Below are 144,179 nucleotides of genomic sequence, written 5' to 3' on the forward strand. Positions count from 1 at the left end.
TTAATTATTTGAAAATTTGTCCTAAATTAGTTTCCTCTATCATTCTCTTGTTTCTTGGAGGATAGTTTTTTTTAGGACTGTAGTGGCCCTATTGATCTCTATTTTATTACTTATTATTCCATTTCTTGCATATCAGTCTCTATTATTTTTTTTTAGCCAAGCTTTTTCCCAATTTATATCCAAGCCTGTAATTGAGTTTCTTTTTGTTTTCTTAGGCTTAGAAAAACAAACTAATTCTTCACTAGTTTTCACTAGCACATTTATAATTTGTTCAGGTAAAATTCTAGTGTAGCTACTTTTTTTATCTTGGAAAGGGGTTAGGTGAGGAAAATAAAACTCTCAGGAATGGGTCTATAGATTACAGTTTATCCTGAAAAGGTTTTTTGAAGTACCTAGCTCTACTCCTTCTCTTTCTAGGGGGCAGTGACCTTTGATTACCTCTAAAGATCTTTATGTTATGAAAGTGAAACCTTACAAAACATATTTTCTGCTTAAATGAAGTAAAAAAAACTGTTTTCAGCTTCAAAACTTTGCTTAATCCCAATCTATGAGGTTTCAAAGATCTGCAAGTACATTTCTTAAAATTAAAAAAAAATGCTAAAATGTTTAGTCAAAGCTTCAATAGGTAGGCTAGAGACCTGTCAAATTGAAAAATTTCTAAGAATAAGGATTCAAAAGAGGGTTGACATGAAAGCTTGACAATACCTTCCCAGGGTATGTGTTTGGCCCCGGATTCACTACTGAAATTTTCATTTTCCTAACCTAACCCCATTCCAAGATGGCAAAAAGTAGCCAAACTAGAATTTCACCATTTACTCATTTATTAAATTAACTGGATCATCAGGTAAAACCACTTGGATTTTAGAGACATTGACAGGCTACTTTGCCAGCTTGGCCATTTGCTGTTGCAGAATTTCCACATTTTGTCCTCTGGATTTCTGGGGAATCTATGTATTCCCCTAATTGCACTATTACTGGGAGGTGTAAATTTTGAATCAACTTACTGGAAATACTCTAGCCCTTAGCTTTTAAGTGTTTTCTTCCATTAAACGTTAAATTTTTATTTGTGACGGCAGTTGTGACGAGGTCAGAACTTAAAATTAGACACGGTACTAGAGTTATCGATTTTGCTGTTCTTTGTTTATGGTTTGAGGATTTTTGGATCAAGAGTAAGGTCGAGTTAGTAGATGGATTTTGTAGCCTACAATTAGGTGTGGGGGAGAAGGTTTAAATTAAGGGACAAACAAAACATTTTTGAACAGCTAATGTGATGGTCGTCCGATCCAAATTGAAAATGGGACATCTAAGACATGAGATCTTTCTATATATCAAGTTTTATTAAGATCCGATCACTCATTCGTAAGACAAATGTACCTCAATTTTCGCAACTTCTTCTCTCTCCAGCCCCCCAGATAGTCGAATCGGGCAAACGACTGTTCTCAAGTCAATTTGTGTCGATCCCTGACATACTTACGAATTTTCATCGCCCTAGCCCGTCAAGAAGCACCGAACCCGCTAAAGCACTAGAAATCTTTCCAACTCCTCCAAAAAGATCGGATCCAGTCCGGTTATGTAAATCACGTATCTAGAACTCCCCATTAAGTTTCATCCCGATCTCTCCACTCTAAGCGTTAGATTTCCGGTTACCAGGAATTCCATTCCCCTTCTCTACACACCAAATTACCCAGATCCGATCCGAATGGAAAAAGAAGCATTTGAGACGTGAGATCTTTTTTATACATCAAATATCATTAAGATTCGATCACCCATTCGTAAGATAAACATATCTCAATTTTCACGATTTCCCCTCACTCCAGCCCCCCCCCCACAGATGGTTGAGCCGGGTAAACGACTGTTATCATGTCAATTTATGCTGGTCCACAACACCCCTACCAATTTTTATTCCTAGCACGTCCAGAAGCACAGAACTTGCCAAAGCACTGGAACCCCCCTCTCAACTCCCCCAAGAGATCGGATCCAGTACTGTTAGGTGAATCACGTATATAGAACTTGCGCTTATTCTTCCCATAAAGTTTCATCCTGATCTCTCCACTTTAAGTGTTTCCAAGATTTCCGGTTTCCAAGAATTCCGTTTCCCCCCTTTCACCCCAAATGTCCCCAGATCCAATCTGAATTGAAAATGAAGCATCTGAGACATGAGATCTTTCTATATATCAAGTTTCATTAAGATCTGATCGCCCATTTGTAAGAAAACATACCTCAATTTTCACCATTGTTTTTTCCCTTCAGCTCCCCCCGATGGTCGAAGCGGCGGAACGACTGTTATCATGTCAATATGTGCAGATCCCTGACTCGCCTACCATTTTTCATCGCCCTAGCTTGTTTCGAAGCACCGAATTCGCCAAAGTACCGGAGAACCGGCCTGGTCCGGTTAGGTCAATCACGTAATTAGGACATGTACTTATTCTTCCCACCAAGTTTCATCCTGATCACTCCACTCTAAGTATTTTCCAAGATTTTCAGTTCCCCTCCCCCCCAACTCCCCCCATTGTCACTGGATCCGGTCGGGATTTAAAATAAGAGCTCTGAGACACGAGGTCCTTCTAATTAGCAAATTTAATTAAGATGCGATCACCCTTTCATAAGTTAAAACTACCACATTTTTTCTAATTTTTCCAAATTAATCGTGTCTCCACTCCCCCCAGAGGGTCGATTGGGGTGGGGGAGCAACTATTTATAATTTAATCTGGTTCGATCCCTGATGCACCTGCCAATTTTCATCGCTCTAGCTTATCTGGAAGTGCCTGAACTTGCAAAACCGGGACCGACAGAAATTGCGGTCGCTATATGACATTTGGCCGACGGACAAGTGCCATAAAACAAATATATTATAACAATCAAGACGACCGTAAGGAATTAAGGAAAATAGATATCCAATTATTAATCTTGGAAACTCGGAAAATCAAATTTTATGTTACTGCAATTTCTAAACTCCAATTCAGTTTTTAATCCAATAAATGCAAAAGACAATATTTATAATATCTCTCATCAAACGGTTCGTGGTAACGAACTGTAGTAAGGAGCGACCCGGCTCAATAGTAACCAAAACTCTAAAAAATTGAATTTTGATATCAATAGCTACATCAAAAGAATTGCATTTTAAAGCTGATTTTAAATATATAAGTTTCATTAAGTTTAGTTTTACCCATCAAAAGTTACGATCCTGAGAAAATTTGCATTATTTAAGAAAATAGGGCGAAACACCCCTTAAAAGTCTTACAATCTTAACGAAAATGACACCATCAAATTCAGCGTATCAGAGAACCATATTGTAGGAGTTTCAAACTCCTATCTACAAAAATGTGGAATTTTGTATTTTTTGCCAGAAGACAAATCACGGGTGCGTGTTTATTTGTTTGTTTTTGTTTTTTTTTGTTTTTTTCCCAGGGGTGATCGTATCGACCAAGTGGTCCTAGAATGTCGCAAGAGGACTCATTCCAACGGAAATGAAAAGTTCTAGTGCCCTTTTAAAGTGACCAAAAAAATTGGAGGGCATCTAGGCCCCCTCCCACCCTCATTTTTTTCCAAAGTCAACGGATCAAAATTTTGAGATAGCCATTTTGTTCAGCATAGTCGAAAACCATAATAACTATGTCTTTGGGGATTGCTTACTCCCCCACAATTCCTGGGGGAGGGGCTGCAAGTTACAAACTTTGACCAGTGTTTACACATAGTAATGGTTATTTGGAAGTGTACAGACGTTTACAGGGGGATTTTATTTTGTTTGGGGGTGGGGCTGAGGGGAGGGGGCTATGTTGGAGGATCTTTCCTTGGAGGAATCGGTCATGGGGGAAGAAAAATTCAATGAAAAGGGCGTAGGATTTTCTAGCATTACTATGAGAAAACAATGACAAATAAACATGAAAACGTTTTTTCAAATGAAAGGAAGGAGTAGCATTGAAACTTAAAACGAACAGAGATTATTACGTTTCTTTTCTGTCCCATTGTCTGTTCATATAAATAGATTGTCAGGTTTACCGACTCTTGAATATGCAACATATAATGGTCCATGGGAAAACAATCCGTATTCAGATCTATACCTCATGATTCTAATGATTGCCCTTGAGCTTTGTTGATGGTGATTGCTAATCGACGATTCCCTGTGTCGCTGTCGTCATTTATATATCCCCCTGTGCCCCCCGGTGTCCCCGTTGTAGTTGTGTCCCTGTGTCCCGGTCGTCATTTGTGTCCCGGTGTCCCAGTATGTGATTTCTCTTTGAGGGTCCCGGGCGTCATTTATATTCCTTGTGTCCCGGTGGTCATTTGTGTCCCGGTGTCCCGGTCTGTATATACATTCGTTTTTGAATTGGTCTTTTTTTTAGGTTTAGTTTTTTTAGTTATACCTCATGATTCTAATGATTGCCCTTGAGCTTTGTTGTTGGTGATTGCTAATCGAAAATTCCCTGTGTCCCCGTCGTCATTTATATATCCCCCTGTGCCCCCCGGCGTCCCCGTTGTAGTTGTGTCCCTGTGTCCCGGTCGTCATTTATATTCCCCGTGTCCCGGTCGTCATTTGTATCCCGGTCTGTATAAACATTCGTTTTTGAAATGGTATATGATGAAATAAATTTTTGTATTTTTCCTTTTTTTTCTTTTTAGTTTTTTTTTGGTTTTTACTTTTTTTTTAGTTTTTTTTCTTTTTTCTTTTTCTTTTTTTTATTTTTTTTAGTTTTGTTTTTCTCCTTTATTTTTCATTTTTTTTTCCTTTTTTTCTTTTTTTTCTTTTTTAGTTTTTTTAGTTTTTTAGCTTTTTTAGTTTTTTTATTAGTTTTTAGTTTTTTTTCTTTTTAGTTTTTTTTGTAGTTTTTACCTTTTTTTTAGTTTTTTTACTTTTTTTTTACTTATGTCCTGGTCGTCATTTATACTCCCTGTGTCCCGGTCGTCATTTGTGTCCCGGTGCTTTGTTGATGGTGATTGCTAATCGAACATTCCTTGTGTCTCGGTCGCTTTCTCTTTGAGTGTCCCGGTCGTCATTTATATTCCCTATGTGCCGGTGTCCCGGTCGTCATTTTTGTCCTGATGTCCCGGTCTGTAATTTCGTCAGTCGAAAACATGACGTCAGTCGACACACAAACATGACGTCACTCGACAGACACACTCACACACAGACAACTTATTTTTATATATATAGATATACATATGTAAATCACATTGCTTTGGGTCTCTTGCCCTATAACCATACAGGGTTGTCAATAAAAATCGAATGTGTGGTTGAATGCTATGACTAATGTGATGCATGGTCAATAATTATGACTCAAGAGTACTGAATTTTTATAAAAAGAGTAACTTCCAAAGTATTCTATCTACAAACCCCATTACTAAAAAAAACTTAGTATAATACAGAAAATTACTTTTGAACATAGCTAACTAATGAAGTTAATTTTAAAAATCAAAATGAAGATCATAGCTTTTCTGAAGAGCATTTTAATTATTCTTACAAATGCTCAGGACAATATAAAACATGGAGTAATATTCAAGCACAAAAATTCGCTTCTAGCCAGTCACAATGCATGGAAAATATTCATGAAACTAGATCCTAAACCGTTTGAAATATTATTCAAGCAAGTAATGAGACTGGAAAAAAATACAAATGCACCGAAAGAATCAATTCTTTCAATTCCTAAGATCAAAAAACGACTGCAATCAATTAAGAATACACAGAAGAAAAGAAAGGACATCTCATTTTCTCCCATTCCCAAACTCAAATTAAAAAAAAAATTAATAGGAGATATTGATAAGAAAATGGCTGAAACAGACAAAGCCAAAGGGATAAACACCTAAAAAGACATCCAAAAGATATCAACAAATGAAAACTCCTACTATTTCAATAAATTATATAGAGAATCAGGAGAAACAAGAGATCCAGCAACACCCCCTTCAAGGGAAAAGAAATTCTATGATGGAAATTACGCATTATTAAATGTAATACCAAATACATGGATTATTTTAAAGGATTGTGGCGCAAACAGATATTATCTAGTATCTTTAATAGAAAAGTGACCAATGAAAACATTAAAAATGTTACGAATAAGGACCAAGACACACCTGAAACCAAACTGACGGATATCAAACCAACTCAGGTCAAGTATAATGCAAATATCCCTCAAGACACATCGAAAACCATGCCACCTGAAATTCAACCAACTCAAATCGAGTCAAATATTGTAACACGGAAAAATAACATACCAAAAATAATAAAAGGTACCGAAGGCACAGAAATAACAACATATTATGCTAATAATGTACGTGAACCAATACATAAATTTAAATGCCAATATTTATGTAGAAGAATAAACGCAACAACAAAATAGAGTAAGTAACAAAGTCTCCCCACAGCTCATTGTTACTCCCAATAATAATATAGAAACGACCACTTACAGAGCATCAGCATCATTGAAAAAAAATTTCTCTAATAAATATTCATCGACCACACGTATATTCTGGGAATTCCACATTGCAGACAATACATCCAAAACTAAATATACCACCACAACAGATATGGAAGACATCATTTCTACAACGACACCACATACTGACCCACAGCCAATTGAGTTGGATACCTCAATTTCAGAAACTACTACAGAAACCATCCCTGACATAATAAGGCCAAATGAAGACTACAACACATAACTAATAACAACAGGAAAGCCAGCAAAATCCATTAGATGCTTATGGACATCCTCAAGAACCATATGGAGAATACGATTCAATGTACAAGTCCCGATTGTTGATACTGACTATTGTAATACAGAATGTATGGATGGAGACGATAATTGTCCAAATAAAAAATTGAAAAGAGAATATTAGAGATTTGATGGTAAAAGGCTCTGTGCCCGACTGTCAAAGGCTGATGAACCAGCAAAAGATGATTTTGAAGTTCTCCTAGAATTAAATAAGGAAAACTTATTAAAAATATCTAATCACCAAGGCTTTTTATTACTATACAGACAAAGATTGGAAGCATTATTTGAACTATTTAAAGCAGAAATACAGCAATTTAAACAAAGCTGAATGTGAATCATGGAAGTTGTGTTTTCGCAGAAATAAATATTGAAGATCAATCACCCTAATTCCCATTATTGGCGAACTTGCGTCTCCTCGATTTAGTTTGTCTACCGAAGAAGATTTAAATATACTAAGAGAAAACGTAAAAAGATTAAATACAGCAATGAATGCTACACTACATGTTCAGAATATACAAGCAAGTATAGCTAAATATCAATAAGACAAAATTTAGATAATTTCCAAAAAACTTTCAAAAACTGTCAACACAATAAATTATTTACAAAATGAAGTAGATAGAGTAATGAGCTATTCAAGCTTGACCATGATTTTAATCTATATGTTTACTACGTCATTATTAAATCTGGCTACCGACGTCAGTAAATTCCAATTTACACAATTTGCCTTGACGGATGGAAACCTATCATACGACTTAGTTGACCCCACAAATTTGAAAAATATTCTAGATGAAATAAAGACGTACCTAACATTTGGCCTCCATTTGCCAGCAGAACCAAAAGTAGCAAACTTATTTTTATCTTAAACAAAACTGAGGGTACATATTAAAGAAATTAACGAACAACATTTCGCAGTTGTAACAATTCCGCTGATTAACCAGCCTATAAGACTTATATAAAATATTTACCTTTCTCGTTAAAATTAGGAAAACTAACTCTTTCTTAAGCATCGTGCCGGAGGCAGAATCATTGCTCATAGATCAAGATAGAAGAAAATAAGCGTTAGCAAACGTGCAATAATTAAAAGACTGCATCTCATTCGAAACTTAATTTGCCAACTAACGTTACCTATATATAACGCGAAAATAGGAATATATACCTTAGATGTTTTTTCTAAAGGAACCTCAACAAGAAAATTTTTCTACCTCATGGAATATATCTAATAATCTCTAATAGGAAGCACAAAAAGAGAAATATTTATAAATATGCAAAATGATCTATGGTTGTTTACTATGCCCAAAGAGACAGTAGGAACCTTATCCTGCTACAATAATACCGCCAAATTTGACCCCAACTATCGAACCAAACTTATTTTACAGGTTGTTGGAACAATAACTACAAAACAAAGTTGCCGGCTCGTGACCAAGGAGACAACTGTACAAACACCATTAATCACAAAAAGTACAAATATAATAAGCAGAAAAATAATAGACTTTCAAGGAATAAATATGTCGTTCACAATCCCAAATATACATAATGAAAAGACAAAGTCCTCTATCTGGTCAGAAATCAATAAAATAATAAGTACAATGCCAATGATAAAAATGGCATTGGTATCGCAGATACCACTCTTCACTAATGAAGACCAGAGATTGAAAAGTTAATAAATGGATTGTTTTCACCGAATTCCTGGTAAAATATCATAATAATTTTTTTTTTATTCCTCATTTGAATAACAATAAGAGCAGTGCTAACGTTGAACTATGAAAAGCTCTTAGAACTGAGAAGAAAACACCCAAACATGAGATATTAGACGCACAAGAGATGCATCAATTAAACATCACTGTTCCCGAAGATATTTAAGGCTTGGAAGGAGTATATTGCAGTACAAGAGATTTCAGAGGTCGTCTAATGTGTCTACTAATATCCAGTCCCCATTGTAACAAAATTTTGCTAATGTATAGGTGGTCTGCTATGACACAATGAATTTTGTTTCTTCATTTATGTTTGGCACAGCCCTGCATCAGTAATAAAAAAAAACATAAAGAAAAAATTTTGCATAAAATCAAACCTCTAAATATTAACCAAGTAGTTGCTGTTGTATAAAAAAAGTGTTCTTGTATTTTCCGCGAAAACATTATAATTAGTGGCAAAAAATTATACTTAAAATATTGATAATTATATATTGCTAGCTGTTGGGGTGGCGCAAAGTGCCACCCCAACACCTAGTTGGTTGGGGCGCTTTGCACCACCCCTAGCCCCCCCGCGCGCCTAAGTCGTTACGTGCCATTGTAGTTATGTCCCTGCGTCCCACCTGTGAATATAGATAGATATATATGATATGATATATATATATATATATATATATATATATATATATATATATATATATATATATATATATATATATATATATATATATATATATATATATATATATATATATATATATATATATATATATATATATATATATATATATATATATATATATATATATATATATATATATATATATATATATATATATATATATATATATTTTAACTACGTGAAACTTGCAAATATACAACATTCTTCGCTGTCCCATCGTCTGTGCATATAAATAGATTGTCAGGTTTACCGACTCTTGAACATGCAACATATAATTGTCCATGGGAAAAACAATCCAATTCATATCTATACCTAATTATTCTAATGATTACCCTAGAGCTTTGTTGATGGGGATTGCTAATCAAACATTCCCTGTGTCACCGTCGTCATTTATATATCCCCCCTGTGCCCCCCCGGCGTCACCGTTGTAGTTGTGTCCCTGTGTCCCGGTCGTCATTTATATTCCCTGTGTCCTGGTGTCCCGGTCGTCATTTGTGTCCCGGTGTCCCATCTGTAATTTCTCTCATTATTCCAATGATTGCCCTTGAGCTTTGTTAATGGTGATTGCTAATCGAACACACAAACATGGCGTCAGTCGACAAACAACTTCATGACGGCATAATGCTCAATCCTTACAGTAACGTCAGTCAACACACAAACATGACATCAGTCGACAGACAAATAAACAAACAACTTATTTTTATATATATAGACTAGCTGTTGGGGTGGCGCTTCGGGGTACTAGGCGCCCCCCCAAGCCGTATTCAGATCTATACCTCATCATTCAAATGATTGCCCTTGAGCTTTATTGATGGTTATTGCTAATCGAACATTCCCTGTGTCCCCGTCGTCATTTATATATCCCCCTCTGCCCCCGGCATCCCCCTTGTAGTTGTGTCCCTGTGTGCCGGTCGTCATTTATATTCCCAGTATCCCGGTCGTCATTTGTGTCCCAGTGTCCCGGTGTCCCGGCCGTCATTTGTGTCCCAGTCTGTAATTTATCTTTGAGTGTCCCGGTTGTCATTTATATCTCTCGGTCGTTATTTGTGTCCCAGTGTCCCAGTCTGTAATTTCTCTTTGAGCGTCCCGGTCGTCATTTATATTCCCTGTGTCCCGGTGTCCCGGTCGTCATTTGTGTCCCGGTCTGTAATTTATCTTTGAGTGTCCCGGTCGTCATTTATATCTCCCGGTCGTTATTTGTGTCCCAGTGTCCCAGTCTGTAATTTCTCTTTGAGCGTCCCGGTCGTCATTTATATTCCCTGTGTCCCGGTGTCCCGGTCGTCATTTGTGTCCCGGTCTGTAATTTATCTTTGAGTGTCCCGGTCGTCATTTATATCTCCCGGTCGTTATTTGTGTCCCAGTGTCCCAGTCTGTAATTTCTCTTTGAGTGTCCCGGTCGTCATTTATATTCCCTGTGTCCCGGTTTTTAGTTTTTTTCTCCTTTATTTTTCAGTTTTTTTTCCTTCCCCGTTGTAGTTGTGTCCCTGTGTCCCGGTTGTCATTTATATTCCCAGTATCCCGGTCGTCATTTGTGTCCCAGTGTCCCAGTTTGTAATTTCTCTTTGAGCGTCCCGGTCGTCATTTATATTCTCTGTGTCCCAGTGTCTCGGTCGTCAATTGTATCCCTTTGTCCCAGTCTGTAATTTCTCTTTGAGTGTCCTGGTCGTCATTTATGTTCCCTGTGTCCCGGTTTTTAGTTTTTTTATTTTTTTTATTTTTTTTAGTAGTTTTTAGTTTTTTTTTCTTTTTAGTTTTTTTTTGTAGTTTTTACCTATTTTAGTTTTTTTCCTTCTTTTGTATTAATGCTAAGGCCAAGGTTTGAACCTGGAACCTCTCGGACCTAAAACCTGGAACATAACGCTTTACCAACTCAGCTACTTCGGCTTGAATACATTCGTTTTTGAATTGGTATATGATGAAATAATTAAGACGTCATATGCGGACAGACAGACAGACACACAAACAAACAACTTATTTTTATATATAAAGATTTACAATTATGTATAATGTTCTTACCTATTTTACGTGCTATTTTACTTATTGCAAAATGTAATTCTGCCAAGAAATTTTTATTAAAGGAACTGAAATACCATGACAGCAACTGACCACTCAGTATGGTCAAAAACAAAATTACAAGTAACATCTATCGTCAGGATTTATCAACCTCTGAAGAATACCCATGAAAGTTGCACGTTTAATATTTCCAACCCTGCAATGATCAATGACGTAGAGAACGCCTTGACAATCTCAGCCATCATGCAGAAAATTTCAACTATAACTGCTTCGACAATCATCCTCGCCCCCCATTCTGGTTAAGAGGTCAAAATGACCAAGTCAATATCAAGAAAATACGCGAAGTTCAACTGAAATATATGCACGGACTAACATCAAACTCAAAGTTTGCAGATAACACCTGCAGCAGTAACTAACAGGAGCAAGACATAATGACAACATCATCAACTCATAACAAGCTAAGAAATAAGAACCAATCAGCAAATCGCCTACAACCCCAGATGTATAGAAGGAAGACATAAATGATAATACTATCAACAAACAACATGTGAAGAAACAAGAACAAATCAACAGATCGCTTGCTATTTCAGCTGTATAGAAGCAACACAAGACAATATCATCAACAATCAAGAAGTTAAGAAACGCTTGACATAAGCTGCAATATTATAAAGTACGAATCGTCATATCCTAATAAGGTTTTAATAGCTTTCTAAATTAAAAAACCTTTCGAAGATAAAAATAGGAAGAATTCTTTGGATAGTCATAGTAAATTCTTATCAAATATCACAAACTTTAACGTGCCAAGTTAAAAGTTAAAGTATTAAAATGAGGTGAAAGATTGTAGATCATAAACCATTCCACGGTGAAGGAAAAATATACAAATGAATATTTAAAACTTAATAACAATAAACGAACTTTAGGAAAAAGTAGATTTTGGAAAAATTATTATGAAAATGGGAGACTAGCCTACATGAGGAGGATATTATTTTACAGCGGGAAGGGGTAGATGTGACATAAAGCCCTATTATTTCTTTTACAACCCATAAAGATTTTTAAATTTGCTATTTCTACAATCTGATTTTAAAATAGCAAAAAAATATCCTTTCTTTAAGGGTCCATTAAATTGACCAAAAAAAGTATAATAAAAAAACTAGCATGATCAAAATTATGTCCCATAAATTTCATGAAAGACTATCATCTTACCAACATTAAAAAGAACTTTTGACGAAGCAGAAATTGCAAAATAGTGACATCCTTAACAAAATCTTGACAAACGTCTCATAACAGCAGAATATATACGTGAGAACTGAAGGTTTTTAAAAAGGAGTTTAGATTCCACATAGAAAGAAAGTGCGAGTTCGTTTTTGAATACATAGCTTGTTCAAGTCAGATAATTCGTATGTAAACACAGAAATAAAATTACTGTTTGTTATATTGTCTATGTTTATGATTATAGGAAACAGGTGCATTTCTCGTGGCCTCTTGGAGCGCTCTATAGGGGATCTATGCGATAAAGATAACATAGTAAGACCAGTCCATTTCTGGCATGATTTTATTGTCGAACATATTGGATATTATCTACAGTCCATCACTACATTAATCATTCACTAGCTAAACCCCCTCAATAAAAACACTTACAACCCCCTCCCCCTATAATAGAATAGGTACATCGTTAACCGTTTTGGGGTAGTGGCCCGGTTCAGGTCAGGGATTAACAGTTTCAGAAACCGAGCAACAAGTCCTCTTCTCACCCGTGGAGGGATGTTCTATTTTCGTTTTGGTATTATTAGTAATTTGTGTATATCTTTATGACATGTTTGTTTTGTTTTCCTTGCTTTTATTGTGCTCCCTCGTGTTCTGTTTTTGTTTATAGATGGCTAATAAAGAATATGCATTCATTCATTTAATCTGAACAGATCTCGATTATCAGCGGAACGACAAATCCACAATTCAGGTTGTGATTTTACAATTTGGTTTGTCAGTGGAATAGTCCCCAGTTCCGTTCAATTTTTCTGATTACAATCGTTATTTCTGAGAAAGAAATAGAAGATAATCTACCTTCTACCCAAATAATTTCAAAAGTTAAACTTAAGGCTTAATACAGTTTAAGATGTTGAAAGTAGGAAACAATCAAATTGTAGAACTAACATCCCCCTTTATTCTAGTTTACAGTTTTTCCGTGCAATTAAGGAATTGAAAGAAATTTTTTGGTCTATATAACTAGGCTATATTGGACTTATTAGTCTAAATTGGGTGTCCTTGATTGGCAGTGAATAATTTAGAAGGTGTTAAGCAAGGGTATGGGGTCGAACCCACTCTAAAAGGCCATTTGGGCTGATAATAACCTGTTTATTCATGGTTTTCTTCATAGTAAATTTGTGTAGGCTAGCTTAAGTTAGGCTACTTCTCTATGATCACAGACTAGACATCAGAAAGAACTATCGCTAATAAAATTTACCCCATACTATCCTTCACATAATATTTTCATTATTTGGTAGGCTAAACTTTCTGATTAACATAATACTAAGGTAGCTAAGAAATGTACATAGGCTAGGCCCTAGACCTTCTTTAGAGTCAGACAGCCTATCATCTTAAATATAAACATGCCTATAGCATTTATTTGTGTTGTAGATTTACTTTTGCCCCTCCTAGTGAAAGACAGCCTATAATAGATAGTTAATAAGGGGAAGGGCAAAGTAAATTTGGCTACAAATGAATATTAGGGTAAAAAGCCTCTTTTTGGGAAAGACCACTTATCTTTGACATTCTGAAAAAATAGAGGGTCAATGTTGATATTACCTGAACAATTGTTTTGGGTCATGAAACAATTTTTGATAGATACATTTTTTATGTGCCATATTAGTTACGTGCAATTGTAGTTGTGCCCCTGTGTCCCACCTGTGAATATAGATAGATATATATGTATATGTTTTTAACTAAGTAAAACTTGCGAATATACAACATTCTTTGATGTCCCATTGTCTGTGCATATAAATAGATTGTCAGGTTTACCGACTCTTGAACATGCAACATAAAATTGTCCATGGGAAAAACAATCTGTATTTTATACAACTTTTTGTTGACTTTTTGTACACCTTTTATCTCTTGCAAAACTACTGCAAACTAACCATTATGGAATTATTATATATTTGCACATTAGGGGGGGGGGGAGCATAGCATATATTAAATACAGCAATGGTTAGTTTACTTATTTAATATATGCTAAGCTTTATCCCCACCCCCTAATGTGTAAACATATAGCTCAAATTTGTTTTTAAACTATTATAGATTCACAAATTTCAAATGAAAATGGCTTGACTTAATGCTCCTGCCAAAATGCTTCTGGTGTTGAGAGTGATGCTACATGGTGCCTCCATTTGGACTGGTCTCTTGCAAGGATGTGGACATCTTCCTGAATATTAGCCATGACTAATAAGGCACCTATTGTGTCCTTCCATCTGGTTTGGGGGATGACCTCTTGGGTGTTTCCCACCATGCAGCATGGGATCAAAGTAAAAAATTGTTCATGCGGGAGTGTTGGGGTGCATGCAAAGGAGATGCCCATACCAGCGTAGTGTTTGTTGGGCAAGTTGGACTGAGAAGGGCATTTGAGCAGTTAACGCCAGAAGGTTCTCATTGCTAACAAAATTGTGCCAGTGTAGTCCTTCAATGCAGCAAAGATGTTTTGTTTGGGCTATATTTATGGTGCTAAGCACAGACTGAGTGGCTGGCCAAGTTTTGGCTCCATAAAGAATCACAGATCCCTCCAAAGCATTGTATATGTGCATCTTAGTCCTATGGCTGATAGAAGGTTTCTTCCAAAGGGCACTTAGTCTCCCCACCACAGCTAAGGTTTGGCAATTTGGTGCATTAGATCTTTAAGGATTGATCCATCATTTGAGAGGATAGAGCCAAGGTATATAAATTCCTCAACAATCTCAGCTGGTTTGTCACAAACCATTAGGATTGGCATGGGAACTTGGTGAGTTATGGGGTTCAACAAACATCACTTTTGTCTTCTGCCAATTAATTGACAGCCCTATCTTTAAGGCTTCATCAGCAAGGATTTGTAGGGCTTCTGTGAGCTTTGATGGTGAATTGGAGACAAGAGCAAGGTCATTGGCATAGTCAGCATCTGAAAGTACTCTATCACCATAATGCAACCCAAACTGGAGGCAGTTTATGGTCCAAGTCATAATGTAGCTGATGACACAATTAAATAGTTCTGGGGCAGCAGCACAACCCTGATGGACTCCAGTATTGATTTTAAAAGATGGGCTGCATCTGCCATTGACTTGCATGCAGCTCTAAGTCCCTGCATGGAGCTGCTCAAACAGGTTGCAGTACTTTGCTGGTAGTCCTGTTGTTTTCAGTATGAGCCAGAGTGACTGCTGGTTGACAGAATTGAAAGCAGCCTTGAAATCCACAAAGGCAACATATGCTTTTTGTTGAAATTCCCAAGTCTTTTCTATCAGCTGCTGCATTGTGAATATTTGCTCCATGGTGGACCTTCCTGGCATGAAGCCAGCCTGTTGGCTTCTGAGGAAAGTGGTACAGCAGTCCAGGAGGGTCATAACAAAGAGCTTACTGGGCACAGAGAGGAGTTTGATGCCATGATAGTTGGAGCAGATTCTGCGACTGCCTTTCCATTTCCAGAGAGGCAGAATCATGCCCGCTTGCCAGTCTTTTGGAATCCATTCTGTACAAAATACTATGGAAAACATTACTTGGAGCCCGAGAAGGGTTGCTGCCCTACCATATTAAAGCAGTTCTGCAAGGATACCACAGACTCCTGGGGCTTGGTTGTTTTCATCTGTTTCAGAGATTTCAAGATTTCTGTAGAGGTGAAAGGGTGGTGCACACTTGCACACAGGGCCTCAGGAGTGTTGGATGCAACTTGAAGAAGGTCAGGGTTGGGCTGGCTATCACAGTCCAGGGTTAGAAGTGAAGAGAAGTGATCCTTCCAGGCAGACAGTTGAGCGCTCTTGTCAGTGATAATATTTTCATAATTAGATTAGATGGAGGATGGCTTTCCATCTGTAAGATCCCGAAGGTGTTTGTATAGAGAGCATGTGTCACCCTTTCTGGCAGCTTCCTCAAGAATGCAATGAAAATGGAAATGATTGCAATTCTATATGTGTAAATACACAAATATTTGGGCTGGAATAACTCCATAATGGTGAGTTTCAGGTAGTTTTACAAGAGAGAAAAGATGTTCCAAGTGTCAAAATGCATCTAACAACAGTTTCATGCACTAACAACAGTTTCATGATCCAAAACAATTGTTCAGGTAATATCAACATTGACCAAATAGAGATGGGTTTTTGGACTGCCCCTGTTTTACTATGGGATAGCACCAAGTGGGTATAATTTGTCATCATAAATTCTAAATGTTGTCTCTTTTTTGACTAGCAATTGAGAAGAAGGTAAAATTCTTTGCAATGTTTCACTTTTATAACACACATATTTTTAAAGGTCAGGGCCATCTAGAGGGAGAAGGAGTAGAGGTGGGTACTTTAAAATACCTTCCCAGGATATACTTTTGCCTGTAGACCCATCCCTGAAATTTTCAGCTTCCTAACCTAACCCTTTTCTGAGATAGCAAGAAGTTGCTCAACTAGAATTTTACCAAAAAGAATAAATTATATTTAATATTTGTGATTATTTATGATGATGAGTGATTATGATGGATTTTGATATCTATGAATATTTGTGATGATATATAGATGAAATAAATGTATGACAATTAAATTTATATAGGTTATTTAGAACCAAAAGACAATCATCTAACTATTAATATGCAAATAAAACTGAAAAACTAATCTGTGCATCAGAGTAGGATAATTGGTATTTCCAAAAAGAGGTCCCTCTAGGTAAGTCAATAAACTAATAATTTTAAGTGTTTGATCTTGATTAATTTTAATGATAGCTATATTGATGCATAGCTTAGATTTTTAGCTATTCATTAAGATATACAGTTATTCTCAATTCCTATTTGGTAACAAGATTTGAAGGTTTGAGTTTGACATAATGTTGCTCAATTGGAGACTGGTTTTTATCCTATAATTAGATTAAAGGTAAAAATTTATATTTGAAATAGGTAAATATTTACATCATCACATTATTTAGTAACAATAAAAGTGAATACAACACTTGATGCTTTTTTTATGCTCTTCCAAATTTAGTAATTGGCTCATGATGTAATTATATTTTGAGTCCTTAAAGAGGCTCAATACAGCCCTTAGTAACCAAAAGTTTAAAAAATGCATTTCTATAAAAAGAAACTGTGTAGTGGGAAAAAGTTTCCATTTGTAGCTGAGTCAGAAACAAAATGTTATTTTGGAAACAATCTTGCATATATTCTTAAAAAGAGACTGGAAAGCTCTTGAAAATGGTGTAAAGTTTTGCTGTGACATTGTTGAGGGGTTTCAGGGTCTTTTTCAAAATTTCTGCAAATTTGTTTTCAAAATAAATATTGTACTAGGCTATTAAGAATAATGAAAACAACAATTACCAATACTAATTAAGCTACAGATGGCAATTTTTTCTCATCAGACAGTTTTTTTTTAGATGCATGATAATAAACTTTTGGTTACTATGGTCTCTTTTGAAACCTTTTAGCCCCTTTAAGCACCAATTATAGAATTTGGAAAGAACATAAAAAAGGACACCAATTGATGTATTCTATTTCATCTTATCTAAACTAGGTGAAAATGTTAATATTTACCAACTTTTGGTATTATTTTGACAAACTGGTTAATCAATATGAAGAAATATCTGACAAATAATTCAGTACATATATCAAACTCAGAGTGTATACTTGAACATTAGGGGGGGGGGGAGGACAAAGCTCATTTCTGACACAAATAAATGTTACCAGATAAATGTTAAATAATTTTTGGAAATAAAGTGTGATAACTTTCCACTACTGTTTGGTTCATCAAAAAAAATAATCAGAATTGAATTAACAAAAACTAATAGACCTGTAGTCCATACTAAACTAATGTTAGAGACAAACCACATAAACAATCACACAGATTCCTTACTTCTCTCTAAGTAAGTAAGGGGAAATTCACCAAAAAGTTAATAGACAAAATAAGCTAGATCTGATTTAAGTCAATTTTAACCAAATCTTCTTTTTTTAATATGCTTTTGGTTGTTAAGTCTTAAATAGGCTAGAATTAACACAAACAGAGTTCCACATTGCACAGTGTCCCATATCATGTATTTTAGGTCATGTTTCTGCTAGAAAATTAATCAATAAAACAGAAATTCATCAAACTAATGTAAACCCACAAATCAACAAAATTGTGAATAGAAAAGGGCTAGATGGTCCCACATCTGTTAATAGCAATGAATAAGAAATCAAGTGACATTAAGATCCCGAATGTCATTATTATTATTTGTTATTATTAATAATATTATTAAGTAATGTTATTATTTTATTATCTGAATTCTGCCCCATACTATAAGTTAACCAATAGGCTTATCACTTTTCAGACAATACCTCTGAAATCTATATAAATAAAAATAAGTTGTTTGTGGGTTCGTCTGTCTGTCTGTCTGTCCGCATATTACGTCTGAATTATTTCATCATATACCAATTCAAAAACGAATGTATTCAAGCCCAAAGTAGCTGAGTTGGTAACGCGTTATGTTCCAGGTTCTAGGTCCGAGAGGTTGCAGGTTCGAACCTTGGCTAAGTAAAAACTAAAAAAAGGTAAAAACTACAAAAAAAACTAAAAAGAAAAAAAAACTAAAAACTAATAAAAAAAACTAACAGAGCTAAAAAACTAAAAAAAAACTAAACAATAAAAAAAGGAAAAAACTGAAAAATAAAGGAGAAAAACAGAACTAAAAAAAATAAAATAAAAAAAACCTAAATGTTTGATTAGCAATCACCATCAACAAAGCTCAAGGGCAATCATTAGAATCATGAGGTATAACTAAAAAAAAACTAAAAAAAAGGTAAAAAACTAAAAAAAGACCAATTCAAAAACGAATGTATATACAGACCGGGACACTGGGACACAGGGAATATAAATGACAACCAGGACACAGTGAATATAAATGACGACCGGGACACAACTACAACGGGGACGCCAGGGGGTACAGGGGGATATATAAATGACAACGGCGACACAGGGAATGGTCGATTAGCAATCACCATCAACAAAGCTCAAGGGCAATCATTAGAATCATGAGGTATAGATCTGAATACAGATTGTTTTCCCATGGACAATTATATGTTGCATGTTCAAGAGTCGGTAAACCTGACAATCTATTTATATGCACAGACAATGGGACAGCAAAGAATGTTATATATTCGCAAGTTTTACGTAGTTAAAAACATATATATATATAGGTGGGACACAACTACAATGGCGCGTAACGACTTACGCGCGCGGGGGGGGGCTTGGGGGCGCGAAGCGCCCCCACCAACTAGGTGTTGGGGTGGCGCGAAGTGCCACCCCAACAGCTAGTATTTAATAAAAATCATGCAGTAAGGAAAACACAAGGAATGCAAAAGTACTTATATACTACATAGTAGGCTACTACATTAATATCCACTAAATTTTGCAGTTTTCTTAATCTAACAATTAGTTACAAAACTTGGCAAATTCTTTTTCCAACTTGACATTTATAAGCATTTTCTAACCACTTCAGACTAAAAACCACAAACAAAAAAAAGGTGTAAACTTTGTTTTCACCTTTTTTGTGAAAAAAAAGGTAATCCTTTAGGCAATCCTATATACTGAAATCCCTGAAGGGTAATTTTCTTTGTACAAAACAAATGGTTATGCAAAACTTTTCAAGAAGAATTTTTTTCAGAGTTAATTAGTTTGATATCTAGAAAATTAATACACCATGTACTTTAAAATTTTATGCAAAATAAATACTGCTACTGTTCAATTGAATTCCAGCTCCTCTGGCTAGATATGGACTTAGACAACCATCAAGTTTGCAGATTTTGTTTATTTACATAATTTTGTTGTTTTTTTTTGTTTCCCACCAATAAATTGAGTCATTATAAAGAGGGATGGGATTCAACTGCAACATTAATAGTTATTATTTTTGAAAAGATCATTGTTAGTCAAATAAAATGATATATTTGTCTTTCAGCTTGCAAAGTAACCTAAATCACAATGGCCAAAGGGTAAAACTACACCTGTAGATGTAGCTGCATAGATGGTTGTAGATTCTTCTGATTTAAGCTACTAATAAGGAGCTTCCCAGTCTAGTTTCCATGGTTTAGTGGACCAGTTGGTATACACACCATTCTTGAATGTACTGATAGATATAGAAATAACAGTGTTTTCACTCAGAGAACCCCAATATGACACCACTCTATTTGAAAAGATTGTAGCTCTGCTTCTTTTCTAACTAAATTCTACCTATACTTCACAACTGTGGGTGTGAGTACCTGTGTATGGGTCTAAATGGTGGAATTCATTTTGGTGTTGCAAAAATCTGTAGTTAGTGATTATAACACTTCTTTTTCTCTTGTAAGTAAGTTTAGGTAAGCATGTATTCAATTGTTGTTGATGAGGGAAGTGGGTATAGTTGCTGAAGAATTGTGTATGTTTCTTTCAAACTTCACAGTGGGGGATTTTCCTCGTTTATTAACTGGCTAAGCTACTGTCATACAATATTCCAGCTTTGGTCTGACTAAAATTTTATCAAATTTATGAATAAATTTCTTTGATGTGCTGCAGAAAACACCATCCAACAAAAAAAAGGAACCATAAATGCCATTGTATACACGATTTTTTGTGAAATGTGACAGCACACTTATAAGGTACATCAGTACTGAAAGAAGGTAATCCTGTCAGACAATGCTGGTTGAGCTTTTGATATATTTTTTTTTTTTTTTTTTTTTTTTTTGTTTAGAATTTCGTTTTGAGGTAAAGGGAGCAAAACGTTCTCTTATTTTCAAAGAAGAGATGTTTTTTCTTCTTATTTTCTCTTTTATACCGGTTGTCCAACAGGCTCTTTGGGTAGTGTAAAATTAATCTTTTGATTGTTCCTGTTTACTTGTGTTTATTTTTTGTATATGGTTGCTGGCTTTTAAATACACACATGCATTCTTTGTGACATATATAAATTAAATATGTTGAGAATTATGGATTTGTTTGTGTTCATTTTCATGTACGCATTTGCTAGCTTTAGATACACTCATGCATCCATGTAAGACAGAAGGGGGAGGATTGGAATCCTTCTTGGTAAACCTTCTGAGATGTATGTTCTGTATTTCAATGTTTTTTTTGTGTTACAAGTATTTAATTCACAAAGAAACATATAAAACACAATCCTCCAACAAAACTAGCTCATATATGCCATGACATGCATACGTTTTCTTATGAAATTAAATAAAAAAAAAATAATTTTTTTAGCTGAAAGTAAGGAGCGACATTAAAACTTAAAACGAACAGAAATTAATCCGTGTATGAAATGAGTTGTCCCCTCCACAATCCCTCGCTCTTTCCGCTAAAGCTTTTAATTGTTTTAAAAAGTAGAATTGTGGCAAAGAGTCAAACTTTAGCGTAAAGAGCGAGGGATTGTGGAGGGGACAACTCATTTCATACACGGATTAATTTCTGTTCGTTTTAAGTTTTAATGTCGCTCCTTACTTTCAGCTAAAAAAATTATTTTTTTTTTATTTAATTTCTGAACGTTTTTGAATTAATGCATGTTTGGTTTCGGCTCTACGCACATAAATTATTAAAATGAAATTTGTATATTAATTCTTTTTTTGGCTAAATGGCTTTCTCTTAGTTTTGATCAGACGATATTGAGAAATAAGGGGTGGAGAAGGAGGCCTAGTTGCCCTCCAATTTTTCGGTTACTTAAAAAGGCAACTAGAACTTTTAATTTTTAACGAACGTTTTTATTAGTAAAAAATATACGTAACTTAAGAATTAACTTACGTAACAAACTTTCATAACCTTATATTTTTATTATGTATACGAGGGGGTTTATACCCTCGTTAATACCTCGCTCTTTACACTAAATCGTAAGTTTTGTCCCAATTCTTTAAGAATGACCCCTGAATCAGAAATGCCGTAGAATAAATAGTTGAAATTACTAAAAATACTTTAGCATAAAGAGCAAGGTATTTATCTCCTCCTAAATACCTCGCTCTTTATGCTAAAGTATTTTTAGAACCCCTCATATGCGTAATAATCTCTGTTCGTTTTAAGTTTCAATGCTACTTCTTCCTTTCATTTGAAAAAATGTTTTCATGTTTATTTTTCATTGTTTTCTTATAGTAATGCTAGAGAATCCTGCGCCCTTATCATTGAATTTTTCTTCCCCGATGACAGATTCCTCCAAGGAAAGATCCTCCAATATAGCCCCCTCTCCTCAGCCCCACCCCCAAACAAAATAAAATCCCCCCTGAAAACGTCTGCACACTTCCCAATAACCATTACTATATGTAAACACTGGTCAAAGTTTGTAACTTGCAGCCCCTCCCCCAGGGATTGTGGGGGAGTAAGTCATCCCCAAAGACATAGTTATTATGGTTTTCGACTATGCTGAACAAAATGGCTATCTAAAAATTTTGATCCGTTGACTTTGGGGAAAAAATTAGCGTGGGAGGGGGCCTAGATGGCCTCCAATTTTTTTGGTCACTTAAAAAGGGCACTAGAACTTTTCATTTCTGTTAGAATGAGCCCTCTTGCGACATTCTAGGACCACTTGGTCGATACGATGACCCCTGGGAAAAAAAAAAAAAAAAAAACAAACAAATAAACACGCACCCGTGATTTGTCTTCTGGCAAAAATACAAAATTTCACATTTTTGTAGATAGGAGCTTGAAACTTCTACAGTAGGGTTCTCTGAAACGCTGAATCTGATGGTGTCATTTTCGTTAAGATCCTACGACTTTTAGGGGGTGTTTCCTCCTATTTTCCTAAATAAGGCAAATTTTCTCAGGCTCGTAACTTTTGATGGGTAAGACTAAACTTGATGAAACTTATATATTTAAAATCAGCATTAAAATGCAATTCTTTTGATGTAGCTATTGATATCAAAATACAATTTTTTAGAGTTTTGGTTACTATTGAGCCGGGTCGCTCCTTACTACAGTTCGTTACCACGAACTGTTTGATATAATAAGACCTTCATAATTTACATCAACAATTAAAGAAGGTATTTTTAAAGTAATAACTCACTCCATATGAAGAAAATCCAATCTGTGTTTCAAGAAGAATAATAACTCCAATAAAATTATGTCTAGAATTTTGTTTTAAGGTAAAGGAAGCAAAATGTTTGTTCTCTTTTCCTCAAAAATGAGCATACACCATGTTTTTTTCTTTTTTTTTTGTCTGTTGTCCAACATTGTCCTTGGCTAGTATAAAATGAATCTTTTACTGCTGTTGCTTTTTTATGCATATTTTTTTATATATAGTTACTGATTTTTAAGTACACATATGCATGCTCTTTGGTAAGTACAAATTGTATGTGTTGAGTGTTATTGTTTTTTTTTTTTTTGTGTATGTGTGTGTTCATTTTTATATGCACAGGCAAGTGGCTTGTCAATGCACATGCTCATAGACATGCATTTTCAATCCATGTAGCCATTCAAAATTATAACTAATATTCATTATCTATTCAAAGCATCCTTAATCTGCATGCCAATTCATGATTTTGAATGGAGGGGACAAGGTTTTTTTTATGCCCATTGTCCCAGAAGCTCTTTGGCTATTATAAAATAAACCATTCAATTGTTATTGCTTTTTTTGTCTTTGCTTTTCTGTATGTTGTCCCTGCCTTTTAAATACCCATGCGCAGGCATGCCTGTTTTCAATATTGTACAAAATGATTTATAATCTATTTGGACCATCCATAATCTGGGACACCAATTCACTGTATTTTAGGGGTGTGTATGTTTTTTTTTGTGTTTTTTCATGCCTGTAGTCTAACAGGCACTTTGGCTTGTATAATAGAAAATCTGTTGAGTGCTGTTACTTTTTTTCTGTGTTTGTTTTTGTGTTGGCTATATAATTCATCAATAGAGATACCAGGGAAACTTATTTGAGCCCATTTGTAATGAAATATTTAAGTCCAGTTTTTTCTTCTACTAATATTTTGCAACCATGCAAAATTTTAGCTACCTGATTTTAATTTTATACCTGGTAAGCATTTGGCTTTAAAAAAAAATTAGATAAAATGTACTCAGATCTAATTTTGAAATCGCCATTTATTGTTGGATTTTTTATTCAGTTATCCTTTCACTGTTGCATGGAAAGGGTTTTACTTTTATTTTTAATGGTGTTTTTCATGGTTTGGCTTTTATTTATGTTATTGGTTGATTTTAGAGTCTTTTTGTTTTTTTTTGCACTGGGGTTGGTTAAGCAGGGGTCTTGGATGAAATTTTTTCTTATTTTCTTGCTGTAAGTATCTTCACTGAGGTTTTTCTTATCTTGTTTTTGTGTGTTTATGGCCACTGACTTGTAAATGCATGTATGCATGCATTTACACACATATTAAGAAAGAAATCTATAACACTGATCATATTTATTTTATGCTAGCCAAAGTTGAACAACTGTCAAAAAAAGGAAAAATACCCTTGCTCCCTACAACCTCCTGAACTGACTCTACATATTAAGTGTGCTGTAAATTAGAGATTACCTTACTTTTTATTGCAGACACTGATAGATTGTAGGGAATCATCAGTCCAGTGCTTTGGGGTGACCCCTCTGATTTAGGCCACTCATCTTAAACCAGTGACTCCCAAAAACATGAAAATTGTAGTCTGTGTATCTACCATTCACTCAGTCAGTGCCTATTCATTTAGGAGTGTGGATGTTTTACTTACATTAATTAAAAAAAAAACTTTCCAAACAATGAGTTTTTCAAGAAAAGTAAAAGCCTTATTAAAGTTCATATTAGGAGAAATAGAAACCTACAATAGCTCAAACTCAAAACAACCAGAAATTACTATTAAAGAATAATTGAAAACTCAAAACGAATGTGAAATTAAATAAAAAATTGTAGCAAAAAACATACAACAGGTACTAATATAAATGAATAAATAAATCTTAAAACAAGTAACGCTTAAATTAGATATGAAAGTCAAGCCTAAAACAAACAAAAATATTTTGCTATTGAAGTATAAATGAAGCCCAAAAGGAACAGAAATTAAATAAGAAACCACAGCAAAAAAGATACGATAGGTACTAATATAAATGAATAAATAAATCTTAAAACAAGTGAAACATCAATTGAATCTGCAAATCAAGCTTGAAACAAACAAATATCACTACAAACAAGAGGTAGAGGTTGGGTATTGCCTGTCTCTCTCACTGTAAAAGTCTAAAACCTGCTGCATCATTGGCGCTTGTTTTTTTGGAGGGGGGCTGAGCCATGCTGGAAGGGCCAGGGTTCACCTCCCATGATACTTGTAATAAATTGCCTTTCATAAGTTTTTTATGTCGGAAGGGGTATGGGTCAGCTCCCATGAATTTTGGAATAAAATATCATTAATAATGTAGAATTCTACCAGATGATTAATTTATTGAACCCAGGTACCTATAACAAAAAGTATAATAAACCAACTGCAAGCAAGCAACACAAGCATTAATATACAAGCAAAGCAAGCCAGTATTAGCATAACTCACATGTAAGATATATCCTCCTTCTTCTCTGTTAGAGCACTGTCACTTATTAACACCAATTATGGAAGAATCCATAGAAAAGGCTCTAGGCTCGCTTCTTGACATTCTACAATATATCATCAACACATAGCCAATAACATGAATGTGGTGGGCTCCATTATAGCATGGTGGCTTGATTTGCCGTCTGTATGTGGTTTTGGTCACTGACTATTCCTCCGGCTCAATGTCTTCATCTGGGGGTGGGCTGTCAGTGGTACCGGTGATGGATTTGTTTGGGGAGGGTGTGCTGAATGATGTGGTTGGCGGTGACACATCTGCACGGGGTGTTATGGACTTTGGATTGTTCATAGGTGGTCGTGAATATATCACGTTCTCTGTGCCGTCTGTTCTGTATGGGTGTTGAGAGTAATGCATTTGATAGGTACTTTCTATTTCTTTGTTGTATAATTCGATCTTCAGTTGCGATATGGAATGATCTTGGGCGACCTGCTGATGCTATGATGTCTGCAGTGCCCCACTGACTCTCTGGTTGCTTCTGCTAACACACGATGTCGCCTGCGTGGAGTGTGGGTCGAGGCTTAGAATCCTTTTCGAAATATTGTTTCTGTCTTGACTGGGCCTCTTTCCGCTTCTTCAGATTGTATTAGTTGGGAGAACCTGCTTTTGCAGACGTTTTGATGTGCAAGGTAGGGTGGAAGTAGCTGGCAGCTCATGAGCAGGAATGGCGTAGCTGCCTACAGGTGTATTCCTCTATTCCAGGAGACTCAGATATGGATCGTCCCCACTCTCAGTTGCTTTGGAGAAGATGTTCTTGCATGTTTGCACATCCTTTTCCACCAATCCATTGGATTGGGAGTATAGAGGATTCAATGTCTTGTGGCTTATCCTGCAGTCATTCACAAACTGCTTAAACTTGGACAATGAGTATTGTGTCCCATTGTCTGATAAGATGGTGTTGGGAATGCCATGCCGAGTGAAGTGTGCTTTCAGTTTGATGATTACTTCCTTGGATGTTAGGTTTTCCAGCTTATCAACTTTGAAATAGCGGCTGCGGTAGGCGATTGTTATAAGATAGTTTCCTTCATTCCACTCGCAGATATCCAAAATTACCTGCTGCCATGGAAGTAAGGGAATCTGGGAGTTGATGAGAGACTCTTTCAGGTTATTGTGGCTGAATTTCTGGCGAATGAGGCAGTTTGTGATAAGATTCAATATTGCTGTTCACCTTTGGCCAGTAGATGAGCATCGTGGCGCGTTGTTCGTTTTTCCATGTCAAGGTGAGAGATATGGAGCTGCTTTAGAACGCTTGATCGAAGTTTCAAGGGGATAACTATCCTTTTACCCTTAAAAATGATGCCATTTTGATATGACAGCTCATACTGAAAATTCTAGTATATCCAGAGATCAGTAGTGCATCGATTTTTAGTAGTAGGCCATCCACTTTGGATGACTTTCTTAAGGTGAGTCAACTGTTCATCTTTCTGTATTGAATCTTATTTCCCCGAGTCTTTCGTCATTTACGAGAAGAATTCGTGTAACTTGGTGGACATATACTTGAATCTCTCTATGGAGCTTCTCGTCGACGTCAGGGAGGTGCAGTCTTGATAGTGTATCAGCGACTGCAATATCTGTCCTGGTGTGTAAACGAACTCAAGATCTTAAGGTTGAATTTGTATCATCATTTGTTGCGTTCTAGCAGGGGCTTTTTGAAGCGAACTCCAAAGGATAGTTTCAAGTTGACGGTGGTCTGTGGTTACTCTTATGTGCCTGCCGTAAATGAAATGATGAAAGTATTTGTAACTAAAAACTATTGCGTATAGCTCTTTCTCCAGTTGCTAGCATTTCTGTTTCGCTTTGCTGAGGGAATGTTAGGCGTACGCGATTATGTTAGCATCTGTTGAGATAAATGCTCCTAAGCCGTGTGATGATGTTTCAACGGTGAGATCAATAGACTTGCATAAGTGGTCGAAATATGCTATGTTTGTGACTGTTGAGTCTTTGATACTTCTCTGGGCTTTGTCATGTTCCTTGGCCCACTTGAAGTCAATAGATTTGCTGAGGTCACGCAAGACTGTGTTTTTTGTTGATACGCTTGGAATGTATTTTGCAAGGTAATTTAGCATTCCCAACTAAGTTGTAAGCTCTCCTGGGCTTGATGGTGTGGGCATCTCGTTGATGGCTTTGACTTTCTTTGGATTGGGCTGCATTCCTTGTTTGCTGATAACATGTCCGAAATAAATCACGCTGGTAACACAGAAGTGACATTTCCCTTTGTCAAATCTGATGCCCTTTTCTCTTGCTCTCTGCATTACAGCTTTCAATCTCTTATTATGTTCTTTAACGGATGATACAAAAACTAGAAGATCATCGATGATAAGAGCAAATCCGTCTAATCCTTCAAGGGCCTGCTCAATTCATCTTTGAAATTCATCCTGGGTTGAAATGATACCAAAAGGCATCTGTTTGAAATGGTATCTACCAAAATTGCGTTGAATGCTGTTAGTTCAGTAGATTCATCATCCAAGACCTACGACCAATATCCAGATCTTGCATCCACTTTGCTCAGAAACTTTGCTCCATGGAGCTTTGATGTTACGTCTTCAAGGGAAGGGATCGGGTAGAAGGTTCTTTTGATGGATTTGTTCAAATCAACAGGGTGTATGCATATTTGTAAACTGACGTCCTTCTTTTATGCTGCTACCATTGAACTGACCCTATCAGTTGGTCTGGAGATCTTTTCAATTATTCCCTTGACTTCCCTGCGATTTAGTTCAGCTTCCACTTTGTCTCGGAGTGATGATGGGATTCTTTTTGCTGGGTTTGTAGTAGGGGTTGCGTCATCCTTCAGGTATAAGTGGCATTTTCCATCAAGCTTTTCTATGCCTTGAAAGACGTCGTTGTAGCTGTTGATTATTTTATTCACTTCGGTTCTGTTGACTGCATGGAATTTCATCAGCCTTACTGACGTTCAGAACTAGTTTGACTACATTCAAGTTTATGCTTGACCTGAAAGCTAGAATTGGCATCCAGTTAGTTTCAATGATGGAAAAGGGCAAGGTTTCAGTATTTTGGAGTGGTGCTTACGCTTCAGCTGGCACACACCTTTGACAGGGATTTTCGATCCACAGTAACTAGTGAGTCTCTGGGTACTTTGTGTTAATGGTGGTTGACGTGGCAAGGCGTCGAAGTATTTGGTAGGTAATATGTTAGTTTGTGCTCCTGTGTCTACCTTGAATTTTACAGACATTTTACAAACCTCATATGCTCCAGGGCGTAACTTACAAAACTTGTCCCAGGGCTGTTCAGGGTTGTGTCAACCCCAGAGTTTTTGTTATCTGACTTTTGATCTTATTTTAACAAAATGGCTATCTCAGAAATTTGATGGGATGTATAAAAAGAGGGCAGAGAGGAGGCTATTTGCCCTCCAGTCCCTTTTGAATCATAATAAGGGAACTAGAACTTTCAACTTCCGGTCGAATGCGCCCCTACACATAATTTACAACACTTGCCCCTGGGTTTTGGGGAGTTGTATAAACACCAGAGTTTTGCTATATGATCTTTGTCTATTTTGAACAAAATGGCTATCTCAGAAATTTGATTGAACTCGTTTGGGGAAATGATGGTGGTGGGAGGGGGCTAGGCTGTTATCTGATCGTCGGACTGCTTCGAACAAGACTTACCTAGGGCTCTTGGGGGTTGAATCGACCCTGGAGTTGTTGTTATCTGAATTTTGAACTTTCATTAACAAAATGACTATCTAAAAATTCGATCTGATGGATTTGGGGAAAAGTTAGCAGGGGGAGGCCAATTGCCCTTCATTCCCTTTTGACTCTTAAAAAGAGAACTAGAACTTTCAGTTTCCAATCGGATAAGCTCCTCCAAATTTTATACGACCAACCCTTCCATAAAAACTTTATATGCCCCTTGGGCATAATTTACAAAACTTGCCCCCGGGTTCTGGGAGGTTGTGTGAACCCCCGAAGTTTTGTTATATCATCTTTAGTCTATTTTGAACAAAATGGGTTTCTAAAAAATTTGACACATTTGGGGAAATCAGGTTGTTGAAAGGGGGGCTAGTTGCCATCCAATCACTTTTGACTCTTAAAAAGGAAACCTGAACTTCCAATTTCTAATCATTTGAGTCCCCTCTGAAGCTTATACGACCAACGCTTCCGTAAGAACTTTATATGCCCCAGGGCGTAAATTACATCCCTTCCCCCTGACTCTGGGGGTGTATATTGACCCTGAAGCTTTTGTTATCTGATCATTGAACTATTTCGAACAAAACTTGCCCAGGGCTTTTGGGGGTTGTGTCGACCCTGGAGTTTTGTTATATGAATTTTGAACTTAGTTTAAGAAAATTGCTATTTCAAAATTTAATCGATGGATTTAGGGGAAAGAGGATAGATGGGGGGGGCTAATTGCCCTCCAGTCCCTTTTGACTCTTTAAAAGGGAACTAGAACTTTCAATTTACAATCGAATAAGCCCCCCTCCAAAGTATATACAACCACCCCTTCCATAAAAACTGTATATGTCCCTGGGGCATAATTTACAATACTTCCCTCTGGTTCTGGGAGGTTGTGTAAACTCCAGAGTTTTTGTTATATGATCTTTGGTCTATTTTGAGCAAAATGAAAATATAAAAAATTTGTTTGAACACATTTAGAAAAATCAGGGTGGTAAGGAGGCTAGTTGCCATCTGATCCCTTTTGACTCTTAAAAAGGGAACTAGAACTTTCAATTTCTAATTCATTTGTGTCCCCTTTGAAGTTAATACAACCACCTCTTCTGTAAAAACCTTATACACCCTGGGTACAGCCCTTCTCCCGGGCTCTGATGAGGGGGAGGGGGGTATGTTGACCCCGAAGTTTTTTTATCAGATAGTTGGACAATTTCGAACGAAATGGCAATCTCAAAATTTTAATTGGATCTATGTGGGGAAAAGAGGGTGGGTGGGGGGATAGATGCCCTTGGATCACTTTTGACTCTTAAAAAAGGAACTAGAACTTTCAATTTTCACTCAAACGAGCCCCCTCTAAAGTTTATACGACCATCCCTTCCATTCTCAACCTCAGAGTTTTTTTTTTATCTGATATACGAACTGTTTTCAATAAAATGGCTATCTCAAAAACTTTTATCTGATGTGTTTAGGGGGAATAGGGTATGTGGGGGGTAATTGTCCTCCGATTACTTCTGACTCTTAAAAAGGGCGCTAGAACTTCAAATTTTCAATCGAATGAGCCCCCTTGAAGTTTATATGACCCACGACCACCCCTTCCATATGAAGTATTTTTTTTATGAAAAAATAATAAAACATTGGAGCCTTATTTTCTGGCCTTTACTATAGGCAACGCTATAGCTTTGCGTCTGATTGTGTTCTGTCTATACTTTGGATCTAATCCCAGCAAAAAAGAAAAAGCTTTTCATTTACATGTTAAATGTGATTGCTTTTTTTACCCAGGTAAAAGATAAATATGTGTCCTTACTTTGTGACGCAAGTGCATCAGTTGGGAAGTAAGAAACGTTGAATGACATTACAATGCAGCTCGTTCCAGTATTCAAGACAGAGACACACAAAAAATAATAACACAACTGGTTTGTTTTATACTAGCAAAAGAGCCTGTTGGACAATAGACATAAAAAAGAGATAAAAAACCTTACCTCCGTACAATATCATCAATTAGTGCCCAGGTTAAGAATGCTTTAAATTGATTGGAAATTTGTGGGCTATAATGCAGAAAACTTATATGCATGCAGATGCGTATTTAAAGACTTATTTTATGCTAGTCACAGAACCTTTTGAAAAAACCCTTGTTGCCCCCTCTCCACAATGTGGTGAATTGAGTTCCCAGATTAAGGATGCTCTAAATAGATTGGAAATGTTGGTTAAAATATTAAATACATAGATGTGTGCATATGTGGATTTAAAAACTGGCGGCTGTGTACACAAATGTTAATGCAAAAGAAATGAATAACAGTCAAAAGATTTAAGCTAATTTATACTAACCAAAAAGCGCGTGAGATAACAGGCATAAAAAAACCTAAGAAAAAATTCCCCCTCCTTTTACAATTTCGTGAATTGGTACCCCTGATTAAGGATGTCTTCTATAAGTCAGAGTCAGATTTTTTTTTTATTATTATATTATTGCATCTGCATGTATGTAAGAGCCAGTGACCATATATACAAAAACAAACACAAAAAAAGTAAGCCATTTTTCGAATGATTTATTTATACTAGTGAAAGAGCCTGTTGCACAACAGGCTTAAAAGACAGAGCTTATGCTCTTTTGGACGACAAGAGAACAAATATTCTGGTCCCTTTGCCCGAAAACAATATTCTAAACAGACAAAAAAGGAAAAAATAAATAAATAAAAAACTCAACTGGGATTTTCTGACAAGGCTATTATTCTTCTTGAAACATAGATTGCATATTCTCCATATGCGTTGAGGTCTAAATGAAAAAATACCTCCTCTCATATCTGGTGTTATTTATGAAGTTTTTATCATATTTTACGAAAAAAACCTGTGCATGCTATGGCATATGTGAGCTAATTTTTTGCTGGATGACATGTTTTAGACGTTCCTTTGTGAATAAAATATATCTAACACAAAATAAAAAAAAATTAATGCAGAACAGACATCTCAGAAGATTTATTTTCGAGGTATTCAAAGCCCCTCCCTCCAAAACACAGGTTCATAGGCTCAGATTTCCTAAGGAATCACTTCAGAAGGATTCTAGAGATGTCACCCCCCCCCTGCCCTTGCCCATTTGAAGCACAAGAATGACTATTAATTTTTTGTCTTGGATTAGGAAATTATCTTCTGCTCCTTTTATATTAGAAAATTATTTATTTTAGATACACCTGTGCTATTAAAGTTGACACAAAATTGTGGAGCTGGTGAAATTTTTATGGTAATGGAAAACATCATGTCCAATTCAGAAAAGACAGCTGATGTTATAGCGAGTGAATCATTTAAGATCAGTTTTCCTCTAGAAGGTACTAGTATAGAGTGTGTTGCTGTGACATTTTATAGATTTGGGTATGCTTTGTCACCCATTAGGCTAGCATGATGAAAAGATACAACGGATAAGCAGAAAAACTCGAAACTACAGGACGATGATGAAAACCGAGGAAAATTAAATCTAGTAAAAAAGAGAAATTTCAAATATTTTAACCAGGGTCTCCACCAGCCATCTTTTGTTTATGAGAAAGAATTAAAACAAAAACAAATTAAAGTCTATAAAACAACATAAAAAGGTAGATCTTAAAAACAAAATTGAAAAATAAGAGGCGCTTTTTCAAGCAGCAATGAAGAGAACCTCAGTTTTCAGATGGCCTTCAAATGTTGCTTGAGTAACTGCTTGTATTTTTTGTCCTTTTTAAAAGTCTACCTTTTTATGTTTTCATGGTCAGTTTAGTCTTGTTTTTAGATCTTCAAAAACTGAGAATGGCTGAGTGGAGGTCCTGGCGGAAATATTTGCATCTTTCTCTTTTCGCTAGCTGAAATTTTCATTGCCTTTCATCATTGTCCTATGTTTTCTCGTTTTGCTAGGCTTAGACGAAAATTAGTCTTAGTTATTAATATATCCAAGGAACAAGAAAGTACAATGGAGAGAGTGTCTTTTGTTTTCAGTCCTTATTTAATAAGTGTTCTTGCCGTCTCAAGTCCCATGCGTTAATTAAAGTATCTAAATGAAGAATCCCATATGGACTCACCTTGCAACAGCATTATGTAAGGATTTTCACAATATCTTATGTCCAGTGGCCGCCTACGGTCTTAATCCTGCCCTGGGAGAAATGAATCACTCAGGTCAGAGGGTCTTACGTGACTTCACGCTGCTGTTTGGTAGTTAGCATAGATGGAGACCCTGAGCCTACTCTAACGTACAATCAAGACCATTTTTGCATAATATATTTTGTCACATTGTTTAATCACATGCAAAAACTGTGATTTTAGCCCATGAAAACAAAATACTGTGTGTATACATCAATCATGACGACAAAATATTAGCCTATAAATCACAAATTATGAGGACAATGACATTGTAGCCAAATGGGCGCTCACTTGTCAGCTCAAAATTGTCTTATAAAACTATAGACATTGTCAACGGTAAGGAAGAATCCTAAACGGAATTAACCTTTCAAGAGTTAAAATCAGAAAAAAAGTGTCTTCAAAAGAGCAAAACAATCCTTATTTTGAGTTAAGTGTTTTATTTCTCATAATATAAAAAAAAACACACTGATTATTAAGATTATGGGAAAAGGTAATGGATGTAAATTGGCAGTTTAATATGCATACTGATATTCATTCCTGAAAGTCTTAATAATTTTTTATTTATTAAGGTTGAAACCTCTTTTGTTTTCAGTAAAGAACAAATTATGTTCTTTTCTTTAGAAGGCATAGGGGGGGGCGTTCGCTCTGCTCGTATTAGTTTCAAAAATGAATGCAATTCGAATGTTTCGAATCGGTAAATAAAACAATTGCAATTACCAATTGGCTATATTTTTCTGCCTAAATTATCTTCGTTTATAGAATAGAAAGAATATTGGCTTAGTTCGTGTTGGTTTGATGTTATATTCAGAATGCTTTTTGTAGTTTGCTCCCAGAAATATAGGTTTTGTTTTTTATTGGAATAAGTATTTGGAATTTTAGTTACGTTCTTCATTTACGGGAGAGTCCTATATCGGTCACAACGGCGTTCAATTTCTACTGTAGTTTTTGTACAAGCTTGATTATGCTGTATTGTCTACTTGATATGCCTACTGGAGTTGAATACTTTGCTTTATTTAATCTTTTGGTTAGTCATTGAAAGAAATAGATTTAAAAGGAAGAAATTTGTACAAAAAATGAGAGCTATTTAAAATGGCAAAACTTTGTTAATTCTCACGAACTGCAAATTTCAAATCGAGATTCAAATTTTAACTACTGTTTTAGAAAATTAGGCAGCCTACAATAGACGATAGAATCAGTTTGATAGGCTACAATACAACCAGATAAAAAACTGAATATTTTAGTGGAAACACACGAAAATGAAGTTGGGTATTTCTTGAAGTTGAGAGTTTTTTAACTATAAATGAAATTAGTTTAAAGTCTAGTTTTTGAAGTGAGACTCATGTTTTGCTCGGCAAAACAAAAAATATTAAAAAAAAATCGTCTTTGTTCGTGAGTGATTAAGATTTTGTCAAACTGGTCGACTTCGACAAAACATATAATTAAAAAGAGATAGTTCAGACCAATAATAAAACAAAATTCTGGCTAGGCATGACCAGGGCACAATCAAATTGCTAATATTTTGTCAACATAAGGTGTAAGGTCTTCTCAGTGATACAAGAAATACTAGAATAAAATAAAGAGCTAAAAAACAGCAAAAGCCCAAGAATGATGCAGAATAAAAATAAAATGAAAAAAGGAAGAAATTTTCTAGTATTTCACCGAACGGCCAAGGATTTCTGGCTTTAAATTTAGTTTTCCTTCTTTTCAATTTTACATTATTGTTCGGATATTGTTGTTTTCGGCCGTAATTTTACTCTGAAATGTTCTTCTCTGCCGCACTAAAAACATTTAGTTATTAATGTTGGTGAAATCTTCACAAAGTATTTTTTTTCATCTGTTACGACTAGCCTGGCGTCGTTTCCTGTCTTTGATCATTGACATCTTTTTCATTGAATATTTTTAGACTGTCCACCCAGTCTTCAAACTCCTTATGGTAATAGCAGTGGAACTTTTAAATTGGTCAGTCGCAAGTTCAAAAAGCCGTATTCAACGGGTAGTGTCGAGTGGTTTTATCTAAAGACAAAGCAGAAAGAAAAAAGTTTACTGATGGCAACTACTCTTAATGACGTTGAAAAAGTTTCAGCATTGCTGGAAGAAGGTGTGGATCCGTCTTGTATTGATGAGCGTTTCAGAACTCCACTTCATATTTCTGCTTCTAGAGGATATCTGGACATAGTCAGGTAAAAATTGAATCGGACATTTTTAACCTAATATGTATTTTCAATTTCGATATGCGTGTATCCTAAATAATTTCATCCTTGACAATTACTGTTACGATAACGAGCTAAGAGTATTCCAATGGATAATATTGTTGGAAGAATGAAAGTTTATTATATTTTCAATAATATTTCCACTAATTATGATAATTTTCGAGTTTTTAGCGGGAATGGCATCCTAGTTAAGAGACCTAGACTGCGAAACCTCCATAAATCCCAAATGATTTTGAAATGCTGGAATTTAGATCCGTGTAGATATGAGGTTTTTTTAGATATGAAGTCTCTGAAATGACCAGGCCTACTCCTCCCTCTTTTTAAAAAGGGTTTAATTGTAATAAATTGTAATAACGGATCTCAGCAATCTGTAAAAAATATTAATGCACTTACCTAACCTTTCCTTAGTTCCTCCAGAGCCATCGGTGGCGCTTTGGGCGTTGACAAAGCCTCTCCATTCGTCCTGTATTGATGCTGCAGCGATGATGTCTTACCATTCAGGTAGTAGTGAGGTACTATATGTCCTCTGATCTCGGTCATATGTTCGTCTCAATGTATTTTTGCGGCAGCCTCGCTTTCTTCTACCGTCTGGCTTCCATTCGTAGGTGGTTCGAGGAAGGTGACTCTCTTCCATACAAAGAGCGTGTCCCAGGTATGTCCACCGCCTTGTTTCCAGCACCTCTATAACTGGAGGGTGACCTGTTTTTCTGCGTATTTCTGCATTTGTAATTTTTTGTTGCCAGCTTTTATTCAAGATTCTTCTTAGGCTCATGTTTTCAGATGCGAGGATCCTTTTTTCAAGCTGGGAGTTTATTTTCCAACATTCACTTGCGTAAAGGAGAATTGAAAGTATATTGCTGTTGAAGAATCGAAGATTCAGTCGCATTGAAAATTTATTACTTCTCCAAATAGGATTCAGTCTATTGAAGGCACCTGTAGCTTGTCCAATTCTACGTTTAATCTCGGTTGAAATCTCTTCATCACAGTTAATCCAGCTGCCCAGGTACTTGAACTCCTGGACTTGTTCTAGATCCTTGTTTTTGCAATGGAGAACAAGTGGCGAGCTTTTGATGGCCATGCTCTTTGATTTTTCAATGTTTAGCGAGCTTTTGATGGCCATGCTCTTTGATTTTTCAATGTTTATCTTTAGCCTGACATTCTCTGCATTCTCGGTGGTAGTGTCAAGTAGCTGCTGCAACCGTTCTTTAGACTCTTTGAGAAGGACAACCTTTTCCGCAAAGTCCAGATCGAACAGTTCCTTGTTGCTTACTTTTACCCCGTATCCCGATGCGAATCTCAGGGTATAATCCATTATAATTATAAAGAGCATGGGGGAAAGTACACAATCTTGACGAACATCGGACACTATCTTGAAAAATCTGGTTGTACCGTTTTCGGTCTTTACGCAACGTTCCGATTCTTCATAAAGCGCTATAATATTATCTACTATTTTCTCGGGAATTCCGTAGTATTTCAGGACTCCCCACAAGCAATATCGGTCAACTGAGACAAATGCCTTTCCAAAATCAATGAATAGGAGGCAGAGCTTCTTGTGCCATTCTTTTGATTCTTCGACAAGGATTCTCAGTACAAATATTACATCAGAACATGATCGACTATTTCTGAAACCTTGCTGCTCTTCTCTAGAGTTGCGTCTAGTGCTTTTTGCAGACGCTGCAAAATGAAGGAGGCTAATAGTTTCGATGAGACAGGGAGAAGATTGATGCCTCTCCAGTTATGACAGTTCATCAAGTCTCCCTTTTTGAAGAGTTTGACTATAATGTCTCTGCTCCAATCTCTTGGACCTTCCCTAAAGTCCGTATTTTGGTGAAGAGCGAGAGTCAAACGGATATGCAGGTACTGATGAGTACTTCTTCATTTCTCCTGGAATGCCATCAATACCCGGGCTCATCCATTTTTTAACTTCTTTGCTGCATGCTTGATATCTTCAGCACTCGGAGGATCTGTATTATTGTTTAAATTCATAAAAGGGATATTAGGTACATTCGCTCGGTCACAGGTTCTCGGTTTGTTCAAAAGTATTTCGAAATGGGAAACCCATCTCTCGTCAATTTTTTCTGGATCAGACATGATTAATCCATTTTCGTCCTTGGCAAGGTTGATTCCGCTGCTTTGTTTTCTTACCATCTCATTTGTCTCCGGTAGACAGTCTTGGAGTCACCCTTCCTGGCGGCTTCTTCAGCTAAAGCTGCTTTCTTTTCAAGGAACTGTCTCTTGTCCTTTCTTGCACTTTTTTTACCTCTTTACCTTTTTCTTTGTATAATTGTTTTGTTGCCAGCTCTGAACTCCTTGTTTTGGCAATGAACGTGGCCTGCTTGAGTGTCTTTTGTTCGTCAATCAGTTTCCATGTTACGTCAGAGATCCAACTTTCCTTTGGTTTCTTTCGGAAACCTAGCTTTTCTTCGGTAATTGTCGTGCATACACTTTTTATTTTCTCCCATTTCTCTTCAACACTTTCTGAGTCTTTTGTCTCGAGAGCCAAAGCATCGAATTTGTTCCAAAACGATGTACAGAATTCTCTGCGGATCTTTCGATCCTGTAGCTTGTTCTGGTCGTAGTTTCTTCAGGTCTTGCCGTGTCTTCTTGTGGGCACGTGGTTTGATCTGTATGTTGGTGATCATGAGGATGTGATCCGACTTAACGTCTGCTCCTCTATACCAACGCACATCTAAAAGGCTTGTGTGCTACCTTCTGGCGATGAAGAAATGGTCAATCTGGTTTCGCGTTGAACCGTCTGGAGATGTCCATGTGTACTTGTGCACATTTAGTGTTCGAAGAATGGTCCACCAACGACAAGGTCATTACTTAGCGTGAAGTCTACTTGTAATGCACCATTTTCGTTAATCTGGCCAAGTCTATGCGGTCCTAGGACTTCGGAACAGTACTCTGGGACTACTCCTAATTTGGGATTCAGATCACCAACAACACACAGAACATCATGTTTTGGGATGTCTTTGGTGACAGCCTGTAAGGTTTCATAGAAGCTATCATTAATATCATCATCTCCCTCATTAGTAGGAGCGTAAAATATAATAACAGAAAGCTTTGTGTGTGTTGTAGCTAACCGTGCAAACAAGATTGTTTAGTTTACTGGAGTCTATCTGAGCATTGTTCGGTATGCTGCAGGGGACATCATGAGTCATACACCTGCCCGACGATGGTTGTCCTCTCCGCTGTACAACAGCACATATCCATCATCTAATGTTTCTTGGCCAACACGTTTCCAACGTATTTCGCTTAGGGCCAGGATTTCAACGTTATATTGGTTCATCTCTCTGAGAACTTGCTCGGTTTTGATAACTGACTCATAGTTCTCACATTCCAGAAGTCGATTTTTGTTGGTTGTTTCGCATTCAATAATTATGTCCGGGGGCGTGCTGGGTTAATTGTCAGGGGGGAAAATAATTCATGCGAGGCATTTACCGACATTTCTGTTGCTGAGGCTTTTTTACAGGGACAGGTAGCAAACCTGCCACCCAACCCTACTCCTTCATTCTGGCTTGGGACAGGCTGACATTATCCATGACAATGACATGTGGAGTAATGCACTTACAGGAGTTTAAAAAAGAAAAATGAAAGCACCAAAAATTCAAGAACAAAAAACTGAAAAATAGCATTTCACCTACGTAGACAACAATCTTAAACTACAGAGTTAAATGGAAAGTCGAAAATAATTTCGCAGTGCTTATGGAATTTTTCCACATGGTGGTCCAGTTTTGAAGAAATGTAAAAAAAAATACCATAGTTATTGCAAATGTACCGGTTATAAGTCCAAAGCGGTTGCCGGAGAAGATATTTGCAAAGTGGAACAATATAGACAGGACTTCTTTCTGTTCATAGCGTGAAGAAACTCGATAATCGGATTAAAAGGAAGACAAGGGGGGAGAGACAGCAGTATCAACATAGGGCTCAAACTGGAATGGAGGAATATTTTTAGTGCCGGTTATATAGCAGTATTGACAAGAGCTGGACTAAGCACTGAGCCTTATTTCACATCTCTCCTTACAGTGATGGTGCATAGATTCCGTTAGTTAGTCGGGTTTTACTTATCTTCTTATTTAATTAATTTAATATGCATTGTATTTTGTAAAGGGACACTCAAATATTCAGGAACTGATATCATGAAATATTTTTAGTATCAAAGTTGATAATTTACTTGTTAAAATTAGCTGCTTCTTCTTCTTAAAAAAAAGTAAGAAGCAGAATTTCAGGTTAATGCCATTAAACTTTAATCTAAGATTATTAAACTAAGATCGATAAGGTAAGGCCAATAATCACTAAATAAAATGGTAAGTTGCATGCCAGTGTTCATGACCCGGTTCCAATACCAAAATAAAAAGAAGAGAAATCCCTTTAAGTGACGACGGAGACAAAAAACAAGAAAGTATGCATTTACCTAACTTTGCAGTTGAAGCTACGCACAATTAATTCACTTTTTGCACTTATCATTTTTATAGGCGCAAATAAATCAAAAGTAGTACAATTATGATTGTACCTTATCGATTTTACCTTGTTTACTTGGGCTGTCATAAAAACTTATAGCATTAGAATTGCATTTTGTATTACCTTCTCTTTTAAACTTGTCACAAAATTCTGCTGATATAGTTTTTCAGAGGGTTCTGTATCGAATTTTTTCCAGAACTGGGAAACTGTTTCGAAGAGATTGTCAGATTTATAACATAGTGTAATATTAAATTTTTAGATATAACTATTAAATGCCTCCCCCCCCCTTAAATATCAAATTTCTATGAAACAAAAAGCTGACTATTCAACGTGAAGTCTTAATATACCATAGAAAAGGCAATAGAAATACACAAAATAAAGCCATGAAACCCAGTTTTAACGGTCGATTAATCGAAATGGTGCAAATCGATTACGAGCCGAAATAAATCGTAGCTTGTAGATTGTAGTATTTTGACTGTTCGAAGTGGTAGAATTCTCCATATGTATCAGTTTTCTAACTGACATTTTCTTCTTTGAAGTACCAGAATTAATGAATCTTAACATCATCAGAATGCCACAAAGCGCCCTGAAATTTAAATTGCAGTATCTTGAGCATTTGATGAGACCAAATCAGGACAATGAGACGCCATTATCCATGCATATCAGTTTCTTTGTCTTTCTAGTTTTCTTTACTTCGGTCTTTATTACTTTGTCTCAGTTTTCTTATGGTTCTTGTAATTACGAGTATTGATAACTAACTTGTCGCAATGTTGCATAAAATATATGAAGAGTCATATCTCCATTGTTAGAAAAAGGGCGAAAAAACTGTGATTTCTTTTCGACTGTTCATTAGTTCAAATTTTTCTCCAATTTTGTATTACAGTAATTTTAAGACTTTATTTATACCCCAAACAGCCAGAGGTGAAACTAAGGTTTCCGCCACCTGAGACAATGTTGGTCCCTCCCTCCCCCCCCCCTACCATCACTACCACAATATAACCAAACGAGAAAAATCTCAATTCGGCACCTCCTCAGTGGCTGTGTCGAGGAACAGCTGCCCCCTTTCCCTACCTAGCCTAGTGCAAACAGCTAATGCATATAATCACAACCTGGTATTTTGATTAGGCTCAGGTTTTGGTAAAACTGATTACAAATTTTTCGTGCAAAAAAAAAAAAAAACTAAGAAAATTTCTATGAAAGGCTTCATAATTTTTGGGGTATTCATCTTCCTTTGCGTCATTGATTTATTTCTTTCGTTTTTAGGCTCTTACTTCACTACGGAGCAAATGTTAAAGCTAAAGACAGTATAGGGAATACCCCTCTTCATTTAGCCGTTTGTACAGCCAAAGTACCTGTGGTCACAGAGCTTGTGAAGGCAGGTAAAATAAATGTTCTATATTTATTCAAAAGTCTTGTGTATTAATTTTGCATCCCATCGTTGATTTTCTAAGGAAGGGCCAAAAGTAGTCTGGACTTTTGTTTGCTAGAGTAACCTGGTTAAAGATAACTATATTCTTGCTAGCATATTTTTAACTTGGTAAAATAAAGACTCTACATTTATTTAAACGTCTTGAGTACCAATTTGGGAATCTAAATTTGTTCAAAGGTCTTGTGTGCCAATTTTTGGTCCCATCTTAACTTTCCTAGGAAGGGCCTAAGATGGTTAGGCTTTTGTTGTCCACAGCCAGCTGATTAAAGGTAATTTACTTAAAAAAAAACTGTTTCACTAAAGAAATTTTTCAAAGAAAAATTAAGAGCGACTTTAAATCTATTACAAGGGGAAAGAACGCCAAATAGTAATTGAATTTGAAAACAAACATAAGCTACAATCAATAAATAAATAAAACCCTCCAAAAACTGAATTTCAGTGAATAATCAAGTTAAACTTAAAACGAACAGAAACTATTGTAAGAAAGATTTGTGAAGACCAGAACGTTATTTGTGCTTTACTGAAAGCAAATTCTTATTTCGAGCTGTGAGTTTTTATTTGTCATAAGATCAACAACAACAGCAAAAAAAGAAAGAAAACTGTAAACATTACCAAAATTATTGGAAAGATCTAATGAAATACAGATTTACAGTTTAATATGTATCGACATTCATTCCCGAGAGTTTCAGCAATTTTGTATCTATTAATGTTAAAAAGAGAAAACGTTTGTTTTTAATAAAGCGCGAGTGACGCTCTGAACTTTACAAGGCATACAGGGGGGGGGGGGCTAGCCCCGCTCAAACTTGCTGAAGTATCTTTTTGTTTTAAATTTAACTTGATTATTCTTTGTAATTTCTGTTCGTTTTGGATTTCACATATTTATTGATAGTGATTTATGTTTGTTTTACAGTTGAATGACTATTTGGCTTTATTTCTGCTCGTTTTAGGTTTAGTTGCTCAATAGCTTCCAGGAATTCATCTGACAGCTTTTGAGCTTTGTGGGCCTCCATATGAACAACAGAGGACTCAGATGCCTTAAAGACGTTATGCTGGAGTTTTTCCCATGCTTCCTCGGAATGAGGTAGGGACTCGGGGCATTTCCACAACGTATTTTTCTGTGATTGTGGAATCTTTCAGGTTCCGGAGATCAAAACAAGAAATTCTAACTCCTGACTCGCATTTTTTGATATGGAAGCGGGAGATAGAGAAAAATCTTCCTGTCGTTTATGTCAACTTACCTAACTTATGGAGTTTATCAACTTACCTAAAAAGATACCATTTTTGATGCCTTTGATCCCTGATACTATTTTCACTTCATTTTGCTCAAAGCATGGATCACATTCAAAAGAATTCTCAACTCGATTGTTGACCACTATTCGGACATTTTTGCAGAAAACGTTCCATAGTTCAGAGCCCTCTTCTTTTGTACAATTTCATCTTGTCTTCTTTTGTACAAGTTCTTTACTTTTCTGCAAAACTTCCTTTTTCTGAAAAAAAAAATATAAATTAATTCTTTTTCGTTTTCAATTGACACAGTTTTTTATTTTATAATAAATTGAATATTTTTAAAACATTTTTCAGTTTAGCTGCTTAATAATCAGTATTTTGGCTTGCTATTTATGTATTGGATAAGATTTTGTAACAGATTTTGACAATAGCTGTAATGGAGGATTTTAGATTGATGAGTACATGGAGTATTATTCAAATAAATGGATTGAAAATATGTGTAATCTTTTGAATTCTGTAGGATTGAAGCCATTCTTACCAGTATCATTTTGCAACCCCGAGTATAGAAATATGTACATCGACCATCCCCCTCAACATGCATTAAAACTTTCTTCATAGTTCCCTTAGATGTTCTCGAGATATCGCGGATAAGCACTTTCGACAACCTTGAATGCACATAGTGTCATTTGATTTTTTTTTTCAACATCCCCCTTTACATGCCCTGAAAGTTTCAACTTAATATCTTAAGCCGTTCTGTAGCCTTGCTGACGCGCCCTTTTTAAAACCAGTGTGCACATAGTGTGTTTTATTTGGGTCAATATTGCAACATTCCCTGAAAGTTGAACTTTAGCCTTAGTAAAAGTAGTAGTAGCAGTACTGTTAGTGGTAATATTATAATGCATATTGCGCCTTTTCTTTGGTTCAATATCCCCCTTAATATTTCCCGAAAGTTTCTACTTTATGCTAAGAGCCATTCCTAATGTATTACTGATGTGCCTGTTTGGCGCATCAGTAATATCCGGCATGTGTGTTCTTAAAATATGTGTGTTTTTTTTAGTTCAACATCCCCCTCAACAACCCCTGAATGTTCCGCCTACACGCTCCTAGTCCTGGCAATGATAGTAGCTGGAGTAGTATTTATAGTAGAAAGAGTAGTAGCAGTAGTAAACACATTATGCCTTTTGGATAGTTTTACAGCCCCCTCAACGTATCCTGAAAGTTCCCTTAGCCTTAATTATAACAGTAGAAGTGATAGAGCTAGTCCTAGTAGCAGTAATATCAATAGTACTGGACGTCCCAGGGACTTCTTGCTTTTCGATTTGAAACTGGCTTAAGCACTTCGTGTAGTATTGAGACTTCATGTATTAGTCCCTGTTTTACACATGTTTTGGGGTCATTGCTTTTTCTAAGGCCATAAAAATTTAAATGAGTTATATATTGAATTGAAATAATCTAAAAATTGCGACTTGGAACGTTACCACGTTAAAAAAAAAGCAAAAAAAAAAAAAAAACAACTATCCTATTGACATTTTAACGGAAAAATTCAGGTGTTTGTAACTGGACTTATTAAAAGTTTCGGAAACTCATTTTCAAGGGGCAGGAAACATGACGTTTGGTGATACAGATCTTATTTACCCAGGCAGGAAGGGTGGGATGTATAAGCAGGAAGTAGGGTTATGATGAGTAGGGAAGCTGCTTCGATTGGTCATGCTTAGTTTTGATTATGTAGTAAGGTGTTGATAATAGAATGCTAGTAGCTAGTTGCTTATTTTGCGACGAAAAAGTGCAAGGTGTCACGCCCTTTTGACATTATGCACGCAAATAGTGCTTTTGGATTTAGTTCAACACCCCTCTCAGCAATCCCCTTAAACTTTCGCCTTAATACTGTTAGCCTAATTAGCAGCAGTCGTAGTAGCAAGAGTACTAGCACTAGTAGTATACAGAAAGTGCCTTTTGCTTAGTTCAACGTCTCCCTTAACATACCCTGAAAGTTTCAGCTTAGTACCCTTAGATTTAGCAGTATTAGTCGTCGTAGTAATAGTAGTAGCAGTAGTAATGGTAATAGTAGTATATACATAATGCCTTTTGGTTAGTTCAACATTCTCCCATGAACACCTTGAAAAATTCAACTTAATACCATAATCCGTGTCTCGGACATTTCTGATACGCCCTTTTGACAACCTGAATGTATGTAATGTGTTTCGACTTAGTTCAACATCCCTCTCAGCGTTCCTAAAAAGTTTCACCTTAATACTCTTAGCCTCAGTACTAGTAGTATTCCTAGTTAGTTGTCGTAGCAGGGTACACATAGTGCCTTTTGTATAGTTCAACATACCTCTAGCTATCCCCTGAAAAATTCAACTTAATACCTGAAGTCGTTCCTGAGATGTTGCGTGTACGCCCTTTTGTCAACCTGCATGCGCAGTGTGACTTTTGATTTAGTTATAACCTTCCTTGAAAGTTTCACCTCAATACCTTTAGCCTTAGTTATAGCAAAAGTAGTAGCCTTGTCAGTAGTATTATTAGTAGCAGTAGTATGTACATATTGCCTTTTCGCTAGTTCGACTTCCCCCTCGACATGCCTTAAAGTTTCAAATTAATACTCTAGGCTACTCCTGAGATATTGCTGATATGCCTTTTTGACAGCGTGCATGGACATATTACGTTTTGATTTAGTTCAACGTCCCCTGAAAGTTTCACCTTAATGTCATTAGGCTTTGTTGTAGTAGCAGTAGCAGTAGAAGTAGTAGCATGCACATAATGCCTTTTGCTTAGGTCAGCATCCTGATATTGCTGGTGCGCCCTTTTGACAACTTGTATTTGTATAGGATGTTTCGGATTACTTCAACATCCCCTCAACATTCCCTGAAAGTTTCTCTTAAATACCCTTAGCCTCAGTAGTAGTATTCGTTGTAGTAGTAGGAGCTATAATAGCAGTATGTATATTGTGCCTTTTGGTCACTTCAACATCCCCCTCAGCATGCCTTGAAAGTTTCAACTTAATACTCTAATCCGTTCCTGAGATATTGCTGATACATCCTATTTACAACCTGCTTGCACTAAGTGTGTTCTGATTTAGTTCAACATCCCCTCAACATTCCCTTGAAGCTTTACCTTAATGCCCCTGGCCTTTTTGTAGACCCAGGACCAAAGAGACCCCATTTCCCCATAATAAATGCCTTTTGTAAACAACGGTCAAGCTACAAAACTTACATTTCTTGCCCCTAAAGCTGTGGGGGTCGTGTCATCCTCGGAGTCATAGTTATAGGACGCTTCAACTATTCTGAACCAAATGATTATCTAAAAATTTGATTGACATCTTAGGGGAAAGAGCAGCAAAAGAGGCGTGGATGGGGGCTGGTTGCCCTCCAATCACTTTTGACTCATAAAAAGGGCACTAGAACTCTCAATTTCTAATTTAATGAGCCCTCTATGAAATTTTTCATTCCACACGAAGTAGCTTTGTGAAAAAATATGAATAAATAATACATAGAGCACACTTCGCTCTTTACTTAGGGAGCACTATTTCGCTGTCAATGATTATATTTTTATAGGATTTTTGGAACGACAGAATTTCTAGTATTTTTGTTCCATATAGTTAGTTGAGTTGGGAGAGGCAATGTCTCCATTGTTGGAATGAAAGACAAAAAGCTATGCATTTTTTTTTTATTCCTCACTTGTTCACATTTGTTTTTAGGGAGGCTTAGTTATTTTGTCAACCTTAGCCAATTTTCACAGGTAATTCGATAGGTTTACTTATCGAATTGCCAATTTCCCCACCACCACCCCCCACCCAAAAAAAAAATAAAGAAATAGCGATATGAGTCTTTTATATATGCCTGACTGTATAAGATTTAAAAAAAGAAAAATTGAATATGTTTTGGAATGACAGTGGTTGTCATGGGGTTAGGTAACATGGAAATGTGGGTATTGAGCTTTTTATAGGGGAAACCTACTGAAATGTTTTAGCTGCCCGTGGTTACCCAAGTTAGATGCATCAGTTTCTTCTATATCATTTTTTAAATGTTCACCAAATCCCCCTGGTGATCCTACTAAATAAATATGGCGTGAATTTGAGTAGGAACCATTTCGTTAGTAACTTTTGACGGGAGCTTTTTTTATTATTATTATTATTCCGACAATTTATGCTTCTTTTTCCTTGCATACTTCAGATATTCAGCTTTTTATAAGGGTAACCTACGGAAACGTTTTAGCGGCCGACGGCAACCCAAGTAAGATGTTTTAATTTTCACTAAAGCCCTTTATGATCCTACTAAATAAATTCTCAATAAAAATGCTCAGTTTCTGAGTTACACAGCATTAACTAAAAATTAACCATGGTCAGCCCAGTTGCAGAACATTTTTCCTAACTCCTTTCACCGTCAAACTTTGTCTCTTCCAACCTCTTCTCTTCTTTATCTGCTTAAGGCAAGTGAGTAAAACCTAAGATAAAGTTGGAAAGAAAAATTATAGAAAGTTGTACAAGCCAAAAATTCTTTCCGATTCCGTTTTATAGTGCATCTGGTACCAGGTTGTATTCAAACAATAACTTCATGAACTTGGAGTACTTTTGAAATTATTTGCCCAGATAGCTTTTAATTATAAATATTTTAAAAGCAGAATTTGAATCTTATGAAAATATTATTAATAACATACTTCAAATTTCCTTTTGAAGTAAACTAAGTATATACAAAATTGAAACTAAATGGAATTACGCTTTGAACTAAAACATTAAATAAAAAAAAACAAGTTTTTTCAACTGAAAGTAAGGAGCGGCATTAAAACTTAAAACGAACAGAAATTACTTCATATATAAAAGGGGCTGCTTCCTCATCAACGCCCCGCTCTTTACGCTAAAGTTTGACTCTTTCTCTCAACTCTTCTTTTTAAAACAGTAAAAAACTTTAGCGTAAAGAGCGGGGCGTTGATGAGGAAGCAGCCCCTTTTATATACGAAGTAATTTCTGTTCGTTTTAAGTTTTAATGCCGCTCCTTACTTTCAGTTGAAAAAACTTGTTTTTTTATTTAATTTCTGAACGTTTTTGAATCAATGCATGTTTTCATTTTGGCTCTCCACAGAGAAATAATTGAAACGAAATTTGCATATTTCTTCTTTTTTTTGGCCAAATGGCTTTCTCATAATTTTGATCGAATGATTTTGAGAAAAAAGAGCGGGGGAGGAAGCCTATTTGCCCTCCAATTTTTCGGCTAATAAAAAAGGCAACTAGAACTTTTAATTTTTTACGAATCTTTTTATTAGTAAAAGATATACGTAACTTATAAACTGGCTTACGTAAAGAATTTTTTATTCTCATGTTTTTATTACACATATGAGAGGGTTCGCCCCCTCGTCAGTACCTCTTTCTTTACACTAAATCTTAAATTTTGGCCCAATTTATTAAGAATGACCCCTGAATCACAAAAGCCGTAGAATAAATAGTTGACATTACTAAAAATACTTTAGCGTCAAGAGCGAGGTATTAGGAGGAGGTGAGCCCCTCATATGGATAATAATTTCTGTTCGTTTTAAGTTTTAATGCTGCTCCTTACTTCCAGCTGAAAAAAACTTTTTCATATTTATTTTCTCATTGTTTTTTTTTTTTAAATAATGCTCGTAAATCCTGCGCTCCCTTCATGGAAATTTTCTTCCCCCATGACAAATTCCTCGAGGGAAAGTTCCCCCAGTATATCCCCCTCTTTTCAACCCCTCCCCCAACCAAAAAATCCTCCTGAAAACACCTGTACACTTCCCAATAACCATTACTATATGTAAGCACTGGTCAAAGTTTGTAACTTGTAGCCCCTCCCACGGGGACTGTGGAGTAGTAAGTCGTCCCCAAAGACATAGTTATAAGGTTTCTCGACTACGCTGAATAAAATGGCTATCTCAGAATTTTGATCCGTTGACTTTGGGAATATAATTAGCGTGGGAGGGGGCCTAGGTGCCCTCCAATTTTTTTGGTCACTTAAAAAAGGCACTAGAACTTTTCATTTCCGTTAGAATGAGCCCTCTCGCAACATTCTAGGACAACTGGGTCGATACGATCACCCCTGGGAAAAAGAAAAAAAAAACAAACAAATAAACACGCATCTCAGATCTGCCTTCTGGCAAAAAATACAAAATTCCACATTTTTGTAGATAGGAGTTTGAAACTTGTACAGTAGGGTTCTCTGATACGCTGAATCTGATGGTGTAATTTTCGTTAAGATTCTATGACTTTTAGGGGGTGTTTCCCCCTATTTTCTAAAATAACACAAATTTTCTCAGGCTCGTAACTTTTGGTGCGTAAGACTAAACTTGATGAAACTTATATATTTAAAATCAGCATTAAAATTCGATTCTTTTGACGTAGCTATTGGTATCAAAATTCCAATTATTAGAGTTTTGGTTTCTATTGAGCCGGGTCGCTCCTTACTACAGTTCGTTACCACGAACTGTTTGATTAAGTAAAGACTTCATGATGACTTTGGAATGAAACATGGTTTATGAACAGAAAATAAATAGCAAGAAAGTTCTTTTTTTCATGTGCCGTACGTACAGTGACGTAGGGTAACTCCATAGGAGGTGCGGACCAAGGGAAGACCTTGTCCCTGGGGTCCATATTAGAAACTGGGATACTCTCGCTCGAGGACCGTAAATACAGGCGGAGGAGAAAGAAGGCCCCTCAAATGTACACTCAGCAGGGTCTACCGGTGCGTGAGCACATCCTGTGAGTTACAAACCTTCTACCAGTAATGGGCTAAATTGGATGGTGAAGCAAAACACCATCTTGGGAGGACCCTCTGTAGAAGGACAACTGTGGCAGGGCCTGTCTTGACCCTGTCGGGGTACCCGCAAGACTGGGGACTTTGCACTCAGCCCTATTCCCACTTGAGGAGTGGCGCCCCTCGAAGAAATTGTAGCCTAGTAAACGATACAGGTTTCGCAAGGAATTCTGATTAATGGATAATTCTTCGGGGCTTGATCTATTTTGGTGGGTGTTTTTGAGCTGAAAAACCTCTTCTTAGCTAATTTATCTACTATGGGTTGTCACCCCATAGTAACATTATATTTGTAGGCATGAATATATAATGAATCAAAGGTAATAGGCTTGGTATTGTCTGTGCAGGATTTCCACTCTAGTTGATAGAAGAGCGTCACCAAATGCTAAAAACTCTGTTGTGATCAAGATGTCTCCAGGATTGCGCAAAGCCTCCATTCATACTGGAAGTCCCAGGGACTTCTTGTCGTCTGCTTCTAAAGCCGGCTTTAGCACTTCGGTTTAGACTTGAGAAGATGTGCTGGTCCCCGTCCAGCGCCGATTTCCGGAACTATTGATTTTCCTGAGGCTAAAATGATTTCAATGGTATAAAGAATATGAAAAATTTCAACTTGGAATGTTACGATCTTAAAAAATACATATCATATCGACATTTTGACTGACGAATTCAGATTCTTTAAAAAGGACTTGGTAGAGTTTCAAAAACTTATATCCCACGGTTAGGAATAAAAAAATTAGATTATATAGAATTTATTTATTTACTCAGGCAGGAAAGATGGGGTACATCGACATGTTGGAGGTATTATGATAAATAAGGAAGCTGCTAAGTATTGTTTAGGCTGGGAACGTATTAATAATAGAATACTAACCGTTCATTTTATGGATAATGCATGCAGGGTATCAGTCATAGTAGTATATACCCTTGTAGAACTAACTGACGGAGATAGTAGTGACTCAGATGAATTTTACTTACATTTACAGAAACAAATAGACAGGCTCCGAGGTAGAAATATGGTGTTTTTATTTGATTTCAACGCCCAGGCTGGTAGAAATAAGGATAGATGGTATCCTAGCCTAGATAAATTTGGTGTAGGAAAAGAAAACAGTAATGGCTACAGACTGCTACAGTTTTGTAGGTATAACAATCTAGTTTAACCAATACAGTAATTGGTTATAAAATGGCCCATAAGTTAGCGTGGTATTCATACGATGGTAAGACAGCTAACTTTATTGATTATGTTATTGTAAACCGAAGACTGGCAGGATCAATACAAGATACTAAGATATATAGGAGTGCTGTTATTGGCATGGCCGCAGGCAGCATCTTGTCTAGGAGGGGGGCATCCGACTCTGTAATGGAGGGGGGCCTATAAATGCTTCCCAAGTTCCTTTGAATATAGGTCTTTAGAAACTCGTCATTCTGTATTTCACTAAAACTTGGCCTTTAGCATTTTCCATGTTCTACTTTTCCGGCAATACTGTAATATAATAAACCCACTCTCTTACTTCCAATTTCCAGAAAACATTAACACAATAAAAGCGATTTGACACATATCATATTATGATTAGATAACATCTATCTTCTTTTTCTGAGAATTTAGTTCAAAAGTACAAAGCTGTGCAATATTAAACATCAAAATTGGCTATAGAAGAGACCGGCCCGCGTTTAGCCAGGGCAAATAATCTCAATATAAAAACCTATTGGAGCTTCCGGTGGATTATAATAGCTCTGACAGATGGCAGTGTATGTTTTTCAAAATGTCTGGCCTAGATTAATATAAAATATCAGAGTGGATCACGTTTTATGGGGATTAAATCTGGAATTTTTTTTTCAATTTTTGTCTGAAGGCTTACGCCTAATTACGAATGCTAGAAAAGCCCTAAACTCACGTTGCATTCTCTTATTGTTTGCCTGTCTTTTGGCAGCTTCCGAGACGTGTCATCTTCACCGGTTTGCTTTTAGCCTTTTTTCATCCTGCGGCATGGCGAATTCCCTTGTTTGATCACAATACCCGGGGTAGATTCGGCATGTCGTACCAAGGTTTCCGAAAGTGGGCTATTCCTGTAAAAGCTGTTGAAACAGCATACCTTAAGTCAGAAAAGTCAGTCGGATTCTCTGCAAGTGCCATGGGTGTCCTCAGAGGGACGATGCAAGACTACATGAAAAAAGTTGAGAAGCTGAATATCCCTCTACAAAAGTCTGGACCTCAGTTTCTTTACACCCTGTTACAATACATGGTAAATATTTACAGAGGAACAAGAAAAGGGACTAAGAACTTACTTGAAAACAAAAGCTGATATGCATTTTGACTGTACTCCCTTAGAAGCACGTAAACTTGCATACACTTATGCCATTAACTAAGAGTATAAAAGTACCGGATAACTGGAAATGCAAAGGTAGTAAAGACAGTGGAGAAATTGCAGATAAAGATTGGAACCGTCCGCAAACCTGGTAAGATCATTGCACAGCGAGGCCAAAAGTAAGTTGGGAAGGTCACGTCAGCAGAAAGAGGTCAGTTGACCACGATTTGTGTTGGTGTTGATGCATTGGGAACTCAGTCCCTCCTCTACTTATTTCCCCCGGAAAACAGTGTCCGGAAATTTAATCAAGGGAGCTTTACCAGTAGCTATCGCGATCAGCTCAGAAAATACTTCTGACTAGATGACTGCCTCCCATTTTTTGCTTTACTTGCAGCATTTTATCAATCAAGTCAAACCCTCCAAACAGTCACCTGTAGTTCTGAAAGCACATGAACAGATCAGCTAATACACTATTGAATTGCTTGATCTAGCTAAAAATAATGGTGTTGCACTTTTAACTGTCCCTCCCCACACTACTAAGAAACTACAGCCTCTAGAAAGGACACTCACGGGGACCCTTAAGGCCTACTCAAACCAGGAAGCCGCAAGTTTTATGACTGTCCATAAATCTAAAACTATATCAGTGTATAGCATTGCTGAGCTGCTGGAGAAAGCATATCCAAAGGCTTTAACTTCTGAAAATAGAATCAGTTGATTCAGAGCTCGTGGGGTCTATCCCACCAACAAAGATGTCTTCAAGGATTATGTCTCTAAATGAGAAGCAAAGTTCAGCAGATGATTCGTTAAGAAAGAGATCATCTATGCAACCCCCTTTCCAAAAGGCTCAATATGAAAAATCCACAGAAAAAAAAATGAAAAAGTCAGAAATGCTCACTGACACCCTTGTGAAAGAACGCATTAGTGCTGGGATGAAAGCTGTATCTGCCACAATGCCTTAGTCCTGGAAAGGAAGAATGTCAGAGAAGTGAAAAGGCGAAAAAGCAAAAGCCATGCTTATCCTAACAAGAGTTGCAGTTGAAGTTACGATTCTGACGCATCAATTTATTATTTGAAATTGATACTCTTTAGTTTCTTTCTAAACTTTACTGAAATTGATTTATCAGTTTTTTATACTGACAATATTCTTTCATAATTTTAAAGCCGAAAGACTAAATGTTTCCCTGGCGACTTTTCTTTTTCTTTTGTCAGGTGGCAGAACATAAGCCAGAGACAGACGAACCAGTACCAGACGGCCCAGGTTCGGAACTTTTGACCACTTGGATAGAGAAGCATTTAGGTGGAAAAGTGGCGGAGCATTTCTAATTGTCTTTTCAAGGTTGGTATTGAATGGGTTACTTTTGCTTTGGAATATTCAGTAGCTTCTTATCGCTTCAATCAATTCTTGGAGAATTAAAAAAGTCAAAACCTGCCGATCGAGGGTCAGTCTCTTATCTACATATTGGACCAAAAATCAGTATTTAATATCAAAACGTAAATATCGATATCGGAAACGATATTTGGAAATGTCTGTTTATTTCTAGCTCTTTCAACCATCTACCAGTGAACATGCAGCAGAAAAATTCCAACATACGAAAAGTCCTCGTTAATTCCTAGTGTAAATTTGAGGTTCTAAGGGAGGGCAGATCCCCCCTTCCCTACGCCCATGGCTATTGATGTTAAATGTAAAGATAGTCATCTAGTAGTGTGTAGGGTTAATTTAAAGCTGAAATTTCCGAAAGCTAGCTAATTTCCGGGAAGTTATGACGTTGGTAGACTCCGGGATGAGAATTTGAGAGAAAGTTTCCAGGAACAGTTGAATACTAGACTAGAGATTTTAAAATTTGATAATGTAGAAGATAGGTGGAATAATTCTAGGAAAAAGATGTGTGAAGTTGCTGATTGTGTCTTAGGGAAGGAAGTTAGAAACGCAGCTAGGAATATTATTGAAAAGGCTTTATGTTTAAAGAGAGGAGAAGGGTCTTGTACAAGAATTATCTGGGTGATAGATCATATGAAAATAAGAGGAATGTAAAGAAAAAGGAGACCATGGATAAAATTGCCCAGGATCTGGAAAATGCAGCTAGACGGCATAATAGTAAAATATTGTACTGGCATGTTAACAAATTGAGAGGGAGTAGTCAATCTGGGATTGTCCCAATTAAAGATGGGAACAGGGCCACAATTAATAATAAGGAAAGAGTTAAAAAGAGATGGATAGAGCATTTTGAGAATGTGCTAAAGCGGGATAGTGTCACAGGAAAAGATATAGAGGAAAATGAGAAAGTTTGTGAAACCTTGGATGTGAAGGGAGATTTATTTTGTGAGGAAGAATTAGTGACAGTACTAAAAGGATTAAAAAATAATAAGGATTCTGGTGCTGATAGTGTCTTAAATGATTTTCTTAAATATGGGGGTTATGAGGTTAGAAATAAGTTATAGGAGATTATGAATATGATTTTTGAAAAAGGAAGTACATAGCGATTTTAGCAAAACCGAGGCATTAACCTGGTCTTTGTAGGTAGCAAATTACTTAGTATGATGATACTTTTTAGACTGAGTGATGCCGCAGACAAAGTTGTAAAAAAAGAACAATTTTAGAAAAGAGCGCTTTTGCGAAGGGTGGAGGATATGTCGATCAGATTTTTACACTAGGTTAATAATTCAGAAGTACCTGAGTCATCAAACACCTTGAGTCCTCAGTTTTATAGATTATGAGCCAGCGTTCGATTTAGCTGATAGACAAATAACATAGACAAGTATAACAGACAAATACATTAAAGTGATTAGTGCTGTGTAGGAGAATGACACTGCTGCGGTTAAGGTAGGAAACAAGCTTACCAGCTGCTTTCGTATTAAACCATTTGGAAGGACTTTGTCTTAAGGAGCACAGGAGAGGCAATCGGAGAACACGGAATCAAACGAGGAAGAAAATTTCCCTGGACTGAGATTATGCCGATAATTTAAGGATCCTGGATGAAAGTTTGAGCAAAATGAAGGAAATTTTAGATGTTTTGTGAGTTCAGGGTGCTAGAGTAGGTTTGAAAGATAATATTAAGAATACTAAGTCGCTAGGGCTAGGGATAAGTGAAAATGAAAAAGTGACATTGGGTAACAAACGATCGATCAAGTGGACAGATTGGAAGCAGAGTTAATGTTAAAAGCAGAATAGCCAAGGCTTAGGGTGTTTTCGACAGTTGAAAAAGGTTTAGAAGAATAGGAACATAATTCTCCGAATCAAGATTAGAATATTGGAAGCTACACTGATGACAATGGCCAAATATGGTTCTGAGGCTTGGGCGCTTCGAAAAACGGAGGAAGATTTGCTAAAGGTTTTCCAGAGAAATTGGCTACGGATTGTTTTGGATACCCGGCTGACTGCCCGTTCAATCCCGCTTTCTAGGGCTGTAATCAGATAAAGGTTATGGTGGCTAAGGCACGTTCTTTGGATGAAGGACGTCAGACTGCCCATGATTGTCCTTTTTGGTCAACTGTTTAGGTCTAGGGCTAAAGGGAAAACAGGTCGCCCGCGGCTGGGGTGGGAAGATGTAAAGAAAGATTTAAGGGAAACGAGAAATTTCTGGGAGGGTGTAAAGATGGTGGCTTTGAATTTATTAGGATGGAGCAGGAGTGTGTTCAGCTGTGTTGGCATCACGCGGCTTGATGTCGCGGTGATTTGTTAGTAGTAGTGGTATAGAAATAACTATTAACATAACATGAAACGAATGACACATTAACACAAAACGTGAATTTTGTAGTTTTGAATTTTGAGTGAAAAATAACTGAAAATGACATTCAGGCTCTTTAAATCCTAGACATATTATAGAAAATGGGGTGGGTCAATTAGTCTGAACTGTTCAGTTTGTGCTAAAGAAGCAAATCGTAAATCTGATATTGAAGAAAACGGTCAAATCGCGTTGAACAATAAGAAAAAAAAACAGAAATAAATAAAGAATATAGTTATCACCGGACAAACCGTAAAATAAATCGAAAACCCCTGCAAATATAATTTAGCATGTTTAAAGCCTTTTTTTTAGAGGATAATGATAGTGTTTTTCAGGAAGTAATTTAGCCGAGCTCGATAGAAGCGGTAGCACTCCTATCCAATTAGCACGTTCCAAATTGAGAATGTTTGAAAAGTATTTGCACAAATCGAGCGGGGAGATAATCACGCAGGAGCTTCGAGAGGTAATTTCTTGTTTTTTAACTGGTTCTTAGTGCTTATTGGTGCTTTCTACTATGATTTTACTTATGATCACGCCCAAGGGCACGCAGAGGATTGAGGAGAGAAGTTATTTCTCTTGGTGCAAATTGTGCTAAAACGGTAATCAAATTTAAAGATTTATTTGCACATAATTTTTAATGACCAGAGGGCCCCACCCGGGTTAATTTTTGTTGATATCCCTTTAGAATACGCTGCAATTTCATTTTGAGTGTTTTCCATTTTAGGTAACTATAAAAAATTCTTCAGAATCTTTTCTCATCCCCCCCCCCCCCTATAAGTATAAAAACCATTTTTCGCATCTTAAAGGGTGTGCTTCGAAATTAGAAGCCCCTACTTTATAGTATTAATGCTAAGTGCAAGTTTTTGCAAACTTCTTAATAATATTTTTCCACAAACTTCTAGGATATGTTGTTGTTGTTCGGGGTTTGACGCGTTCGACCAATGGGGCATATCCGTTCGTATCACTTGATCTGTTTGAGCTTTATGTATTCACTCGCTTCCTTGGGCATCCCTTCAAATAACAGTTACAAAATTCATCTATGTATTATTTATCTCGCTAGTTTGTTGGGGATATTCTCCTGCAGCAGTCGCCTGCGTTCTAAGACAAACAAGAGCCAAGAGCTCACATGGCACTTGTGACGAGGTCAAAAGAGCCAAGAGCTCAAATGGCACTTGTGACAAGGTCGGAACCTAAAATTAGACTCGGTACTAGAGTTATCGATTTTGCTGTTCTTTATTTATTGGCAATTATTACAAAGATAAACTTGCAAATACAGTGTTCCTGTAGTCTCCTTTTGTTCGGTATTCTACCTGTAAAGAAGATAAATTAGTTACATAGGGTGTTTCTTTCATTCTTTATGAATTCTATTGTATTCTTTTTTTTACTGTTTCATTGTTGTATTCTTGTCGAATTTTTCTTTTTGATGTCTTATCTTTCTTAGCACACTATGGAAAAGTGATGAAAAACTTTGAAAAATTAAATTGGAAAAACAATCTTTTTTAACTGAAAGTAAGGAGCGGTATTAAAACTTAAAACGAAAAGAAATTATTCCATATATGAAAGGGGCTTTCCAATCCTGAACATCCCCCTCTTAACGTTAAAGTTTTATTGTTTTAAAAAGTAGAGTTGTGACAAAGTTAAACTTTAGCGTAAAGAGTGAGGCATTGAGGAGGGGACAGCCCTTGTCATTTACGGAACAATTTCTGTTCGTTTTAAGTTTTAATGTCACTCCTTACTTTCAGTCGAAAAAACTTGTTTTTGTTATATTTAATAGATTTTAGAATGTCCAAATAGCATTCCTCACTACCGTTTCCGAGACGTTATTCTAACAACTGCATAATACGAAATTTTTCATTTAAATTAAAAAAATTCTCCCCGCTGGGGAATAGGACCCCGATCTCCCGCGTGATAAGCGGGAATACTGACCACTATACTCCAGAGGACTTTATAGATTCAAAGCTCATATGATAATTCATAATAAATTCTTATCTATAGTGCAATTATAAATGAACTCATAACTTTAAGTAAAGTCAAGCGGTGAGACTGACCAAAATTGCTTATATGTACATAACAATCAGAGGCAGCATTCATGGAAATACAAAAAAGGAAAAATACATAAAAAGGGAGGGGTAACAGGTTTTTCAATTCTTTCTTTAATGAAGACACAAAAAGAAACATATTTTCTCAAAGCCTAGAGTGGGGGCTTTTTTTTAATGAAAATTCCAAAAAAAGCTATTTCCCAAAACATGGAGGAGGCGTAAATTACCTGCTCTTAAAATTTCCAAGTTTCTCAGATTTCCATTTCCCCTTCCACCCCCCCCCCCATGTCCCCAGATACGATCCAAATTGAAAATTGAGCATCTATATAAGATCTTTCCATATATCAAGTTTCTTTAAGTTCTGATCGCCCATTCGTAAGATAAACATACCCTAATTTTCACGGTTTCCCTCCCTCCAGATCCCCCCAGATGGTCGTATCGGACAAACGACTGTTATCAAGTCAATTTGTGCAGGTTCCAGACACGCCTACCAAGTTTCATCGTCCTAGCACGTCCAGAAGCACTGGAAATCCCCCCCCAACTCTCCAAAAAACTGCGGATCAAGACCGGTTATGTTAATCACGTATCTAGGACTTGTGTTTATTCTTTCCACCAACTTTCATCCCGATCTCTCCACTCTAAGCGTTTTCCAAGATTTAAAGTTTCCCCTTCCAACCCCTCCCAATATCACCGGATCCGGTCGGGATTTAAAATAAGAGCTCTAAGACACGAAGTCCTTCTAAATATAAAATTTCATTAAGGTCCGATCACCCATTCGAAAGTTAAAAATACCTCATTTTTTCCAATTTTTCCTGTCCCTTCAGTCCCCCAGATGGCCGAATCGGGGAAACGACTTTTATAAAGTCAATTGGTGCAGGTGTACCTGACACAAATACCAATTATCATCGTCCTAGCACGTCCAGAAGCACTGAACTCACCAAAGGACTGGAAATCCCACCCCGAATTCCCCCAGTGAGAGCGGATCCGGTCTGGTCATGTCAATCACGTATCTAGAACTTGTGCTTATTGTTCCCATCAAGTTTCATCCTGATTTCTCCACTCTAAGCGTTTTCTAAGATTTCCTTTTCCCATCTCCGTCCCCCTATGTCCCCAAATCCGATCCGAATTGAAAATGAAGCATCTGAGACATGTGATCTTTCTATATATCAAGTTTCATTAAGATCTCATCACTCATTCGTAAGATAAACATACCTCAATTTTTACGATTTCTCATCCCTCCAGTCCTCCCTCCCCCCCTCAGGTTGGTCGAATCGGGGAAGCGACTGTTATGAAGTCAATTTGTGCAGGTCCCTGACATGCCTACCAATTTTCATCGTCCTAACACGTTCAGAAGCACCAAACTCTCCAAAGCACTGGAAATCCCCCCCAACTACCCAAAGAGAATGGATCCGTTCCGGTTATTAATGGATCCGATCCGTTCCGTTTCCATTCTGGTTATGCCAATCACGTATCTAGGACGTGTGCTTATTCTTTCCACCAACTTGCATCCCGATCTCTCCACTCTAAGCGTTTTCCAGTATTTCCGGTTTCCCCCTCCAACTCCCTCCAGTGTCACCGGATTCAGTTGGGATTTAAAATAAGAGCTCTAAGTTACGAGGTCCTTCTAAATATCAAATTTCATTAAGATCTGGTAACCCATTCGGAAGTTAAAAATACCTCATTTTTTCTAATTTTTCCGAATTAACCAAAATAACCCTCTCCAACTCCCCCAAAGAGAGCAAACCCGTTTCAATTATGTCATTCACGTATCTAGGACTTGTGGACCAGGTTCCACCCCGATCTCTCCACTCTAAGCGTTTTCCAAGATTTTAGGTTTCCCCCTCCAACTGCCCCCAATGTCACCGGATCCGGTCGGCATTTAAAATGAGCCCTCTGAATCTCAAGATCCTTCGAAATATCAAATTTCATTAAGATACGATCACCCCTTCAAAGGTAAAAATACCTCATTTTTTTAATTTTTCCGAATTAACCGTAACCCCAACCCCCCCCCCCCAGATGGTCGAATCTCGGAAGAGACTATTTCTAATTTAATCTCCTCTTGTCCCTGATACGCCCGCCAATTTTCATCGTCCTAGCTTATCTGGAAGTGCCCAAACTAGCAAAAACGGGGACCGATAGACAGATAGAGGGACAGACCGATAGAAATTGCGATCGCTATATGTCACTTGGTAAATACCAAGTGCCATAAAATCCAAAACATCACATTAATATTTCACCTCATCACTTAATAAAACAACAGATAACACATTCATATAAAAGTTAGCTAAAATAATACTAGGCTTATATTGCTGTGTAGCAATTGTGGCAAAAAAAAATTAAAAAATAAAAAATAAATACAACATACCGTTCACCATTCGAAAATTATTTTCCAAATATAAAATACAAATGAATAAAAATAACTCTAAAATAATATTAAAATGAGTGAACTAAATCTGTTGCTTGAACAAATTTATCCAGAAAATTTGTGGTCAGTTTTCCAGCCCAAGGTGGTGAAGTGTGATAACCCAGGACAGCTCGCATTGTGAATCCTTTAAATAACTTCTCGTAACATTTCCCTTACACTTCCCTATCCTTATCGTATTTGCTGCAGCTGAAAATAAGGTGACGTGGACCTTGATACCTTCCACAAGCATTACAAATGAAGGGTTGGGACGACTTTCCATTGAAAAGAGTGGACTTGTTTTCGCATGGCCACATCTGAGGTGAAATAGGCATATAAAGGGGTAATTAAAAAGAAAAAAATAAGGAAACGAAGTTTTTCAGAAAAAAAGTAAAGACCCATATTAAACTTAATACCAGCAGAAATAAAGTCCTATAGTAATTCAAACTCAAAACGACCAGAAAGTACTATCAAATAAAACATTAAACCCAAACGAACAGATATCATAGGTAACGTAAAAGAACTGCTAAAATAAAGAGCGAAGTGGGCACAATGTATTTTTTCTTTTCTTTTTTTTTTACCAAGATTCTTCGTATGGAATAACCATGGGCACTGTTTCTGTTCTGTTTTCAAAGTACCTGTTTATGTTCTGTTCATACGAAATAAAAAGACGTGTGCTCACAGATGCGTGTTTATTTTTTGTTTTGTTTTTTCAGGGGTGATCATATCGAACCAATGGTTCTGGAAAATCATTTGAAAGAAAAATTAAATGTTCAAAAAACGTTGGAGTGATCAAAAAGATTCGAGGGCAGCTAGCCCCACCCCATGCCCATTTCCTCCTCAAAATCGTTGTAACATTTGGTCACTGTTTGGAGGGATATTTCCATGGGTGAATCTTCCATGAGAAGATTTTTCACTGAAGGGATAAAACAGAATTCCTGTACGAAATTCTTTTATTTTGTTTTACTTTCTCTTTGCCTACTCAATTATGCATGTGGAAATGTTCTGGGGGAATTTTCCGGGGGGGGGGGGGGGGGGGGTTCTGTGCGTTTAGATTTCTGGGAAATAGTTTTCACGGCAAGGGGATTTCCGGAGTGATCAATGGTCAGTGATCAATAATAATGATCAATGAAAATGGTTAGAACATAGTCTTTCTTCAAATGAAAGCATGCCAAGGAGAATTTTTCCTGCTGAATCTTCTGCAAAAAAATTTTGCAAAGGGGGGGGGGGTGGGAATTTTAGTGATCATGGAATTATCCGGAAGGAGTTCTAGGGGGGTGTATTTTCTGCGGGAGGAACTCCCCACGGAGGAATTTTCCGTGAAGGTAGGAAATTTTTCATGGAGGGTACAGCCAGATTTACCTGCATTAAATGAAAAACGATCAGAAATTAAATATAAAAAACTAGTTTTTTTCAACTGAAAGTTAGGAGCAAGATTAAAACTCAAACAGAATTATTCCATATATAAAGGAGATACCTTCCCCCCTCCTCAATACCTGCTCTTTTTGCTAGATTTTGACTGTTTGTCCCAATTTTTTAAGAACGAGTTCGGAAACACAAGGGCTGTTTAATTACAATAGGAAGCTTTTTCATAAGTGCTAAGAACTTTAGTGTGAACAGCAAGATATTGAGGAGGGGGCAACCCCCTCATATGCAGAGTAATATCTGTGTTTTTTTAGTTTTATTGTTGTTCCTTACTTTCAGTTTAACAAACTTGTTCTTTTTTTATTGAATCTATAGTAGAGCAAGTGTATAGGTTGGAGAAAGTACTCTCTGCCGCAGTGACCAAAATTTTTGTCCTTATATTTGGATGCCTTTGAAAACTATTAAAAAAGAATACTTAAAGAAAGTATTAGGCAATGCAGCTAGTAGTACTACTACTAGAGCTAAGGGTATAAATGTGAGAATTCAAGGGGATGTTTATAGGCAATTGAACTAGGGTATTTAGTTGTAAACTTTCAGGTAATGTTTAGGGGGGGGGGTGTAAATAAATCAAAACAAACTATGTACATGTAGATTGTCGAAAGGGTGTATCAGAAATATTTCAGTTACAGCTTTGAGCATTAAGTTGGAACTTTCAGGCTGTGGTAAGGGGAATGTTGATCTAACCAAAAGGCACTACTTGCAAACTACTGCTCCTACTTCCACTACTACTACGGCTAAGAGTATTAAGGAGAAATTTTCAAGAAATGTTGAGGAGGATATTGAATTAAATCGAAACACAATATGTGTATGCAGGTTGTCAAAAGGGTATATAAGCAATATCTTAGGAACAGCTTAGAGTATTTAGCTCAAACTTTCAGGGTATGTTGAGAGGGATGTCGAAATAACCAAAACGTAATAAGTTCCTGCTAACATTATTGCTACTACTGCTACGATTGCTACAACATTTGAGGTTAAGGATATTAAGCTTTGAGGGGATATTTAGCGGATGTTGAACGAAATTAAAACAAACTACGTGCATGCTGGTTGTTAAAAGGGTGAATGTGCAATTTTTCACGAAGTATCTCTTGATACACTTCGTAAGCTCATCTAAGTCTGTGGCAGTTGCTTGTTTTAGTTCGACGGGTAGAGATATATCTCCGATTCCAGATACTTCTTCATTTTTTCATAGTCATCTAGTAGAGGAATTTTGAAGATTTATCTTTTCGTGTTAGTTGTTTCCATAAGGGTAACTTTTCCTGAAAAACCTTCGGGTTTTCTTCCGCTTCGATGGTTTTGACTCTGCCGTCCTGCATCTGTTAATTGAGATGATTGAGAGCTGCGAATGTATCAATCAAGTATGCCAACACGAGAATGAGCTAGGAATTTTTGAAGCAATCTACACGACATAAGTTGCTGATCTCGCAAAAACAGGGCTTATCCCACAAGCATGAAAAACACCGATTCAGTGCCTATCCTCGGGATAACCACGAAACGTTAAGAGAGTAAAGAAGTGCCTCGAATTAAGACCCAATTTCTTTACACAGCTCCTCGAAGATTCGGTGCTTCAGAGCATTTTTCTCATTTTGTTCATATATTCCTCTACTACTTTTAATACTTTTGCCAGTTTTGGAGGCAAGGTTTTTCTTTGCGGACATGCCTGTGCAAAACTATATTTGCTTCTCTGCACGGCTAGAGCTCTGTCCCTACAAACTGCAGAAACCATATCCCACGAAATATTGTTTTCTCTTAACAAGTCATACACCAGTTTCCTCATGTCGGCTGCCTTAGTTGTTGTTGTAAGAGACTCACAAAATGAAGAAAATTCCTTTATCGCGTCGTCTTTCACATAGCGCACAGGTATCGCAATTTGGCTTAGATTAAAAATGTCTTTTATCTCGTGGAGTTAAAGGCTGAGTTTTCCTGGCCTTCATTCTGTTGTGAATTGAAATTTCTTGTGTCTTTTTAAGAGTCAAAAGTGATTGAAGAGCAACCAGCTCCCCTCTAACGTCAATTAATTCCCCCAATACACCCAATCAAAATTTTGATATTGCCATCTTGTTCGGCATAGTTGAAAGATCCAGTAACTATGTATCTGGGGATGTCAGCCCCCCCCCCTCTACAGCCTACAGTTTTGACAGGTCGTCAAAACGGCGCAGCTCAGGAATGACTGAGGGTATTTGGAACTTTCAGGGAATGATGTGGTGAATGATCAATTGACCAAAAAGGCAATATATGCACGCTACTGCTATTACTACTACTACTATCTTAATTGCTACTGCTACTACAATTACTGCCTCTGTGTGACTACTACTAAGACTGAGGATATTGAGGTAAAAACTTCAGGAAATGCTGAAGGGGTCGTATCAAGCTGAAGATTCCAAGGCCTCATAAGGGTGAAGTTCAACTGACCAAAAGCCAATACGTGCATGCTACTACTGTTCCTTCTACTATGACTACCACTCCTGAGGCTAGGGGGTAAGAAGATGAAACTTTGGGAGAATATTGAATTAATAAAAATGCATTATGTCCATACTACTACTACTACTGTAACAGTAGCACAGTAACAGTATACAGGAATTCGGGACCAGTAATATTGATAAAAGTGATGAGGTCCTGTTGGGAACCTCCTTTTGCTACCGAGTCTGCTAAATCATTACCTGCAATTTTAAGATATTTTGGATTTAACATGCTTTACAAACCGCAAAAAAAGATTACCTTTGACATTCAAAGTTGGCACTTATTACACGTGTACGCACTGTCCAGGACAAGTTAAAGAGTGAATTGTTAATACTTAGTTGTGCCTGACAAAGGCGTCACTTTCCAAAACGGAGGGAGAGGGGCTAATGGATTTTGTCGACTGGTTGGTCATTTTTACCGACTGATTTGGGTAATATTGCTATTAAAGTTACTTCTTATTTTTTATAGATTATTTAACATACTCCGTCATACGTTTTATACTTGTCGAGTACTTAAAAATTTCAGACCTAGAACCGGATGCAGTTCAATACATATCTGTACAAACAAAATGGTAACTTCTCCCTGAAAGTCCATAGTTATTAATAAGTTCCTTTTCATTTTAGTTGATTGAGATGATGCAAGTCTATTTGAAATGCTCAGGAAATAACGAAGAAGAGTTGTTGTTGGGTAAACTTTCATGCCTCAATATTGTAGAAAGCTCTGATGAAATACAGTCCAATATTGCTGAGGTCATGGGTGTTATCTCTTCAATGCACTTGTAACTCCCCTTAATTTCTATTTTTTTATTTTTACTTTATAAATACGGATTTTATAATCAACTTGGTTGTCTGCATACTATCAATAAAATTTGCCTTTTTCATTTTATTTAACATCTAATTGAACTAGACCAGACGATGATGAAAGGGAAAGGTAGAAATGAAGGGACTGGAGAGTTGCAATTGTATGCTTAATTTGATGCATCTTTCTGGGTTAGAATCTGACCACCAAGCTGTAATTCGTCCCATATGTCATCATGGGAAGTCATTGGGATTTCTCACTTTTGATATAGGAAAACTGAAGAATTATGAAGAAAAATGCATTCAAAAGACTTTTTTGTAGTCTAGTAATATTAATAATAATATGTTTTATTGCGCTAAAATCTCTCGACCCATGGCAATACATAAACAAAGAAAACACATCAGATAAATCAGATCTACTTTTGTGTTCAAACTTGCAAAACATTCATCACTCATCACATTCACCAGGCATCTCTCATCAGACCTACACTCTCCATAAACTTCATTTTGCAGCTCACTCAATTCTTCACGCTCATACATCACATGACCCACACTGTCATCCATACTTCAACACAAGGGTAAAAATAAGGACCATCCTGGCCTTGCCTTCTCCCTAAAAACTTCCTTCTTACCTCAAGTGGTAAGCTATTTTCCCTCAATTCAATAATATACTTCAATCCCTCCTTTTTTAAGTTCACTTTAAACAAAACTCCTTCACCGCCACGTAGAGGTGCAGGGAATCGGAAAGACTTCTTTCATACTGCAAAACCTCTACCTTTGATCTTTTGAAATATCAAATATCATCTTTGCAGCCCTTTTATTCCACATCCCCCCTTCACAATCTTGTAAAATCCTCCTTACTTGGTCTGGCCATGGATTTGCCTGGCGCGGCCGTGGATTTGGAGATTCATCTCTGATATTTGACTCATTGCAACGTTTCTTGTCCTATGCTAAGTTCGAATGCATAGGATTTTGACGACATCCTTCAAGGGTTTTGCCATTATCTTCAATATGAATCTGAAGAAATTTTGTCAGGTTTTTATGTAGAGTAAAAGGTTCTAAATATCTTTAAGGTTTTCCTAAGAACCAAAAATTTGACATCGAAAATTGAAACAAAATTTTTAAGGGATCTTTCCAATATCCTATTTGTCTGAACTTAGTATTGATATTTCACTGTTGTAGTGACTGTTGTTATTACGCAACCATAAAAGCAGAAACGTGCCAAAAGCGCCATTTTTCTAGCGAAAAATGCGCCGAACGAACAATTCCCCCCCCCCTATAAAAAGATGCGCCAATTTAAAAAAATCAATGCACAACGGCCTAAAAATCGCCCAAATGGCGCCCCATCTGGCAACTCTGCTGTCCACGCCATTTCGTCGTCATCATACTTAAAGGTCGTGTTTAACATTTTTCACACTTCTTAGGTGTTATCAAAGAGAATATCCGTAGAATAATGCACATACAATCACGTTTTTATCGAAGTCTTTGGCAATTATCACAAAACTCTGAAAATATCAGATACGATTATCAGGTGTGAAAGCAGGGATTTTTCAGTATTTTCATTACAGTGAACCTGATGTGTAACTTTTCTAATTGCAAAGATATAGCATGTTGTATGTTCCCATGCTTACACTCTTCTATATAGACATTTGATTTTACAAAGAGAAAATTTATTACCAAAATAAATTTTGCAGTAACAACATGGTTCTGAAATATTTTTCTAAGAATAGTTTCCATTGGAAATTTTGAACAAATATATATTTATCAGAAGAACAGCTTATAACTTGCATTATTCCTTGAAGAAAATGGGCATTCTGTTCTTTTTTCAAGTGCTTATAATCTGGGATTGGTGTTTGGTAAATATTTAGTGGTTGACCAGTTCTGAACAAAAAATCCTAATATATATAATTGGTAGCATTAGATTTCTTATTTTATACTATTTCCAAATATATTTTAGTCAGTTTTCCAAAAATATATCGTCAGAGCTACATATGACACCATCAGGGGGGAAAAGGTACACTGCCAGAAAAGCAACCAAGATGATAGAAAATAAGGAGTCTAATGGTACTATTTTTATTTGTTTAGCATGTTTCTTTCAGAAGTGGCCAATTGCTAAATATTTAGAAAAAGTTGCCGGTCTAAATATTTAAAAAAGTTGCCAGTCATGCTTTCTCTAAACAAATGTGTTGAGTCACTGAAAATCCTTATAATGGTTTATATATCCCATTATATTACAAGATCTCTAAGAACCGTGAATGAAAAAAAAAGTTCTGCCTCCATAAGTGAAACAGAGATCACATAGTACCTCTGCACTAGACCCCAAATATCTATTCAGACGCTGTTTGTTGCAAGATAGTTTCATTTGAACTTCATCAGACTCATTTCCGTTAACAAGAATGTTCTCATATTTGGGTCTTCCACGTTTCTCATTATTTCTCTACAGGCTGATTCACCACCATCTTTCAATATTTCACTGAGCTGTTCAGCATATGTAATCCACACACAGTTTGAGCAGCCAGACATACAGCAATATGTAGGTGGCTCAGGCATTTTAGGTTCATCCCTAGTTTTATCTGTGCTATTGGTGTTCTGAATTAATTTGGCAGTATTTTCCAATTTGCAATAACCTCGAAAATCCCAAATAAACTTGCAGAGAACTGTTTTCTCAAACAAAGTAGACAACTTCATAGTTAGGTGAGTCTTTTCTGCACTAGGCTAGTTCTCAGAATCGCATCTAAAATAAAATATTTTATATTAGAAAAATAACTACATCAGTCCCCTCCCCAACCTAGTTTTTGAAAAATATCCTTCATGGTAAAATTGAGGACAGAAGCTTACTTCCTAAAATTTGAAACTTTAAAATTTTTAAAGCAACCTTTATTGCATTACCTAAATTTTCCCTTCTCAGAATTTTAATAGATACTGTTGTTTTTTAACATTTTTGAAAAAGTCTTTTAAGGAAAAGTAAAGACCAATATCAAAATCTGGGACGAGTATGAACAAAACTTATATTGAAGAGCTAACAAAACCCAAAATAGACAAATAATGATAGAATTAATAACATCAAACAAAGATAGCAGACACTTCTATAGATGAATAAATGAATCCTAAAACGAACATAAAATAAAATGAATAATTCAGTCAAACTTAAAACGAACAGGTATTACGACAAACAGCAGAAGGGCAACAACCCCCCTAAACCATCTAAAGGCCATAGCGTCATTTGCGCTTTTGAGAACCGAGATTCATAGTGTATCTTCTGATTTATGTTAAACACTTCCATCACCATTCCCTGTAATTTTCTACTTAATTCCCTTAGATGCTCCTGAGGTTTTGTAGATTCGGCCTTTTGACAGCCTGGATGCATATACTGACTTTGATGACTTCAACATCCCTAGAGGTTTCAGCTAAATACTATTAGCCATCCCTGAGATATTACTGATACCCTATTTCACACCTTGGATGAACATAGTGCCTCGGTTATTTTCTACAACATTCTTTAAAAATTTCAACTAAATACACTTAGCCATTCTTGAAATAATGCAGATACGCCCTTTTTCAAACATGGGCCCATATAGTTCTTTTGAGTCAGTTGGATATCCCCTGAGAGTTTGCACAAACACCCTATTGACAACTTGGACGGACGTGGTGTCTTTTCATTGAGTTCAACATTGCCTTAAATTTCAACTTAATACCCTTAACTGTCTTCGAGATATTTCTGGAAAGTCCTTGTGATAACCTGGATAAGCGTTTATCATTTGATTTAAGTTTTAGATCCCGTAAACATGCCCTCAAAGTTTCAGCTTAACACCATTAGTCATTCTTGAAATACTTCAGCAATGCCCTTTTGACAACCTGGATGCAGATACTGTTTTAATTAGTCCAATATCCTCCTCAACCTGAAATTTTTAATTTTATATACTCTTGAGCCATTTTTGAGAAATTGCAGAAGTGCTCTTGGGACAGCTTTAATGAGCATGATGTCTTTTGATTAGATCCTACATTCTCTAGACGTTTCACCTTAATGTCCTTAGCCTCATTGGAGACCTTGGATCAAACATCCCCCCCACAATAATAAAACATTCCTACACATTGTGCAACTTGCAAGATTTACAGATCTTAGCCCCCAGGGGCATAGTTATTGGATCTTTCAACTACTTTGAACAAATGCCTCTTTCAGCATTTTGAAAAGATTTGATTCTGAAAAAGGACACTAGAACTCACAATTTCCAATCAAATGTGCCCCCTCTGATGTTTCTATGACAACTCCTTCCATGCAAAGTGGCCCAAGGGAAAAATGATACACTGATGCCATATCATTCTTTACTAGGGTACTACAGTACATAGCGCTGCCTAGGATGGCACATGGTTTTCCAATGGTTAATATTACCCTTTGATCTTATATTTTTTTTCTAATCTCTACTTGCTGTTTCATAACCAAAATTAAGTAACTTTTGCACTTTACCAAGATAAATTGAAATGCCATGTTCTGTTCAATCTGTAATCGTTGTAAATGGATACAGCAATGGAACCATCAAGGTGTTTTTAGCAGCACAACAGAAAGCAACACATACTGATATTCACTATTTTCCCTCTTAATGTCAAGATCCACTAGAAAAAGCACAAAGTCAGAGGTGCACTAGCCAATATAAAAGACCTAAATACAACAGGCTTTCAATGGATGTTGTTTGATTTACCACCGAGCGATTCCTTTTATGAGCACTATAGTCAGAGCACCAGGTTCTGTACCTTGCTTATTTTGATTAGTACCCATGCCAGAAGGTACAAAAATGATAAGGGTTTTATCACAGGGTAGTTGACAATGCTTGAAACGAATATCGTAGGGCGCATGTTCGCCGTTAGGGCGGTTCTGAGATATAGGCCAAAAACACCAAATTTAGCCTATAATGGGGTTCAATAATTCCAAAAAAAAATTTACAGACAATATTGGTCAAGTCCAGCGAAAGAAGAGATTTGGGGCTACACGAATATGATTTTTGTTAGTTAAAAAATTGTACACTTTTTACTACAGTTTAAAAAAATTCTGATTTTTGTCAACAAATTTCTAACAGAAAAGCTAAAAACTCGAAATTTTTTCAAGATTAAGTAATTTTTTTTAATAAAAAAAGAAAGCCCATTTAATTTCGAACACATTGAGCTAACAAAAAAAGTTTGAATTATTGTGTCTGAGGGGTCTGTAACTTTTTTAGTGAGTGTACCCAATTTTTTTTTCATCACGTGACAGCAAGTAGAATTAATCATTCCTGAACAGAGGTGATGTGAAGTGATGATGTAATACTGTCAAAGTAAAGGTAAACACCAGATAATTAGTGTTATTTAAGCAGATAAACAGTTATTTTATGGGACATGATTGGTTTATTAGAACTATGGCTCAAAACATCGACTAGGGCAACGCTTTCCAAACTGGGAGGCGCGTCTTTCCAGGAAGGCATGGACTAGTCTATGGGGAGGCGCGAGTATTAGCCAGGATTGACAAAAAAACAACCGAATGAAATTGAAACTGCACAGTCACGCAAAATATCAAGCACCACACGATCAAATATTTTTAAGGGGGGCGTGGTAATATAAAGTATGGAAATCACTGGACTAGGGTGTAGTTTTTGGGTTCTTGGGTGTCATTACCGGATAGCAAGTGATCTTGGTATCATGACGATTCACGAACATTTAGTTAAAGTGGTCTGTCACACAAACTCAGTGGTGATAAAGATAACTTTACCTAAGATAACCCTGAAAATTGGTCAATATGACAGACGGTGATAATTAGAGTGTCTTCACAACCATGCTTGACAATACAAAACGGATACGTCAGCTACATTTTATCAGAGCCTTTTCCGTCCCTTCTTCGTTAGAGTCCTCTTCAGGCTCATTTTATCTCAACTCAATTTTGTGGGAAGAAATCATACAATCAGATATTTAAGGAAGCACCTTCAATTCTTTTTCCAGCTTGAGCCTGGAGAGTACCCTTGCAAAGAAGTGCCAGAATATAGCTTTAGTAAAATGTAGCTGACATATCCGTTTTGGATGGTCCAATAATTTCAGGGTTTGCGTACTGTATCTTTTATCCACTCTTCTACAGACTCTGCGAAATCGTGAGAGAATATTCCATAAAGTGTGCAGCCGCTGCCATTTGGCTGACACCAAGTAAAAAATTCAGATTATCAGTCAACTACAGCAAGTGTGTGATTTGCCAGGATGTGACAGAAGATTCCCTCTGCAGGGTGAAGAATGTTGCAAACCTCGAAAATGTGCATCACAGCTGCGCAGTGATCACTTTGCCGACCTTGCAACTGAATTAGAAGACGTTGATAGGTTTTTTTTTCAAAACAATCCTAAATGACATCCATCATGTCAGAAGGATCTGTACAGACTTGTACCTAATCAGCCAGTGAACAAACCCAGTACAAGCAGATCTTCAAGGCGCCTTTTTGCACCAGAATTTGAATACCGACAGAAATGCGTCATTTGTGGAAAAACACGGAAGAAAGATAGCAGACAGAAAGTACCACTGATAAAAGTTGCTAAACATGCTAGGGCAGACAAGATTTATGCAGCCGCTGCACAGCTCAGAGAAAAGTTCCCGGATATGTTCTTCCATTTGGACAATGGCCTCGATTGTAGCATTGACGTGGTAGCAAGTGATGTTCAGTACCACAACGTGTGCTTACTACAGTTTCTGAAAAAGGCAAGTGCCCAGCCAGTGAGACTCTATCAACTGCGCGCTTCATTTGTTTCTATCTTGTCTAAAACAGACGCAAAAATCAGAAGAAACTTATCAGTCAACCCGCTTGAAAAGAAGACTTTTGCAGCATTACGGAATTTCTTTCAGCGTCATGTCGGAGCCTAATAATTCTGATATCTTATTTCTTCGCGAGAAAATGTCAGCTGAGAGTTTAATTGTTGCTATGAACAACGTTCAGTGAACCGTCGAAGAGGAGTTTGTTTGTGTGGGGTCCAAAGAAGATGGCAGCAGTAGTGATTCGAGCTATTTTCAAGATTTCTTCCCAGTGGTGACAGACGAATCCAGTGACTCAGATGCAGAGTTTGATATTAATTTGAAAAAGCGCTCAGCCTTAAACAACTCACTTAAACCCAAACAAGTCTCAGTGAACAAAGACAGCAGACCACTTTCCGCCAACCAAAGTACTGGATCATGGGCTCTATCGCGCCAGCGTAGCATTAGAAATAGTTCAGTGTTTGGCAACCAGGATTGAGAACACAATTTACTGTAGCCAAGCTTTTGAAGCGAGCAATCACTGATCAGAAGCTAAACGCCAAAGCAGAAGACATGCAAATAACACTCGACCAGATCTCACAAATGATAACAAAAGAGCTCCACAACTTTCTTGTTTACCTTCTTGAAGAAGAAGAACCATGGGACAATCCAGAGGTAAAACAATACTGTATGCCGAGGACAGGACGAAGACTTATGAGCATCGCCCAAGATATTTTATTATCCGGGTTTTAAGTCGAAACCCCGAAACATATTCGACTTTCACTTTATATTTATTATAAGACTCAAAGTAGAGATATCCTTCAAGTTCTGAATAAAACTGGTTCTGGGGTATTGTATGATACCATTCGACGACTCCTAGCAACAGCGGTAGACAAGATAAGGACTCAAACCACAGAAGACAGTGTCTATGTTCCTCCTAGCATAATAAAAGATGATGATTCTTTGATCCAATTCATACATGACAACCTCACCTTTCTATGGTCCTCTCTCAAAGGCAAATCGACTCATATTGTTAGGCTGGCAATGGTGCAGACCTCAGAGCTCTCAAAGGGCACCCAATCAAAAGTTACTGTGTCATCTAAGCACCAGAGAAACAGGTCAGCTGAATGTCTACCAAAAGGAAAGCTGGAAATCAAGCGTCAGGGATCAAAGATCTTAAGGAAAACGATTATTGAGAAAGAACTCCTTCCTATTAACTTATTTCTTGAGACTCCAAAAGGAATTAGACACCTGGACAAGGAAATAATGCTGGCTAGAAAATGTCCAACACAGCTTATGGCCACAGAAGAATGTCCCTCGTCATTACCAAGCTATCGAACGATTTGCAGTAAACTGTCAAAGGAAAATGTTCATAAAAGCAACGTGTTTAACTTGTCTTTCCTTTATAAAGCACCAAACAACCATGCAACAGTCGAAAAATCTCGGCGAACGTTCATGGTGATAAGTAAAACTATCGCAAGTGACGATACGGTGGTCACGCAAGATCTCTTCATTTATCAGATAGCACAGGGAGTGAAAATTAAAGCCCAGATGATTTCAAAAACTTAATCCTATGGATGAGAGGCTGCCACCTCCTGCTCAACTATCTCAAGGCAGTTGGTAAGATAATCGACAGCTCCAGAGGCGCCATTTGGACCAAATCTTGGGTTGGGCATGAACTCCATCTTGGGCCCCCCCCCTTCGACTCACTTTGTGTCGCGTAAGAAAAAATGCGGGTTTTGGCAGCATATTGATCGAATATTCTAGTAAAAACGCATTTTCAGCACCCGTGTGTTGTTTGGAAATGTACTGTAACCAAATGTGGAACTCCGCCACACTGACCTCTAAGATTAATTATAACATCGAAGATCACAATCAACAAGGTTAAGTGATTAAAATGAAAGTTGGAAATTCAACCAGACTACAGGCTGGCTTTCCTCAGCGAGAAACGTTCTTATTTAAGTAAACAATATGTCGGTGAAAGTAATCTTCATTAACATGCTGAGGTTTATAGCAAAAATCTTGGTTTTCCTTCAGAAGAAATCTTTCAGATCAAATATATTTACAAAAGGAAAAACAAGAGAAAAAAAAATATTACAACACTAAAGGTAACAAGGGGAACTGCCGAGGTTTCATCTTTGCAAAATCGTCAACAAGCTGGTTGTAGTCCAATATTTTACTAAATCCTTCTCTGCAAGCATCAAAAGGAGGTGACTGAGACGGTCGTCTCCTGTTGTAGACTGCAGTTAGTTTTTCACTATTTCTAGGCTAGAAAACAAACGCTCATTCCTCGCTGTTGTTACAGGAAGTGTGGCAGCAATACGAAGTACTTTAATTACTTCTGAGTAAGCCACTGGTAATGCCTGAAGATGGTCGACAACGTCTAGGAAGTTTTCTGGCTTTTTCTCCTCATCGAGCAAGAAACGCTTGGCAATATCAGCTTGAGATTCGAGAAGAATGTTGTCGATATCCAGCTCGCCGTAAAGAGCAGAGAAATACTTGAGCAACTCTGTGTCCATAAACTTGGTCGAGCTTGGATCCAAGGCTTCGAGTGTGCTCATCACTGGAAAGTTATCTGTAAACCTTCTGTCAAATTTGGCTACTAGACGGTCGAAAGTCTTGGAGTACTCTCACTTCATTTCAACCGCCAAGGTAGTAGTCGGATTTCCAGATTGGATGAAGTTCTTTCCTAGCGTCGAAGTTGTCACAAATTGTTTCAGATGTTTGTTGATCTTTTGAGTTCTAATGCTAATGGCTATTAATACCTTTATATTTACCTAACTAAAAAGTTAATAGGCTTAATGAAGTAAAGTCTTCTACTTCTCACTGTGCTCTCGTCTTTAGTCTTATGGTAACGTTGGCCTACAATCTGGCGTTCGACCAATAGAGGATGTCAAGCGTCTCTAACTTTCATAAGGTTTATGTGTCGAGCATAAAAATGTTTATTTACACATGTGATACAGTTAATGTACATAAAACGAGGACAGAAACAGAATAAGAACTGACTGAAGTAATCTAAAACAGTGGCTTATATTCACTAAAACAAGGAAATAAGCATGAAAACATTTTACAGGAACTGACCTATTTTAATCTGTCAACTTAGAGGAATTACTGCAAATATTCAGAATTTATAATATTAATATAATCATCCATCTAGGAAATGGGCATTTGACAGAACTTGAGACTTTTATTATGTATCTAACCTACTTTCAAATTTTACAATGATTAATAGCAAATAGAGTAATTACCCCAAGGGTCGCCAGGCATTACGCTCTTTGGTTAATAGGCATGCAGTAATTTCAAATCAATTGGACAGAATGGGTTATGTTGGACATAAAGGATTATTATGGCCGGCAAAGGGCCCTTTGTGGTGGAAGCTTCGGACCCCTGGAAAATCTGGGGTGGGCATTTGCCCACCCCCGACCCCCACAAATGACGCCTCTGGACAGCTCCAGACTCAAGGAGATTATAGTGCAGGCAAAGCTGCTGTTCCCTGGTACTTGCGAAAAGGTGCATACTGTACAAGGTCTTGGTAGCCCTCTACTGGGAGTCCTTGGAAGAGTATTACTCCTAAGCAAAAGAAGACTTATGCCGTCTGGACCAGCTGGGTAGTGCCATTGAGTTATTCAGGACTTCATTGGCAAACGGTGCTGACGCGCAAACTGCACTTCAGGAGGCAAACAATACCTTGATCACTTTGGCTCCCATAACAAATGCCGTCGACACCCTGCGGAATTCGCAGCTTGGCTGGCAACTTTAAAATCCAAAGAAACAAGATCAGCTACAGTACACATCATTGACCTAATGTCCAAGATACAGTCATATTGGCCAGCCAGGTTTCAAACAGTTAAATCCTTCACAAAACAATTGTTTCTATTGTTGCTGAATGATCTTCCAGTGGGTATTCCTAAAGTCAACATTGTCGCAGATTGGTGCGACAGGCTGTTTGGGAAGCTCACAGACACCAGAGAGTCGATCTCCTTGAAATCAGTATGCAGACTCCAATGAGGGAAAGGGAAAAACCTCCAGATTTCCGCTCTTAGCACAATTGAAGAACGGGATGCCGTACTTGCAAGTTCAGTGTCTAAAAGCCAGCTCCTCGAAATTTTGTATTAATCCGGGAGCAGATGGGTGATCAGCCTCCTAAAGCACTCAACCTTTTTCTCTCAGGTGGGTTCAAGGAGAGACTCAAAGCGTCTCTGGTCAAGCATGGCTACAGTCCAACTTTGCCAGAACACTGTGACTATGAGGAATGCTTGTCCTCAAGCCACAAAGAGGCTAACCAATGCCTTATGACACATGCCAAGTACGCTAGCCATTACGCTTTTAGCATCATTGTGTATGCCAAAAACACAGACATGGCAGTAGCCTGTGTTCAATTTTTTTAACAGCTTCAAGCTGGGGGACTGAGCAAACTTTTCTTGAAGGTCCCAACTTACACTGTCCCAGTACACAAGCTGGTGGATGGAATCCGCTTGTCCAAAGAGGAGCAGATTATGCTATCATTCCCACATTGTCTGTTAGTTCTGTCAGGGAAAAGCTTCTTTCTTAAACACTGCGGCGTCTCCAACTTTTGCCTCAAAACTGGTGTCTGTGACAGAGCAGATCAAGGATGCAGAAGGGAAGTTTTCAGTTAAAACATTTAGAGAAGCTTATAACCTATCAAAATTCCTGGTCATTAAAATGTATGGTAGACATGCTGGATTCAATTCACTCGTCAGTACAAGGGCTCACATTTGGTGTCAGAAACAAGATGTGAAAAGACTGCCAGCTTCTGACAACACCTTCAAGCCATACATACAAAGAGCCATATTTGCTACATGGATAATCTTGTCGTCAATACAAGCTCGGGGCGCGCATTCCACATCCACTCCTTTATGGACGGAAGATGGCTGAAGGGAAGTAGATGCGGTTGTCTCAAGCTGTAAAGAAGCATCAAGCCTGGAAGCTTACTGCAGACGGAAAAGTAGAAGATGCAGGAAAGACTGTAGCTGCTCAAAAATGAAAGGATGCTGCAGCTTATGTTCCTCTTGCAGAACGAGGACGGCATGCAGGGAGTCTGACCTTGCCCTGTCTGAATTCTCAGAAGAAGAAAATGAGGAATATTTTTGAAAGTTTTGTTTAAGGCTACTAGCCACACCTTGGGGCTGTAATGAGAAAACACTAATCCAATTTTATAAATCATATATAAGACCCCATATTGATTATGGCCTCATAGTGTATGGTGCTTGTGCTAAGACCCACATGCAAAAAATCGAAACGACACAAAATGATATAATTCGTCTTATATTTGGTCTTAGGAAACCAACAAAAACTAAGCTTCTGCTTACTGAGAGTGGACTATCACCAATAAATAAAAGAAGAAGATCTCTACTAATTAAGTACCTTACAAAAATTGAAGCCAATGATTCTCATACCCTGCATAACTGGTCCATCTATCTATGTTTAGAGGCGTTGCAAATGAATATGCAAATATCCAGAAGAAGTTCCCAGTGCCAGTAAAATCTATTGCACCCACATTCCCCCAAACCCCCCCTTGGAGTTGGTCAACCCCCATAATAAAGACTGACTTCTCAAAGTGGACCAAAGAACTTACCCCCATTTCTTTTATTCAGAAAAAATCTGCCGAACTAAATAATGTTGCTTATAAAAACTATTTCCAAATTTTTGTAGATGGGTCCAAAATGAATGAGAAAGTGGCAAGCGGAGCTTTCTTCCCAACCCATAATATCGCTTTAGGAGAGAGATTACAAGATAATTCATCTGTAATGTCTGCCGAGCTAAACGCCATAATCATGGCACTAGATTTCCTCATGGTTAATGAATATATGAAAGTTAATATTAAAAATATTATAATATATTCTGATTCTTTGTCAAGCCTAGAGCTTCTTTCGTCAGCTTCTCAAAATAAGATGGATATTGACACATTTCTTTGTCTTAGGATTATTGATATTTTTGCTTCAAAAGGTATTTTAACTCATATACAGTATATTCCAAGCCACTCAGGTATAATAGGTAACCATAAGGCAGATGAAATAGCCAAAAATGCTTTAAACATTGACCAGCCAAGTGGGAGACCAATCCCCATTAGAGATATTTACCGCTGGAGATTTACAGAGGTACTGATGATTAATAAGAATCCTACCCCATCACCTTTCCCAAGTAAGCACCTTTCCAAGATTTATCATAGGATTCGGTCAGGTTCAAATGGGCTAAATTTTCAGGCATTTTCATATCAGATTCCTAATTCAAGTGGCGAAGTTCCCTCGTCCCCCCTTTGCAGGTCATGTATTGCGGGAAACCATGATTTGTCTTCTGGCAAAAAAATACAAAATTCCAAATTTTTTTAGATAAGAGCTTGAAATTTTTGCTCTAGGGTTCTCTGATACGCCGAATGCGACGGTGTGATTTTCGTTAAGATTCTAAGACTTTTAGGGGATGTTTCCAACTATTTTCCAAAATACGACAAATTTTCTCAGGCTCGTAACTTTTGATGACAAAGACTAAATTAATTGAAACTTATATATTTAGAATCAGCGTGAAAATTTGATTCTTTTGACGTATCTTTTAGCATCAAAATTTCGTTTTTTAGAGTTTCATTTACTATTGAGCCGGGTCGCTCCTTACTACAGTTCGTTACCACGAAATGTTTGATTAAAAAAAAATAGTTTATATTTTTTTAGCTCAAATTGTACAGAATTGAATGAACTTTCCTTTCTAATATGAAAAAAAAGTTAGTTATCTTGAAGAAATTTTGAGTTTTTAGCCTTTCTTTGAGATATTTGTCAAATTTTACAGCACTTATTTTGAAACTGCAATAAATAGAGAAAAAAAATAGAGTTAAAAATCATATTCTTGTAGATCTAGATCTCTTCTTTTGATTGATTTAACATAACGCCGGATTGCTCAACTCAATACCTAAAAAAAAAAAAAAATCCCAAATTGTCACACTTGGGTATAGGCTAAATTTGCCGTTTTTGGCATTTATCCCAGAAACGCCCCAGCAGCAAACATGCGCCCTACAATATTTGTTTTCAGCATGGTTGACCACCCTAGGATCTGTCCTCAGCATTTTTGTACCCTTCAGCATGGGTGGTGTATGATACAGAATTTGGCAATGTGATGGCAGAATCTGGTTATGCATCAATAAATTTGGTGATTTTCTTCTAGGTACTGTTTAATTAGAATCATTAATCATGGTTAGCCTGAATTCTTTGTTTTTTATGGTTAAAATTTGTGTTGTTGTAGAGCTTTTTTAGGATCAACTCTCGTTGTATTTCTTTATTTTTATTGAAATCAATATTGCTTTTAGAACATATCCTTTCCATAAACAAATTAAATAACTTTTACACAGATGCCAAAAAAAAATTCAAATACGTAGGATTAAATTACAAAGCCATCAAGGTGTTTTTGCTTGATGTTCCATTTAAAGGCAAGTTTTAAGGTTATAACTTCTACTAGAACATCCCAAAGCATTAATTTTACTTTTTTTGCATCTAGGCATATTTGAGGTCATTTAAAAGATTTGAATTTGGTTTTATGCTTTATGTGGTAAGAACCATGATACTTTGTTATAGCAAATCAATACACTTGGCAACAACAAGAGCAGATGTGATATTTTAAAATACCTTCATGCTTAGATGAATAATCATTTAAATAATTTGGGCTAAGCTAAGTAATGGAAGCCTCTTTTCTGGGCGAAAATAATTATTCAATAAAATCCTCAAGGAACTGTTTTGGGACCTTCACTTTCAATATCTACATTAACAACAACCCAAAAATTGTGACTGATAAACTTAGCCTATATGCTGATTACTCAAAACTTATTGGTCCTGTTGACAAACAGCACAGTGTAGACTCAATAATGTCAGACCTAGATTGCTTTTACAAACGGGCCAATATATCATGAAAAGAGAAATCACCAATGCAACAGCACAAACACACAAAAAAAAAAAGAGAGAGACAGAAGGAGAAAGGGCAGACTGTTTTCCTAAATTAGTGATTAATATAGACCAGCACTTGAATGAGGCCTTAACCCTACTCATCCATACAATCACATAGGTCAAACAGCATAGCCACACACAATCAACCATAAAGAATAATCCATGGACAGGCAGTCATGTCGTCAATAAGTATAAGTTGTCATTTACCAAACAATAGAAAAAATAATATAGACAAATAATTCAGAGGCAACACCCAACATAAGGGCTCATCAGGAGAATACACTGGCCTATATAGGGTTTCGCCACTCTAAATTCTCTACCCAGCACAGTGTTGTGGCTACCACAGAATATCCATGGCATCCCCGCGTCAGGTATCACCCCCAAAATATATGCCTATGAAAGAAAAAAAAAAAAACAGCAAATATAAAACAACCAAGTAAAACCAAAACAAGCTTATCCTGTTAATATATCCCTCCCTTTAGCAACAATAGGTAAACTAAATATTATAAATTTTACCAAATCACAAATATTAACACATTGCAAAAAACCTGAATGAACTAAACAATTATAGAATTCATCTTTACCATGTGGCTAATTTTTAAGAAAATCCGCTCAATTAGAAACACAATTCAAAATAAATGGCACTGCGACAACATTTCTCGAACCTCCGAAATTAGTTGAAAATTTCTTTAAGTATTTCTAGATAATTCTTTTGATATTTATTTAAAAGTTCGTTATAATGAAAACCAATTTTTTTAAATTGCCAAGTTAATTTATTTGCAGAAAAACCTCTTGATATCAATTTTTGGCTTAAGATTTTACATCTATTTTTAAAATCAATATAATTACTACAAATCCTTGCATAACGAAGTAACTGTGAGAAAAACGCTGAATATGTGATATTTGAGTGTATATTACTTTCAGGGAATGGGAAACTAATCACTTCAAAATCAAAATCATCCGTTTTATTATACGTTTTAAAACTTAATTTATTATTATCACAAATAGTAATATTTAAATCTAAGAAATGATCTTCATGACCAGCGCCATGACTAGGCTCAAGAATAAGCTCTGATGGATATATATTTTTAGAAATATCAATGAAATCCTTACAATTTAAGACCAAAATATCATCTAAATATCTTTTATTATTTGACAAAGCATGTTTTAAATTAATTGGATTATTCTTATCCATCATATATTTATATTCTAGTTGACTTAAAAACAAGTCAGCAATAAATGGGCTGGCATTCCCCCCTATGGGAATTCCCACAATTTGCTTGTACAAATCACCCCCAAATCTTATATAAGTATTGTATAAAACAAATTCCAATAACTCAAAAATCATATCCAAGCTGTAACATCTCAAGTTAACTGTAGTATTAAAGCAATTTGTCCATATAGCTTTTTTATTATAAATGTATATTTTTAAGAACCTTTTACTAGATAAGAGGAAAGATTTCTTGATAACAGTTTTTAAATTATCAAACACTACATTAAGTGATAAATTAGTATACATTGTCGCAAAATCGAAAGACTCAATTCTTTTAGCTGAAACCATTGTTAAAGAATCTATCACCTGCAGTGAGTTATTAACACTCCAATATGGATTAAAATTCGAAAATTTTTTAATACCAGAACAATAGGTTTTAAGTTTATTTACAATTTCCTTTAAAATTAAAGAAAGGTCAGTAGCAGCAATGCAGGTTGGACATTTAGCTGCTCCAGCAATAAACCGTGGTTTAGGGGGATTCTTATGAAATTTTAGTCCAATATAGGAAAGGGAACTTTTTATCATTGTCATTTATTTTAATATTAAAATTTTTAAAAAGTATTTCTTCAGTCTTTTCAATTAGATTCTCATCCTCTATATTTACCTTTTTGTAAACATTAGTTGTGCATAACTCCCTTTTTAAGATATCACAATACAGCTTCTGACAAATTATGGCAAAATTATTATTAGCTTTATCCACTGGCACAATTACAAATTCATTCTTTAGATTAGCAATTGCTTGTTTAATCTTCGCATTATAAAATAATGATTTAGTGTTACTATTTTTTAAGTTAGAATATATTTTATTTCTTATTCTACTAATAATTAAATTCTTCCAACTTTGAAAACTCTCTTTATTTTTATTCTTTTTCTTACACCACTTATCAATAAATAAATCAAAATCATTTTCCAAGCCATCAAGAACACTCGGTGGTTTCAGATGATGAGAAAGACGGAAATTAGCCCCTTTATTCATTATAATTTGAAGATCATCTTGCTTTATTATTGACAAGTCCCCTGTTATAACATGTTTGTAAGTAGGATTTACAAATTGGCCAAGTTGCTTACAATTACAAACCGGTTTCCAATTTATATCACTATCCAGTCTTTTTAGTATTAAATTATATTTAAAAATAATTTGCCCAATAGTTTTTGAAAATTTATAAGTTAACTGGACTATCATTATAATTCAAATTACTAGGAAGGGCCTGTTTCACATGCCGCTGATTTAAAATTTCTGGTAAATTAATATCTTCAATCTGCTTACAAGTAAAATTAATGGGTAAATATAATCTGTTATCCTTATTACTAATCTTATCGAACTTTTTCTTTTTTGAAATAAATTTCGTTTTAGTTAGAATGCAAATTGTATCACATATTACTTTAAAATTATAATCAAGAGCTCTATTATTCTTAACAATCCAGAAAAGTTTGATTAAATTCCTCTTGGATAAATTATTTAGACATTTTATTACAGAAATCATACCCCTAGATTCAAGTAGCTGGCATAGATCTATAGAAAGCATATATACATCTAATTCATTTTTTCTATTATTTTTCCTATGTCCTCTCAATCGTTTTTTATGTTTAGTAGGACAAGTAAAAGAAGGATGGTCCATAAAACCATCAATACATTTAACAACAACATGAGTCATGTCACCATATTTTGCTACACGATCATTTAGCCCAAAAGGATAAGCTGTACCAAGAGTATGGATCCAGAAATCCTCCTGTTTACATAGTCTATTATTCTTCTCTTCTTTATTTAAATTTTCTAATTCTTAATTTTCTAAAATTGTGACAGTTATACATTGTGACTTGAGTTTAACATTGAAAAATGCAAAGGTTTTTCATTTTGGAAGAAATAACGTATGATGTCAATATTCAATGTTATCCAATTCTGGTGAGACCACCAATTTTTGAGAGTACCTCAGATAGAGCTAATGAGACTTTTGGTATTATGAAGTGTACAATTACTAGTAGATCCCCAGCAATAGTGACAAAACTCAATAAAATCTTGGTGAGACTTAGATTGGAGTATGAAATGTGCACCACCATGCCAATTAATAAAACTGACCAGATGGCTCTTGAATCAGCTCAGATATGGGCAATTAAATGCATAAAGTGTCTTAAGGATAAAGAGTATAGATGTCAACTGCAGAGCCTGAAGTTACCAACTCTGAGATACCATCAATGCAGAGGCAATATGGTAATGACCTATAAGTTGCTCCAGTCTGATGACAAAGATATGTTTGCACCTACCTGATTGTTAAGTACCAGATGTAATTCAGCAAAGCTGTTCCACAAGCATACCAAGACAAGAAAAAGAAACATTTTTTTACAATTGAATTATATATCTGTAGAACAGCCTAAGTGAGACAACAGTGGGATCTACAATAATTGATAGCTTCACATCACATCTCAACAAGGACTGAGTAACACAACCATGGCTCACTTGATGGGATGCAGTAGATGTCCTGCAGCCCTATCATCACTAACTGGCATACACTGGATTCATCCATATTGCTAGCAAGTGTGATTTAAGGTAAAGTGCAGCTTCAACAATGCAGCAGTATTATATGCTGGAGTTTTTGTGATGTATGCTAAGAATGTCTACTAGTCAATGGCTTTAGACAAGGATTCTGCTGGCCTGACCACATTTAATACCACATTTGGAAGATAGAGATTGAAGAGATATTCTTTTTGGTTTTTATCAGTACTGGATGAATACCAAAAAAAAATGGAAGAGATAATTCAAGGTATTTTATCAAATGGCCTGGAGTATATTAGAACCAAACAGGACACTGATGAGAGTAATAAAGAAAATTTACTAAAAAAGACCTCAAATTCAGTAAAGAAAAATGCCTTTATAGGACCAAAGCCATTCCCTACTTTGGGTATATATTGACAAAGGGGGTATAATAATAATAATAATAATTTATTTATAACCCACTTTACAAAACAGAGGATAAATGGAGTAAATACAAAAGAAAAACAGCAAAAGGACAAGAAGAAACAAAGTTATGAAATCAGTCTCTTCCAAATAAGGGGCAAGCAAGGAAATGCCATTTCCCAAGAACAAATATGGCTCCTTTCAACATAATTGTCATTACCCTGACAATATATCCCCTCCTGCTGATAGACACATATATAACCCCAATAACATATTTTTTTAAACTGTTGATCTGTTTTAAAATCAGTTATTCTCTGTGGACTTGGATATATGCAGCTTAGCTGGAGAGATTGTGCTGAATATTAGATAAAATAAAATACTATTCTAAATGAGTTAAAACTGAAAGATAATAGAAGGAAACATGCCAATATAGCTTAGTGCTATATGAGACCAATGGGGGGGGGGGCTGGTGGTGAATTATAAAAAATGTGAACCAAAGCATAAAATTAACAATGTAAAATTGTCTCTCTTTTCTGTTTTAGCATGTCCCCTACTGGAGAGCCACTATTTCTAACCTTTAGCAATTGGATTTTGGTGCCAGGCCCTTTTCCATTGTTAAAATACATCTTGGGTAAATATGTGCATATTCATTCAAGTTAGATAGGAAGATGTTGAATCCACCATTGGATGGCTTTTTTTATATTCTTTTCAAGTTTAGTAATCACATCGAGGGCAAATTCCATTTTGAATGTTTACAGGGACTAATAGGTGTCAAAACAGCCCATAGTAACCAAAAGTCAAAAGTTTTCTTTATAAAATAAAGATTTTTACAACAACAAAAACCTGCCTAGTTAGAAAAAATTGCCCATTTGTAGTTGATTCAGGAATTGTAATTAATATTTTCACTACTCTTAATAGCAAGATTTTGTTTTGAAACAAATTTGCATGAATTTCTAAAGAGCATGAAACCTCTAAAAAATGACATCACAGAAAAACTTATGTTATTCTCAACAGGTTTCAGGCTCTTTTAAAAATTTTCTGCAATATTATTCTCTTATATTATTTTATTGGTAATAATAATGAAAATAGCAATTACCATTCCTAAATCAGCTACAAACAACAAATGGCACTATGCAGGTTTTCTGGAAACAAAGATTTAATCTTTTGGTTACTATGGGCTGTTTTGAGCCCTTTAGCCCCTTTAATGGCTCTAAGTAGAATTTGCCATAAAAGCAATTCTTGAATTTGGGAAGATTCTAAAAATGACATCAAATGATATATTCACTTTCTTCCAAGGCTATTTAAATTAAATAATTTAACTTTAGTTTAGTTTTTTAACATTAAATGATTGACTTTAGGCTATCTTGGAAAGGGGTTAGGTTAGGAAAATGAAACTTTTAGGGATGAGTCTAAAGGCTAAAGTATGTCCTGGGAAGGTATTTTGAAGTACCCACCTCCACTCCTTCTCCCTCTAGAGGGCCCTGACCTTTAAAAATATGTGTGTTATGAAAGTGAAACCTTGCAAAACAGATCTTCTGCTTGAATAAAGTACAACAAAATTGTTTTAGCTTCACAACTTTGCTCAGTCCCAATTTATAAGGTTTTATAGATATGCAAACACATTTCCTATTTTTTTGAAAAAAAAAAACATTGATATGGCTCAGAATTCTACTCAAATAACAGGAATTTCATTTTCAGAACTAAAGGCAGAGAAAAGGCAACCAGTAACTGAAAATTAAGGTAAAAGGTTGTTTTGTCAAAATTTCAGTAGGTATAGACCTGTCATGTAGGCAAATTCTAGGGCCCTCTAGAGAGAGGAGTGGAGATATGTCATTCAAAATACCTTCCTGGGACATGCTTTGGCCTTTAAACTCTTCCCTGAAAGTTTCTTTTTCCTAATCTAACCCATTTCCAAGATAGCCAAAAGTCAATCCACAACAACTTTACCAAACAATACTTTATCCTCCTCCCCTCAAATGTGCAAATGTAGGCTATAGCCCAAATTATATATTTCTCATGTATTATGCCAATGTCTCTCATGTTTCAATTCATTTTGCCTACCTGTAAATTGAATTGACTGTGACAAAACAAGAGCCAGAAAAAAAGGAGTAACAGGTGGCAGAAATAATGAGAAATATATAATTTGGGCTATATATTTGCACTTTGAGGATGGGTTAGAGTATAGTGGAGCTGCAGTGAAAATCTGTTAACTAAAATTAACCTACGTAATTATGAAGTAAGAATTAGCCTGTTTTCTGACATGCCTCCTTCTCAATAGCCCTAATCAAGATCTTTATCCAAAAAACTTCCTTAAATTAAAGAAACAATGAATCCACGTATTTTTACAACCTTATGAAGATGAAGTGAATCGCCGAAAGACCCCCTCTGTGTTTTAACACCTTAGGGTTTTACAACCTTATAGGAATCGTATTTGCTTTTTTCAAATTATTTAATACAGCGTTTTAAATCAATTATTAACTGAAGTCACTTTGGCGTCATTTTGATACATCTTTGGTTTGTGACTGTGACAGACAAGGGCTTTTGATGAGTCAATATTTTGGTCTGTCAGTTGGAGTGCGTTCAAATATTTGCCACCAATAAACTGCCTACTAGCTAGATCTCGATGCTGCGCTAATTTATTGACGGCACCCCGCCAATGTAAAACGTGTCGGCTTGGAGAAAAATGTTTTTCTTTATGTTTGGCTTTAACTATGTCTCACAACTAAATATATCACTACGACATTCCTTTCGCAGAATTTTTAAGTTATAATACTTAATTTTTTATCTTCTCTACCGAATTTCTTGTGGTTGCGCGGTGGATTTGACCTAAGCCTGGTAATACAGTACCCAGAGATCAAACCCAGTTGTAGCAACCCAAGGACGTTAGTAGTGAAAAAGTGTCGTTCTTCAATGCAATACAATTTTCTATACTGCATCTCGGAAATTGTAATCAACTTACAATTTTCGATGCTCTGAGACTCTAACCTTTCCGTTTTTTCTCGGATTCCATGTAATTTTGAACAATTGATCCAAATTTTACAGGATCTCAAAAGTTTTGGAAGGTGCATACCCCCCTCTATTGCAACGCCCCTGGCTGATAGAATAGAGATAGATAAGCAGTATATATTAGCTTTTACATGCATTGCGGCTTGAATTGCTTAAATTTTGTCCTAGTTGAGGCCTCCAAACTGACTCTAATTTAAATGCCGTGAGATATTTGCAAGACGTTGCATTCTTCTTCCTCTTCTCCCAAACTGGATGAGTTAATAGCTCATTCTGTGTTCTGCTACACACAAAGAATAAAAGCTGCTTTACTATTATGACAAACACTGAGTTGAAAAGTATGATGCTGTGATCACGCGGTTTCATTGAGTACAACGACAGGTATCACAAAACCCAGACGCGAAGGAAAGCGGACGCTGCTAATTGTTTAATAGCAAAAGATTAAAATTTTGGAAGAAAACTCTGATTCTACAGATCCTACTACTTGATTATACGTGGGACGTGTCCTTGGAGTTCTAGAGGCTTTAATAGACTAGACTGCTTATTCAAATTTGAAAGATTCGGCACTGGTATGCTGCCAAGAATTTTTCAAGGCCATGCCACCATTTTCCAAAAAAAAGCTATTCTTCACCGAACAGAAAACTGGCATGGTGTCAGGCTTAGCACTTTAAACCAGCACTAGCTCGTTTGAGTCCGGTGCACCTGTGCATGTTTTTCCTCTTCCCCAACCAGTTCCAAAAACAAATTCACCACGCTGGTTTTCTTTTCGGTAACGAACAGCTTATATCTAGGGAAAATAGTAGCTTGCCTCAAAGTGCCATACAAATTTTGGTGTGGTGCTGACTTTCCTTATTAGGAAAAACATTCAAGTCTTTTCAAAGAGCCCCAAATGGCACATCGCTTGAATTCAACTGATCAGACAAGTCTGTTAAAGCCTTGTAGAACTTTAAAGGCTCGCTCTACATAATAGCACATCTAAACTCGAGGGAAACATGACACAAGCAACAACAATCATAAATTCGTAGGATCAGGTGTCTTTTCAGAGTTTTTGATTCCTTGATCTTTCACTAAGCTCTAGCGTTTGCTTCCCCCCCATGTTTGTGTCTTCTGGATACATGTTGTTATGCTCAATAAAAGCCAGTAATCACAGTATCATGCCTTTCATTCTTTAAACCGTGTTTGTGTCACAATAGTGAAGTAGTCCTTGTTCTTTATGTGTTACAAAAGAAAGTCGGTTCTTTTGGGGGAAGACGAAGAAAAACAACAGACAATTACTTCTTGCAAATACCTTATAGTATTTAAATTAGAACCAGTTTGGAGGCCTCACTAGGGCAAAATTTGAAGGATGGAAGCCACAATGCATGTAAATTCAGTTTGGCTCATCTGCATCTTTAAACAGGTAGTGGCGTCACAACAGGGGGCGAGAAGGCAGCAACCTAAACTTCTAGAAAACCAGTGAGCTTTGGACCAAAAGTTCAAAATTAAAATGAATCCGAGAAAGAAACCGAGTAGCTACAAAATAATCTGAGAGAATTCAAAATTTCTTTTCAGCACTGATTCTAAGGTCCGGTAATGAAGGATCCAAATTCAGTTTTTTAATTTGTAAATTCTGCTAAGAAAGTCTCGTAGTGACACATCTAGTAGTCAAATTTAGTTAAAGCAGAATCAAAATCTTAAATCGAACCACAAGTTTGAAAAAAAAGGTTTGAATTTTGTATGAGTTGCACGAAATTTAATTTTATTCTTTTTTTTACTTTCCGAAATCCAAGCGAATTGTTTGGAACAGATATGGTAAAGCGTAAAATTTATTATCTTTGCATTTTCGTAGTTTCAAAAATTGCCCAGTTTCGATAAAAACAATGCAATAAATTATTGATTTTTAATGGCAAAATTATTTCCATTTTGTCATTAGAAGTGAATGTCGATTGGCTTTTGCAAAGTAGGTTAGCACGTTAAATCACAGCAAAACACCAGACTAAATACAGACAGACTGGTGGCGCAAAACCAAGCCGACGGCACTACTGTCACTCCGTTGCATCACCAAAATATTTCCCCGCGCTTCCATGTTCTAAATTTGCAGCGCACGGCCAATAAATTGGCACGGCGTCGGGGAGCACCACATGTATTCTCTATTTTAGCCAAAAACGCCTCGACCTGTTGGCCAATAAAAGTGGGTCTGTTTTGACTCATGTATTTAACCTCAAAGAAGAAGAAAAAGAAATAAGTTTGTTTGGCAAAATGGGGCGAAAAATTCCTCCTAGAAAACATCTGGGATCCAAAGATCCATGGAAACAAATGGCGAAAAGAGAAGAAAGGTAGGTAAACCGGGTATTTTACTGCCCGCTTAAACTGTAAACATTTCGGATAGGCCTATAGCTTTTCTCTGGCACCTCTAGACTGTATGTTATGATAACAGATTTTAGGCCTAAGTTACCAAACATGAGGTGAACAAACTAGGCCTAATCAAGTGCTATTGGTAAATTTAGGTGAGTTTATGTTGCTGACCTAGGATACTGACCCATGAATAAGGTGAACATACCATTCAGTGTCTTTTTTATCTTCGTCTCTTATTTTAGATAGGCTAGGCCTACTGCTTACATTCTGTTGTTAGCAGTGTTGGGAATTACTTAAGTAACAGTACTTAAATAAATAATCTTATTAAAGTAATTGTATTCCACCTAAGTAAAAGATTCCAAAAGTACTTAATAGGCTATCTCTAAGCTTCTTAAATAAAAATTAGAAGTAGCCTACTAGAGGGTACTTTTGGTAAATGTTTGGTTTGTTCCATGTGCGCTAAACTAGAAACTGTGCTGCAAAGCAGCATAGTTTCCATGTTATAGCTCTTAGAAATGCTACTTATAGAAGTGCATCCATTTTTTAGCTTTCTAAAATCCATCTTTTGCCTATCTAAAACCCCCTTCAACAGACTAAAAATGCATAAAGTGGCCAGGGTTTTGAAGCCCAGGGAAATGCTGGGGTTGCACAATATGACTAAAATTATATTTTAAATACTAGCCTATTTTCAATCATCATTGGTAAGTACTGTATACCTAGTAGGCCTAGTAAGAGGAAAGATAGTTTAAAAACTTACATACCCATTAATGGTAATGGATAAACTTACATATATCCACAATGGCTGCTCTTTATGCTAAAGTATTTTTAGTAATTTCAACTATTTGTTCTATGGTCTTTGTGATTCAGGGACCATTCTTAAAGAATCGGGACAAAATTCAAGTTCTAATGTAAAGAGCAATGTATTGACAAGGGGGTGAACCCCCTCATATACATAATAAAAATATACAAATATAGAAGTTAGGGTCAATGTTCTTATTTCCTGAACAATTGTTTAGGGTCATGAAACTTTTGTTAATAAATACATTTTGACTTTTGAAACATCTTTTCTCTCTTGCAAAACTGCCACAAACTCACCATTATAGAGTTATTCCAGCCCAAATATTCTTGTATTTACACATATAGAATTGCAATCAGTTCCATTTTTGTTAGCTGGATATTTGAAATTGCAAATCTGCAATAGTTTAGAAACAAGTTTGGGCTGTATATTTGCACATTAAGGGGTTGGGGGTTAAGCATAGCATATATTAAATATGTAAACTAACCATTGCTGTATTTAATATATGCTATGCTTTATATTACAATTTATAGAACAATTAAACAATTGTTCAGGTAATAGGAACATTGGCCATAGTTAGTTACATAACTTTATTTGTCAGTTCCATATATTTATTACTCATAAAAACATTTGTAAAAAAAAAAAAATGTTCGAGTTGCCTTTGTAAGTAACCAAAAATTAGAGACCAACTAGATCTCTTCCCTCATTCTTTTTTTTCAAAATCATCTGATCAAAACTATGAGAAAGCCATTTAGCCAAAGAATAAAATTAATATGCAAATTTTGTTTAGTTATCATGTATGGTGAGCCAAAATCAAAACATGTATTAATTTAAAACATACAGAAATAAAATAAAAAAATAAGTTTTTTAACTGCAAGTAAGGAGCAGCATCAAAACATAAAACAAACAAAAATTAATCCATATATGAAATTGATTGTCCCCTCCTCAATGCCTTGCTCTTTGCACTAAGATTTCTTATTGTTTTAAAAAGTAGAGCTGTGAGAAAGTCAAACTTTAGTTTAAAGAGCAGGGCATTGAGGAGGGAACAACCCCTTTTGTATATGGAATAATTCCTTTTTGTTTTAAGGTTTAATGTTGCTCCTTACTTGCAGTCAAAAAACTACTTGTTTTTATGACACTTGGTATTAACCAAGTGACATATAGCAATCACATGTTCTGTTGGTCTTTTTGTCTGTCTGTCAGTCCTGGTTTTGCTAGTTTAGGCTCTTCCAGATAAGCTAGGACAATGAAATTTGGCAGGCATATCAGAGACCAGACCAGATTAAATAAGAAATAGTAATTTCCCCAATTTGACCATCTGGGGGGGGGATTTGGTTAATTTGAAAAATCTAGAAAAAATAAGGTATTTTTAACTTATGAACAGATGATTGGATCTGAATGAAATATAATATTCAGAAGATTTCTTATTTTGATTCCCCACAAGATCTGGTGACCTTGGGGGGGGGGGTTGGAGGGGGAAACCAAAAATCTTGGAAAACACTTAGAGTGGCAGGATTGGGATGAAACTTGGTAGGAAAAATAAGTACAAGTCTTAGATATGCGATTGACATAACTGGAACACATCCACTCTCTTTGGGGGAGTTGAGGGGAGGGTTAATTCTGAAAAATAAAAAATGAGGTATTTTTAACTTATGAAGGAGTGATCAGATCTTAATGAAATTTCATATTTAGAAGAACCTCAACTCAGGTCTCTTAAATTAAATCTCAACCAGATCCAGTGTCATTAGGAGGAGTTGGGGTAAGGGAACTGGAAATCTTTTAGGACAATGGTTGGAAATTATGCCAATTGTGATTGCATGGATGTATATTTTATTTGGGGGGGGGGAATCAGGAAGAGGGGTATGTTTGATCTTGGGTTTTCAGTGCCTCAAAAATTTCAAGGATAATTTTCTGGGCCCAAAAAATCTCATACTCTGTTTTGTTATTGGGGGGAGGTAGGGGGCCTTGAAATGGGTTAAAAGAACTTTTTTTTTCCTGATCAATCAGGAATTTTCCAGCATATGTGCTTGACCCAAGACAAACCTAATTTAAGAAAAATATATTAGGGGCATTTAAAAATAAGCATATATATATATACATGTATATATATATATATTAGAGTGGCAAAACCCTATATAGGCCAGTGTATTCTCCTGATGAGGCCTTATGTTGGGTGTTGCCTCTGAATTATTTGTCTATATTATTTTTTCTATTGTTTGGTAAATGACAACTTATACTTATTGACGACATGCCTGCCCCTCCATGGATCATTCTTTATGGTTGATTGTGTGTGGCTATGCTGTTTGACCTATGTGATTGTATGGATGAGTAGGGTTAAGGCCTCATTCAAGTGCTGGTCTATATTAATCACTAATTTAGGAAAAAAGTCTTCCTTTTCTCCTTCTGTCTCTTTTTTTTGTGTTTATGCTGTTGCATTGGTGATTTCTCTTTTCATAATATATATATATATATATATATATATATATATATATATATATATATATATATATATATATATATATATATGGAGTTTGTCTGGAATGAGGCAGACTGTCTGCTGACCACGTGCCTCTGGATATGGGCTTTTTCCCCTAACTAAACACTCCCATCAGGATGGCTGCAACCTCATGTGGCAGGTGGAGCCCACCCCAGGAATCTCAGTACCTAGGTTTAACCTAGCTATAATCAGGTTCCAGGCCTAGGGTTGGTTGGGCTAGCAACACTCCACCCAAAAACTAAGTGCTATGAAAAGTGACAATATAGCCTTGGACCCGGATTCCCTTTTAAGATCTCAACCATCACGTGTCAGTGGACATGCTGATGATGTCAAAAAGACTGACAGACTAAACCTTATGGACCAAAGGGGGCTACAAACAGCCACCTGGAATGTCTTGACTCTGAATGCACCTGCATCAAAGAACCTACTCTCTGAAGAACTTTGCAAAGAATAAAGTGTCAATTGCAGGTCTTACAGAAACCTGTCTTACTGGAAGCAGAGAAGAGCAAATAGGTAACAGTGACTCATTGCTCTGGTCTGGAGGAAGCACGAGAAGGAATGGCGTTGGCCTTGCACTAAATATCCTTACAAGAAAGGCCTTACTTTTACACAAAGCTATATCTGACAGATTAATGAAGGCCCGCTTTGGACACAAGCATGGCAAGATGACTGTCATCATATGCTATGCCCTGACCAACGATTCTGATGATGCAACTAAGGAGGATTTCTACTCTGCTTTTTCCAGATGTGTGGATTTATGTGAAAAATATTATTTCATGATCTTTTGGATACTCATTCAATGCTGAAAACATTATTTCAAGAATTGTTGGATATTTAGTGAATACTTATTAATATTTGGATATTAGTACAATTTAATGTACAATGGGACATAAAAGGAAAAATCCGAAACGAGAAGGTACAAATATTTCATTAGACACCTCAGATGATAGCTCTAGCTTGAAACCAGAAATATCAATACTAGCTGCAGATTTTAAGCAAATTCTTGAAATCGTAAAAGAAAATGGCAATAAATTAGACAGCTTATGCAATCAATTAGATACTCTTACTACAAGGGTCGATAATCTGGATAAAGAACATTCGGCTCTTAAAAATAAGATGGTTAATAGTGAATCAGAAATTGGAAAAATTGAAAATGATACATCCTGCCTCAATTTGCAATTAAAAATTTGTACCGATGAATTAATAAAATTAAAAAGAAAAAATGAAGATTCAATGTGTTGGATTGTGAAATTGGAAGCCGCCAAGTTAGAAAATAATATCATCATATGGAATGCAGTTTGTGAAGATATTGATAATGCTAAAGCTTTATTTACAGAAGTTGTTCGCCATGGATTAGAATTGCCTGAAGTAAATTTTATAATCTCGCAATTTGACAGAAATCGTAATTCCTTAAAGGTGACACTAAATAAAAAAGATGACAAGTTTTCTATTATAAAAAATGCCAGCAAGCTGAAGGACAAGACATTTCATGGAAATAATAGCAACTTGTTTATTAGTGATGATGTGCCAGCTGAAATTCGTAAAATATGTAAGCTGATTTTAGCAAAACGGGATAAGTTGCGGAAGATTCCTAGATATGAGGCATGGATATCAAAGGGGATTCAGACAAACTTGTTTGAGAAAAGACCTGACGCCTCAATTACAAAATATTCATTTAGTGATAGCATACCAGAGGTTGACGACTTTCCAAACGTTCAAGGACATGTAGGCCTACATCATAGTTTTCCAAGTGATGTTTCAGTGAGATAAAATCATATCATCTAATAGTAAAGCACCCTGTTAGTATGTTTTAAAATATACAAGTAGGAAGCGTTTAATCATGTTTTGTCTTGTATTTATTTGTTTTTTATTTATTTGTTTTTTAGTTACCTTCTCACTAATTTTTGTTGCTCTATATATTTATTACGATTCTTTCTCTTTAGTCATCTATTTTTATTATGTTTTTTAATGCTTTTTCTGAAGCACACAGGGGTCTTTATGAATAGCGGTAGAATATTGAAAGAATTTGTCTTAGAATGAAGATATTTCTCTTTTCTTTTCTTAGTTGTTTCTTTGTGAGTTACCTTTTATTTTTGTTTGTTGGGCGCATGGGTCGTGGTGTGGTTATTCTTGACATGGTGGTAATATTTGATAATGGATAGAGATAGTGATGGAATTCCATCATCAAGGTTAAAAGAATTTGAGCGAGATTCTCTTTTGTTTCATTCAGTTTTCCAAAATATTGTAGCTAGTGATAATGAGGATAATAACAGCATATTAGATATACCAAAAAATCAATATTTATTTTTGAATGGATTGGCAAAGAAAAATTCTAGAACAAGGAGGATATCGTTTTGGAATTGCCGGGGCTGGAGGACTGCAAGGGATACAATTGACACTTTTCTATCGACATCAGATACGGACATATTCGGTTTATGCAAAACTTTTTTAGATGAGTTTTCAATTGAAAGTATTCATGTTGATGGTTATCAATTGTTTCATGTTGAAAGGAGTATGCAAAAGAAAGGTGGTCTTGGTGTCTTAATTAAAAGTTGCATACCAGCCCGTGCAAGACTAGAATTTTTGCCGATGGATATTGAAATGTTATTTGAATCTTGTGTTGTCGAATGTTTTTTTCCAAATTATGAGAAGATTCTAATCACAGTTATTTACTGTAGTTTGTCAGCTAGTCAGATGGAGTTTAGAAACTGTTTTGAAAAATTCATGGATAAATTAGCTAGTCTTAATACTTCTTATCTAGTTATGGGAGATTTTAATATTGACTTAATGAACCTTGTTTCTTCTAATCAGAATAGACTGGATAGTAACACTTTGAAGTTTTTAGAATGTCCACTATCTCATGGATTATATCCTGTATGTCTTTTACCATCCAGAATAACTGATACGTCATATTCACTAATTGATAATATTTTTTCACCTGAAAGTGCTGTTAGTACATATGTCATTCCTGATGATTCATCTGATCACTGCATACTTATGGCTGATTTTTTGCGATATTTCCCGCATAATGAAAAGAAGTCAACAAAGCGAAGAGACTTTGGGGAAAGAAATTTGTTAAAATTGAAAGAAACACTCGGTGATGTAGGGTGGAGTTCAGTAATTGATGAAATGGATCTGGATCAATCCTTAGATAACTTTTATAATATATTGACTAAGAAGCTTGATAAATTTTGCCCGTATAGAAATCTGAAAGGAAAGAGGCATACACCAAGAAAACCATGGGTAAATGCATCGCTTTTGAGGTCTATTAATGAAAAAAATCGCTTATATAAAATTAAAATGAAGTATCCCACTGAAATAAATATAATACGTTTTAAAAACTATAAGAATCTGTTAGTAAGGATTCTTAGAGAAAATGAAAGAGTGTATTATGGAAATTCATTTAAAAATTCTGATTCTCCTCAAAAAACTTGGAATTTAATTAAGGAGAAAATTGGAAAAAATAAAGCTATCACATCCTGAGGTATTAATTAATACAAATGGTGTAGTAGTTAGAGAACCGCAAGATGTTGCTAATATGTTTAGTGATTATTTTGCTGGTATTGGTCAAGCGATTGTTTCAGCAGGAATAGATTTGTCCCCTTACAGGTCACATAAAGAATATTTACCTCCCAATGAATGTACGAGTATATTTCTGGTTCCTGTTAGTTTTGCTGAATTTCATAAGATTATAAAAAATATAAAAAATGGTAATTCAGTGGGACATGATGAATTATCAACAAATTTGTTAAAGAGTATTGCCGGAGTTATTTTTGAACCACTTATCCACATTTTCAATTTGAGTATCAATTCAGGTATATTTCCTAGTAGATGGAAAATTATCCAAGTAATTCCGTTGTATCAGCAAGGTGATAAATCTGATGTAAGTAATTATCGTCCAATTGCAATTTTATCGCCATTATCTAAAGTGTTTGAAAAAATTTTAAAAGAAAGGATTTCTAGCTATTTAGATAAAATAAATTTCTTTACCAAATTTCAATTTGGATTTAGGGCAAACCGTTCGACAGAACAAGCAGTTGCAGCTCTTTTATTAGAAATAAATGATTGTTTAGATGATGATTTCCATGTGGCTACTGTTTTCTATGATATAAAAAAGCATTTGACACTTTAAATCATGAAATTCTTCTTGACAAACTGATAAATTCCAGCATAAGAGGGAAAGGATTGCAAATTATTAAATCATACCTATGCGGACGCAAAATCACAGTAAATGTCGGTGGAAAAATGACTAATTTAAAACGTCTTACTGATATTGGTGTCCCCCAAGGCTCAGTATTAGGTCCACTTTTATTTTTGATCTATATTAGTGATCTTTCCCAAGGTTTGCATGAAAATATTAGCCATGCAGTTCTATTTGCAGATGATACAGCTATAACAGCTAAAGCTAGGGATTCATTGACATTGATTGAAAATCTGACTATAAGTGTTACCTCAGTTAATCGATGGTTTGTTTCTAATAAACTAGTACCGAATTTTAAGAAAACTAATTTTATGGTTTTTGGTCGTTCAAAATGTTCCACTTGTGAGATTTCTTGTGAGGAGCTACAGGTTGGTGATCAAAAAATTTGTAGGGTCCAATCATATCGTTATTTGGGAGTCTTTCTTGATCCCCTTTTGTCATTTCATAATCATATTGAGTATTTAAGATTAAAACTTGCTCAAAATATTGGGTCGATGTACCATGTGAAGAATATTTTTCCTTTTACCATTTTAAAAATAATTTACCACTCTCTAATTACTTCTTATTTGAATTATTGCTCAGTTGTATATCTTAATACATTTTGGAAGCATGTAAAACCCTTACAGGTACTACAAAATAGGGCAATAAGAATACTTGGAAATTTCTTACATCAACCTTCAAAACTTGAAAATGTTTCGGAAACTAAAACATTATTCCTTTTCTTAAATTTGTTAGATTTAAATGATATACGAATATTAAATACTTCCATATGGCATTTTCAAATCCAAAATTCTAAAAATTATTTCTATGACAAATCTCTGTTAATCTTACTTCCTCGTTCGGATTGTCGGAGGTCTAGGATGTATCAAATTCCTTTTGTAAGCTCTGAAAGGTCAAAGTTTTCGATTAGATACCAAATACCCTTCATTGCTAACAATCATAAGCTGAATGATAAAATTCTGTTTGATCCATCCCAAAAATCTCAGCAAAAATCTCAGCTAAATTTAAAAAAGCAAATATTAAAGATTGTTTGCTAAAATTTTGATTATTCACCATTGATGATGGAAATTTAAATTTTAAATTTAAATTATTTGATCTTCTTTTTTGTGTGTTTGTTTTTGTGTCCCTGTGTCTGGGACGGCCTCCCACGCCCCTCCTGTCCGATATTTATATATTTACTTATCTTTTATGAGTTTTTTTTTCCTATTTTGTGTGTCTTCTACCGTATTATACTTTGAAATCATTATTACGATGAGATGTTGATGTTTTTTCTTATGTTGTTGCACTGTCCCAGCCTTACGAGCTCTGCTCTGTTGGGGCATAATATTTTTTGTGTATTTTTTGAGTTGAATAAAGAAAAAGTTGAGTTGAGTTGAGTTGATTTGAGTCTCCTTGGCGACTTTAATGTGACAGTGTGCAATGATATGGGTGTATGGCGTGACACAGTTGGTCCTGTATCCCCCAACCCACTTAACAACAATGGGCTCTGCCTACTTGAACTGTGCTGATGTCACAACCTTTACATTGCAAACACCTACTTCCAATGCAAAACTATTCATCAGTACATGTGGTATAGAAATGACAGTCATACAAAGAAGATGCTTGACTACATCATTATTTTCAAACGCTGGAGATCTTTGGTGAAGAACTACAGAGCTTACAGATCAGCAGAGCTTGGAAACACAGACCAAAGGCTTGTGTGCACTGATCATTCGCTTCACCTCCATGCACAATGATTGGAAAGAAAACCAGTGACTGCAGATATTGGGAAACTAAAGGGAAGGAACCAGATACTCGCCAGAAGTACAGTATTGAGATATTGAATTGCTTCGAGGCCCTTGGCTCACTTAATAGCAGCAAAGATTTCTGGAAGCATTCTAAAATGCAGACCAGCAAAGCTGCACAACTAGTGCTTGGCAAGAGGCAAGAGCAACTAGTGCTTTTTTTACCCAAAGAAATTATGGCTAACTAATTAAACACTGCGAGTCATAGAGCAAAGACGGAAGGCAAGACTTCTTGGGGAAATGACCACATATCAAAGGCGCAATGGAGTATAGAACAGACTCATTCACTGGGATAGAGCCCAGTTTTCTGCATGGAAAGCCAATGAAATTGAACTAGCTGCAAAAAAGAAAGACAGGGGCAGCCTATTCAAGCACCTCCAAGATGTCACTGAAAATAAAACTCCCACCTTGGGTCCCATCCTGTCCAGGGATGGTGCACTTCTTTCTGATGAAGGTTCTTATTTTGAGTGGTGGAAGGATCACTTCTGTTCGCTCCTCAACAATACTAGTCCGTCTGCATCTCCTAATGATAGTCCCAGCCAACCTTGTAGTCAAAGACCTGGAACAGATGCTCCTCCTGATGAGCCTTTCAGCCCCTCAGAAATTGGACATGCAGTAAAAAGGCTCAAGAATAATAAAGCTGCTGGTATCTGCAGCTTAAACTCGGAGCTGCTAAAATATGGAGGTCCTGCAATGCTCCTGTTTCTATACACCCTGTTCTCTACAATTGGGTAAACATAGATAATTCCTGAGGATTGGTGGAAGGGTGTCATCATCCCCTTATGGAAGAGAAATAGCTCAAGAAGCGACTGCTCCAACTACCGGGGAATAACCCTACTGTCAGTCCCTGGCAAACTGTTTCCAATGGTCCTGCTGGATTGATGTCTGAACATCATTCAAAAAATCCGGCAACCAGAGCAAGCTGGTTTTATGTCAGATCATTCAACCATCGAGCAGATTTTCATGATTCAACAGATAGTAGAGAAGACCACAGAGTTCTGACAGAAAGCATTTATTGCCTTTGTTGGCTTCCTTGCTGCATTTGACTCAGTCAATTGAAAAGCCTTTTGGCGGATTCTAGAGTTGACTGGCCTACCCGGGAAATATTGCAGACTTCTCAAGGTGCTGCGACATGGGACGGAGAGCTGTGTACAAGTAAATGGTTGGTGCAGCCTGTTCTTTCAAATCACAACAGGGATGTGCCAAGGATGTGCAGTGGCCCCAGAGCTCTTCAATGTCATTGTGGACTACATTGTGACAAAAACCACTTCACGTCTCAGCTTTGGGCTCAAATTTGGAGATCATGCCATCATAGATGTTGATTTTGCTGATGAATTGGCCATTCTGGTGGATTCCATGGAGCAGCTGCTGGAAGCGCTCCAAATTCTATGATAAGAGGCTACCAAAGTAGGACTGCATATAAACTGGAACAAAGCTAAATTTATGGCCATATACCCATCTTCTCCTACTGTTAACTCTCCAGTTAGCCTGGACAGCATCACTAGCAACAAGGTTGTTCAAGACTTCACCTAACTGGGCTCCATAATTTCTTCAAATGGTTCGCTTCTCCCCGAGCTGCAGGCGAGATTATCTAAAGCGTCTTCTGTCATGGGCAGACTGAATCGTCACCTCTGGCAAAAACCAAACATCAGTGGTACAACAAAACTGCGGATCTTCAACGCTCTAGTTGGCTCTGTGATGCTTTACAGAGCTGAGACATGGCAAGCATCAGCTGCAACTGTCAAGAAAATGACATATTTAATGCGAAGAGCCTGATGAGTATTGAGGGCCTACAATGATCTGACTCCGTCAGCAATGAGAAGCTTCTGCAGCTCACAAAGCAGTCTTGGTTTTCAACTCAAGCAGCCGAGCAAACCTTACAATGGTTTGGGCATCTGTTGTGAATGCCACCACATCTACCTGCAAAGATGATCTACAACTTCAACCCTATCAAAGTTGGTTGGAAGCAACCTCACAGCTGACCGAAGAAACGTTGGTCCGACAGCCTGTCCGAGTTCTTGATGATGGCAAACATCAGACAGGGCGAAGAGCAAATACTCGCCATGGACTAAAATGGATGGAGGAGGCAGACATCATTCTCTACGCCAAGCAGTGCCCGGCAGGAAACTTAAGTCAAGCAAGTATATACATATATATATATATATATATATATATATATATATATATATATATATATATATATATATATATATATATATATATATATATATATATAAACTAGCTGTTGGGGCTGGTTTATATATATATATATATATATATATATATATATATATATATATATATATATATATATATATATATACTAGCTAGCCCCCAAAGAACTTTTTTCCTAGTCACATGGCATAGAAGAGGTAATTTGTAGAAATTTTGGAGGAGGCTCAATTGATCTGAAGTTAAAAGTGTGAAATACAATTTGGCCTTTAGAAAGTCAGGGGGTGTTAGTCTACTTCTGTTCACAATAATTTCAGTTTGTTCTAAGTTTGACTTAGTTATTTATTGTCATTTTAGCATTCATTTGTTCATCTACCTATATTTGTTATCTTTATCAAGTCTGTATGTGCTCCAGATATCTAATATTGCTTGTTTTTCAATTTAACTTCTTTATTTTTTTTTGTGATTTAGATGATGTTTTAAATATTATGATGTTGGTAGACTCCAGGATGGGAATATGAGGGAAACTCTCCAGGAACAATTAAATACTAAACTGGAGAGTTTAAAATTTGACAATGTAGAAGATAAATGGAGTAATTTTAGGAAAACAATTTGTGAGGTTGCTGATGGTGTCTTAGGGAAGAAAGCTAAGAACATAGCTAAGAATAGAGTGAAAAAATTCAATCTTTAATAGAGAGCAGAAGGGGCTTGTACAAGGATTATCTTAGTGATAGACTGTAAGAAAACCACAGGAATGTAAAGAAAGTGGAGAAAGCATTAAAATATGAATTAACGTGATGTCAAGTGGAGGCCTTGGATGAGATTGCTAAGGATCTAGAACATATAGCTGCACAGAACAATAGTAAAATATTGTACTGGCATGTTAATTAATTGAGAGGGAATAGTCAGTCTGGACTTTATTCAGTTAAAGATAGGAGCAGGGCCACAGTTAGTGACAAGGAAAGAGTTAAAGAGAAATGGGCAGAACATTTTTGAGAATGCGCTAGACCAAAATAGAGTTGCAGGAAAAGATATAGAGGAAAACAATAAAGTCTGTTATACCTTGGATGGGAAGGAAGATTTTTTTTGTGAAGAAGAACTAGCAACAGCACTAAATAGATTAAAAAATAATAAGGCTCCAGGTGCTGAAAGTGTGGCAAATGAATTTCTGAAATATGGTGGCTCTGAGGTTAGAAATAAGTTACTGAAGATTTTGAAAATGATTTTTGAAGAGGGGAAGTATTTAGCAATTTTAGACATACTCTAATTAAACCACTGCATAAGAAAGGAGATAAGAGTGAGTATGGTAATTACCAAGGCATTAGCCTGGTCTCTTTAGGTAGCAAATAACTTATTAATATGGCACTTTTTCGACTGAGAGATGCTGTTGACAAAGTTATAAAAGAAGAACAGGGTGGTTTTTGAAAGGGTACAGGATGTGCCCACCAAATTTTCACTCACAGGTTAATAATCAAGAAGCACCTGAGTTATCAAACTGCTTTATTCCTCAGTATTATAGATTATGAGCAGCAAGCTTTCGATTCTATTGAATAAAGAGCTTTAGCAAAGGTCTTATCCTTTTATGGTATACCAGACAAATACATTAAAGTGATTAGTGCTATGTATGAGAATAACGCTGCTGCAGTTAAGGTAGGAAATGAAGTAGCAGCTGTTTTTTTATTAATTAGGAGTTAAGTGGCGTTGTGTTCAATCCCCCTTTATATGGATCACTTTGATGGATTTGGTCTTAAAGTGCACAGGAAAGACAATGGGAGAACACAAAATTAAATGGGGAGGAAAAACTTTTCTCACCATCTAATAATGTTACAAATTAATGCTAAGAAGACTAAGTTGCTAAGGCTAGAAATGGTTGAAAATATTAAGGTGACGTTGGGTAATGAATAGATTGATCAGGTGCACAGCTTCACTTACCTTGGTATGGTAATTTTATTAGTAAAGATGGTGGGAGCAGTAAAGATGTTAAAAGTGGAATAGCCAATGCTCAGAGTCTTTTTACACTGTTGAAAAAAAAAAAAATTGGAAGAATAGGAAGATAAGTCTTCTAACCAAGATTAGAATATTGGAAGCTACAGTGGTCAAATATGGTTCTGAAGTGTGGGCACTCCAAAAAATGGATAAAGATTTGCTAGATATTTTCCAGAGAAATTGCCCTACACATTGTTCTGGGTACCTGGCTGACTAACTGTATTTCAAACAGTAGGCTGTACAAAATGTCTGGTTCAGTCCCGCTTTCTAGAGATATAATGAGAGAAAGGTTGAGATGGCTAAGGCATGTCCATAACTTTTATTGCAGATGAAGGATGACAGATTATCTGAGGTTGTCCTTTTTGGCCAACCATTTATGGCCAAATTTAAAGCAGGTCGTCCGTGGTTGGGGTGGGAGGATGTCATGAAGAAAGATTTAAGGGAAAGGGGAACTTCCTGGGAGGGTGAAAAAGGGGGACTTTAGATAGATTGGGATGGAAGATGAGCGTGCGTAGCTCTATTGGGCTTGGTGCTACAGTAAGTTGTTAAAAGTAGTAGTTTAAATTTAAAAGTTATGTTTTTTTTTGTTTTTTTTTTCAGTTTTAAAGTTTACAATATCTACACATAATTTGTATAAAAAAAAAATATTTGCTCTTGTTTACCTATCCTTTATTATCTTCTTTTTATTTTAATAAGTTGTCTTCTTTCCTTGGGTAATATGTCATAGCAGGTTTCTAACTTGTACAAATTGTGCACATTTGTTCACAGTGATATTAATTTTGTTTTGTATTTAGCTTAAAAAAGATAAGAGACTTTGCGCCAAGAAATCTTGATGAACAGCAAACTTCTAGGAAGTTCAGGGAGTTCATGAAATCAGCTATTAGTGCTCAAAATGTTTTACCACAACGAAAACAAAGAAATGTAATTAGTTCTTTAGATTTGGTTGAAGCACAAGAAACACACCCTGGAATGACAAGACCTTTAAAACCCATTCCTGTGTTTCAACAAAAACAAGGAGAAAGTGATGATAAATTTCTTCGCCGTTGTGATCAAATTTCCAAGGTAATTTTCAACTACTATAAGACTTCTTTGCATATTTTTTTTAGAATACAGACATAGCCTAAGCAGATTAATAGTGGTAGCAATAATAATGGCAAGGTTCTATTCTTAATATTTATCTTTTCCTACAATGTGAAGCAGTTGAAATTCCTTGTAAGTTTTAATCAAATGTTGATAAAAACGATATAAACCTTAATATACCAGAATATTGTTTCAGGATCTCTCTTAAGAGACAAAATTTTATGTTTTATTTGTGCCACTGGATTGAAAATGATGAAATCAAATGGGTATTGAAATTGTATCTCATGGGAAGGAAAAAGCAAATTCTCCAGTGAAGAATATCTTAACAACTAATTAATAGACTGTAAGGCCACCATATCAAGTTATTTAGTTTCTCCTGACAATTGATAACAGCACAGTATCGACACAACATCTGACAGATAGAAAAAAAAAGAACTAGAGTATCCAGAAACTGTACAAAAATGGTTGAAGTTATTAAAAACATGCTAAACCAATCCAAATAAAAGTGTTGGGACGTTTGCTGAATTTCGTGGCCTTGTACATTCCCTAGAGTTAATAGCGAATTTGCTGGTATAAAATTCCTTTAGATGAGAAATTCAATCAGCGGCAGTTTGAGATTTTATGAAACTCCAAATGTGAGTGTTATATCTGGGTGCTCGTGAAACGCATAGAGAGATTTTGTGTAAATACTTGTTTTTACCCAGCAAATTTTTGCCTAATTGTGTCTGCTTTTTTGGCCTAAAATTTTCCTATTTTTCCAAGAAGAGGAAAAATACCTCAACCAGGGAGATTAATATTGAAAAAAGTTGGGATATTCTTAGACTTATGAATCTCACCTTTATTTTTGTATATTTTAAGAAAGTTTTTTAGTTTGTCAAATTTGTGTGTTCTTAACCAAAGAAAAATACTATCAGGATTTGTCTGTCAAGTTTTTCAACCATGGTGTTCGTTGACCAGAAAATGTGATACATTGTCGAAAAATCCTCAGTATTGGGTCTTAAGTCAGAAAGAACTCTGTCACTTAAGTTATAAAGAGCGTACAGACATTACACTGGTCTGTAATGCCAAAATAACTTCATTTCAGTTATCGGAAGTGAGATAAGGAAGGTGCCCTATTGTCGAAGAGACTGTGGAAACGAAATTATTTCTATTATAGTTGTAAAACCAGATACATGTAAAAAAGAGACAGTTTGCCATTCGGATTAGATACTTTATGATGAGAAAGTGAATGAAAGAGCTATTTTACTTGGAGAAACCTGATTCAGAAAGTTTGTCAAGGTTCATTGGCCCTCAAGTATGGAAAACAGTATGGCCCAGCTAATCAAATTGTATCCTGTAATGCTGTGATGGAACCACTGCTTTTATTGGTTACTTTCAGGTACACATCCATATTAAAATAATTGCACCTCATGCATTTGAAATTTACTCCCGTGTCCCTAGAATAGACCTTGTGCTGGGAGACTGCATTCAGAACTTGAGATGAGTAATATCTTTCTCCTTTAGTCTTCAGAGGCTCTACTGTTTATCATAAATGACAATATTCATTACCGACATTTATGCTATTTCTCAGAATACTAATAGCATAACTGTTCTTCAGCTAGATAAATCATCTCCCGCGAGATAGGAATACTATTCATAGTCCAGTGGGGAAAATACTGAATAGATATGACATTATTTCTACCGTTTTATCAATTACCAAAACATCTAGTGATCGGAAATCGGCAGTTCCTTCCTACGGACTATTTATATGCACGGACAATGGGACAGCGAAGAATGTTGTATATTCGCAAGTTTTACGTAGTTAAACACACACACACACACACACACATATATATATATATATATATATATATATATATATATATATATATATATATATATATATATCCTACATTTGTTGGCTGTAATGAGAGAAAGAGAGTAAGGATGATTCGGCTAGGACACCTTTCCGGATAAAGGAAGACGGATTGCCAAAGATCAGACTTCTGTGCCATCCGTCTAGGATAAAACAAAAAGCAGGTCTTTGCCAAACGGGGTGGGAAGAGATCGTAAGAAAATATTTAAAGGAAATTGGGAATTCTTGAGGGAGGTTAAAGAGGGAAGGTTTTAATACGTTGGAATGGAGGAGGAGCGTATGCAGCTAAGTTTGCCCCGGGTGGTTTTTCTGCTGCTTTGAGTTGTCGGCAGTAGACGTGTTAGATGAAGCATGTAGTATGAAGCCTGAGGTGGCAATAGCACCCCTGTATTGCAGAAATGGTGATTAATTTTGAATAATTATACTTCATTCGAAAAGCAATTACATTAAATAGGTTCTCTTTTTGAAGAGTTTTAGAAGTCATTTTTGAGGAGGCATCAGTCCTTCTCGCATTTAGGATAACCTTGGGTATGCTATCAAGACCATACAGAAACCAACTAAAAAAAAAAAAAAAAAAAAAAAAAAAAATATTATTGTTATCAAATGAAAGTAGAGAGTGACATTAAAAACGAACAGAAATTACTCTGTATATGAGTGTGGTTGTCCTTTCATCAACCCCCTGCTCCTTACGCTGAAATTTTGACTCTTTGTCTCCATTCTATAAGAATAACTGCACAAACGCAAGTTCTGCTAAAATGGAAAAAGAATTATTTTTAAGCTCTTTAAGAGTGTATCGTAAAGAGTGGGGTTGAGGAGGGGGTCCGTCCCTCCGAACAGAACTTATCTGTATGCGAATGTGGCTTCCCTCTAATAAACGCTCTTTGCGCTGAAATTTTACTATTTGTCCCCGTTCTATAAGAATTACTGCATAAATTAAAGGAATTTTGAATTGGATCAAGAAGTGTTTTTAAGCTTTTTACAAATATATCGTAAATAGTGGGGGTTGAGGAGGGGGTCCGCCCCTTCGAACCGAACTTAATCTGCATGTGAGTGTGACTTCCCTCTCATCAACTCCCTTTCTTTACGCTAAAGTTTTGACTCTTTATTCCAATTAAATAAAAAAAAACAAGTTTTTTAAATGAAAGTAAGGAGCGACATTTTCTCTTTAGCACTTTTTCTCTTTACTCTACATTTTAAAACAGTAAACAATTTTAGTGTAAAGAGCGGGGCGTTGAGAAGGAAAAGCCCCCTTCATATACGGAGTAATTTCTCTTCGTTTTAAGTTTTAATGTCGCTCCTTACTTTCATTTAAAAAACTTGTTTTTTTTTTATTTAATTTCTGAACGTTTTTGAATTAATGCATGTTTTGATCTTGGCTCTCCGCAGAGGAATAATTAAAACGAAATTTGTGTATTTATTTTTTTTTGCTAAATGGCTTTCTCATTATTTTGATCGAATGATTTTGAGAAAAAAAGAGCGGGAGAGGAAGCCTAGTTGCCCTCCGATTTTCGGTTAATTAAAAAGGCAACTAGAACTTTTATTTTTTTACGAATCTTTTTATAAGTAAAAGATATATGTAACTTATAAATTAGCTTACGTAAAGAACTTTTATATTCTCATGTTTTTATTACATATATGAGGGGGTTCGCCCCCTCGTCAGTACCTCGCTCTTTACACTAAAGCTTAAATTTTGTCCCAATTCATTAAGAATGATCCCTGAATCACAAAAGCCGCAGAATAAATAGTTGAAATTAATAAAAATACTTTAGCGTAAAGAGCGAGGTATGAGGAGGAGGTGAGCCCCTCATATGGGTAATAATTTCTGTTCGTTTTAAGTTTTAATGCTGCTGCTTACTTCCAGCTGAAAAAAAACTTTTTCATATTTATTTTTTCATTTTTTTTTAAGTAATGCTAGTAAATCCTACGCTCCCTTCATGGAAATTTTCTTCCCCCATGACAAATTCCTCGATGGAAAGTTCCCCAGCATATCCCCCTCTTCTCAACCCCTGCCTCCAACCAAAAAATCCTCCTGAAAACGCCTGTACACTTACCAATAACCATTACTATATGTAAGCACTGGTTGAAGTTTTGAACTTGTAACCCCTCCCACGGGGACTGTGGAGGAGTAAGTCGTCCCCAAAGACATAGTCGTAAGGTTTTTCGACTACGCTGAATAAAATGGCTATCTCAGAATTTTGATCCGTTGACTTTGGTAAAATAATTAGCGTGGGAGGGGGCCTAGGTGCCCTCCAATTTTTTTGGTCACTTAAAAAGGGCACTAGAACTTTTCATTTCCGTTATAATGAGCCCTCTTGCAACATTCTACGACAACTGGGTCGATACGATCACCCCTGGGAAAACAAACAAACAAATAAACACGCATCCGTGATCTGCCTTCTGGCAAAAAATATAAAATTCCACATTTTTGTAGATAGGAGCTTGAAACTTCTACAGTAGGGTTCTCTGATACGCTGAATCTGATGGTGTGATTTTCGGGGGTCTATGACTTTTAGGGGGTGTTTCCCCCTATTTTCTAAAATAACACAAATTTTCTCAGGCTCGTAACTTTTGATGGGTAAGACTAAACTTGATTAAAATCAGCATTAAAATGCGATTCGTTTGATGTAGCTATTGGTACCAAAATTCCATTTTTTAGAGTTTTGGTTACTATTGAGCCGGGTTGCTCCTTACTACAGTTCGTTACCACGAACTGTTTGATTCTTTAAGAGCAACTGCAAACACACAAGGGCTCTAGGATTGGAACAGGATTTATTTTAAGCTCTATAAAAACTTAAAGAAAAGAGTGGAGATTGAGGAGGGGTTGCCCTCCACAACGGAACAGTTTTGATCGTTTGAAGAATTAGTGCTAATGTTTTATTAATGTGATCTATTTTATTGTCGTTATTATTTAATAGACATAAGGGATGATGGAATATCACACTCGTATTAAATCCTTGCTTCTGGTATCCTTTTTTATGATCAAAAGTTCTGATGAAGTAGCAATCTAGGTGTTTTATTCATTCTTGTTCCAGTTCATTTTTTATAAGCCTTTCTAAAGACTGACGTAATTCTTAAACAAAGATTAAAAGCTGTCAAATGGATAAGATTATGACGAAAACCAACAAATTACACATTTTTTTGTGTTTAGACCTCAATCGTACAAATGAGACCACCTTACAAACGCGTCTCCAGAATCATAGTTGACAGCCATCAATACCGAAAACCTTAGGGTACTATAGATACCAAAGAAATTGGTTCGAGGGATCTCAGGGCGAATTTTCTTTTTGGTAAATATGAACCTTGTATAGATAAGCCTCAGAAGAGAGAAGAACGAAAGAATATCCATGCAGCTAGCAACGCACTTTTTAGCCTTAGAAAATCCAAATCGTGTTGAGTGATTATATTATTGGGCAGTTGAACCTGCATAGAGATAAAGTGGCACATAAATAAATGCAAATTTTGGGCTAAGTGGTTAGATTATGTTACTTTAAGTACAGTCTTTAACACTTAACACGGTTCTTTCATACCAGGGTTACATATTTTAAAACTTGATAATTTGTGTTTAAAATCGTAACAACTGTTTTAAACAATCTATTTAATAATTAAAAACATCGAATGTTGATTGAGATTTAAGCTCTGATGATGTTTTTATGTGACCAACAGACGATGTGAAATGCATTTTAGGGAAAACAAATAATCTTTTTTCAAAATTTATTAATTGCTGGTCTAGCATTTCCTTTTAATGTTGCTACTATGTTGACTTTTTCCATATAGTAACAACTCACGTAAAATTATAAGTAGAGCTTGAGTCTAGCTTCCATTGCCTGTGTTATGCACTAAATTTGCTCCAATTGCATAATATAACGTGAAGTCTCAAGCTTTGTTAGCATGAAAGGCTCTGTGGTGTGGTATGAAAGTAGCATTTGTTTTTATCCAAGTTTGGAGTCTAGTAGTATGGTCTTTAGTTATTACCGAGGCTTTTAGTATCCTAATCTTAGTTCTAGGACCTATTTTCCCGTGATAAGAGGATTATTCCTTAAAGGGGGATGAGGGGAGGGGGTGGATCTTGTGTCTTCTTTATCCACAATTCTAGAACTTTCCAGAAGAGTAGGATAGAGTTACCCGCCACGCATGTTCTGTGATAGTATTGCCCTCTGTATGTGTAAGTATAACAAAAAAATATTTTAATCATGTAAAATTGAGTAAAAAAGCAATATCGTAATCTAGATTTTAACCATTTAATTTAACATATTATACAAAACTACTAGGGAACTACCAGGAAGCTACCAGGACATCAGCTCTCTGTCTTAAAACATCGTTTTACTTCTTTTGATGCTTCGTCTGTAGTGTCTCTTTGTGTATGGAGTAAAATCATGCTAAGTGGTTTACTTTCTACCACAGTTTACCTAAGAGTAATACTTACACACAGTAATTTTTTACACACATAAAATACAAGCAAAACACATTTAATAGGTAGCACTTCATTAGAATGCTCGGTAGTCGAAAACCTTTTATATTGACACACACACATATATATATATATATATATATATATATATATATATATATATATATATATATATATATATATATATATATATATATATATATATATATATATATATATATATATATATATATATATATATATATATATATATATATATATATATATATATATATATATATATATATGTATATATATATATATATATATATATACAGACTAGATCGACTTGCCGATCTAGTCTTGAAGCAGACTAAACCTTACAGAAATTGTAGAGAAGTTTTGTATATTTACCACGTCATATTTCTTTTCTAGGCGCACATACAGTGCCTAAAGTTAGAAGAAGAATTGGGTATTGATACTTTTGGCAATGTGAAGAAAAATAACAATAATGCAAAGAAGCTGAAACGAAAAGCCGCAAAGCTTAAAGAAAAAGAACAATTGCGACTGTTAGAAGAAGGGTTCTTCAAAGAAAAAGAAGAAGAGGAAAGACTCAAGTTTGGACATTTAAAAGACACTGTCCAATTTGGAGAAGTCGCTAATCAACCACCGCTTTTAAAACCAAAAGCTTCAAAGCTACCAATTTCGGATGAAGATAAGGTAATCTGTCAGTCTCTATACTTGTATTTTCTTAAGGCTTAGATTGACACAGCGCAAAAATGAATGGGTAATTTACTTTAATGGGTCAATAAATAAAATATGTTTTCAGGTCCAGATACTCTATCTTTTGCGTACTTGCTAGATTTTGACTATTTTCTTAGTGGTGAAAGTATTCTTAGTGAATTTTAAGGTGGTTTGCTCCCCTCTTTCTTCACTCGTTGTCAATAGATTTCTACGTTAGGGTTAGTACTGCAAAGTCATTGCTGTGTTAAGCTGTCTGAGGCCTACAATAGACGAAATTTAATTCCACATAGAACAGCAGAATATTAACTGTAAAACAGGAAGACTGAAGCTAGAACAACTTGTTCCTTTAACCCTGGCTATCTTTTTTTTCAATATTCCTTGTGACTGATATGTTAATTTGGTCAACATATCAAAATTGTTTGTATCCCAAGTGTATCCCCTTCGAGGAATTTGGATCGAAGTTGAATTAGGTATAGTTTCACTTCAGGTTGTAAGCTACCTAGTAAAAACAATAGAAGTGCACAAGTGTATGAGACGAAACGTATCTTAACTATGTATTGTGAACCAGTGCTGCAACAAGTACTCCAATTTTTTTCTCAAGTATCAAGTATTAAGTACTCATCGTTTTTTTACTTAAGTATCAAGTAATAAGTACTTTCCAAATTCTTACTTAAGTATTAGGTATCAAGTACTTGCAAAAATTTTACTTAAGTAGTACTTCAAGTACTTATTCTATGTATTTTTACGTATTATATATATATATATATATATATATATATATATATATATATATATATATATATATATATATATATATATATATATATATATATATATATATATATACACTCAAATATCACATATTCAGCGTTTTTCTCACAGTTACTTCGTTATGCAAGGATTTGTAGTAATTATATTGATTTTAAAAATAGATGTAAAATCTTAAGCCAAAAATTGATATCAAGAGGTTTTTCTGCAAATAAATTAACTTGGCAATTTAAAAAATTTAGTTTTCATTATAACGAACTTTTAAATAAATATCAAAAGAATTATCTAGAAATACTTAAAGAAATTTTTAACTAATTTCGGAGGTTCGAGAAATGTTGTCACAGCGCCATTTATTTTGAATTGTGTTTTTAATTGAGCGGATTTTCTAAAAAATTAGCCACATGGTAAAGATGAATTCTATAATTGTTTAGTTCATTCAGGTTTTTTGCAATGTGTTAATATTTGTGATTTGGTAAAATTTATAATATTTAGTTTACCTATTGTTGCTAAAGGGAGGGATATATTAACAGGATAAGCTTGTTTTGGTTTTACTTGGTTGTTTTACATTTGCTGTTTTTTTTTTTTTTTTCATAGGCATGTATTTTGGGGGTGACACCTGACGCGGGGATGCCATGGATATTCTGTGGTAGCCACAACACTGTGCTGGGTAGAGAATTTAGAGTGGCGAAACCCTATATAGGCCAGTGTATTCTCCTGATGAGCCCTTATGTTGGGTGTTGCCTCTGAATTATTTGTCTATATTATTTTTTCTATTGTTTGGTAAATGACGACTTATACTTATTGACGACATGACTGCCTGTCCATGGATTATTCTTTATGGTTGATTGTGTTTGGCTATGCTGTTTGACCTATGTGATTGTATGGATGAGTAGGGTTAAGGCCTCATTCAAGTGCTGGTCTATATTAATCACTAATTTAGGAAAACAGTCTTCCTTTTCTCCTTCTGTCTCTTTTTTTTTTTTTTTTTTTTTTTTTTTTTTTTTTTTTTTTTTTTTTTTTTTTTGTGCTGTAGCATTGGTGATTTCTCTTTTCATGATATATATATATATATATATATATATATATATATATATATATATATATATATATATATATATATATATATATATATATATATAGAAAATAGGGAAAATAGAAAAACAAACTTCGGATTGGCTTTAAAACATATAAAAGGTAATAAAGTCGTTCATTCGCTGATTCAATAAGTAAAAACCGTAGCAAAAAAAAAAAAAAAAACTCAAATTTAAAAGTAAGGAGTCAAGTGAGTCAGTCGCAAACTTTTTTAATAAGAGAAATCGAAGCTCAATAAAAAGGAGCAGCAAAAATCCAGACTTTTGGAGGTTAGCTGAAGGTCACTGGCTGTCAGCGTGCTGAAAGAGAAGAACAATATGAAAATGAAGTCTTGATTCCTACTTCGACGACATGTCTCGCCCTCAGCGCCTTTGTAAGGAAACTGCCTCAAGTTTTCAAGTTAAATTGCAGACGCGCTATGAAAATATGTGATATCTACATTCTTTGGCTGGTTTTCACTCAAGCAAGCCGCACGCTGCGTAGTCAATTCAGAAAGTCGGTAAAACTCCCTACAACAATATATTATAAAATCACGGGCGTGTAACAAGCCCGCTGATTCAAATGCATTCCATACGGTTGGTCAAGCTGCAAGTTATCAGAAGTTGCAACTTATTTATTTCTAGCAGCAGTTTTCGCACCATGAAGTGGCAAAAACCGTGAGACAGTCGAAAATCTCACGGGAAAAAAGGAAGAAAAAAAAGTGATTTTTCTCTGGGGATGGAATATTCGGTTAAAGGTTGGCTTCAGTATGGCTCATTTTGGAAAAGGGTTATTTCATGGCTTTAGGCAAGCCATGGGTGGAATTATTTATAGGCCCTACTAAATTGCAGGAAAACTGAACTTTCTTAAAACTTGAAACCCCCTCCCCCTCGCCCTATTTGAGATAGGGTTTCTGATATCAGAGCTTGATATGAGCTCTGATTCTAGGCATCTTTGGTCTAGCTTTCATTCGGATCCATTTCTCCATTCGCAAGTTATACTAAATTAAACAAAAAGCTTGACTTTTTTCAGCACTTAAAACCCATTCCCCTTCGTTCTATTTCAGCTAGGGTTTTCATCTCAAAACTTGATGCGTGGCATGGTCTTAGGCATCTAGGTTCAGTTTTCATTGAAATCCATCACTCCACTCGCAAGTGACAATAAATTAAATGAAAAACTCGACTTTTTAGCGTAGCCCCTCACCCTAATTAAGCTGCGATCTTCATCTCCAAACATCATGTATCTTAGGGTGTTTGGCATCTTTGGCTTAACTTTCATTGAGATCCATAACTTCATTCGCGAGTTAAACTGAGCTAAACAAAAACTCAACTTTTTTAGCACTTAAAGCCCCCTCGCCCTAATTAAGCTAGGATCATGGCTACCTAAGACGTCGCAAAATCGGTCCGTCTCTCTGTCTGTCTGTTCGTCTGTGCAATCGAGAATAGGGGGATAACCGCCGGTCGGATTGGATGAAAAGTGAACCATAGGTGCCAAGGATCTTGAGACACATTAAATTGAAAGATGATGACCCTAACTCAAATAAAACAAGTAGGAGGGGGCTTTACGAGCTAAAAAAAAATTGAGTTTTTCGTTTAATTCAGAGTAACTTGCAACTGGAGTGATGGAACTGAATGAAAATTGAACCGAAGAAGCCTAAGACCATGACACGCATCAAGTTTTGATTTGAAGACCCCAGCTCAAATAGAACAAGGGGTAGTGGGTTTTAATTCCCGAAAAAAAGTTAAGTTTTCTGTTTAATTTAGTATAGCTTGCCAATGGAGCAACGGATCTGAATGAAAGCTAGACCAAAGATGCCTAAGATCAGGGCTCATATCAAAGTTCTAGAATCACAAACCCTATCTCAAATAGGGCAAAGGGGAGGGGTTTCAAGTTTTAAGAAAGTTGAGTTTTTCTTTAATTTAGTAGGTCCTGTAACTTATGAATTGAGTGACAAATCTGAAGTCAGATTCGTCTGAATACCTGAATTTGTCGGAATGAATTTGACAAAATACCACTGCATTGGATCCAGCTAGAATTCCCCAGACTTGTTTATTGTAGACAATATTTAAATGGGTAAAGATTCATAGCTTCAGTAGTCTTACCAATGATATGATCCTGAAGATGATGAGATGGTAGAAAGATGATGAGATGGTAGAATATGATCCTGAAGATGATGAGATGATGAGATAGAAGAAGATGACAAAAATTAAACACTAATTTCAGAAACATAAGCCCAAATGGACTACAGTTTACAACATTTAACATAAAACGAAGGATATTAGCTCATTGTTGACCAGTGAGCTGTGAAATAATTTCAATTTTTTATTGTATAACTTTTAAACAAAATTAAACCAAGTGATAATCATACTATATTGTTTTTCCGTCGTAAACGAATACCTTTTTTTCAAATCCAAAAATAGGACATGGAGCTATATTTGAGTTCACTCTAAGTCCAAAGGCAGTCTTTTGCAGTTCAGACAGAATGAGGATTGCTTTTATCTTAAATTTTTGTCCAAAAAATTTCATGTGAATCACGGCTTTAGTTGAACACCACCAATTCTCCATTTAGATGTCATTACCAGATTTTTTTTGAAAAGAAAGAAACTGAGTCTTAGATACAAATAAAGATTGGATCTATGTAGCAGCTATGTAGACACTGTATCACCAAGAAAACTGCGAAAAAATGTTTTATGTAGCAAATACCATTTGTCTGAATGCAATATTTTCAGTGTGAATCTTCAGGTAATCTGAATAAACTGTAGGTGCAGTTGGATTAGTTTTTACTCATAAAAATGGGTACAATAGAATCAGTGGGGTCCACAAGTTTTTCTAGGCGATCACTCATTTAACATGTCTTCACTCCAGGGACTGATGGCCCACTCTTGAAATCTGGGTGATCTCTGTATGGAGTGATGACCCAGTCTCGAATCTGGGTGATCAGTCTATGTAGTGATGGCCATCTTTCAAATCTGGGTGATGTCTCTACGGACTAATAGCCCAGTCTGGGTGACCCCTTAATGGACTGATGACCAAGTCTGAGCCATCACTCTATAGACCTGTTAAATGATGCAATAAGGCTAACTATGACACTAAAGAAAAAAGACACATGACATAATAGCACAGATGCAAATAGGCAGCAAATAGGCGTGAGTTACCTTCAAATGCTTGTGGAAATTGGTCGTTGCATGTGTGTCCCTTTTCGGTTTTGTTGGGGCAAAACTTGCAGGATGCTTTCACAGACCCTTCTTGGTCAATTTCCCCCTTCACAGTAAAGTACCTCCCTTGGAGCATAAATGGAAATTGTTTGGCCACGCTGACTTTTTATTTAGTTTGGGATTAACTACGATTATGACCGCGCTTATGACATAAAAGGTCCTGCTTCTTCTTTAAACATGCTGTTGGGAATTCGGTTTATTCGCTGCCATATGTTCTCAGCAACTTATTACGGTTTTTGACAATAGACGACTCTATTACACGATGTTTTCTTGTACATTGCCAAAGCACACGCGCAAAAAAATTTCGTGTCAAAGGTAAAGTATTTGAAAAACAAGTACATTATCAGTATCTTAAGTAATAAGTATTTCGTAATCTTACTTAAATATCAAGTAATAAGTACACTCTAGATTTTTTACTTAAGTACAAGTAATGGAAAATTTTACTTTAGTAGTACTTCAAGTAAAAGTACTTCAAGTAAGTGACAGTACTGTCGTGAACCTTCCGATAAATATGGAAGAGGTTGGTGTGGGGGTTAGAAATTAACCTCTGATCCCCCTTCAATCGAACAAAGCATGAATACGGGTGCTGCAGACTTATAGCTCCTCTCTTATTTCAGAAAATATTTCCTTTGTAATCATAAAGATAACAGCCATATGCTTGCCGACAGAAAAAGTTGAGGGGTGGGATGGGTAGGATCATGAATGCCACTAGAGAATTTCCTATGAAGGAGGGTTAAGTGTCTGTAACTATCTTTTTATCCATGTTTAACCGGAAATATTTGGTTTCAAAGAATCTTCAAATAAGATAAGAAAAGTCGAATCTTATAAAATTTGTGTCTTATTTTGCTGAGCCTTCAGATGAAGATTTGACCATTTCAATGAGAAAAAAAAAAAAAAACTGGTAGAATTAGTTGTAGCTGACTGCTTAATTTCTTTTGATTTTTTAACTGATTTCCCTGACATTTCTTAGAATTTTGCAAAACTAGGGCTTTGCTGAAAACACAAGCCCTTGCTTAAAACACGAAAATCATAAATATTGCTTTAGAAGCCGAAAGTCACTAGATAACCCGTATAAATTCACAGGTTAATTGTTTGATTTTTTCAATAATCCTCCACGAGCCATTATGTCACTGAGTTTGAATAAATATTTTAGTTCGCTTAAAAATTAAAGCAAAATAAAAAACTGAACTGTTATTTTAGTAGCCGAAATGTCACTCTATACCCTAAAAAGTTACGGAGTCTTTGATAAGGGAGTTAATTTTCTCAACTATCCTGATATCAATATCTACTAGTATAAAATTTCAAACTGTAGAAATAAGCCTAATATTATGTGAAATTCAGAACTAATAAGTGATTATGTAAACTTTAGACATCCAGTTATTTATGTGTATAGCATAAACAATTCGTAAGTTAGAAAATAAATCTCTAAAATTTGTATATTGTCTATTAATCATGAATAATACCTGTTATAAACACAAGAAAGAAGCCCTCTCGTTAGCGTGGATGTAATTTTGCAATGTTTGCATTGGCTTGTGTAAATTCAAAATAAAAAGAAAAAATTCTTGAATACTTTACTTTTCTGCTCTAAAGCAAGTCATTAAGCGCTAAACTCTTTTAATTTCCATAAAAACCAGTATTGTTTTTTTTTTTTTTTTTTTTTTTTTTTTTTTTTTTTTTTTTTTTTTTTTTTTTTTCAGAAAAGTGCATGTTTTGCGTAACTCAACAAATATAGGGAATAATCACGAGTCAGTTTATTTGAGCTAGTTTTATATATATGTAGCATAGACTGCTGAGTAGTTTTTGTTCTTCAAGTTTTTTTTTATAATTCACAATAAACAGGACCACAAATATCAATTTTAACCAGGGCCGTATCCAGGATCTTTTTTTTTGGGGGGGGGGTGTTTTACACAAGGATTTTTCTCGATGGGGGGGGTATACAAAAAACCTGAAAAAAATGCATAAAACATTTTTTTATATTCATTTTTTACGTTTTTACGAGCCATACAAACATCTCAAGGGGGAGTCAACCCCCTAACCCCCTTCCGCTTCTGGATACGGCCTTGATTTTGACTAATTTTTCTGTATTCAACTTCCTATTTTAATTTTTTATTCTGCGGATGAGATAATTCCAGTGACAAACATGCCGGTAGTGTAATTCAGCCTCGCGCTGAAATTAAGGGTAATATTTTAAATCGGGGAACCATTTGAAGAAAAGACTACAACCGACTTTATATATTCCCGCTATATTTTAGAATAGTGGCACTGTTTTCTTCGACGATTGATCGTTTCTGTTGTAAAATGTTGATGTTCGCTGTAAAAAAAAAAAAAAAAAAAAAAAAAAAAAAAAAAAAAAAAAAAAAAAAAAAAAAAAAAAAAAAAAAAAAAAAAAAAAAAAAAAAAAAAAAAAAAAAAAATTAATGCTAATAGATTAAGAAATTGAATTAATGTGTCATTTTATATCCATTTTCAATGAACTAGATAGCATAGATCCTCAAAAAGTGAACAAAATCTGTTTTGGTTTTACAATATATCATTAATTGTTTTTGCCTAGGCCTATTACACCACGGTAAATGATTTTTTCCTACATTTTTAAGATATAGGCTTATTATATTTTTTCGTTGTATTATGGGCTTACATTATATATAGGTTAATTTCTTTCCTTGCGTGAACCTATTGACTTATAGCCTTTTGAGTAATATATTTCTTCAATAATCCTTCAGCGTTGACGTCGTTTGATGAGGGGTAGGGATGAAAGCTATGAAGCATAAACTTAATGAGGGGGGAACCGGTAAATAACGGCTCTACCCAGTTCCGGCATCTCTCTCAAGCAACATGCTTCTTGACCAACTTACCTAAACCAACATTTGAATGACGTCCTGTTGCACAGAAAACTTTCTTCTTAAATCATACCTGATGTTTTTATCGTTGACAAAATTAGCGGAAACTATTGAAGCGGCAAGTTCGGTTTTTAATATCAACAAACTCGAGTATTACTAATAAATCGCTCTTTTCATTATTTTAATTACATCAGTGAACTCAGACAGTGACGGCCACCTATAAACAAGGACTGCAGTTGAGTAAGGAAGACATAGGGGAAGTTTTCCTTTTTCTTGATCAGCAAAAGTACCCCGTCCACCTATCACATGACGAAGGGATTTGTCTAGAGATATGTTTTGCCTATTCTAATATCCAACACTCATTATTGTTTGATATAAATAAATTAGAACAATTAGGGTTTTAATTTCAAACAACGCATTTGATGCTCTGATAGAAATTGAAATGGAAATTGTAATAGTTAAAAATTCAATTGATCGTATGCAATAAACTTGGTAAAGTTAAGTGGTTAATTGAGTTAAGGCCAAAGAGAATTAATCACTCTATTAAGCAGTATTTTGAATTCGTTTCGTACAGCTTTTGGCAGCTAAATTATTCGAAATTCAAATTCTGGAGCTTTGATAGTGATCCTAGAAAATTTCCTTTGTCGCTTTAAATTGAGAATTTAGTCTTGTGTTCACCAAGTTATGTTGGTCGGATTGTTTTGTGTAGTCTTGTCTGCAAAGGACTTTAAATATTCAAAATTAGACTTATCAATTTTACGTTGAAAGCAGTAATCGTTTCTTCTAGCCTGGCAGACGGAATTTGCTTCTAAAAAGTTTATTGTCAGCAAATAATGACGTTCAGAAGAAGAAAGATGTCAAAACACCTGAAGAGAAAAGACGAAAAGAGGAACTCGAAAAAGAAAGAATTCGTGTTCAAGGTTTGTACAAAGAGATGAAGAAAAATAAAGCAAAAGTTTTTTAGCAAGTTTGTTTACACTTGGATCATGCTCTAGGACGGGAACTTACAACCGATAAGGGTCTATTCTTGTTTTAATGTGCTTGTGACCAGTAGTGTGTCAGGGTCTTTCTATTGTAAGTGTAGATCCCATTATAGGTTTTTGTTCTTCTGTATATAAAAAAAAAATATAAGTCGAAGCGCTGTTTTTTTGGTGCAGTTGAAACACTAGATTTATGGGGACAGGGTATTGTTGCAACTGGGGGGAAACAGGTATTGTTTCTATTTTCCTCGAATTCATAGAATTGTAACCACAAATTTATCCATCTGTCATAAAGAAAAACAACCGCCCAGAACCCTTAAATTCCGCTTCAGGTCTGAAAATTTGTAAACTAAGATTTTTCTGCACAAGTTGTAATTTTCCTACTATAATTCTGTAAATGATTATCTTTGCAAAAATTTTCTTAGCGATTCTGATCCAATGATCTCTGACTGCCAACAACGTTTTTTTTTTCTCTCTCTTCCTTTTCTTCAAATGTCCCTTAAATTACTGGTTTCAATTGCCTGTTTTTTTCGGATGAAAAATTCTGGAAGTCTTAATTTTACTAAGGTATATATAATTTCTTTGCGAATAAGGCACTCAGTTACATTTAGAGGTATTTTTTTAAACAATAACAACTCTATTAATGAACGTTTTTTTTTTGCTATATTTATTGCTAACAAGATAGACGCTACTAGGGAATGGATTAATGCCAAATATGGTGTTAACTAGTTTTTTCTCCAAAAAGTTATAGGCATCAAAAATGGTTCAAAAGTCCAAACTAAATACCGGGAAGGCGTCAAGATCCCACTTCTGCCTTTGCTTCTCCGAGGTGACTAATCGTAACATTAAACATTTTTTGGTTTGATTACTGAAGCTTTCAGCAATGAATTTGAAGCCGAGATTATTGAAGATTATGAAAGATTTTAGGGGCCTACTCATAGTTTTCGAGATTTGTAGGACTTTCAAAATTAGTTTAAAATTTTCATAGGTTCTTACTTTGAAAATAATTAGGCTTAAGATGTGGCTTTAATCCCGCGAACTGCCTTGCCGAGATTCAAAGATTAAAGGATTCAAAGAAAGAGGTTCAAAGATTCAATTCTAGATTCAAAGAAAAATATCTCTAATAGCAATTGGATAACAATTTTTTTTCAAGTTTCCGCGGAATCATGGAATTCGGAATTTTGCTGGCATGGTGTAAAAGCAGTCTGGGCACTGACCTTGAAACTCCTGAGTTGGGGCCATTTCGTGTCCTTGGCAAAGCCTCGTTTGGAGGCACGTGTTTTCCCGTGTAATCTATCCAATATAAGGTAATATTCTGATATTACCTTATACTGGTAATATCAGTGAGCAGTCTAGCAAGTGAGCAGACAAAATAAAGGAGTAGTCTAGCAAGGCTTAGGTAGATAAAATTCTGTCATTTGGAGTGTATTTACTGCTAAGCTTGATAGTGGACCTCGCTGTTTCACAAAAAAAGATAATAATATTTCTAAAAAATGTAACAGAAAGTAACAGTTTTGGAGATCGACGAAGCTCTCAATTACTTAACTTGGATATTAACATCCGTTATCTAGTAGTACGGACATAAACAGAAGTATCTTGAACTAGAATTTTTATTTTAGGAATAGACTACTTCAAAATTAATATAAAACCAATAATTACAACTAAAATCATAATTATGTGATATATATGCAAGATTATGGATGCTGTTTTTTTCACAAGGGCAATTCTATCAAACCAATGGTCGTAGAATTTTGGGAGAATTCGTGATTCCTAGTGCCCTTTGCAAGGACCAAAAGGCGTAGGAGAGATACTAAGCTATCTCTCGTGACGTTTATACCTCAGGGACCGATCACGGCAGGATATGGGGTCCTTTCAGTGTTAAGGTTGCACAATCAGTACAATAAGAATAAGAAATGAAACCAAACAAGAGCATGCTCTATAAACAAACCATCATTAAAGGAGCGAATGTACAGTTCTAGTTATTAGAACAGATAAGTTTCACTCAATTGTCAAGGGAAAAAATAAATTTTCTGTTGGTCCAGACCCAAAGTAATGACTGTACTTAAATTCTTCCAGCAGCCGGGAGCAAGAGAAGTTGCTATCCTCGGAATGTTCTCAGTCATCAATCATCTTTGACCTACTTGACTGGAATAATTTTTTATCAGCCCCTACTTAGAGGAGTCAATAGGTATGGAATGTTTTTAATCAGCTATAAAAGAAGACTAGCTAGAATTAGATTATTTCATATCTCTCCAGACAAAAAAAAAGTTCGAGGATTTGAGACTTTTCCATCAGCCCAAACCAAAAGGAGTTGCCACATTTGAAGTATATTCAATCAGCTCAATACAAGTGATCTACTGGACTTTGAAAATTTTGATTAGCCCAAAACAAAAGCATTTACATTAACCAAGACGGAAATGAGTGGCTGACCCAAGTGATATCATTTTTGCGGTGCAAAAAGCTGCAAATGAAGTGTATATAGCAAATGAAATGAAATGAAGTAAATAGCGGACAAATTCGCTATTTATTAAGAATCAAATACTGACCACCTCCATGATTCTTATCTGATGGGTAGCAATCTAGCCTAGATTTTCTTTTTTCTCTGGGGTGGTAGGTAATTCCTCTGTCCTAAGTTTCTCTGGCAGTCACGTTCAAGAAGTCAATAGGAAATTTGTGTACGAGTTTGAAAAATAGCAGGAGAGTTTAAAATTTCCTTTACAATAGTATCGTCTAAGATCATTAACGTGTCAGTTTATTTTTGTGTGTGTGTGACCTGTGGGCCCTCCTAAAATTTTGAAGAATTTCAAGAACATTCGTTATTTTTTACAAGATACTACACTTTTATTTTGGTAAATTAAGATTTCTCTATTCAGTTATTTAAGCTGTTTCTCTTAGTCTTAAAACCTTCTTATTTTTATTAGATGATTTACGGAAAAAATGAATCAGCCACTTGAAAACCAACTTCCTTGCGCTAGTAAAAAAGTTTTTTTTTCTTTTAAAGCTATTAAAAGGTGTTTTCGATTGTATGAATAGCTTTCCGTTCTATCGCCGTATAACGCCAAGATAAAAAGAACAGTTTTTTTCTATCGGGAAATTATGTTTCGTATTTATTTTCGAGGAATCCTTGCAGCCAATCTAAATCCTTTGCCATGGAACACAGTTTTGTAAATATACTCCGGAGATTGCTTCAACTTTGAACTAAGAATTTAAAGCTGTTGATTTGGTCCATACCTATTATCTTGGCTATTGCAAGGGTTGTATCTCTAATTCTGAGTCATACAAAAAAGTCAGTTCTTTCATCTCTATAAATTTTGGTAATTTGTCCATCTTTAGCAGTCCAACAGAAGAAATATGTGGCATCTTTTCATGTAAGGCAAACTTAAGAGGCGTAACATTTCTGCTAATCGTATAAAATTCGTTCATTGTTAATAAGTTTCTTGCTTTATTACGCTTAGAGAATTTCCGCGTGTTCGATAGTGTCAGATTGTGAATGTAACTTCCTTTTAGGTACATCCCACTCTTTCCCCCCTTAATCCTTACTATATCTTAATATAGCCCAAAACTACTTCCAAAGTTTTGACTATATGACTTTCTAGGAAGGGATACGTCACTCTACAATGCTAATTCTTCTAAAACTGAGAGGCTTAAAACACAGGCACTAGATACTTTTGAATCTGTTCGCTATTCAGAATTTCAATTAATAGCAATTCGTCTCTCTTTTGAGCAAAATCATAGTTTGGTGCCACAAAGGGGCAGAAACACCACTTTCCCGTGGAACAATCTCTTTGGATATCTAAAAATAGGACTAGAACTTCCGTCCAAAATGAGCCCTTTTCTGGATACAATGAATCCTGGAAAAAATAGCAACAAATAACAACCTTTTGTGGTTTTTAATCTGGAGAAAAAAGTGCAAAATTCCATATTTTGTAAATCATAGCTTGAAACCTCTAAAATAGGATCCTCTGATATGTCGAATTTGATGGTTTCATTTTCGTCAAGATCTCTTGTCATTTGGGAGGTTTTCCTCGCTTTCCAAACAGATAATGGAAAGTGGATCTGGGAACCACATTTCTGGCGTAATTTTCAAACAGGCCTGAAGAACGTGGAAGAATATGGCTACATTTGTTAAAGAAAATATTTGTGGTAAACATGAAGAGGCTCAGTTTCTGTTTCAAAGTGCATGTACGCTACACAGCCATAGAAGACGCATCCCACTAATTTTTCGTGCTTCAAACGTTGTCTTCACTTTCCCATTTTCGCTTTCCAGTGATCTTCGAGATGTCTGACCGACCAGGAAAGTGTTTTCAGGGAATCTCGCAAAAACCGTTCTTACCTTTGATTCCCACATGCTGCGGAAAATTATTGCGCGTTGCGGATTGCGCAACTTTTTTTGCGATTTTGCGAAAAATGCTAATCCACATTCGTTGAAATATTTCAAACAGTGCTTCCACTCCTCCCGATTTATCGGGAGATCTCCCGAATTTTTGGAAAATCTCCCGACTGAAATTTCCTCCCGATAATCTCCCGATTTCTGTTGAATTGAGCTCTGTCCAACTTGAAGTTTCTGATCTTTCTTGATTGTCTGGCAGAATGCAAAATATGTCTTTGCTGCCCGTAAAAGGGGGATTTCAAAGCCGCCGGCCGCGTTTGATACGCAGAAGTCAACTGCGGATCCTAATTAATGACCTAGTCGGCAGCTTGTCCCATGAGAGACCATTGTTGTGTTCGAAAAAGGGTTGATTTGATTTGATTCTCAGTTCATAACTTCATCTGATCTGATCAGTCAACTCAGATAGTTAATTTCCACTAGATAATTTGTGTACAATAAGGACGTGGCTTACCTTACGTGACAGGATTTTTTTAGGGTAAGTACCAAGTTTACTGGAACTGGACAATTATACATCCCTGCACGTGGGCAATCCAAGAAGTAGGCTACTGACCTGTCCTAGGGGGTAGGTGGCTTTTCTGCTTCTATGATCTGTTTCTTTACCAAGATAATATGTTTTAACTTGAAACCAATTCTTAACCTGTTGCCAGTTCAAGGATTCTATAGTACAAATTCGAATACACTATTCTTACGGGTCTTATAGATATCCGGTATTCGCCAGACTACTAGCCTAGCCTATATCAAAATAACGATTTCGAGTGTCGGCGAAATCGGCTTCACAAGTCACAACAGAGCAAAATAACACTAGGGAGTAGGGTCAATAACTATGCTTTCCTTGCTTTGCAAACGGGCCATACTCATAGCGCCACCCACTACGCTTGCGACATTTAAAGCGAGACAAACATGCGGGTTTAGAAATTTCTAGTAAAGGTAATATGCGGTCTGCACACGTCGAGGAAACTGGGGAGGTCGTATCTTTTTTTTGCTTTGTTCAAAATATGAAGTTATTGGAGCCAGCGCTGGTGCAAGACCGATTGAGTATCAGTAGGGACGTTCACTATCGCTAGTGGTGCCAGTGTGGCTGCTGTTCGAGTGTGTCTCACTTTTTCCAGGTCTTGGCGCTACTGTCTAGTGTTATTTTGCTCTGCTTCACAATATGGGAGGATAGGAGGATGGATTTTAAGATGTAGGCCAAAGCCAGCCATACCAAATCTGTTTTCAAAGGGACAAATCTGTTTTCAAAGTGCCAATATGTCTAAATTTTATGTCAAAGTGTATTAAAAGTGTATTATTTTGCTCTTCAAAGTGTGTTATTTTGTTCTGTTTTGGGAGACCGAAAATCTCGAAAAACGGTTAGAATGGTGGGATCGGCTTATCAGGGACCCGATCAAACTGACTTGTAAATAAAAATTTACTCGGTTCGATAGTCTTAGGGGGAGTGGAGGAAGGGGGAATCCGCAATATTGAGTCATGCGTAAATTTGGAACGGGTGATCAGATTCGAGTGAACTTTAATAATTGAACAGAGGACATGTCTCTGGTGATCTTTTTCATGTCCGGACCGGATCCGATAACTATTTGGGGGGGGGGAGGATACGTGACCGGCTTAGACTGGAGAGATCGGGATGTAACTTTGTGGGAATAAAAAACAGATGTTCTGGATAAATCATTTACAGAAAAGTACGCATCATTACAGCCAAATCCAAAAATAAAATACTTTTTACAAACCGATACATTCTCGTGATTTCCAAGTTCATGGTTATTTTTATCTCAAGGGTTTTGGTTTCAAATGATCAGAACGAAAAGCAAATTCTGTATTTCATTTTCTGAACCAGCCTTGCAAGTGCCATACGAGCTACTAGCTCTTGTTGTGTTTCATATCATTCCTTTTAGATTGTTTTGTATAACTCTGCTGGAATTAACAAGTGGGCCAAAATTAAATAAATCATTGTCTGTAGGTAGCCTACACATATTTTCGATTCTACTTTGTTCTGTCTCTCTATTACTGACATTTTTACCACCAATACAACTGGTATGTGAGACAAAACAGCTGTTTAAAACCTCCTGATTTTTTCCCCGACTTAAAAAACAACCTCCCGATAATCTCCCGACTTTTTTGGAGTCGTTACTGATTTTCAGAAAAAAAAAGTGGAAGCACTGATTTCAAAGATTGTGGGAAACGTGTGCGGATTATAAAAATGGAAATGGTAGAAATAATTGTAATTAAATTTCAGGATTGCTGTTTAACAAAAGCCATAAGAATCTCCATAATAAAATCCAACTAGTCAAGGTCTGGGAATAAATTTCCAGGGAGACTGGACTATCAGTTCAGCAAATCACTGGAATATGAGAAAAATATGGACAACAGCAACTGTGGTGGGGATGTAAGTTGTTACAACCCCCCAGATGTAATAGTTTTTCTTTTATTAGATTTTTTTGCGTTTCACAACACGTAAGTAACACCAGAAGTTACAAGTATTATATAAATTTTAACGATCTGGTTTATTTATCAGATAAATAACATAACTTGCACACCACCTTTTAATAAATAATTAATTGGTTATTACTAAAATAGTTACTTAACCCTATAGTTTTTGGCAAATGTGAAATCGATGAATAGATAGCGCATATAAGCAAAATATCTTAAATTTAGAACTTGCTCTGGATATTCTGAGGTAGACCAAGTTAATTATATTATGGTTATCTATGCTTTAATTCTCTTGTGCTTTTTTCTATTGATAAAAAAAGTTTTTCAGGTTGTTCTGAGTGTCTCTGAGATAATTGAAAACGCGATTAAAAGTACAGTTTTTGCTGATAATTAATGGCTAGCCTATCAAACATCTTGGTAAATTGATAGATTTTTCCATTACTCACAGAGAACAATAGGCTAGCCTACTCAGTGCAAAATTTGGTAAAATTCTAGTTAATTGACTTCTTGCTATCTTGGTAAGGTTTTAGGTTAGGAAAAGAAAACTTTCAGGGATGGGTCTACAGGCTAAAGTATGTCCCAGGAAGGTATTTTGAAGTACCTACATCCACTCCTTCTCCCTCTAGAGAGCCCTGAACTTTAAAATATGTGTGTTATAAAAGTGAAACCTTGCAAAATAGATCTTCTGCTTAATTGAAGCACAACAAAATTGTTTTCAGCCTCATAACTTTGCTCCATCCCATTTTATAAGGGTTTAAAGATATATAAATACATTTCCTAAATTTTGATAAAAAATGATATGGCTCAAAATTCTGGGATTGCATTTTCAGAACTAAAAGCAGAGAAAAATCAACTAGCCTAGTAACTGAAAATTAAGGTAAAATGTTGTTTTGTCAAAATTTCAATAGGTATAGACCTGTCATGTAGGCAAATTTCAGGACCCTCTAGAGGGAGAAGGAGTGGAGGTGAGTACTTCAAAATACCTTCCTAGGACATATTTTAGCCTGTAGACCCATCTCTGAAAATTTCATTTTCCTAACCTAAACCCTTTCTGAAATAGCAAGAAGTCAATTAACTAGAATTTTTCCCAAAATTTGGTTGCCTAGAGAACTAACTGGAAGAGAAGGAAGCATGTTTATAAAACAATTCTTACTTCATAACATAGGCTACAGAATAATTATAGTTAACACATCTTGCATGCAGCCTCACTATTCTTTACCCACCTTCCCCCTAATATGAAATTATATTGCCCAAATTAAATATTTCAATGCATTCTGCCACCCATAACTTGCTTTTCCTTTTTTTCATCACTGCTGATTTAATTTACAGGTACATAAGTTGAAACAGCTGAGATGCATTGGGAGAATAAATGGGAAATAGCCTATTTTATTTGGCCTACATATTTGCATGGGGGTAAAATATAGTGTGGCTGTGTACAAGATGTGTTAACTAGACTATGTTTATTTTGCATATTATGAAGTAAGAATTGTTTTTTTTAACATGTTTCCTTCTTTCCAGTTAGGTCTCTAGGCAAATACCCAAAATTTGCCTAAAAAAAAAGGACTATAGCTGCTTCAGGATAGTGATTGGCAGCTCCAGAAGGATACTTGTTAATAAACCAGTGTTTACTTCAAATTAATCAGTAAAATTGTTGTAAAATAATATTCAGGTATTTCTACTTTCATTCACTTTTTTATGAATATAGACTAGGCCTATTAATTTTCTTTGTTCCTCAATTGTATGCCTTTTTATTTAAAACTTGTGATAATGTTTGCAATTTAGTTTATATTGTCATGCTGCCAAGGTAATATTTTAAGGGTTCTTGATTTAAAAAAAAGAAGAAAATACCATCTAGGTCTGTATCATTCCTTTAGGGTAAGACCCCCAGCACTCAGACAATGCCTAATTTTTTACATTGTGCATGCAGGTTTAAATAGTTAAGATTTACTATTGGCTAATAATTAAAGCTAGAGTAGTTGCGTTAGCTGACTATAATCTTGGGAAATTTCTGGTTTTTCAGCAGTAAAAAAGCAGACAAAAGTTCTTTAGTTTAGCCTTTTTAATTGAAATTATTGTGCTTTATAAAACTTGTCTTAAATAAAGTTTTTTCGAGTTTGACTCTATCTGTGATTTGGATATGTTGTTTTAACTTTGATACCCTATGTTCAATATCTAGGCATTCTACATAAGTTGTATAGGAATTCTGGCAAATTACCCCAGTGTGTAATTTCCCCTAACAAGTTCACCCCCTGGAAGCTCCCCTCCCCATGGAAAATCCCCCCAGCAGAAAATTTGTCCCCACCCGACAATGTATGCATACTTCTCAGTAACAAATACTATGTGTACAACAAAAGGCAAATTTTATAACTTAAAGAACTTTCACCTTGAATGGGGGGGATCATGTTATATCCAAAGGCATAGCTATTGGGCCTTTCAACTATAATGCACAAAATAACCATCTCTAAATTATTATTGGACAATTTAGGAAAAAAGGGGAGAGGAGGGGGCTAGTTGCCCTTCCAATATTTTGGTCACTTAGAAAGGGCACTAGAACTTTTAATTTCCATTTGAATGAGCCCTCTCACAACATTCTAGGACTATTGAGTTGGTACTATCACCCCTGGGAAAAAAAAACAACAAATAAACATACATCTATGATCTTTCTTCTAGCAAAAAATGCAAAATTCCACATTTCTGCAGATATGAGAATGAAACCTCTTCAGTTGAGTTCTCTCATATGCAGAATCTGATGGTGTGATTTTCATTAAGATTCTATGGCTTTTAGGGGGTGTTTTTGCCTTATTTGAAAATCAGGTATATTTTCTCAGGCTTTTAACCTTTTATGGGCAGAGCTAAACTTAATAAAACTTACCTATGTTAAACCAGCATAATAGACTGATTCTTTTGATGTATCTATTTGTATAAAAATTTCGGTTTTTAGTGTTTTGGTTACTATTGAGCTGGATTACTCCTTACTTACAGTTTGTTATGACAAACTGTTTGATTTAGCTAATTTAATTTACTTAATTTTATGAAACTAGGTTTAATGTTGGATAATTGTGCATCAACTATTATGAAGAAGGGATGATGGATTGTTGTGTTGGCTGCAGAGGGGTCAATAGATGCCTGAAAGAGTGCGTTTAAATGCCTAAATTACCTAACTTTCTGTAATTTTACAGATAGCTGTAGGAAAGGGTCAAGGGGGGAGGGGGGCTTGCTGGAGTTAATCTCCCATTTCCCTTCATTTAGACTAAGCTTGAATAAGGGTCTTGCAGGGTGGTACATCCCCTCTTATTGCAGAAAAATCTTTCTGAAATTTATTTTAATGCTTCATTTAACTAAACTGATTTGCTTTGCATTTCATAAAATTATAAGCCATTAAAAATAAAATAAAAAGGCTATCATGAAGGAGATGCTGTGATTCATTTTATTGGCAGGAGGAAAGCATATGCCTCAAAGGGTGCACTTTACCTCTTAATTTCTGGGAATATATTTGGTATTTCTCTTTTCCTATGTTGAACAGTGAGTAATGTTGAATTGTGCTTAACAATGAGAAAGTTTTAAAGTCACATTTTGAAAAAGTCTTTGGACCCAGACCTGATGCTCTAGAAACAGTAACAGATACACATTTCTTAAAAAAAGACATTAGTGCTGAGCCTCCTCCCTGCACTGAAGAAGTGCTGATAGCTGTAAAAAAGTTGAAAAATGACATGCATCTGGAGTTGATGGAATCACACAGAAATGTTGAAGGTATCCCTTTGAGCCTACATATTTGTCTGGACTGCTCTTCTAGCTGTTATTTTATAATACATATAAAATTTCATTGTATATGCATGATGAAATATGAAATATAACAGTTCTGCTGATCAAACTACTTCATAGAAGATTTTAATATATTATGGAGTACCTGATACACTAGTCAAAATGATAATCAAACTATATGAGTCACTGTAATGGACTACATTCTGTGGCAGTCTTCAGGCTTTATAGCCTGTTGCCAACAGGCAAGGTCAGAAACCAACAGATTTATGATAAGGACTTGGCTGATGACATTGTTCTTTTCAAAGAAGCAAAACAGCAACTGCAGCTGCTACTTGACACCATAGATGAAAAGGCCAAAAACATGAGACTTACATTGAATGTCAGTAAGGCAAAGAGCAAGGCCACAGCTGTGGCCTTATATACAGTTCTGCTGATCAAACTACTTCATAGAAGATTTTAGTATATTATGGAGTACCTGATACACTAGTCAAAATGATGATCAAACTATATGAGTCACTGTAATGGACTACATTCTGTGGCAGTCTTCAGGCTTTATAGCCTGTTGCCAACAGACAAGATCAGAAACCAACAGATTTATGATAAGGACTTGGCTGATGACATTGTTCTTTTCAAAGAAGCAAAACAGCAACTGCAGCTGCTACTTGACACCATAGATGAATAGGCCAAAAACATGAGACTTACATTGAATGTCAGTAAGGCAAAGAGCAAGGCCACAGCTGTTTCTTTGCTGATTCTGAAATGCAAAGATAAATCAATTGAGCAGGTCAATCGAGATTTGAGTATTCTCCCCTATGCAAGTGAATAAACCTTATCCTAGTTTTTGAAAAAAAATATGCTTTAGGTGAATCCTGGACATGGCTGGAAAAAGCATTTAAAACTGGGCATCAACTTTCAAGCTTACCGGTGAATGTGTCAGCCAATAGTTATTGACCTTTTAAAACATAGGAGATGGACCATGTTCTTGGTAAGCAAGAAGACTGACTCCCATGTATAGTTTATGATTGACATCTCTGGGGGGGGGGTGTAAAAGAGGTCAACCAAGACAAATCTTAAGACTTGCAACAAACCTTATGAGATGTCCTTTAACCGTTGTGGAAGGACATCAGGGCTTCAGCTCAGCTCCATGATATCTGATGAGGCTTTGTAAACGCCTTATTCCTGAATTGCGAGGATCCAAGGTCTAAGATAAGGTATTTGATGTATTTATACCCCCCAAAAAAACCTATTTGAGATTACAGCAGCTTCAGCTGCATAGAAATTCATGTAGAATTTTAATCAACTTGAAAAATAATACCCCTTTCTGTCCTCCAGATATTCTGCAATGAAAATAGCATTAATAACATATTCAACATATCTGCTGTTTACCAAAAATTTTACCAAATATTGAATTTTTTCAAAATTTTAATTACAATCCAATTTTATAATTGTGAAGCAGAAAAACTGGGAAAGCGGAATGGTACCAGCAAGACATCGAGAGTTTATGGGGCCATGAGGCCACCTCATATCTTGGTTGGGCCTGGGCATGATTTTAGGAAAGATCAGAAATGAAATTGAAAAAAAGTCTTCAAATGAAAGTAAGGAGCAACGTTAAACTTTTAAATGAACTAAAATCACTCCTTATGTAAGGAGGGGCTGCCCCCTTCTCAATCCTTAGCTCGGTATGCTAAAGTCTGACTTTGTTATCCTAATTCTTAAAGAGCAACTGCTCAAACACAAGAAGCGTTGAATTCGAATGAGAAGCATTTTTAAAGCAATTTGCGACTTCAGGTTACAGAGCGAGCATTCCTCTCATATATGGGGTAATTTCTGTTGCCACCACTTAATTTAAAATCCACGCATTCCTCCCTTTTGTAGAACCCTGGAAAATTCGTGACCTCAGTTCGTTTAATTTCTTGCAAAAGCTGAAAAATGAATGAAATCATCCTCCCAAGTTCCATACATTTGGTAAAAATAAGGTCCTATCTTCAACTTCTCCCTTCTCAAATGCTTTCTCTAATCATTGAGTGGTAAACAATTTCACATTGTCAATATTATCCATTTTAATTCCTCCTTACTAAGCCTTAAATAAAGTTCCCCCCCCCCTATGCTTCCTGAATCCTAGCAAACAGAGAGGGAGAGATGGGGATGCTGTTGTTTCTTATTACCAGAAATAAAAAGACAATAGTAAACAAAAGAAAGACCTCTCCAATGTCCCAAAGTATGGGCTGTAAGTAACTGGGTGCAATTCTTCTTGAAGTGACAAAAGGAGTTGAAAACTAGATTCATGTAGGCGCAAGGTGCGACTAGAAGCTCACCCGTTGATTCAGTGGCTGGATAAGAGGAACAAAGAATTGAGGTTGATTTTGCGCAAATGTTAAAAGAGGTCCCTTCGACAGACACCTAGCATTATTTTGGGTTGTGGCTTATTATTTTGAACCTAGATGGATTACAATGTCGTTCCTCCAAAGGTGTATGAAATCTGCAATGCTTTTCAATCTTTTTCGGGCGCTTATGAAACATCACTAATAGTTGTTTTCGATTACCCTTCCCTATCAGACCATAAGTATATTATGTTTAACTTGTTATATAGTCCTAGTAAACATATCCCTATCGCTGATTCTAGTTTTAATTTTAACAAAATCAACTGGAGTGGTTTCAGTGATATTTTGTTGGATAGCGTTGATAATATTTATGCTATGTCCCTTTTATCTCAGCCAGAAATAGATCAAGCGATGAAATGTATGACAAAATTAATCATTAAAGCCATGTCTTAATCTTCCCCTGTTTACTCTGCTAATGACAAGAGGTATGTTATGTGGTGGACTCAGGAGCTAAGTCTTCTTAGAAGAAAATACCGCCACCTTCAATGATTAAGTAGACAATGTCCGTCGAATAACTGTGTAAACAATGTGAAAGTACTAGAAAAAAATACAAATCTGTAATTCTAAAAGCGAATTCAGAAGACTGGAAAACTTTTTATCAACCAAAGGCAGCTCTGATCCCTGGCACACAATACTTAAAATATGCAAGTCCTTTAATGGTGTTGAACGACCGACCCACATTAAGAAAGATGAGGGAACATACACTATCTTAGTGAGTGAAGCAGGAGAAGAACTTCCCTCTAAATTGTTTCCTCGTGACGATAAATACTATGACAGGGATTGTCATCGTAATCTTAGACAAGAAGTTACAATCGTATTAAATAACAATGGAAACGGTGTAAATGAAGTCCGTCTAGACAAAATATAAGGAATACAAGCTCAATGAAAGTAGATGGCCAGGACGGGATCCTAAATTTTTTTTTTAAAAAAGAAAATGTCGATGCCTTATCCCCTATTATGTTGAAAATTATCAATGCTTGTCTGGAGTTGTCATATTTCCCCAAGGAATGCAGAGCTGTTAATATTCTTGTCATTAGTAAAAAGAATAAAGATAAAAATGGTTTTGTTTCTTCCTATAGACCTATTAACTTGTTGTCTAATGTTGGAAAAAATTTTGAACGATTAATTTCGGATAAAATTGATTTCTTAAGTTAACACTAATAATTGTATCTCTGATTCACAATTTGGCTTTGTAACAAATAAATCAACAGTAGATGCATTAGATAATATCTTATCAATTGTGGAGAATAATAAAAAGCAAAAATCGTTCATTTTATGCTTGTTTTTTTCTTATCTTAAAGATGCGTTTCATAATGCTTGGCATACGGGTAGTATAAAAAAGCTGATACATCAAAATTGTTCTGCTGGTATTCTAAAACTAGTTCATAGTTACTCAAGTGATAGATTTGTTCTCTTTGAAGATGTTGCTTCTCTTAAGTTAGAAAATGCATGCCCCCATATGGCATATTGTTTCCATTCGTTTGATCTATAGATATAAATGATTTACTCGGGTTAAATATTGACATTAGTTGCAAATTTCAAGCTTAGACAGACGATGCTGTGGAGAACATAAAAATATAAGAGATATTAGTTTTTTTTCACGGGTGGACAAGTCAGATTTCTCTTGAACGCGAAACTTGACATTACCTTTGTAACACTAAATTTTAAAGAATCTAGTTTTAAATTAATTTATTCCAATTCATAAATAAAATCGCTAATAAGTAGTGTAACGTTGTTGTTAGATGTTTTTAGAAATTATGAGTAGGTTGAGAAGTCTCGAGTCGATTTCTAAAGCATTTTGAGTCTGCCAAAATACGTGTTCCAGGATAATATGCACTGAATTGTTGATGGACGAGGACGTACGCGTATATGGGCGGAGCTTTTATGCGCACCAAGACTGTAGTAGCCAAATATCTCTGAGTCGTCATTATACTGTATATAATTTATATACAGTGCACCAAACATAAATCCCCACCTATTAAGCTATGCTTTGGTGGTAATATGATTAAAACTCAGAATAACGTCAAATACTTGGGGGTTATTTTAGATAGAAAATTACTATGGTCTCCTCATATACATAGTGAATTCAGTTAAACAGTATTCCAGTCGCCTTCTTAACACTGCCAGATCAGCTTGGAGTCTAAAACCGTCCGCCCTAAGATTGCTTTATAATAAGTGTTATTGAAAGTACTATTCTGTTTTCTGATCCTATATGGATTAAATTTAAGAAAGTTTTTTTCAACTGAAAGAAAGGAGCAACATTAAAACTTAAAACGTACAGAAATCATTAACGTGTATGAAGGGGGTTTCCTTCTCTTTACGATTCTTTAACAACTCTCTCTTTACGCTAAAGTTTTTAGTGCTTTTAAAAAACTTCCTATTGCTCTAATTAAACGATCCTTGTGTTTCAGGAGTTGTTCTTAAAGAATTGGGACAAAATTCAAACTTTAGCGTAAAGAGCGAGGTATTAAAGAGGGGACAAGCCCCCTCATATACATAATAATTATTGTTCATTTTAAGTTTTAATGTTGCCCCTTACTTTCAGTTGAAAAAACTTGTTTGTTTGATTTATTTTCTTATCGTTTTTAATTAGTGCCAGGGAATCTAGCCCCACCTCCACTGAGAAATCCCTCTCCCCACGGAATTCAAAATAAATTTTGTATAGGAATTCTGGCAAATTCTCCCAGTGAATAATTTCCCCTGGCAATTAAACACGCATCCGTGATCTTTCTTCCCGCCAAAAATACAAAATTCCACATTTTTGCAGATAAACCACTACAGTAGGGTTTTCTTTTACACTAAATCTGGAGTTGCGATTTTCATCAAGATTCAAACACTTTAGGGGTGTTTCTCCTTTTTTTCGAAAATCAGGCGAATTTTCTCAAGTTCGTAGAGTTTAATGGGTAAGACTAATCTTTAAGAAACTTGTATATTTAAAATCAGCATCATAAGCCGATTCTTTTGATATATCTATTAAGTCTGTTTTTAGAGTTTCGGTTACTATTGAGCCGGGTTGCTCCTTACTTACAGTTCTTTACCACCTAGTGTTTGATTAGTGCAATCCGGAAAACACATATAAGGAAAGCCCTACTATCAGCTCAAAGGCCTTTCCTGATTTGGATTTTCAAATATTTTAGAACTGCTTCAATTGAGGTCATAGCCGCCATTTCTGGTGTAATTCCAATTGATTATCTGGTTATTGAAATATCCTTGTTACGTTATCTTAACAAAAATCGTCCTAATGTCTGGCCAAATTTTTCACTCTCTGTATTTCCACTATTTCGCCATTTTGCTGATCGCACAGTTATTATAATATAAAAGAATACCGCTCCCTCTCTTGCTGTCCCCCATACCGTTTTCACAATGCAATATATCATAATCGGTATAATAAGTTCGAGAATTCCGTCAGTAGCTGGACGATGAACTTTTTTCATAACAAGGATATGATCTTTGTCTTTAAAAATTAAAAATTCAACCCGTCTCATTACTTGACCCGATCTATAAACTGGTCACAGCCAACTAAATTATTCCCTACACAGATAAAACGATCGCAAATTCTGTCGTTCTGTCTGTCGGTCTGTCCGTCTGTCTGTCCCGGTTTTGCTACTTTAGGCACTTCCAGGCAAGCTAGGACGATGAAACTTGGCAGGCTATCAGGGATCGGACCATATTAAATTAGAAATAGTCGTTTTCTCGATTTGACCATCTGAGGGGGGGGGGGGAGTTCGAAAAAAATTGAAAAAAGAGGTATTTTTAACTTACGAAGGAGTGATTGGATCTTAATGAAATTTGAAGTTTAGAAGGATATCGTGTCTCAGAGCTCTTATTTTAAATCCCGATTGGATCCGGTGACATTGGGGGAAATCTAAAATCTTGGAAAACGCTTTGAGTAGAGGGATCAGGATGAAACTTGGTGGGAAAAATAAGCACAAGTCCTAGATACGTGATTGACATAACCGGGACGGATCCGCTCTCTTTGGGGGAGTTGGGGGGGGAGGGGTTAATTCTGAACAAATTAGAAATGTGAGGTATTTTTTAACTTACGAAGGAGTGATCTCAGAGCTCTTATTTTAAATTCCGACTGGATCCGGTGACATTGGGGGGAATTGAGGGGGAACCTAAAATCTTGGAAAACGCTTAGAGTGGAGGGATCAGGATGAAAATTGGCGGGAAAAATAAGCACAAGCCCTAGATACGGGATTGACATAACCGGAACGGATCTGCTTTTTTGGGCGGATTTGGGGGGGGGGGGTTAATTCTAAAAATTAGAAAAATGAGGTATTTTTAACTTGCGAAAGAGTGATCTTATCTTAATGAAATTTCATATTTAGAAGGACCTCGAAACTTAGATCTCTTATTTTTTTTTTATCCCGACCGGGTGCAGTGTCATTAAGGGGGGGGGGGCGAAAATCTTGGAAAACGCTTAAAGCGGAGAGATCAGGATGAAACTTGGTGGAAAGAATAAGCACAAGTCCAAGATAGGTGACTGACATAACCGGACTGGATCCGCTCTCTTTGGTGGAGTTGGGGGGGAGTAATTCGGAAAAATTAGAACAAATAAGGTATTTGTAACTTACGAATGGGTGATCAGATCTTAATGAAATTTGATATCTAAAAGGATCTTGTGCTTTAAAACTCTCATTTTAAATCCCGACCAGATCCGGTGACATTGAAGAGATTTAGAGGGGGAAGCCGGAATTCTTGTAAGACGTGAAATGGAGGTATCTTACGAATGGGTGATCGGATCTCAATGAAACTTTATATATAGAAGAATCTTATGTCTCAGATGCTCCATTTTCAATTCGAATCGGTTCCGGGAACATAGAGGGTTGGAGGGGTGGAGAGGGCTGGAGGGGTTGGAGGGTTGGAAACTGAAATCTTGGATACCGGAAATATTGGAAAACGCTTAGAGTGGAGATATCGGGATGAAATTTGGTGGGAAGAATAAGCATAAGATAAAGATACGAGATTGACATAATTGGTACGGATCCGTTCTCTTTGGGGGAGCTGGGGGTTGTTAATTTGAAAAGTTAGAAAAATTGAGGTATTTTTAACTTAAGAACGGGTGACCGGATCTTAATGAAATTTTATATTTGAAGGAACTCGTGTCTCAGAGCTCTTATTTCAAATCCCGACCAGATCTGTTGACTTTGGGGGGAGCTGGAGGGGGAAACCAGAAATCTTGGAAAGTGCTTATAAATGTCGTAGATATGTGGCTGAAGTAACCGTCTGGATCCGCTCTCTTTGGGAGAGTTAGATGGTGGGGTTCAGTGCTTTGGCGAGTTTGGTGCTTCTGGACGTGCTAGGACGATGAAAATGGGTAGGCGTGTCAGGGAGCTGTACAAATTGACTTGATAAAGTCGTTTTCCCCGATTCGAACATCTGGGGGACTGAAGGGAGAGGAAAAATTAGAAAAATTGAGGTATTTTTAACTTGCGAGTGAGTGATCGAATCTTATGAATTTTGATATTTAGGAGGACTTCGTGACTCAGAGCTCTTATTTTAAATCCCGACCGGCATTAAGCCTCTGATTTTCCTTTTAAAGCAATCTATTGATTCTTAGAATTTTGCTAGAGCTCATACCATATGAGCTCTTGGCTCTTCCGACCTCGTCACACGTGCCATATGAGCTCTTAGGGTCAATGTTCATATTATCTTAACAATTGTTTAAGGTCATGAAACTATTGTTAATGGATGCATTTTGACTTCTTGAACATCTTTTCTCTCTTGCAAAACTACCACAAACTCACCGTTATGGAGTTATACCGACCCAAATATTCTTGTATTTACACATATAGAATTGCAATCATTTCCGTTTTCGGTGATCGGATATTTGAAATCGCGAATCTGGAATAGTTAGAAACAAATTTGGGCTATATATTTGCACATTAGAGGGATGGGGGTAAAGCATGGCATATATTAAATACGTAAACTAACCATTGCTGTATTTAATATATGCTATTTACCCCCCCCCCCCCTAATGTGCAAATATATAATAACTCCATAACGGTGGGTTTGCGGTAGTTTTGTAAGAGAGAAAAGATGTTCAAAAAGTCAAAATACATCTATTAACAATAGTTTCATGACCCTAAACAATTGTTCATCTAATAGGAACATTGACCGCTCTTAGCTCTTGTTTAATTTACTCGGTCTTTAGTAATCCAATTTTTCAATGATACGGTCCAATTTGATCAATATTCATTGTTGATTTCTAAAGTTATATACTTATTAATTAGACCGTAGTCTTTTTTTCTTCTGTTTTTCCGTTTTTTTGCCTTTTTTTCTTTTCTGTGTCTTTGTTGTGTTTGTCTCGTTTTTAGTGTCATTTTACTGTTTTTTTTTAGTTGTAGATATGAAATACCGGGTTTCCGGTTCAATCACTAATAAATTAACTATCTATCTATGATCGTAGGTGTACAAAAACGAATTCAAATTATCTTAAAGGTGAAAACCAACCTATAATTCAAGTTCAGGTGGATTCTTAATGCCAGATTGTATCTCTTTCAAGCTCCCTGCGAATCAATGAACATTACCCAGAATTTGACAGTCTGGTTCAGTTTGTCCATTAAATCACATATTTATGTTTCGCATTTGATAGTTTAACTGTAATCCTTGTTTTTAAGTGGATTCTCTCTAGTTTCTCGGCCATAGATCTGGATTTGAGGATAGAAAAAGACGAAAATAGAACATTTTTAGTGCCATGGGTGAATTGCCAAAGCTCTGAGTAGTCAGTGATCTGGATCAGTTGGGTTTTATTTACCAAAGGAAGTGTATTGGAGGTCTTAGTTTTAAACAGTGCTTTATTTTTTATTAACGGATTGCTCTTGTCGGTGAGTGGACTTGCTAATTGAGGTAGGACAACGCTTTCATATAAATTGGTGATCTTAGTGCAAGATTCAGGAACACTGGACGAGAGGACCTCTTCTAATGGAAAAATTTTAAGGTAGTACCATTAGATTCCTTATTCTATGCTCTTTTCCAATATAATAGTCGTTACCCTGGCAATGGAAGCCAATTCCCCACAGATGGTCCCATATACAGCTCTAGGATGTATGTCACATTAAAAGAAAATATGAAATTATCATTTTACACCTGTAGCGTACTTCTATTAATCAGATTATTAAGTTCATTTCCATTGCTATCCACTCTTTTATACTATTGAAAATAATAGGTTCATCTAATATTCTAATCAATCACTTAGGTGAAACTGGATTTCTGAGTCCGATAGGAGCTATCCATTATACGGCGCATCAAGTGACAAAAAAAAACAGCGAAAAAATAGATTTTTATGGCTATATATGGGACTATCAGAGAGAGAGAGAGAGTGGGGTCCATTGTCAGGGTAACAAATATTTTATTGAAAAATAATATAAAATAAGGAACCCAATAGTGCTACTTTATTTTATTAAGATGTTTCCTCAGAACAGCCCCTTTCCTCCAGTCTCACCCAAGATCCCTTTTTTGGACAATTTTTTTCTACATTCATGTTCTTTTCGAATGTTATATGTCTGCAAACTTATCAATGTTTTCATCAATTAATTTAAAAACTTTTTTCCCCGATTAAGTTCTTCAAAGAAAAGTAAAGAACTCCATTAAACAAAAATTGAGTCGAAATATAATTAAGTAATCTACCAATCGTAAAACTACCACAAATCACCATTAATAAATAAATGGAACCCAAAACGAACTGAAATTACAATAAATAATCGAGGTCAAACTCAAAACGAGCAGAAATAAATATGAGTAGAGCTGACAACCTTCACGCCTTCTCAAGACCAGAACGTAATGTGCACTTCGTAAAAAAAATACAACTTTTTCATCTTTGATAAATCGATAATTTTCAAGATGTTAAGGAATAAATATCATCGTACGTAGGCTATATTGAAGTGACAATGCGTGTTCATTTGTATTTTTTCTAGTAAAGTGAAACTATGTTCTGGTCTTGAGAAGGTATGGGGATCATTCCTGAATCATTCGTGAGAATGACAAGCTGTAGGGGATTTGATATTCCCACTGCCCTTTTCCCATGGACGTTGGAGGGTCGTATTATCACCAAAAGCAGATTTATTGGACCTTTGAACTATGTTGAACGAAGTGGCTATTTCAAAATTTTGGTCGGACGAATTTGGGGGAGGGGGAGACGGCGGGGGGCTAGCTACCCTCCAATATTTCTGGGCACTTTAAAAGGGCACTATAAATTTTAATATCCATTCGAATGACCCGTTAAACATCTCACTATGATGTTCTGGTAACCCGCTAACTTTGCTAATGTTGCTGTAGCCTGCTGGTCAGCAGAGAATTTACTAAACTTACTAAGGGGGCTTGGGAGGAGAGTATACGGGAGGGGTTCTTGTAAACCTATTGGACCATAATTATTAGAATGGTACTGTTTTGTACTTACAAGCTTTTCCACTTAAGAAGTGGCACCAAAAGTGCCTTTTTTAGTGCTATATGGCATTTATGGATGGTAAAATCTATGAAAAGTATGTAGACATGAACAATAGCTTTCAAATGAGCCATTAAACATTTCTTTAAAAAGTTCTCGTTGCCCACTTGCCCCAGCTTTCTCGCTTCAAATGTGGCACCAAAAGTGCCGTTATTAGTGCGATTTGGCACTTGCAGATGGTGGAATTTATAGGACTAACGTAGATATGAGCAACAGCTTTTACATAAGCTCTTAAACATCTGTCTACGATGGTCTGGTAGCCCGCTAGACCCGCCCCTTGGGAAATGACACAAAAAGTACCATTTTTAGTGCCATCTGGCATTTGTAGATGGTAGGATTTATGAAAAGCACGTAGATATGAGAAATACCTTTCAAAGAGCCATTAAAAATCTCTACGAAGTTGTGGTAACCCGCTAGCCCTGGAAGAAGAAAAAAGGAGGCATATCAGTGCTACCGATACAAAAAAGTGATTTTCTTTGTTGTTCAAGGTGGGGGCTGTAATTCCTCAATTCATGGTTTTCAACCATGTTGATTCCATGGTGCATTTTTATTTAGGTCTGACGCCATTTTCGAGGGGTTTCAGACTTTTTTCGAAATTACCATAAATTCCTTTTTGCGATAAACTTTTCCTTTTAAGATTCAAACAAATTTATAGTTGTTATTCCTGAATCAGTGACAGATGGCTATTTTTTCTCACTAGGCAGTTTTTTTTTTCAGAACGGGTTTTTTAACTCTTGTTTACTATGGGTTGTGGTTTCCACTTTACTAGGTTGCAGCTACCGCTGCAACCATGATCAGGCATAAAAAATAAAGGAAGAGATTCATGCTCGACACTGGTGTAGCTAGGCGGAGCAAGAGAAGCGCTGATCTCTATTTATACCATTCTCCCTTCCCAACACAAAAGCCGGAAATATATATCAATAAACATCAAAACATTTAATCGGGACACCAATAAATTTACAATAGACGCTACCATGATAATTGCTTTCTAGCCCCCAACCCTTTTCTTGGATATAGGCCAGGGCTTTATACACAATTTTACTGATTTTGACTTGTTTTCCAAATCGTGTTAATAAATGTGTTAATAATAGTATTTCTCGCCTAATGGGACCAGACATAGTGGTAGGTTAATAGCCTATGGGAAATTTTGCTGATTTTTTTGTGAACTATATTTGAAAATAGTTCTAAATGGGGAATTGAATAGTTTTACTCATTTATGATTATAGTGTACAGTTCAAAATGGGATTCTTGGGATAAAGTTGTTTGATTTCATGTAAACCTCATGTGCTTATTATTTCTAAATTTGGTTACCCTAAAAAAAAGATGGATAATAAAAAAACAGAAAAGTGATATATATGTATGCAATAATACCAGCTCATGCTGCCAAATTTTTAAATGTGTTCATGTAAGCGAAAACAGCCTTTATCACTCTAAATGTCTTGAAAATAAGTGCCATTCGGATGCTGTCTTTTCGGTGGGCTATTCAATGAATTTGAGTCCTGGTTATTCTCACGGTTCTTTTATGCTATCACCTGTCTTTTATTGCTTGCTCTATTGTCTCTTTGTACACTTGATGGTGTCTAGTCTCATCAGAGTTTTGTCTGCCACATAAGCCATCCTTGTCACACCCATCTCCACAAGAGTTATATCTGGCTTGTTACAATTTAAGCCATAATCCCCTTTAAGTCTTGTTTCTATGCAGATTAATTCAAAAAAACAAGTTTTTTAACTGAAGTAAGGAGCGACATTAAAACTTAAAACGAACAGAAATTACTTCGTATATGAAAAGGGCTGCTTCCTCATCAACGCCCCGCTCTTTACGCTAAAGTTTGACTCTTTCTCCCAACTCTTCTTTTTAAAACAGTAAAAAAATTTAGCGTAAAGAGCGGGGCGTTGATGAGAAAGCAGCCCCTTTCATATACGAAGTGATTTCTGTTCGTTTTAAGTTTTGATGTCGCTCTTTACTTCAGTTAAAAAAGCTTGTTTTTTTTATTTAATTTCTGAACGTTTTTGAATCAATGCATGTTTTGATTTTGGCTCTCCGCAGAGGTATAATTAAAATGAAATTTGCATATTTACTTTTTTTGGCTAAATGGCTTTCTCATAATTTTGATCGAATGATTTTGAGAAAAAAGCGCGGGGGAGGAAGCCTAGTTGCCCTCCAATTTTTTGGTTAATTAAAATGGCAACTTTTAATTTTTTATGAATCTTTCTATTAGTAAAATATATACGTAACTTATAAATTAGCTTACGTAAGGAACTTTTGTATTCTCATGTTTTTATTATATATATGAGGGGGTTCGCCCCCTCGTCAGTATCTCGCTCTTTACACTAAAGCTTAAATTTTGTCCCCATTCATTAAGAATGACCCCTGAGTCACAAAAGCCGTAGAATAAATAGTTGAAATTACTAAAAATACTTCAGCGTAATGAGTGAGGTATTAGGAGGAGGTGAGCCCCTCATATGGGTAATAATTTCTGTTCGTTTTAAGTTTTAATGCTGCTCCTTACTTCCAGCTGAAAAAACTTTTCATATTTATTTTTTCATGTTTTTTTTTAAATAATGCTAATAAATCCTGCGCTCCCTTCATGGACATTTTCTTCCCCCATGACAAATTCCTCGATGGAAAGTACCCCCAGCATATCCATATCCCCCAGCATTTTTTAAAATAAACATTGACGAATACATGTAATGCGACTGATGTTTTATAGAGACCCCTTGATAGGAGCAATAGTTTTCACTCCAAATTTGCATGAACATTCTTTGGTTTTTCACCAGATGTTGTCTGCCTCTTGGGCCTATTTTACCTTTTACAGTTGCAGTCAAATCTTCTAAATAGATAAATTCCTAATTCCTAATGACGTTTATGGTGTGAAAATAGTTAGTCTGCCCTACGCTTCGGTTCAATAATGTTCATGAGAGCATTGGTTACTCATTATGAAATAATCAGATTGTCTTTTGAAGTGTATCGAATGTGTGATTTTTATGGCACTTGGTATCTACCAAGTGACATAAAGCGATCGCAAATTCTGTCGGTCGGTCTGTCTGTTTTGCTACTTTAGGCATTTCGAGGTAAGCTAGGACGGTTTAATTTGGCAAGCGTATCAGGAACCAGACCAGATTCAACTAAAAAATTGTCGTTTCCCCGATTCGACCATCTGTGGGGGGGGGGGGGGTTAAATCGGGAAAAAATGAGGTATTTTTAACTTACGAAGGAGTGATCGGATCTTAATGAAATTTGATGTGTTGGAAGGATCTCGTGTCTTAGAGCTCTTATTTGAAATCCCGACCGGATCCGGTGACATTGAGGGGAGTTGGGGGGGGGACTAAAATCTTGGAAAACGCTTAGAGTGGAGGGATCGGGATGAAACTTGGTGGAAAAAGTAATCACAAGCCCTAGATACGTGATTGACATAACCGGAACGGATCCGCTCTCTTTGGGGGAGTTGGGGGGAGGGTTAATTCTGAAAAATTAGAAAAATGAGATATTTTTAACTTACGAAGG

At 36.1% G+C, this 144,179-nt stretch overlaps 5 protein-coding genes across 8 annotated transcripts in view; 3 read left to right on the forward strand and 2 right to left on the reverse strand.

Annotated features, from left to right (window-relative positions):
- LOC136031650 (phosphatidylinositide phosphatase SAC2-like) overlaps positions 1-1,124 on the reverse strand; it is a 23,670-nt gene extending 22,546 nt beyond the window's left edge. The window contains exon 1 of the mRNA XM_065711345.1: positions 1,005-1,124. The gene's annotated coding sequence lies outside the window, so the exon portion shown is untranslated. The remainder of the gene's footprint in view (positions 1-1,004) is intronic.
- An 11,954-nt stretch (positions 1,125-13,078) lies between these two features.
- On the forward strand, positions 13,079-64,807 carry LOC136030319 (ankyrin repeat domain-containing protein 54-like). Of its 4 annotated transcripts, none has more exons than XM_065709219.1 (7): positions 13,099-13,206; positions 20,211-20,607; positions 32,569-32,709; positions 35,391-35,667; positions 41,425-41,540; positions 55,936-56,063; positions 64,546-64,807. In XM_065709219.1, the coding sequence occupies exons 3-7, from the start codon at positions 32,622-32,624 to the stop codon at positions 64,702-64,704; spliced, it is 768 nt and encodes a 255-aa protein (XP_065565291.1). In that variant the 5' UTR covers positions 13,099-13,206; positions 20,211-20,607; positions 32,569-32,621; the 3' UTR covers positions 64,705-64,807. The 4 variants fall into 4 exon arrangements, with proteins under 4 accessions (XP_065565315.1, XP_065565291.1, XP_065565298.1 ...); XM_065709226.1 differs by having other exon boundaries at positions 20,211-20,593; XM_065709235.1 differs by having other exon boundaries at positions 20,211-20,354.
- LOC136031721 (uncharacterized) lies at positions 15,395-15,757 on the reverse strand. The gene has a single exon (XM_065711465.1). It carries the CDS (start codon positions 15,755-15,757, stop codon positions 15,395-15,397), a length of 363 nt encoding a protein of 120 aa, XP_065567537.1.
- A 23,928-nt stretch (positions 64,808-88,735) lies between the features above and the next one.
- On the forward strand, positions 88,736-119,258 carry LOC136030310 (coiled-coil domain-containing protein 137-like). Its single transcript, XM_065709207.1, has 4 exons — positions 88,736-88,879; positions 103,129-103,396; positions 110,092-110,376; positions 119,079-119,258. The coding sequence occupies exons 1-4, from the start codon at positions 88,803-88,805 to the stop codon at positions 119,253-119,255; spliced, it is 807 nt and encodes a 268-aa protein (XP_065565279.1). The 5' UTR covers positions 88,736-88,802; the 3' UTR covers positions 119,256-119,258.
- Positions 119,259-138,766: 19,508 nt separating this feature from the next.
- The window catches only part of LOC136030304 (uncharacterized), a gene marked incomplete in the record, with an annotated part of 169,050 nt that continues 163,637 nt past the window's right edge, over positions 138,767-144,179 (forward strand). The window contains 1 exon segment of the mRNA XM_065709195.1: positions 138,767-139,171.

The sequence above is a fragment of the Artemia franciscana genome, chromosome 1 (genome assembly GCF_032884065.1).
Source record: "Artemia franciscana chromosome 1, ASM3288406v1, whole genome shotgun sequence".
NCBI lineage: Eukaryota > Metazoa > Arthropoda > Branchiopoda > Anostraca > Artemiidae > Artemia > Artemia franciscana.

Excerpts from the sequence above, each read along its gene's own strand:
- LOC136031721 (XM_065711465.1), bottom strand. The coding sequence starts at position 15,757 with ATGATTCTGCCTCTCTGGAAATGGAAAGGCAGTCGCAGAATCTGCTCC.
- LOC136030319 (XM_065709243.1), top strand. The coding sequence starts at position 32,622 with ATGGTAATGGAAAACATCATGTCCAATTCAGAAAAGACAGCTGATGTT. Across the intron at positions 32,710-35,390 it reads GATCAGTTTTCCTCTAGAAG|ACTGTCCACCCAGTCTTCAA; the intron begins GTACTAGTATAG and ends GAATATTTTTAG. Across the intron at positions 41,541-55,935 it reads CACAGAGCTTGTGAAGGCAG|GAAGTAATTTAGCCGAGCTC; the intron begins GTAAAATAAATG and ends AGTGTTTTTCAG.
- LOC136030310 (XM_065709207.1), top strand. The coding sequence starts at position 88,803 with ATGGGGCGAAAAATTCCTCCTAGAAAACATCTGGGATCCAAAGATCCA. Across the intron at positions 88,880-103,128 it reads ATGGCGAAAAGAGAAGAAAG|CTTAAAAAAGATAAGAGACT; the intron begins GTAGGTAAACCG and ends TTTTGTATTTAG. Across the intron at positions 110,377-119,078 it reads CAATTTCGGATGAAGATAAG|CCTGGCAGACGGAATTTGCT; the intron begins GTAATCTGTCAG and ends CGTTTCTTCTAG.